This window comes from Syzygium oleosum, unplaced genomic scaffold (genome assembly GCF_021117445.2).
Source record: "Syzygium oleosum isolate NSW1041296 unplaced genomic scaffold, Sole_v2.1 Sole_v2.03, whole genome shotgun sequence".
In the NCBI taxonomy this organism is placed as follows: domain Eukaryota; kingdom Viridiplantae; phylum Streptophyta; class Magnoliopsida; order Myrtales; family Myrtaceae; genus Syzygium; species Syzygium oleosum.
This window is the reverse complement of record NW_026607487.1, coordinates 13,148,543-13,287,914: the sequence shown is the minus strand read 5'-3', so window position 1 is coordinate 13,287,914 and position 139,372 is coordinate 13,148,543. Positions and strand designations below refer to the sequence as shown.

General features: G+C 41.7%; 15 protein-coding genes, 1 long non-coding RNA gene and 1 pseudogene across 18 annotated transcripts; 13 read left to right on the top strand and 4 right to left on the bottom strand.

The window, feature by feature from the left end:
• Positions 1-2,068: 2,068 nt before the first annotated feature.
• On the bottom strand, positions 2,069-6,320 carry LOC115670607 (uncharacterized). Its single transcript, XM_030591910.2, has 7 exons — positions 5,675-6,320; positions 5,166-5,429; positions 4,299-4,815; positions 3,409-3,608; positions 3,190-3,302; positions 2,385-2,525; positions 2,069-2,267 (listed from the first exon to the last, which is right to left on the bottom strand). The coding sequence occupies exons 1-7, from the start codon at positions 6,215-6,217 to the stop codon at positions 2,198-2,200; spliced, it is 1,848 nt and encodes a 615-aa protein (XP_030447770.1). The 5' UTR covers positions 6,218-6,320; the 3' UTR covers positions 2,069-2,197.
• An 18,064-nt stretch (positions 6,321-24,384) lies between these two features.
• Positions 24,385-25,780, top strand: LOC115670648 (uncharacterized). The gene is made up of 2 exons (XM_030591967.2): positions 24,385-25,153; positions 25,413-25,780. Exons 1-2 carry the CDS (start codon positions 24,922-24,924, stop codon positions 25,595-25,597), a joined length of 417 nt encoding a protein of 138 aa, XP_030447827.1. The 5' UTR covers positions 24,385-24,921; the 3' UTR covers positions 25,598-25,780.
• A 3,520-nt stretch (positions 25,781-29,300) lies between these two features.
• LOC115670646 (uncharacterized) lies at positions 29,301-36,683 on the top strand. Of its 3 annotated transcripts, none has more exons than XM_056309692.1 (9): positions 29,301-29,626; positions 30,445-30,801; positions 30,896-31,111; positions 31,884-32,536; positions 33,151-33,247; positions 33,342-33,395; positions 33,488-33,606; positions 34,900-35,087; positions 35,760-35,975. In XM_056309692.1, the coding sequence occupies exons 1-9, from the start codon at positions 29,405-29,407 to the stop codon at positions 35,876-35,878; spliced, it is 2,025 nt and encodes a 674-aa protein (XP_056165667.1). In that variant the 5' UTR covers positions 29,301-29,404; the 3' UTR covers positions 35,879-35,975. The 3 variants fall into 3 exon arrangements, with proteins under 3 accessions (XP_056165667.1, XP_056165666.1, XP_030447825.1); XM_056309691.1 differs by having other exon boundaries at positions 29,306-29,626; positions 35,904-36,683; XM_030591965.2 differs by having other exon boundaries at positions 29,307-29,626; positions 30,451-30,801; positions 35,904-36,683.
• LOC130137730 (uncharacterized) lies at positions 33,613-34,468 on the top strand. The gene is made up of 2 exons (XR_008816106.1): positions 33,613-33,971; positions 34,205-34,468. It is a non-coding gene; the product is annotated as an uncharacterized LOC130137730 (long non-coding RNA).
• A 1,013-nt stretch (positions 36,684-37,696) lies between the features above and the next one.
• On the top strand, positions 37,697-39,520 carry LOC115670647 (plant-specific TFIIB-related protein PTF2). Its single transcript, XM_030591966.2, has one exon. It carries the CDS (start codon positions 37,868-37,870, stop codon positions 39,479-39,481), a length of 1,614 nt encoding a protein of 537 aa, XP_030447826.1. The 5' UTR covers positions 37,697-37,867; the 3' UTR covers positions 39,482-39,520.
• Positions 39,521-42,210: 2,690 nt separating this feature from the next.
• Positions 42,211-43,896, top strand: LOC115670665 (probable NAD(P)H dehydrogenase subunit CRR3, chloroplastic). Its single transcript, XM_030591986.2, has 3 exons — positions 42,211-42,628; positions 43,037-43,176; positions 43,387-43,896. Exons 1-3 carry the CDS (start codon positions 42,378-42,380, stop codon positions 43,509-43,511), a joined length of 516 nt encoding a protein of 171 aa, XP_030447846.1. The 5' UTR covers positions 42,211-42,377; the 3' UTR covers positions 43,512-43,896.
• A 4,792-nt stretch (positions 43,897-48,688) lies between these two features.
• LOC115670801 (putative clathrin assembly protein At2g01600) lies at positions 48,689-57,905 on the top strand. Its single transcript, XM_056309497.1, has 15 exons — positions 48,689-48,934; positions 49,048-49,117; positions 49,247-49,344; positions 50,946-51,084; positions 51,199-51,326; positions 52,642-52,734; positions 52,838-52,888; positions 53,372-53,437; positions 53,549-53,614; positions 53,698-53,778; positions 53,901-53,981; positions 54,954-55,127; positions 55,214-55,295; positions 55,388-55,497; positions 57,207-57,905. The coding sequence occupies exons 1-15, from the start codon at positions 48,845-48,847 to the stop codon at positions 57,567-57,569; spliced, it is 1,692 nt and encodes a 563-aa protein (XP_056165472.1). The 5' UTR covers positions 48,689-48,844; the 3' UTR covers positions 57,570-57,905.
• Positions 57,906-59,625: 1,720 nt separating this feature from the next.
• On the top strand, positions 59,626-60,854 carry LOC115670800 (HMG-Y-related protein B-like; annotated as a pseudogene).
• Positions 60,855-69,124: 8,270 nt separating this feature from the next.
• Positions 69,125-81,199, top strand: LOC115670683 (phosphoglucomutase, cytoplasmic). Its single transcript, XM_030592004.2, has 19 exons — positions 69,125-69,229; positions 69,341-69,435; positions 70,952-71,033; positions 72,126-72,181; positions 72,882-72,995; positions 73,121-73,183; positions 74,308-74,427; positions 74,532-74,632; positions 76,020-76,079; positions 76,177-76,276; positions 76,361-76,518; positions 76,602-76,697; positions 78,549-78,612; positions 78,704-78,785; positions 78,962-79,137; positions 79,234-79,310; positions 79,990-80,122; positions 80,688-80,804; positions 80,879-81,199. The coding sequence occupies exons 2-19, from the start codon at positions 69,355-69,357 to the stop codon at positions 80,948-80,950; spliced, it is 1,752 nt and encodes a 583-aa protein (XP_030447864.1). The 5' UTR covers positions 69,125-69,229; positions 69,341-69,354; the 3' UTR covers positions 80,951-81,199.
• A 3,198-nt stretch (positions 81,200-84,397) lies between these two features.
• LOC115670761 (pectinesterase) lies at positions 84,398-87,050 on the bottom strand. The gene is made up of 2 exons (XM_030592121.2): positions 86,057-87,050; positions 84,398-85,284 (listed from the first exon to the last, which is right to left on the bottom strand). The coding sequence occupies exons 1-2, from the start codon at positions 86,973-86,975 to the stop codon at positions 84,593-84,595; spliced, it is 1,611 nt and encodes a 536-aa protein (XP_030447981.1). The 5' UTR covers positions 86,976-87,050; the 3' UTR covers positions 84,398-84,592.
• A 10,966-nt stretch (positions 87,051-98,016) lies between these two features.
• LOC115670762 (21 kDa protein-like) lies at positions 98,017-98,736 on the bottom strand. The gene has a single exon (XM_030592122.2). It carries the CDS (start codon positions 98,691-98,693, stop codon positions 98,067-98,069), a length of 627 nt encoding a protein of 208 aa, XP_030447982.2. The 5' UTR covers positions 98,694-98,736; the 3' UTR covers positions 98,017-98,066.
• A 4,877-nt stretch (positions 98,737-103,613) lies between these two features.
• Positions 103,614-108,679, top strand: LOC115670870 (endoglucanase 8). The gene is made up of 7 exons (XM_030592251.2): positions 103,614-103,909; positions 104,164-104,571; positions 105,465-105,557; positions 105,646-105,807; positions 107,435-107,546; positions 107,789-107,952; positions 108,085-108,679. The coding sequence occupies exons 1-7, from the start codon at positions 103,661-103,663 to the stop codon at positions 108,406-108,408; spliced, it is 1,512 nt and encodes a 503-aa protein (XP_030448111.1). The 5' UTR covers positions 103,614-103,660; the 3' UTR covers positions 108,409-108,679.
• Positions 108,680-113,943: 5,264 nt separating this feature from the next.
• On the top strand, positions 113,944-116,147 carry LOC115665791 (protein PLANT CADMIUM RESISTANCE 2-like). The gene is made up of 4 exons (XM_030587621.2): positions 113,944-114,181; positions 114,332-114,403; positions 115,631-115,828; positions 115,930-116,147. The coding sequence occupies exons 1-4, from the start codon at positions 113,944-113,946 to the stop codon at positions 116,022-116,024; spliced, it is 603 nt and encodes a 200-aa protein (XP_030443481.2). The 3' UTR covers positions 116,025-116,147.
• A 6,566-nt stretch (positions 116,148-122,713) lies between these two features.
• LOC130137702 (uncharacterized) lies at positions 122,714-124,141 on the bottom strand. Its single transcript, XM_056309635.1, has 2 exons — positions 123,568-124,141; positions 122,714-123,240 (listed from the first exon to the last, which is right to left on the bottom strand). Exons 1-2 carry the CDS (start codon positions 124,139-124,141, stop codon positions 122,714-122,716), a joined length of 1,101 nt encoding a protein of 366 aa, XP_056165610.1.
• A 741-nt stretch (positions 124,142-124,882) lies between these two features.
• On the top strand, positions 124,883-126,752 carry LOC115666855 (protein PLANT CADMIUM RESISTANCE 2-like). The gene is made up of 4 exons (XM_030588505.2): positions 124,883-125,104; positions 125,266-125,337; positions 126,142-126,354; positions 126,456-126,752. Exons 1-4 carry the CDS (start codon positions 124,942-124,944, stop codon positions 126,548-126,550), a joined length of 543 nt encoding a protein of 180 aa, XP_030444365.1. The 5' UTR covers positions 124,883-124,941; the 3' UTR covers positions 126,551-126,752.
• A 4,053-nt stretch (positions 126,753-130,805) lies between these two features.
• LOC115670595 (dynein light chain 1, cytoplasmic) lies at positions 130,806-134,434 on the top strand. The gene is made up of 2 exons (XM_030591898.2): positions 130,806-131,094; positions 134,071-134,434. The coding sequence occupies exons 1-2, from the start codon at positions 130,843-130,845 to the stop codon at positions 134,224-134,226; spliced, it is 408 nt and encodes a 135-aa protein (XP_030447758.1). The 5' UTR covers positions 130,806-130,842; the 3' UTR covers positions 134,227-134,434.
• Positions 134,435-136,175: 1,741 nt separating this feature from the next.
• LOC115670854 (F-box protein SKIP28) lies at positions 136,176-137,991 on the top strand. The gene is made up of 2 exons (XM_030592225.2): positions 136,176-136,708; positions 137,075-137,991. The coding sequence occupies exons 1-2, from the start codon at positions 136,346-136,348 to the stop codon at positions 137,654-137,656; spliced, it is 945 nt and encodes a 314-aa protein (XP_030448085.1). The 5' UTR covers positions 136,176-136,345; the 3' UTR covers positions 137,657-137,991.
• The last annotated feature ends 1,381 nt before the right edge of the window (positions 137,992-139,372 follow it).

Here is a 139,372-nt window from a genome sequence, read left to right as displayed (position 1 = left end):
ACAACATATCAAATCAAAAAGGATTGCGAGATCTTCGAAGCTTCAAACAGGATTTTCGAGCATTCAAAGATTTCGGACGTGTTTTGCAAATTTTCGGGACGCATTTCGAAGATTATCCTTTTTATCAATATTTTTTCCTTAATTCTGTTATTTGATTGTTTCCTAAAGAGTGTCCTCCCAATAAATAGACACCTAAAACATGGTAAACCGTACTTTTTCATTCGGAATAAATATTATCCTTTGGAACTCTTTTCAAGTATATATTCCTCTGTGTCATCTATGCCTACGAGATATTTAGATTAGGTAATTGTTTATGAATATATAGAAAAGATTTGGTCAACTAATTGTGTGTCTGTCTTGCCCACACGGCATTATTTTGATCATCAAAGAATGTTTTTTCCTCCGTCTCTAATTAGACAAAAAATTTCTAATTTACGGGTCACAAATTTGAATATTGCCACATGCAAACATAATTAACAGAAAACAAATATAGATGATATATATGTTTATAACCTACTAATCAAAAGACTAATTTGGAGAAAATTTCCACTTATCATAAATGGAATGGCCCTTTATCGAATCTAAGCACTTATATCACATAGATGTGGCCGTTTCAGTTAGGTTGACCATGCTCATATTGCTAAAGGGTTTCTCCAACCAAGCATCTGTTTAATGACTTACAAATATGGACGTCACACACACACATAAATTTACTGGAAGGTTCATTGCTTCAATTGCCTTTATCCTACCCGGAAAGATGGTTACTTTGCCTTCTCGTTCGTTCCCCCATTGTGGACGGTTCAACGATGCTTGATGGGGTTCTGGATTGGTATTGAGCTTAACTATAGTGTAAGGGAGTATTTTCTTTGGCATTGCCACGCAGGAGAGGGGCGTGACGTTATGACAGCCAACCGCTCTTCCACTTGGCTATTGAGGAACAACGGATCTTTTGGAGGTACCCAATAAATGACTCCTTCCAACGACAATGGTCTTATCTGTCAAAGAAAAATAAAGAACTATAGCACTAACCTTATTTCCTTGAAGACACCAAATATCACAACTAGGAGACAAATTCATACTGCATGATCTGTAGATCATGTGGAATTCTATCTACACTAGTACTTATGCAAAGCCCACGACGGGGTTCACATGATCAATAGTTCATATGACTTGGTTTACATAGTTTATAAGCCCCGTTTGGTTCAGCTTTGGGAAGGGGCTTTTGGCCTCGAAAGCCCTTTCCCAAAATGCTGAACCGTTTGGTTCAGCTTTCCGAGTTCGAAAAGCCGAAAGCTAGCATTTGGAATGCCGAAAGCTCAAAGCTGGTCCGGACCAGCTTTGGGCTTTCAGCATTCCACAAATGCTGAAGCCTTTTTTTCTCTTCTCAAATTGCCCTTACCAAATTTCAATATTCCAGTTTTGTCCCTGTTACTGTTCATCTTTTTTACCGCGAGGATGGCCGACGAAGGGCCAACAAGGGCGGATCTGGCCGACGAAGGGCCGACGAGGGCAGATCTGGCCGGCGACGGGCCGGCGAGGTCGCCCGACCCAGGTGAAGGCCACCTGGGGTCGGGCGATCGCCTGGGTCACGCGACCTCAGGCGACGTCGGCCTGGGTCGCGACCCAGGCGAAGGCCGCCTGGGGTCGTGTGACCGCCTAGGCGCCGTCACCCGACCCCAGGCGGCCTTTGCCTGGGTCGTGCGACCTCGCCGGCCCCTCGTCGGCCCTTCGCCTGCCAGATTCGCCCTCGCCGGTCACATTTTGATAAAGAAGATGAACAGTAACAAGGGCAAAATAGGAATATTAAAAATAAAAATTGCAAAAGCCCTTTGCAAAAAAAAATTTGCCAAACACTACTTAGGCCAAAGTAGCTTTACAAAAATTTTTTTACCAAACGCCACTTGCATTTCCCCAAGTGGCTTTCACCTAAAGGTATTTACATTCCTCCAAGTAGCATTTGAAAAGTCAAACCAAACGGGCCCATAAACTATAAACCTTTTCTTTGTTCTTTTTTGGCGTAAAGAAGGTTGATTGGATAGTTTGATGCCCCAAGCATAGAATGGAATAGGGAATAAGTGTGTTCTATATACAATAATGTATATGCAACATGAAGTGTCCTGTATACGTTTAATAAATAGTCTTCTCGAGCAACTTCTATGATTAACTTCTACTGGAGTGGCACATATAATTAATAATTTTAACTGCCTAAGTATTTGTCAATCTGACTAATGTCGAGGGTCTTGTTCATTCCGCTGGCAAGGAGAAACCTGAAAGACAAATAGAACAAGGAAATTAATTAGCGAAAACGGAGAAGGAATTGAAATTCCGAATATAATAAGGGCATGCTAGATATATTTGGATACGTAAAAATTTATGTGACATACTTGTCTCTAAGAACTGCAGCCATGGACCGACAACCTCCGGGCACTGTCGATTGCATATTGACAGCAATATTCGGATTGTGAATACTCTGCCGGAGGTGTACCCAACCGTATTGCCCATTTTCCTCGTCGGAAACCTTTGCCCTAAATTTCAAATGAAGATAACCACATAATAAGCACACCGTTAGTGTAAAAAAGAAAATATATCTATGTATGTATTTACAAGGTAATTACCAAAAAAAAATCATAAATCTATTGTACTCGTGCCAATTCAGTCCTAAACCTTTTAATTTGATCAATTTAGTCCCAAAACTTTTTGACAATTTTCCAATTCAGTTCATTCGGCCAATTTTGGCGGGAAATCGTTGACGGAGATGTCGGCAGTCCTTTCAATTCATTGTGGCCGACGAGGTCGCCGGCGACCCTCAGCAGTTGCCAGGCAAGGCACAACCTCACCATCACCCATAATGAAAAAAAAGAAAGAAAAGAAAAAGAAAATCGAAAAGATAAAAGAGAATATAAAAAAAATATATATTATAAAAATTGTCACACCAGCACCGGTGATGCCATGTAAGACGTTCAGCATCGACCTCAGCGACTGCCAAAATTGGTCAAATGAACTAAATTGTCAAAAGGTTTAGGACAAAATTGGCCAAATTAAAAGGTTTAGGATTAAATTGGCACAAGTATAATAGGTTTAAAACATTTTTGGTAATTTTCCCATGTATTTACGAATAAACAAGGTTACCTGTATTCTCAATCTGAATTAAAAAAAAAGTGAGAAAATCGATCGTTATCGATGTCGTACCGGTACATTTGAGCATCTATGGCCGCCGGCGTTTCGTTCGAGTCGACGAGGCAACCTTCGCTCACCCAGCAATCTCCACAGGAATCCAGCTCCCATCCCTGAAGCCTCCCTTCCTGCAAAGAAACAGTAACTCCAACATTAGTTCTTTTAGGATCAATGGATTTCCTTGTGCGAGGTTTGGTTAACGATCACTGCACTTAATCGCCGTGTAATTAGTACCTCAATGTATTGTCGAAATGCCTCGATCGCCTCTACGGCCTTCGCTTTCGCATGTCTAGGCTCCGCGATGACATTCATCCTGAGTTCCGTGGACTCTAATGGCTCTTCGAGATCTTCTATGAGATTGCCGATCCCGTTGTTAGATCCCGCGAGCTTCATCCGTACCATCTCGATGATGATTTTAACGACCATGTAAGCGCCTAGCCATGTCAATTCATTGAAGAAAATGGCACACAAAAATTTCATAAGCACCATCGTGATTTGAAGCTATCGAAATGGTATTTCAGTTGTTTTAATTTCTTTTCCTATTGACATGTTCGCGAAGGAAACAAGCAAACCACTTTGCATAGGCTTTCTCAAGCCTTGAAAACTAGACAAACATAAGTAGACGATGACACGCACAAATACGGAATATGTCCATGTTGCTAAATTTCTGTAGGTGTTGGTAGCTGCCAAAAACTGTTGATAAATAGAATGACCGGTGATTTTTTTTAAGACAACTTGTTAAAAACTTACCAACATGTTTACGAGATTACCCATTTTTTTGTTGTTTTAAAATAACCAAATTTTACCAAGTCACCAATTTTTTGTGCATAACTCACTAACCACTTCGAATTCGCTAACTTTTACATGAAACTACCAACCTAAATGAGAGTGAATTACAACTTTTGTCAGTTTTAATTACCAAATAGGTTTACGTATTACCAATTCTTAATTGAGTTACTTACCAAAGTTTATTTTTTTTTTTTTAATTTATCAACTTTTTTATTAAGTTACTAACTAATAAGTGAGTAATTTCCATGCTGGTAAATCACCAATCTGATACATGGTTGGAGGGATTGACGAAAACAGACTCTCTAAATCAATAAACCTATAGAAATCTAACTTACCGTCATCAAGAAAATAATTCTCCTTGAGTGCGCCGTGGCCGGACGTTTCCATCATCAGATGAGCCTCGACCCCGTCCTTATTGAGCTGAACCCCCTTATCGATGACATTCCTATAACCGACCCGGTACAGGCAGTGATGGCCTCCTCTATCCGTAATAAACTTCGTGAGGGCCATGCTCGTGCGAGCATCGGTCACCACCGTCGTCCCTGGGTGCTCCCTCAAGACGATTGCGGACATGAGGGCAATGAGCTTGTCCCCGTTGACCGGGTTGCCCTTAGCATCGACCACACCGCTGCGGTCCACGTCGGTGTCGAAGACGATCCCGAGGTCGACCGAGTAGTCTAGGACGGCGGCCCGAGTGAGGGCCATGGCAGTCTTGTCCTCGGGGTTCGGGATGTGGCTGGGGAACATGCCATCCGGGTTGAGGTGGAGCGAGCCGAAGGTGTCCGCGCCGAGCTTGTCCAGCACGTCCCATGTGAAGAAGCCTCCTGAGCCATTCCCAGCGTTTACTATGATCTATATGCAAATTCTGGCTCAGTGTCAGAATTCAAATGGCTAAGCTAAATTTTGTTTTTACTCATAGATAAACCAAAGCCTGAGTATTTTTCAAGATAAGGAATTTGTGTACAGAATTTAACCTAGTGCGATAATTCAAATATCAACCAAAAGGTTTGTGTAGAGAGGACAAAAAGAACTCTAGGGATCAAGGCCACAAGAACTGGATAAGATAGAGCATTGCAACATGGGCTAGTCCTTTGTTTTTAGGACATTGACGGGCATCTATATGCAGAAGACGTTACTGTGTTTATAAGAAAATTTATTTTAATGGGAAATTAGGGAAAAGCAATTCAGTCGAGATAATTTACGTGGAAGCCTTTGAGGGGCGTGTCATAGTGCGTGGGGTGATTCACTCTTTCCTTGATGATGTCTCGGAGGTACGCTGCGTAGGCGCTCATGAAGTCGACCCGGGTTGGGGGAGTGGCGAGCATGGTCGACACCTTTGCCAGCCGATTCGCATACTTGCGGGCGGCCTGGTGGCATATCTCCTCCACCTCCGGCGAGGTCAGCCCTCCCTTCTTCGTGAAGAACTTCAGGCCGTTCCGGGTGTAAGGCAAGTGAGATGCTGTCATCTGCGGCATCAAAAAGCATTCTCAGTTGTCTCATTTTCCGTTTGAAAATGACCTGCGAACTTCAGTGGTTCATCAACAAGAGTAAAAAGAGAGAGCTTTCTATGCTGGTTAATATATGTTACGCCGGTCTCTTGTAATTTGAGTCTTTATGAAAATGAAAAACAAGTAGCAGAGATGCCTTACGGCGTAATACATCAAAACAAATTGATAAGAAAAAGAGTGCTAACCGCGCATCGTTACACTACCATAATGGAAGCATCGTAAGAGAACGGGTCCAACACGGTGCTCATGAAACAAGCTGGTGTCGTAGCAAGCCCCATGTCGAACACCATGCAGCCGGCTCTGGACAGCCCGGCAAACACAGCCACACTCAACGCCGAGCCGGAAATCCTGGGGTCCCTCCCAAGGGAAACCCTAACGTCCTCGACCGGCCTCCCATTTTCGCTCTCCAAGCCCTTGATCACCCACTCCCCGAAGCTCTCCGCGATCGCATCCACCGCCGGCGGCGTCAGGTCCACCTCCCGGCCCTTCTCGCCCTCCAGTGCGACACCACGCACATCCGACCCGTTTTGGAGCCTCCGGATCTTGTCAATTTCGTCGTCGACCACAACTTCATCGTACCTCGCGACACCCAACGATCTAACTCCTTTACTCCTTATTGGACGGCACATAAATATTACACTAAGGTTCATCGGTAACGGTTTTGTGGGGGAAGAGGAGGGGATAATCGTTGATTTCAGGGCGCTCATGTTTTGAAGTGTTATCGAGGATAGCGAAGCGGACGCCATGTTGCCAGTGTTCTTGGAGCCGAAGTCCGAAATTGTCACGGTACTCAGCAAGAGAAAACCATACTCTTTTATGTATGAGAAGATAAGGTTGGAGGTGAGTTCAATGGTAACCTCACAATTCCAATATCTGCAAAGTTTTGAAAAATCTGAAAACAGGCTTCCAAAGAGATGAGATCTTTTTAATTGTTTTGTTCTGAACTGGTCATCATCTTTGTCGTTCTAGTTTGATATTTCATGCGCATGCAAGGAAGACGAAAAGGTGTATTCTCTTCCTCTGGATAATATCGCTTGTCGCGACCGACCTTCAGCTAAAGGTCTCACATGGCGTATGTGCTAAGTATAGGTGGGCTCTCCCAAGCACACATCATATTACGACTTGTGGTTTAGGTTTTTAATCAGCGAGTGATTTTTATTTAGGAGTCGCCAATAATCAGTTTACGGTAGATCGATTAAACACCCAAGTAAAGCAATAGAAAAATTGCTTTACTTCTGCGAACCAAAAATAAAATGAGTTCAGGAACTTGGTTGCACTAGTTGAATAACTAGTGCCCTTTCAGTACCTTTTATCCAGTTCATTTCAAAAAAATATTTTTTCAGGCAGTTTAGATTAATTTTAGGACCTAACTCCTAACATGTGAGGTGATTAAACAAGTGCACAATCATTAACGATTAGCAATCAAGATAAACATGCAGTCTAAGGTTCTAATCCTAACTAGGGAGACGGCAATCAACATACTACAATATATGCAATCATATACTAATTAGAAATAACATGCATAATAATACCGCAGTAGTGAAAATAAAATTCAAAATCCTACTGTGTAGCCCTATAAGCTTATCTGGCTTAGACGTAATTATTAATCAAAATAATTTACATAATTTAGAAATTTATTTAAAAATACTAATTTTCAAACTATTTCCTAATTTATGTTTTTTTTTAAATTACAAAAAAACTTTGAAATTTTTAATTTATTTTTTTATTTTTTTAAAAATAATAAAATATTCGGCTCCGAGTCGAGTCATTGGATTTGGGTCTGGTCAAAACCGACCCGGATCCATGAAATCGACCTGAATTGGCTGATTCGGGTTGGGTTATCTGATCCGGATCGGGCCATGACTAACCCGGGCCAATGAACCGGGTTTCGAATCGAATCAAGCCCGGCCTGTTCGAAACAGACAAAAATGGCCGGTCCAACTGGGCCGGTCCGATCCAACAGGGCTAGTTCAGTCGGGCTTATTACGCCTCAGCACCGAGGACCTCTGACCAGACGAAATTCCGACGATTTGCCTGTTGTTTCGTCATGCCAAAGGTTTCATTCTCTTCAGCTCCCCAAGCTAAAGAGATCCCTGCTTGCTAGTCGTCTGAGGACCGACCAAGGTGCTCGCCGACCAAGCCTCGACAGGACTCGTTGAACCCAAACATTAGTCGGAGCTTGGCCGGCGGACCTAGGCCAAAATTTGGCTTTCCTTGGTCCCTAATGATCGCCACAAGACTACCCTGAATTAATTAAGTCACCGTTCGACCATATACTCATCGGCGAAAACCAAAACCAAACCGGTCTCATTGAGGCATTTTAACAAACAGTTGACATGCATGAATAAAACGGGGGAACTCCGACCTATTTCAGGGCCCCGCCAACCCCGTTGACCACAACTCACCTCCAACGGCGACGCCTAGATCGGGAATGGGGTTAGTATGGGCCAGGACTTATGCGAAACGACTAACGCGAGTCCTGGCCAACCTGTACACAAAAATAGGGGAAAACAGAGCATAAAAGGGGCAGAGAAGGTTTACCAGTCGAAGGCGCATCTGGGGGGGTTGCCGGCGATGTCAATCGTTTGGAAGGCTCGCCTGGCTTCCTCTTCAGAACCTGTAAACACTCAAGATTCTCTTTTTGCTCTTTGTTTCTCTCTGGATCTCTCTCTCTGCTTTGTTTTTTGCTCTCTCTGTGGCCGACCGTCTCTCTTCTCTAAGCCGGCTTATATGGTGGCTACCGGTCACTGCTTCCTACCCTGGAAGTCATCCATTTAAGGCTCTGCACCGGCCTACTCTGCTCCATGACTTTGGTGGCCATTTTTGCGCAATCAAGCGGATTATCCGCACTTCTCAGGCGGCGATCAGCTACAAGGGAAGACAGAGGAGAGAGGAGGAAAGGCCGAGCAGCGAGGGGGAAAGAGAAGAAGGGAGCGGGCTGGGCTCGCGGTGGGGGGGGGGGGGGGGGAAAGGAGAGGGCCAGGTCGACCTGGCCCGATCCGATCCGATCCGAATTTTTTTTAATTAATTTTAAAAAAAATTCTAATAGAACCTATTAATGCAAATGTGCCTAATATCTATATGAAATGCAATTAAATAAAAATATTTTTTGTTTTAGGAATTAAAAAAATTAATTCCTAAATATTTGAATAAATAATTTTTGGGCAAATTAAATTAAAAATAGATGTCAACATCACTAAAACGTGCGTAGACAATACTAAACCAGCATGCTTCTGTCACGGGCCGGCAGTTTCTTGGCCGCAAAATTGCTTGTGCGGCGCCTAGTGGGTCGTCCACACCAGGCTAGCTCTCATTCTATAGTTGTTCTAAACAACAATATAGCGAATAGCTTCCTCATATCAGATCGTACCACGTTCAACTAAATTCGGTGTCTAGACCATCGATCCATCAAGCGATAGACGCAGAATACTTTAGGTACCGCAATTGATTTCGACCTAGCCTCATCAGGAGAGCGGCATCATGTCCCGATCAGTTTATGCACGAAAGGCCAACCCCGCCTTTAAAGCTCTAAGGATATATTATTTCCATCCTAGAACTCCTAGCACCATCCGTCCTGACATCACTCCCACGACCCAATTGTATTTATCCATTCTGCATCACTCACTCTTCACTCAATAACCCCAAGCTCCACTCACAAGGATACAAGAGTACGAAGGCATCCATGACATTCTCCCCCACTCAATTTCGCAACGTCTCGTTGCGGGTTGTTCAGTCGCTTCCCTACGTCGCTTTTGACCATCAACGCCGCTTTTTCGAGTCTTACATCAGTAGTGGACGCTCATCCAACAAAACAACTCTACTCCAATGAAGGCTTTTTCTGATCAAAGCCGTTCAACACCTTCGGTCACTTATGCTTTCCTTGACAAGTGTGGCATTTTTCGCCAACTGCACCTTTTTTGCAGCACCATCCTTCGCCTACTTCGATTTCTCATGATCTCGGCAGATCAATCAAGGTTTTTCCCCTTGTTGATAACATGGTAATAGACCCATCTTGAGATTTGCCAAATTGATTCGAGAACATTTTCCCTATTCAGTGAGATTCTTTAATGTGCCCCCATTGTCATCTTAGAAGCTAGTCAAGAGCTGCTCTTTATCTAAGCACTTTTTGCGCCAGCGATTCACTCTTCGCCCTCGTAGGACCGGGTAGACCATAGGTTTATTCAGCTTAACTGACCTAGTAGAGGGATCCTGATCTGATACCATCTTGTCACGGGCTGGTAGTTCCTTGGCCGCGAAATAGCTCGTGTAGCGCCTGGTGGGTTGTACACACCAAGTCAGCCCTCATTCTATAGTTGTTTTAAAGAACAAACGGCGAATAGCTTCCTTTTATCGGATCGTACCACGCCCAGGTAAGCTCGGGTGTCTAGTCCTTCAATCCATCGATCAATACATGCAGAATACTTTAGGCACCACAACTAGTTTCGACCTACCACGACCTCATTAAGAGAGTGACATTAGCTCTCGATAGTTTGTGCACGGAAAGCCAACCCCGCCTTTAGAGCTCCTAAGAGTATATTATTTCCATCCTAGAACTCCTAGCACCAACGTCCCGACACTATTTCTACAATCCAGTTGTATTCATCTCTTCTGCATCACTCACTTTTCACCCGATAACCCCAAGCTCTATTAATACGGTACGAGAGTACGAGAGAATCACAGTTCGTGACATTCTCCCCCACTCAATTCCGCAATGCCTCGTTGCAAACTGTTCAGTCTCTTCTGACCATCAACGCCGCTTTTTCGAGTCTTACATGAGTGCTGGATGCTCATCCAACGAAACAACTCTACTCCAGTGGTGGCTTTTTCTTATCAGAGCCGTTCGGCACCTTTGGTCATTTGTGTTTTCCCTAACAAGTGTGGCATTTTAAGAGGCATCAAGGAACTAGATCTATAAAATAACAATTTATCAGGTGAAATTCCTAAATTCTTGGAGGTGTTTTACTTCCTGAGAATTTTGGATTTATCTTATAATGATTTTGCAGGGATGCTACCAATCGAAGGAAGCTTTAAGAACTTGAGCGCCACTTCTGTGATCAGAAATGACAAGCTCTGTGGAGGAATGCCCGAATTTCAGCTCCCTAAATGTTCTTTAGGTGCTTCCCAAACAAAGAAGTTTGTCCGTAAATTGAAACTCGTCATCTTTATTTTTCTCGGGATTCTTGACGTAGCTCTTGTTCTAGCTTCTCTGTATGTTTATCGGCTGAAAAGGAAGAGGAAGGAATCAGTTTCCACTTCAAGTCTGAATGTGTCTTATGGAATAATTGTGCATGCTGCAGACAATTTCTCTTCAGAAAAATTGATTGGTGTTGGTGGTTTTGGATCTGTTTAAAGGGGATACTTCATGAGAATAAGAATATAGTTTCCATAAAGGTGCTGAATATACTGCACCATGGCACTTTGAAGAGCTTCATAGACGAGTGTGAGGCTTTTAGGAACATCAGACACCACAATCTTTTAAAGGTACCGACGGTATGCTCAGGTGTTGATTATCAGGGTAATGATTTCAAGGCTTTAATTTATGAATACATGGTCAATAGAAGCCTAGATGGTTGGCTGCACCCTGATCCTAGGCAAGATGGTGGAAACGGCTGCACAAAAAAATTGAATTTCGTTCAGAGGATAAATGTTACTATAGATGTTGCTTCCGCATTAGATTATCTTCATCACCAATGCCACACTGATGGTTCATTGTGATCTAAAGCCTTCCAATGTCCTCTTGGATGCCGAGATGGTTGGACATGTTGGTGACTTCCGTTTAGCAAAAGTTCTCAATTCCTACTCTGATGCTTCAGCCAATCAGATGAGTTCTGCTGGTGTAAGACAGTTGGGTATGCTGCTCCTGGTATCTCTCTCTCTCACATACGAACGCAAGCGCACATGCACAAGCCACACATACCCACATAATAATTGCTGTGTCGGAATGTATGGACTGCAGAGTATGCAGTAGGAAGTGATATTTCGAGAGAATGAGATGTCTATAGTTAGGGTGTCCTCCTACTAGAGATGTTCACAGGATTGAGCCCAACAAATGCGATGTTCAAAGACAACTTTACTATTCACAATTTTGTCGTAGAAGCTATGCCTGAACGAGTCCTAGAGATTACTGATGACATTCTTCTTCGAGAAAGAGAGAGCTGTACAAGCCTCGGTGGTCCTCTGTATGGGCATCGCAACACAAAAGACATAATTCAACGACAGTTTGGCGACAGTATATGCAATTGGACTTGCTTGCTCCGTTGTGGTGGCTAGGGAACGGGTGAGTGTCACCGAAGTTGCAGTTCAGCTGCGTTTGATCAGGAACAAACTCTATGCACCTGGTTTGCATGGATAATCATGACCGGAAAAGAGATGAAATACCTTAGCACTGACTAACTGCCCGTGCTCTTTTCAGAAGTCCAGTGTTGTTTCTATGTGCACTTGTGCATTGCTCTCGCTTCCTCTCAATCTTGTGTAAGCAGGTTCATATGTATTTTCATGTACCTTTTGATTGTTGTGATATAGGAATGATAAACTTGTGCACTACCAAATGCAGAGATAAATGAGTAAATGCAAGAACACAGATCCCATGCTCAGAGTCTAGGTGTCCGCAGAAGCATTTGCTGTAACTGCGGAGTACTCAGGAACGTGCAACTTGAACCATGAAGTATCTCCCGTTTACAACTAGAATTTCCTAATTTCATCGTATTTCAATCATACATTTCCTTACTCTAGTATGGTCCGCATGCAAATTAAGTACTCCTGTCGTGTACTGTGTAAAGTTGCGGCATCATGTCTCGCAATAGATGTTCACTGGAAAAAGGCCCACATATCGATTGCCATGGATGTCGGAAACGTTCAGTTGGCGCTCTTCTGGATACGCCCCAAATGGACAAACCCAAAAGTGCTAAATAGATTAACTCAAATGCTGAAAGAAGTACCTTGAAATTGCAGGACCTGTTTGTCTGGTGATGGATTCAGCATTCATATCTCCCTTTTTGAAATATGTGACTTCATTTGAGATTTCGCACCTCTGCCATATAAATGCTTCTCACTGTCCAGTGACTTCTTGCACTGAGAGGTCCTCAAGTAGACACGATTCTGCGCATTTAAACAAGCATGCCCAAGCTTGTCAACCTTGTTCAAAAGGCATCTTTTCCATCTTTTCTCTTTGGAAGGATGCATGACAACGCAGCTCAATTGTCCTGTGGCATCAAAACTTTGCTAAAAAGTTCCACGAAAAGCCCATGCCTGCCTGTCCAAAACAAAAGCCCACGCTTGCTACAAGATAAAAGATAAATAGCAACCGTATCTTACCAAACAATGATTATTAAGCAACATCATAATTTATGTCATCCTAAAATCTCTCATATATTCAATTAATCTCCCCTATCCTATAAGAATTTAAATCAATTTCCTAAAGCAATTCAAATTTCACATGTTAGCTTCACTCCTTTATTAAAACCCTTAATAAATAAATAAATAAAAACCTTTTTTCATTTTTAACACTTGTGCGTATATGGCATTTTTGCTAATTTCTGGAATCTGACATAGTATCATATCGGATCTCTTGCTCATGTGGATTTACAGATTTTCAAATCGTGTCGGAAATTTCTAGAAATGCCTTTTGATTTGGATCGCAACTTTTTGAAATAGTGTTTAAAATTTGTAGAATTGCTTTTCTATTTTCTGAAATAAGTATAATTGTTAGGTTCAACGTCAGTAAAACAAAATTTGTACATCATGATTATACGATGATTAACATATATATTAGATGATATTAAACTGGCCAATTTTTTCACGTGTCCATTGTTCAACCGCGAATGTAACCGTGAATGTTTAAATCTATTCACACATTGGTAGTGGACCTAATAAAACCCTTGTAAAAATAGGAACCCAACAACTCTTCGCACGGCAGATTTTCTGTGTGGTGTTCTTTTTGGTGTCTTTTCCCCTTATCTTTTCTAGGGTTGAGCACCAGTCCCGATCCAACCTGGGAATCGGATCGAACCGGATCAGGAACCAGTTTCCCTAAGATAGAATTTAGGGCTTGAACTCCTCTCTTCGGTCTTCGATGCATCTCCCTTAATTGCATTATGATACTAGATTTACTTTACTTGGAATTTATTTTGGTTCAATCTCTTGTTGAGTATCAAATTTTTGAATGATGGTTCTACCTCTTCCTTAATTGCTGATTTTTGGTTTACTTTTGGCAGAGTCTACCAATTTATGATGGTGGAGAATTCATGTTCATCTGATTGTGAGTTTGCCTATTGTGACTCACTATATAAGAGCATAACACAAAAAAAAAAAAACAATCCTAGTCCAACCCAAGAATCGGGCTGAAATCAACCAGTCTGGTTCCGGTCATAGGAACCGGGAACCGACCTTGGCCAGTCATGTTCCCAATTCCAGGCTGGAAACCAACCCACCTCAAAACCAATCACCTCTAATATTTTCACATATTGAATCGACATTTCTTTTTCTTTTCTTTTTTTGAAATATCGACATTACCCTAAATTATGCTAGCATCAAAACTAAAGAACAAGAAATATAATAGCACGTGTCCATAAGGTATTTGTCAAGAATGGATATGCTTTTCAAAACTTATATATATATATATAAAGGGGTGCTTCCCATATGGCCCCTGTTTGTTTCTCAAAAAATAAATAATTTAAAAAATATTTTTCTAAAAACAACTGCTTATATTGCTTGAAATACTTAGTCAATAAAAAAATTTATTTTCATTTTCGATAACAATTTACGTCCAAATATTTTCGTGGACGATAAAAATATTTTCCGATATAAATAATCATTCGTAGGACAAATAACTTCTTAAAAAAACAGGCGCTAACTGTCCCGGTTTATCTCAATCTTAATGTGTCGTGGAGAATTTTTAAATCCATGGCAATAATGCTGAAAAATGTCCACATTAGTCGACATACGATCCCTCCGGAAATTGTGCGAGGGATATTGTGCTTTATCAACACGTGGAAGAGGGGGTGGGGTGGGGCCCGAGACGGCCAAACGAAAACGGGTCAATTCGACGGCTTTTCCCCAATTTTCTAAATTCGTGTGCCCCATTCGAAAACTAGAATATGCCATTCGGAAGGAACAAGTCACGCTGTCCGAAATTAGATAGCCGGTCGGTCCACAACGACAGCTTAACCTACACCACCCATTAGATAAGTGATAGAGCGATTTCCATATCATTGATGTTACATGCACGTTCTAGTGCATACAATAAGTACGGAAAGATGGTCCTCTTTGATGGCCCCTTTGTTCCTGGAGTTTAGCAGCTCAATCAGAGAAAATTCGGTCCAATAAAAGAAAATGCTGATGCATATTGCTCGTGGTGTAGTAAGTTAGGTGAGATATCACAACGTGGTTTGGAATCAAGACAGAATGAACTGGATCCATGTTGGATAATGGCTTTCGGTTTTCGTGCGGCGCTTAGGCAGAAGTGTGCCGGCCATGCCCCGGGTGGGACTATACGATTGTAGAGGAATTACCGTCTCGTGACATGGTCCAAAATAATTGTACCAAATAGAAATCAATTTCGCTGTTCTGGCAATCTTAGATCTCTTATTCGTGATTGTGTTAAGCATTCGAACGAGGAAGATAGTACAATTTTGGATATGCCGATTATCTCCATAATATATACATTCTACCTGATATCTGGAAGATAGAATGTTTTGTCATTATCAATATACATGCGGATGCATTAAAGCCACTTGTTAACAAGACTATTTGAGGAGGAAAAAAAACTCGAAATCATTTCAACACATGCATGCACTCCCGTCTTGGGAGTGGTAAATCGAATTTGTCTTGCAAGATATGTTCACTGGAAAAAGACCCACATATCGATTGTCATGGATGTCGCAAACCTTCAGTCGGCGCTCTTCTGGATACGCCCCAAATGGACAAACCCGAAAGTGCTGAATAGATGAGCTCAAATGCTGAAAGAAGTACCTCGAAATTGTAGGACATGTTTGTCTGATGATGAATACAGCATTGATATCTCTCCCTCATTGAAGAACGTGACTTCATTCGAGATTTCTAGCCTGTGCTATATGAATGGTGCTCACTGTCCTGTAATATTTTTTTCACTGAGAGGTCCTTAAGTAAACATGATTCTGTGCATCCAAACAAGCATGACAAAACCAGTCGACCTTGTACATGACACATTGTGTATGTGCGGATCAAACCCAGAACCTGGTACTCTCCGGCCTCACCCCTCAATCGCTTCACCAAGCTGCATGCCTGCTGTCAACCTTGTTTTTTTTCGGTCGCAGGCCTGTCAACCTTGTTCAAAAGGCATCTTTTCCATTTTTTCCCTTTGGAAGGATGCATGACACAGATCAATTGTCCTGTGGCATCAAAACTTTCCCAAAAAGTTCCATGAAAAGCCCATGCTTGCTACAAGTAGACCTGTTAAACGGGTGGGTCGGGTCGGGTTTGGGTCGGGTCATAAATAGTCCGACCCAAATTGACCCATTAACCCGTTTATGACCCATTTATTCATAGTGTAAATATCTCGACCCATACCCGACCCGATCCATACCTAACCCATACCCGACCCGACCCGACCCATATTGCTAAAACACTTTTATATTTAACCTAATCTAGGAATACTTGTTTCTTATGATTTTTTTTTTAAATTATACTGCTAAAACATTTTATGTAATACAAAGATAGTGAAAAATTTTTATAATTTTTTTTAAAATTGAGGTTCTGTTTGTTTTACGGAAAATGCGACATTTCTAGAAAACATTTTCCATAAAGTCATTATCTAAGAAAATAAAAAAAATTTAATATTTTTTTATTTTTTAAATCTAATTTTTAATTATTTTTATTTTTTTCTTTTTCCTTTATTTTTGGCCGATCGCCGGCCACCGTGGCCGGCAACCAACCACAGGCGAGGACGAGCTCACCGGAGGCCGGCGAAGCTCGTTCTCGCCGATCTGGCGAGGCCGAGGCCTCGCCGGCCTCAGGCGAGGCTCCAGCCTCGCCGATCTGGCGAGACTCGAGCTCGCCGGCCTCGGGCGAGCTCGACCTCGCCGGATCTGGCGAGGTGGAGCCTCGCACGAGGCCGGCGAAGCTCGAGCTCGCCAGGCCTCGGGGCGAGGTCGAGTTCGCCCGAGGCTGGCGAGCTCGAGCTTCGCCAGCCTCGAGCGAGGCTCCACCTCGCTAGATCCGGCGAGGTCGAGCTCGCCTGAGGCTGGCGAGCTCGAGTCTCGCCAGATCGGCGAGGCTGGAGCCTCGCCACAGGTCGGCGAGGCTGGAGCCTCGCCGAGATCGGGCGAGCCTCGAGGTCGCCGGAATCGGGCGAGCTCGAGGCTCGCCAGATCGGCGAGGCTCGAGCCTCGCCCAAGGCCGGCGAGCTCGAGCTTCACCGGCCTCCGGCGAGGTCGTCCCGCCCCGGTGGCCGGTCGCCGTGGCCGACCACCGGGTGGAATAAAAAAAAAAGGAAAAGAAAAAAGAGAAAAAAATAATTAAATTTTGATTTTTTTTAAACATTTTTGTAAAGAGGGAAAGAGTGTGTGGATGGATCTAGTAGGTGGGTTGGACATGGGTTCCAAACTCAACCCATTTAGACCCATTTATCTTTAAGCTTTAAAATTTAAAACCCATTTAAGGTTGACTCTTTAAAATTAAAGTGACCCATATATGACCCATTTATTTTTAAATGGGTCATATATGGATTTAAGGCCCATTTTGACACCTCTAGCTACAAGATAAAAGATAAACAACCACCATACCTTACCAAACAATGGTTATTGACCAACATCACAATTTTTGTCATCCAAAAAATCTCTCATATATTCCAAATCTAAATTAATTTCCCTTGTCCTGTAAGAATTTAAATCAATTTCCTAAAGCAATTCAAATTTCACATGTTAGCTTTACTCTATTAAAACCCCTTTTTATCATTTTTAACATATGCCATTTTTGCTAATTTCTGGAATCCAACGTAGTATCATACCGGATCTCTTGCTCATGTGGATTTACTGATTTTCAAATCGTGTCGAAACTTTCTAGAAATGTTTTTTGATGTTCAGAAATGAGCATATTACATCATACATGTTGCAGGATCTCTCGCTCATATGGATCACAGCTTTTTGAAATTGTGTTCGAAATTTGTAGAATTGCTTTTCTATTTTCTAAAATTAGTATAATTGTTAGGCTCACTGTCAGTATAACAAAATTTGTACATGTTGATTAACATATATATTAGACAATATTTAACTAGCCAAATTTTTTCGCGCGTCCATCATTCAACCGTGAATGTTTAAATCAATTTACGTACTGGACCTAATAAAACACTTTAAAAATAGGAACCCAACTACTCTTCGTACAGCAGATTCACTGTGGGGTGTGTTTTTTTAGCGTCTTTTCCCGTTATCTTTTCTAGGGGTGAGCATTGGTCCTAGTCTAACCTGGGAACTGGATCGGACTAGCCAGTTCTACGCAGTTCCCGATTCCGTTGAAGGAACCGGATTGGACCGGACCGGGAACCGGCTGCCTAAAATAGAATTTAGGGCTCGAACTTCACTCTTCAATCTTCAATGCATCTCCCTTAATTGCAGTAAGATACTAGATTTACTCTACTTGGAATTTACTTTGGTCCAATCTCTAGTTGAGTATCAAATTTTTGAATGACCATTCTACCTCTTCCTTGATGTTGATTTTTTATCTACTTTTGGCTAAGTCTACCAATTTTATGATGGTGGAGAATTCACGTTTGTCTAATTGTGAATTTGCCTATTGTGACTCACTATATAAAAGCATTACCAAAAAAAAAATAAAAGCCGGTCCCTATCCCGATCCAACCCAAGAATCGAACTAGGACCGACCAGTCCAATTCTCGGCACCCAGGATCAAGAACCGACCTTGCCCGGTCCTGTTCCCGACTCCAAGTTGGGAATCGACCCACCTCGAAACCGATTTCCCCTAATCTTTTCACGTATCGAAACGACATTTCTTTTTCTTTTCTTTTGTTGAAATATCGACACTACCTTAAATTATCTAGCATCAAAACTAAAGAACAAGAAATATAATAGCGGGTGTCCATAAAGTATTTGTTAAGAATAGATATGCTTTTCAAAACTTAAATATATGAAAAGGGGTGCTTCCCATATGGACCCCGTTTGTTTCGCGAAAAATAAATGATCTGAAAAATATTTTTTTTAAAAATAATCGCTCATATTACTTGAAATAATTAATCGATAAAAAATTTCATTTATGACAATAACTTACGTCTAAACATATTCATGGACGATGAAAATATTTTCGATTTATTCATATTTATAAGCAATATAAGTAATCATTTTTATAAAAAAATATCTCCTGCGAAATAAACGAAACCTGAATTTCCTTTGAAATGGGCGGAACTGTCCCGTCCATCTCAATTTTAATGTGCTGTGGAGAATTATTAAATCCATTACAATAATGCCGAAAAATGTTCACCTTAGTTGACACATATTGATCCCCCCCGCGAAAACTGGGTGCTTTGTCATCGGCACATGGGTGGCCCGAGGCAGCCAAACGAAAACTGGTCAATTCGACGACTTTTCCCCGTCCCCTCTTCTGTAATTAGTTCCCCATAACTTCTGAATCCGCGTGCCACGTGCGAAAAACAAAAAATGAGAATATGCCATTCGTTAGGAACAAGCATCGCGCATGCATCCTGGTCATCCTGTCCGAAATTAGACAGCCGGTCGGTCCACAACGACAGCTTAACCGACACCACCCGTTGGACAAGTGATAGAGCGATTTCCATATCATTGATGTTACATGCACGTTCTAGCGCATAGAATAAGTACGGAAAAAAGTCCTTTCTGATGGTCCCTTTGTTCATGTAGTTTAGCATCTCAATCAGAGAAATTTTGGTCGAATAAAGTAATGCTGATGCATGTTGCTCTTGGTGTAGTAAGTTAGGTGAGATATCACAATGTGGTTCAGAATCAAAGACAGAATGAGCTGGATCCATGTTAGATGATGGTTTTCCTTTTTTTCGTGGGGTGATTAGGCAAAAGTGTGCCGGCCACGCCGGGTGGGACTAGATGATTACGGAGGAATTACCATCTCGTGACATGATCCGAAATAATTGTACCAAATAGAAATCAATTCCGTTGTTCTAGCAATCTTAGATCTCTTATTCGTGATTGTGTTAAGCATTCGAATGAGGAAGACAGTACAATTTTGAATACATCGATTATTTCCATGATATACACATACTGCCTGATATCTTGAAAATAGAATGTTTTATCATCATAAATATACATGTATTTGTATATATACATTTTATATGTATATGGATGCATTGAAGCCACTGGTTAACAAGACTATTTAAGGAGGAAAAAAACCTCGAAATCATTTCAACACATGCTTGCACTCCCCTCTTGGGAATGGTAAATCGAATTTGTCGACAAGCACTTTGGCATCTATTAAGTAATCATTTTAAGACAAAATTATAATTTTGGATAATTGCTAAGTCAATCGTCGGTGTCCAGGAAAAAAATCTTTGCACATTCATCCTCGGATAAGCGACATGTATGTTCGGAGCTAGTTTCATAATCCGATTCTTTCCCATGTCAATGATCCAATGACGAATGTGTAGAGGCGGTGAAAATCGGCAACTTTTTTTTAAGGGTTAATACTGCGAAAAATCCCAAATCGGCACATCGGTGACAAATTTATCCCAAACTAATTTTTTGACCACCAAAAACTCTAAAATGATACATTTGTGACAAATTTGCCCTCCATTAGTTTCTGTTAAATTAGATTAATACCACGAAAAGCCGCAGATTGGTACACATGTGATAAACAAAGGGTAAGACTCCAAACTGGTATATCCGTCAACTGACATTTGTCATTCAACTCAGTAATTTGACGATAAAATTTAACAAAAACTAACATAGAATAAATTTGTCACAGCTGTACCGGTTTGGGGTTTTTGGTCGTCAAAAAATTAATTTGGAGTAAATTTGTCACTTATATACTAGTTTCGAACTTTTCGTGATATTAACTATTTTTTATTTTGTTAACTTTTCTGGTGAAGAGTGTACCTTTTATTTTTGTTTTTTTGTTTGGGTTTTGGAAATGGAAAATATTCTAGAATAGTATAGTTAACGATGGTGTCGTTGGTCATGTCTTAAAAAGGGCAACGGGACCTCCCAATGATAGTAAGTAGTATCAAAATTCCTGAAAACGAAATAACAAAACACAAAAAAACGCCGATGGATTTCAACGATTAGTCGGCGCGAAACCGCGAGAGACTCCCCCAATAATCGGCAAACAATCGCCGATGCACAGCAAAACACAAAACAACACAATCCTCTTCTCCAGATTTAACCACCATTGATAGTAGATAGTCCAAAAAGGCAAAAATCCATTTTGATTTTCAGAAATGAGCGTATTGCGTATTACCTGTTGTATACGATCTCTCGCTCGTAGATCGCACCTTATTGAAATTGTGTTTGAAATTTGTAGAATTGCTTTCGTATTTTCTAGAATTAGTATAATTGTTAGGCCCACCGTTGGTCTAACAAAATTTGTACACATTGATTATACGATGACTAACATGTTTATTAGACGATATTTAGCGAGCCGAAATTTTTAACATGAAAATTATTGAACCGTGAATGTGTAAATCCATTCACACATTGGTATTGGACCTAATAAAATACTTTAAAAATAGGAACCCAAAACTACTCTTCGTACTTAAGGTGTTCTTTTTATCGTCTTTTCTTCTTCTTTTTTTAGGGGTGAACACCGGTTGCAGTCCAACATGAGCTGAAACGGAACGGACCGGACCAACCGGTTCTGGGCAGTTCCCATAAGAACCGGTCTAGTTCCGATTCCCAAAATTTAGAATTGGCAGGAACCGGCTGTCCCAAAATAGAATTTTGGCGCTCGAACTCCAATCTTCAATCTTCAATTCATCTCCCTTAATTGCAGTAAGATACTAGATTTACTCTACTTGGGATTTATTGTGGTTCAATCTCTAGTTGAGTATCAAAATTTTGAATGACTGTTCTACCTCTTCCTTAATTGTTGATTTTTTGTTTACTTTTGGCTGAGTCTACCAATTCCATAATGGTGGAAATCATGTTCATCTGATTGCGAATTTGCTTGTTGTGACTCACTACATAAAAGTAGGAAAAAAAAAAGTCAATCCTAATCCAACACAGAATCGGACTGGGATCGACCGGTCCGGTCCAATTCAGTTCTTGAGAGGACCAATTGGATTCCTAATTCCAAGGTGGGATCCCACCCACCCCGGAAGTGATCGCACCTAATCATTTTATGGATCGCATCGACATTTTTTTTTTTAAATGACACATATTGACTTTACCTTAATTTATGTTAGCATCAACACTAATGAATGAGAAAAATAATAGCGGCTACCCATAAGGTACTTGTTAGAATTGATGTGCTTTTCAAAACTTAAAAATATAAAAAGGGGTGCTTCCCACATAGGCTCCGTTTATTTCGCAGAAAATTGATGATTTGGACAACATTTTCCTAAAACTGATCGCTTATATTGTTCGAAATAATTAGTCGATAAGAAAATATTTTCATTACGAATAACAATTTATGTCTAAATATTTTCGTGAACGATAAAAATAGTTTTTGTTAATTCATATTTGTAAGCGATACAAGTAATCATTTAAAAAAAATTCTTTTCAAATCGTTCATTTTTCGCGAAACAAATAAAATCTTAATTTTCTTTAAAATGGGTGCAATAGTCTATTTTAATGTGCTGCAGAGAAATTTCAATCGATGACAATAATGCCGAGAAATTGTCCAGCTTAGTTGACACGTGATCGCACCCGAAATTGCGCTAAATCAACACGGGTCAATTCGACGACTTTTCCCCACCCGCTCTCCGTAACAGTTTCCCAGAATTTTTCTGAGTTCGCGTGCCACACATGCGCAGAAACGAGAATAATGCCGTACGGTAGGAGGCGAGCATCACGCATCTTGGTCGTCCTGTCCCAAATTAGACCGCGGGGGTCGGTCCACAGTGACAGCTTAGCCTACCTACGCCCATTTTCAACAAAACGATGCGGAGATTTTCCATATCATCATTGATCGATCCATACACGTTCTAATTGCATACAATAAGTACGGGAAATTGTTCTTTCCCGTGGCCCCCTTTGTTCCTGTAGTTTGCGCTTCTGGGTCAGAGAAGATTCGGTTGAAATAAAGAAATGCGTGTGCTTATTTGCTCTTGGTGCAGTAAGTTAGGTGAGACATCAGAAACATGGTTTAAAATTAAGACGGAATGAGCTGGATTCATGTTGAATAATGATGACTTTCGTTTTTCATGCCGGGTGGGGACAAGATGATTGTGGAGGAATGACCGTCTCATGACACGATCCGAAGCAATTGTACCCGATAGAAATTAATTTCGATGTTCTAGCAATGTTCGATCTCTTGTTTGCGATCGTGTTAGGCATTCAGATGAGGAAGATGGTACAATTTTGAATGCACAAATTATCTCCATGATATATGCATACTGCTTGATATTTTTGAAAACAGAATGTTTTATCTATTATACTTGATCGTGGTTGCTACATGCCTAATTGGACGTCACAAATATAGGACCCATAATATATTTAATTAAATTAGGTCCGTGTCAAATGTTAAACAATAAAGACCTGATAGGCCACATAACTGGGTTGGACCTTGTCGAGTCTAGCATTATCATTATAAATACACATGTATATGTATGTTAGGTGCGTCTGAGCCACTCGTTAACGGTACTACATGAGGACAAAAAAAAAAGTTGAAATAATTTCAACACTTGCATGCGCTCCCCTCTTTGGAATGACAAATAGAATTTGTCGAGAAGCACTCTAGCATCTATTAAGTAATCAAATCGAGACAATTATTATAACCATGGATAATCGCTATATCAACCCTCAAGTGTCGCCAGTAGGTATGCGACCATGCTGGTAAAGGGATCGGGGGGTGGGGACGCCAGCATCACAGGTGCGGGGTTCGATTCTTGTCCTCTGCAAGGGGTAGAGTAAAAATCAGAGAGAGGGAAAAAAAAAAAACCTTGATGTATTTTTGTGTTTTTATTTGGGTATTGGAAATGGATAATGACACAAACAGTTTCTGAACTTTGGCTCAATATGCAATTTGGTCCCCGAACCTTTAATTTGTTCAATGTAATCCCTAAACTTTAGCCGAATGTTCAATTTGCTCAATGGACTTTTAATTTGTTCAATGTGGTCCCTGGACTTTAGGTACATATTCAATTTAGTCCCTGGACTATATAAAAATGTTCAATATAGTCCTTTCATTAATTCAAGTTCAAGGACTATATTAAACATTTTCATATAGTTCAGGGACTAAATTGAACATGTACCAAAAGTCTAGAGACCACATTGAACAAATTAAAAATTTAGGGATTAAATTGCATATCGAGCTAAAGCTTAGAGACCGTTTGTGCCATTTTTCCTAAATTTAGTCCAGAAGAGTATGGTTAACGAGGGCGTCGTTGGTTGTGTCCTAATAGGGCAACGGGAACCATCCCAACGACAGCGAGTGATATCAAAATTCCCGAAAACGAAATAATAATTTAAAAAATACAAAAAGAAAACACGCCGATTTGACCTCAAAAAAAATAAAAGAAACGCCGATGAATTTCAACGATTTCTTTTTTTTTGGTCAAAAATTTCAACGATTAGTCGGCGCGAAACCGCGAGAGACACCCCCCCCCAAAACGGCAAACGATCGCCGACACAAAGCAAAAACACTATCGTCTTCTCCAGATTTCTCTCCCTCCTTTTAAAGACCCCACCCAGCGAAGCAATAGCGCAAAACCAACCCCCCTCCTCAAACCGATCTCGAATTTCAGGGGGACGACGACGCAGACGACGACGACGACGAAACCCTAACCCTAGCCCCCCCCCGCCTTGCACCTGCACCTCCAATCTATACCGTCTTCTTCCCACCATCCTTTCTCTCTCCCCCTCTCCCCCTCTCTCTCTCTCTCTCCGCCTACTCTGGATCAATCGGTGGAGGCACAACTCGTTGTGAATGGTGGAAATCTCGGGCGGCCGTAGCGATTTCATGCTCTCCCTTCTCCGATCAAGGGCGAGCGCTCTCGTTTTCGCCTTCGGTTCCTGCAAGGAGGGCTGGTACTACCGCTGCCTCGGCGTCGACCCTTGAGCACCGGCACCGCCGCCGCCCCCCCCGCCAATCCCTCCCCCGAGATCGCGCTTCCCGATCTTCGCCTCCCCTCTCCCTCCCCCTCCCTCTCTTTCTCGATCTGGGTCGCGCTCTTGTTTGATCTCTCTCTCGCCTTCTCTTTTTCCCTTCCTCGGGATTGGTTGAAAGAAATTCTTCGTTTTCGGGTTCTTTTGGAGGCTGCTGTTTTTTGGGATTCGGGGTTTCCGAGTTTTGGGGGTTTTTTCTCTCGTCGGGTCGCGCGATGTTGCTCTACAAGCAGAAGAAGAACCAGGGCGCCAAGGGGAATAGGCTCCTGATCAGCATCAACGTGCTGGGGAGCGCCGGGCCGATCCGGTTCGTGGTCGGCGAGGAGGAGCTCGTCGCCGCCGTCATCGACACCGCCCTCAAGTGCTACGCCCGCGAGGGGAGGCTCCCCGTGCTGGGATCCGATCTCAACGATTTCTTGCTCTACTGCCCCACTTCTGGATCGGATGGTATGTCAAACGGGGGGGAACAAATTTGGGGGGTTTTGCGAAAATATGATTTGAGTGTTGATGCGTGGGACTGAAAAGGATGTGAATTGTGTTCTCTGTTTCCTCCTCTTTGAATTTGACATCGTATGAGCCAGTGTTGTGATTTGCTTTGCAGATTAAATTCTGTAGAGCCTGAAAGTTGCAATTTGAATTCGTTACTATTGTGGTAATCCTGCAATTGGGTGTATGATTCTTACGATTTTTTTGTGATTGGTTTCAGCCCTGAGTCCGTGGGATATGATCGGGTCGCCCGGAGCTCGGAACTTCCTTCTGTGCAAGAAACCGAAGACGGACGTGATGGCCGATGACAGGAGCTCCCCTGCTGCCGCCATCTCGCGGAAGGGCAGCGGAAGCTGGAAGTCGTGGATCAATAAGTCCTTCAGTCTCAAAGTATCTTCCCACTGAGGGATTTATCTATCTTTATGAGGTGATTGGCCTGCTTCTAGTTGTGAGTGGCTTCTTTTACGTTTTTTTCGGTCAAATCGGACGCGTTGGTCTTGCCATTCTTGGAATTCGGTGGATCCTTGTTATGGTGGTTGATCAGAAGACTTTTCTGAATGAATAAAGCGCTTTAGTTGCTTTTGAATATATTTTGAGCTTCGCCCACACAAATGCTCTGCCTTTTTAGGTTTGAGTTGCTTCTTGATATTTCCCCATTCGTCCCGAGGTTCCCAAGGAACTCTTTCTGGTTGGAACCAGGAAGAAGCATTTATACTTAAAATTCCTCAGGATCTCTAACTTGTTGGTCCATATATATTATAGTTTTGTCCCTGAGGTTCCGAGTTTGAACCAGGAAAGAGGGAATGTATCGCTCATTATTCTTCAGGTTCACTGAATTCTTGATGATGGTGGTCCGTATATTGTAGTCCTGACTGAACAGCCTCAACTTGTGTAAGTGCGGTCTTCTTATCAATACGTGAATCAATGTGCGTATTAGATGGTTAGATACGGTGTCTGAGCTGAATTCCCTCCGCCATCTAAGGGATGAATCACACGACTCCATGTGGGGATCACTAGTGTGGTGGGGTGAGGTCTAGATTTGTTTTTGAGCTGGTGGTGATATTTTATGCCGAAAGTTATTTTGGATTGTAGCATTAAAGCTGAACAACTCCTGCCACTCGAACGCTGGCTTGGAGAGAGTAACGTTTGAGGAGTGAAAACAGGCTTTTCTTACCTCTCAGTTCTCTCTCTTTTATTTTGTTTTTCCTTTTTCTTGTTTGTTTTTTTGAATGTGAGGTGGGTCACGAGGATAAATTTTGATAGATATTTTGTTGACGAGTGTCATGGAGTCGTCACTTGTCAAGCAACTACTTTTTTTGAAACTTTATTGTTTCTATTGCACCGATTGTCTTTGTTTCATGCGCAATCAAGAGTTGTATATTGGATTCTTCTAATAAATGGAACTTAATAATAGTTTTGGGAACATTCGTTAACACGATTCTTGTGATAGTACCCTCTATTTCATTCGAGAAATGAGATTATATCCTTGGGATCATGGTCCAAGTTCTGGGGTGAAGTTGAGGTATGAATTTGTTAAGGCGTGTTAGATCAGCCCAAACTCATCTACAGGCAGCTTTGATATGATTGTGGAGGACACATAATTTGGTGACCTTTTACTCTTCTTATTTGGTAGGTGTTGTGGGCCTTCCGTATAAATCCTCTTTGTTGTTTTAAAGTTGAATTGTGAAACCAACAATGGAGCCCTTCTTGAGCCACAGCCATTGCCTTTTGCATTAGTGTTTTCTTGCAGAAGAGCGCGTATATGAAAAATAGGAAGAAATGAGGGTGTTTTTTTCGAGCCTTCTTGGAGATGGTAGTGAGAGAATAGAACGGGGGAGGCTGGGATTGAGCTCACGTTTCACCTACTCCCTTTCGTGAATTTTCTCCTTTTTTTTTTTATCCCTTTCCTTTTCTTTTTCTTTTACTTAATTTTCTTTTTGTTTTTTCTTTATATTATTAGCAAAGTACGTGATTCAAACATCCAAAAAAAAATATTTGTACATTTGAGGGCTATACTATTTATAAACTCGCTATTTACGCTACGGGGTGACATAAACTGTTAATTGTCTATCTTATGTTTAATGCCAGAATTTTTTCTTCCAAATTTGGTATTGTTAGGTCATGAGTTTAACGGCTCTGGAAACGTCCGTTTTAATTAGCGTGTCCCTCAACTCTAAATAGTCAATTCCAAAGTGTTTGATATAAGGGAGGACTGACTAGACGGTCCTAGCTGAGACCATATGCATTCGTACTCATTATCTCATGATGTGGGTTATGTGTTAGACATTAGAATTAGTCACACAAATTGTTTCATAACAGAAGTTATGTGGAATCTCCATATGATTAGCTATAATGACTCTATGCTACATATGAAGAACTATATGGGGTGAGCGTGTATTGTGCATTAAAATGTTGATAGCTAAATTTGGTGGCGTCTATAGGTTCGGATGAACTTACCATCACGGATAGCCCAAAATCCGTTCAATACGTGTAGAACATTCACCTAATAATTTTTTCTACGTGAAGAAATAATTTTGTGTGTAATTTTAAAACAAAATCGAATATTTAAACAAGGGAGCTTTTTTTTTAAATTACTCGATGCGCATAATGTTGATGGAGATTTGAATTTACAGATGCTTACGATTCACGATGTGTACCATCGTTTTGGGTTGATAAACTCGCCATGTAAAAAAAAATGACATTAAATGATGATGATGATGAGACGCAGCATAAATTAATTGAAAGAACGAGACTGCAGTAACGTAACCTGGGAGGGAGGAGATATAAAAATCTTTGTGAAGAATATCATAAACATTGGACAATGAAATGCATCGAGTCCAAAAGGCACCCCTGCGAGTTCCTAGGTCAATAATTGACATAAAGGTACCCATTTTTCTCCTTATGACAAGAAATCCACCTCAACAAGGTGAACCCGAATCCATGAAATACCCCAGTGATATTGTGGACTTAATAAAATATCAAGTAATTTTTGTTTTAGATATAAGGAAAAAACCCATCAAAAACTCTAAAAAATGCCAACTGTTACACGTTTATCTCAAACATTTTTTGAGATAAAAAGCTCCGTATTTATACCCGTATTATACATTTACCGACTCTTAAGGTTCTGTCAATGAATAAGGAGGAAGGAAAAAAAGAAAAAGGGAAAACGAAAAAAAAAGGAACACATAAAAGAAGAGGAATCATTTATTTATGTTAAGACGAGTTGGTATATTTTTGGCATGTGGGAGCCACTTCAATTACTTTTGGAAGGAGTATTATGTGGGTAAAAATTTAAAATTCTTGGTGTCACAAAAAATTTAGGATAAATATGTTATCATATATATAGTTGGAGATTTTTTGTGACTTTTTCTTTAGGGGAAAAAAAAAAGCAGAGTACTTGCGCCTAAAAGTTTGATAAAAATTACTATTCAAATTTGAAATTGTTTATTAGCAGTTATGGATTTGCGGGTGCAATTTGCCCCCATTAGGACTTATCTATATTATATATTGTATAATAAAAATTTAATGGAGGCAAAACTCATTTTGAAGGTCAAAATAGTGTAACATTATATCGCACTTATATCGTCCAGTTAAACCACATTCAAATTTGTCTCCCAATTATTTTATTAAGTAACTCCATGAGTCAATTCAAATACATGGATTTCAAGTATATACTTTTGTTTATTCGACAATTAAGATAAAATGATATTTTTGTTAATAGCGGCAAGGTCGGGCAAATGAAAGGAGTACATGAAGGCATCCTCTCTCTTATGTGGCGAGTGGTCAACATATCGTCAATTTATCCATTTAATTTATGTTTGGCTTATGAAAAAATGAATAATTTAAAAAATATTTTTTTTAAAATGATCGCTTGAAATAATTATCCAATAAAAAATATTTCATTATCAATAATAATTTATATCAAAATATTTCATGACCATTACATTCATTTTTATAAATAATATAAGTAATAATTTTCAGGAAAATATTTTTGTAATTGTTCATTTTGGCAAAATAAACAGAGTTTTAAAAGATATTTTTGTGGCAAAAAAAAAAAAAAAAAACTCTTCTAGTAGATTCCTAGAAAGGCTCGAGCGAGAAAGCGCCAAGCAAGACAAATATCTCTTCTTCTTCTTCTTGTTACGAACCGAGTGCAGAGTCTTTCTTCAGTCAACTGCGAGTTCCCCGGACATCTTCTCTAAGCCGCAGCGAATGGCTGCCACGATCTCGACCCACTTCAGCGTCACGCCTCACCGTCTCCGCCGACCCGTTCTTTCGAGCTCTCGTTCGAAGGCCGTTCGCTTTCCGAGCACCAGAACCAGGAGGAGGATCTTGATTCATCCCAAATTCGATGCTGACGGTCCATTTCTCGCCCGGGTCTGTGGCGATGGTGGGGGCGCCATTGACGCTTCCGCGCACCAGTCCGCGTCTTCTGTGAGTTTCTTTCTCTTGGCCTCTGTCGTTTCTGTTGCGGGGTTCTTGAGTTTTCAAGGTTTTCCAGTTTTCTTTTTCTTTTCGTCGTGATTAATCCAGGCGTTACTGGTTTTTTATTATATGGGTTGTGGATGCATTTTCTTTTGGAGGGTTTTTGACGGTTGAGTTAGAGGATATGGGGATTGTACCTGTTTTGGCATTTGGGAAGAGAAGAGTATGTGTTGCTGCTGTTGCACATAGGAAGTTTGCAGTTATTCTTCATTGAAGCCGTGTCATTCTATGGTTTAACAATTTTTGAGCTGCCATTTGTTGGTGGATACATGTTTTTCTTTTGAAGGTTGATTGAAATGAGGATGCAGGGGCATGCCCTTATATTTGATAGTAATGAAAGTGCGAAGGCGCTTGTGCCCTACATTTCTACTGTTTATGCATTGTTTTGTATAGGTTCTTTGAGGAATAATCTAGTACTCTCGGGGAATACAGTGCTTGTTTTGCATTTTGCTTTGGAATTAGGATGGGCCCATTCAAGATGTCAGGGGGGCATTGGAATGTGCAGTGATTTTAGTGCATTCTTTCTGTTGATATGATGTTTAACTTGCTTGCTTACATCGATGACAGTAGGGTTAGTTGCTGAGGGTTGTGATTTCTTGTCGCTCTCTCATTATTCTTCCCTGCATATGTATCTTCCTTCGCCTAATTATTAGGCAAGAGGAAGTTGAAAGAGATATGATTGTTAACTGGACATATCATCTCCCTCCCCGTATCCGACATTGCGCTTTCCTATTTGGTTCACAATTGTTCTTGTTTTGTTACTTGAGATCCAGAACATTGAAGGAAAAGGTGGTAGCAATTCCAGTTTCGGGGATGGTTATGTGGCTTTGTTTGTGCGGATGCTTGGGGTAGACCAAGATCCCCTTGACAGGGAACAGGCAGTAGTGGCACTGTGGAAATACTCACTGGGAGGGAAGAAGCAGATCGATGCCATTATGCAATTTCATGGGTGCATAAATCTAACAGTAAATCTTCTTACGTCAGACTCAACTTCAGCATGTGAAGCAGCTGCGGGGCTTCTGAGATTGATATCATCTGTAAATGTATATAGAGAGTCAGTGGCAGGAGCTGGAGCTGTGGAGGAGATAACTGGTTTGCTAAGTCGACCTTCTTTGACTCCCGAGGTATAGGAGAGGTATCTATTGGCAGAATTCCTCTCCACACATATATGGGTCTTGGTAGGAGAAATTGAGACATTTTATGAACTAATTTCTGCAGGTAAAAGAGCAATGTTTGTGTACTTTGTGGAACCTGTCAGTGGATGAGAACTTCAGATTAAAGATTGCTAACTCTGAGGTCTTGCCATTAATAATTAAATCCCTGGATGATGAGGACATAAAAGTGAAGGAGGCAGCAGGAGGGGTATTATCTACATTGGCGCTAAGTGAATCAAACCACGGAATCATGGTTGAATATGGTGTCATCCCAAAATTGGTGAGGCTTCCTTTTATTGTATGGTTCTTGACCAATAATTAATTGATAATGTTCTAAAATTTAATGGCACTTTCTTTGGTATGTCAGACCAAATATCTAATGCAAAACGAACATGAAAACGGTCACCATATTGTTCTTTGAACCAAAGTTAATAGTGTCTGACTAAATTTATCCCAGAAATTTGATCTTTTGTCAAACTGTTAATAATTTAGTAGTGCACGGTTTCAAGTTCTTGCCATCCAGCATTGAGATGTTCCTGAAAAAAATGTTGACTTGTAAAATGCCATTATTCTCACATACTCGAAACATTGCTTCTGATTGAATACCGGATGCGCACCTGCTTACGTAAAGCATGATTAGTTTCTTCCTCTATTTTTTTTTAATCTGTGGAGCATTTTCTTGTCATCAGTGTGTCACATGCATTGAAACATGCATTACATGTATAAAAATGTCATATATCAGCTTTACAATGAATAAGTATGGTGACCTTAGGAGGCTTGGAGCATTATTGATCTGTACTCTCTTTGATTTCCATGCTGAGAGAACTGATCTTAAGATATACTAAACCATGGAATTTTTTAGAGTCCGTTAGATGATCATTTGTCATGGAGTGGACTAAGTCTGTCCATATAAGCACGTGAGTCAAGTGGAATTTGCAAATGCATTTGTTGATTCATCGATTCTGCTTGTTTTGCTCTTCTTTCTCTGAATGGTGATAACTTTGACTTTTGGTCTTCCTTCACAAGAGGCTAATCTATTTGGTGTGTTCCAGGCGGAAGCACTTTTAAGGCCTGATGTGGAGGGATCCAAAGTCATCAGAAAGGAAGCGAAAAGTGCATTGTTGGAACTTGCCAAGAATGATTACTATCGAATTTTAATTATTGAAGAGGGCCTTGTTCCTGTTCCCATGGTTGGTGCACATGCATATAAATCCTTTAGGCCATCTTTGCATTCTTGGCCTAGCTTACCTGATGGTACAGAGATTGAAAAGACATCTCAGGGCCCTTCAAGGTTCGGTGCCTCTGAGTTACTGCTTGGATTGAATGTAAATGGCGAAAACCTGAATGTTGAGGAAGCTAGAATGAATGCGATAGTTGGACGTACTCAGCAACAGTTTCTTGCCAGAATTGGGGCTATTGAATTAGAAGAGGAAGGACAATCCCAACCTGAGAATTCTTCTGGTGGGATGTTAACACTTTTGCCCTGTGTGGATGGTGTAGCACGGCTTATTTTAATTCTTGGACTTGAAGACGAGTCTGCCATAGCAAGAGCTGCTGAGTCCATTGCTGATGCATCTATCAATGAATATATGCGCATCTCATTCAAAGAAGCTGGAGCTCTCATGCATCTGGTGAAGCTTTTAGAGTGGGATAATGATGCTATTAAGATAGCTTCAACCCATGCTCTTGAGAGATTGTCCCTCAGGTAACGTGCACCTCTATATATTTTGAGGCCCTTAACCAACTGTGACAGGTATCAGTTTCCATGTATCCAGCAATCGTCCAAGATATTTAGATGCATCCTTCTCTCTTTAGAAAAAGAAATCTATTAATATTAGAAAGATGATGGTAATATAATGTTTGAGGTGAGAACTTTGGAGAAAGATACTTGAATGTTGGTCTCTCAGCTGATTGAATTGTTTCTCTCTATTTTTTAAGAACTTAAGGTAGGGTTGACAACTACAACAATGATTACTCCACACTTTTCGTCTTTTGCATTATAAATTCAGAGGATGCTCATTCATGGTTTGCACTTGCCTTCTTTAATGTTGGTTAGCGTTTTAATTCGCCATGAGTTCGGATGCCTTCCCATTTTCCATCCAGTTGTGGAATGATGGGTTTGGTTTTTAGATGCTTAAGATCTTTCTTCATTGTTTCGGTTTTATGTTATCATGTTTTCTTACATGTGGTCTATGATATCCAAAGTGGTTTATCAGCCACCTTCCACTTAGTATTCGGATTTAGCAGCATTTTCCTCTTTTCCATCTTTATCATCTTATATCTATTTTCATTTTTCATGTTGATTATTTTCTTGTGCAGCAATGGTGTTTGCCAGATCATTGAAGCTGAAGGTGCTTTGCATCCTTTGATCAATACTCTGAAGCAGAAAGAAATCTCTGATACCCTGTTGGACAAGGTTTCATTAGCCATTTAATTTTATTTACTTATCTTCCTCTTTTCCTAGATGGCTGTACTTTTCGTTGCGATAATCTTACTATTCTTATGGGCAGACACTGGATCTACTTGCCAGGATTTTAGATCCCACCAAAGAGATGAGATCCAAGGTCACTTGTCCCGTCCTATGTTTTTGTTTTTGGTTCAAGATCAGTCTTTGTCGACAAATGACATTCTGACTATCTTTACCTGAATGCTTCAGTTTTATGATGAACCAGTTAATGGATCAAAAAGGAGTTCTGAGTCAGTAGGTAGATCTGATGCTGCTAATGGGTTTTCTGGGATGAGCTCCAGGGATTCCATATCAACAACAAATTCAGGGTACTCTGTCTGATCTCCCTAACCAGACACTTATTGCCTCTTTGTCATTCTTAATCAGTTGTTACTTGGTATATACTTGTTATTTTCATGTATGTCATGTTATGTCTATGTCATGTAAATTATCGCCCTTTAATCCTGTGACTTGTATGCCATTAGAAAATCACACAGATTAATTCAAGTACTAAACGCCAAATACAGCACAAACAGGAGTTTGCAAAAATCAGTTTATGAAGATCTGAAATGAACGAATGTGTTTACTGAGTAAGCTTTGTTAAGTTTGTCTACTAAATGAACGTTGCATGACCTGAGATTTGTGTGGTGCTTGCAATACTCAGATTCTAGCTCTCGATATATTTAATAGCTTTGTTAAATATAACTAAGCACTGGATACCTACAAAAGTATGTTCCCGAGCAGATGTCTATCCCCGAGAAGATAGACTAGACAGCCCCCCTTGGAATCCAGCATAGACTGCCTGTCCAATGAAAAAGTATGTAATCGGACCAGGAAAAGAAAAAAAAGGAAAAGGGAAAAGGTAGGAAGTGTATTAGTCAGTTACTTTACATGCTCCTTTTGCAAGTGTCTACATTTATCTCCTAGTCTGAATCTTGCAACCTCTGCTATTGCATCCGGTGGTCTTATGCTCATCTTGCCTAAAACTTACAACTACTCCATAGCTGATTTGCCGTCATCTTCTTCTTAGCGAGGTTTTGTTCTTCCTTCATGTTCTTGTGCATCCAGTCTCACTGCTTATTCTTCTTTGCCTATGGCCTCCTATATCAGTTTGATGGGGAGCAATGCTATACTGATGATCTCCTTTTTCTCTCAAATATATATAGCATCCAGTGGAGACGTAGATCTTGACAGGGAAACATGGGCGATCTGGGAATAATAGGGATTCTTAGTCTCTTGTCGATTCACTTCCTGATGTAGCTATATTTGACTGTAAGATGGGTGGATGCACAATGTGTAACAGCAGTATTGCTGGTTTTGGATAAGCTTCTACTCTGGACTAGGGTTCATGTATACACACATAGACGAGGATAAATGAGGAAGTTTGAGCAGTTGGAGATTCTCTATCTCTCAAGCAAAGTAGCTAATGTGATATTGTCAATTTATAGAAGGAAGGTATGAATATTCATCATTCTTTGGTCTGAAAGTGAGATTTGTCAAATGCATCGTAATCTGGATCCAATATGGTCTTGGTTTCAGATTATATTGCTTCTATTGGTGCTTGCGGAATCTGTTTGAATGAGAGGGCATTTACCTTTTGCATGCCTCAAAATAAACTGCAGGGTGCAAATGCTAGACTCTGCTGTCATTTCTCGCCTTTTTGAGATTTTGAAGACATCATCATTAACTCTACAGAGAAAGGCAGCTTCAATCCTTGAGTTCACTGCAATTACCTCCAATGTGGACACAGTTGATCCTGCAAACATTGAATCTGGCCTGGATGCGGTCTTCCAGCAAAATGTTTTGAAAGGTAAGCAAAATGTTTTGAAAGGTAAGCAAAATGTACACTTGTGATGAGAGGATTTCAAATATCAAGATTACATTTTTTACCAACATTACCTTGGGTGGTATCTTGTGAACATCATGATGTCGTGAGCCCCATTCTAAAGGCGTCACCATTGAGTAAATTGCTGCAGTGTTAGCATGGGATTTAACTGACTTTGTTAAGTTTTTGAGTTGAAGCTAATAAGGATAACGATATGCGCATGCACTGTGCTCAGTGACTAGGAAAAAAAAAGGCAAACGGAGCGAGTTTCTATTCTGCAAGACTAATTTCTAGTGTTATACTCACCTCTCTAAAACTCAAGATAATATGTTTTTCTTCTGATGTCCATGGAGTCAGAGTCATATACATAGATTGTAACTTGTTAAGTCACTGTTGCTTATGTTTCATGCGAGTTTTAGTGTAGGAAACTCCAGTAATGACCACACTGTCATGATATTGAGCCTTTTGTTTATTCATCCGTTGGCTGTTTACTCTGACATGGAAAAGACTCTCCTGCTATGTTATCACTATCATGATATTGAGCACTTCATTTAATTGTTTCTGCGTTGCTGTATCTGACAAGGAAACGCATAATATGCCTATGACTTGTCTAGCGGATCAAAAAGGACCTTGTTTACTCTGCCTGTTTGTCTTCAGGTGATCATTTGTTGTTGCAATTGTCTTCTCTTGTCGAACATTTCCTCCTTCGTGTGGTTGATGATATTCGTTCGCTCATCCTTTTGGCATGGCATTCTGTTGCTGCTTCATACCTATGATATTATTCGGCTGTGTGTTTACCAGACACAGAATCTGATGTGGAGGAAGAGCAGCCAGAACAATATGCATTAGAGGTCGAAGAAGCTGGACTCGCAATATCTGCAGCATCTCGCTTGCTAACAAAGCTTCTCGACTCTGATCACTTCCGCAAGAGTGTAGATTCTGCCCATTTCACTGCCTTACTCCGGAAAGTCCTCAAATCAAACATCCCTGTCCACTGTAAGGATTGGGTGGCTGCTTGTTTAGTGAAGCTAAGTTCGCTCTCTGGTTTTAGCAAGTATTTCGAGAATCCGATTAATGTGGAGGTGACTCTCTATGAAACAATCCCGAGATTAATAGAACAGCTGAAAGCCTCGTTCTCTCCAGAAGCTCAAGAGGTTGCAGCTGTGGAACTCAACCGGATAATCTCCGCAGGGGTCGTGGATTCCACGAGAGCAGTCGCTTCTGGTGGTGGCATCTTCCCGTTGGTTAATCTCCTAGAAGAAGGGACTGCAAGGGCATCCGAGGCGGCTTTGTCGATACTGTATAATCTGAGCATGGACAGTGAGAATCATCCGGCAATCATTGCAGCTGGAGCCGTGCCTGCTTTGAGGAGAATTATTCAAGCACAGAGAGCGCAGTGGCCAAGAGCACTTCGGTTGCTGAGGATATTGCCAGTATAGTTTGATGGCGAATTCAAAATGCATAGGAAAACTGAAGTACGTGAAAAAGAGCATAGCGGATGTAATCCACCAGTTCTGTAAGATTTTGATACTTGCATTATTACACTCTATGATATCTACACTCAAAAGGGTCATTCTTATATGTGTCGCCGGAAGTTTCGGAAAGATCATCGTCCTCTTTTCATTTCCTGCGGGGTTAAGTGCATTTGATCCGTACGGTTTGCGCGACGACCTTGCATGATTAGAGCAAAATGAACCTCTTTTAGCCTAAAAACCACATGAAATCAGATGGATGATTGCTGGGAACTTGAACTGATAATATGTATGCACTGATGCTTCACAAGACAGATCCAGAAATCAGAAGTGGACTTAGGACAGCAAAGCATAAGGATTCAAAGGCAAAGAACCTTCATTTGATGTCCACTCCCATAAACAAACGGTGGATAAGAAGCAGAAATTTGAGGGTACAAAAAAGTTTCAAATTATGTAAATTTGATTAAATCATAACTCCCTTTAATATCATAAATCCCTCAATTACTTATATGAACTGCAATTAAATCCACCTCTTTTATAGCATACAATAGAATTTTAAATCCATCCGATTTCTGGAATAGTTCAAATCAGCATATACTCTCTTTCTTCATTTACAATTTTATTTTTGAGAAAAAAAATCAAAAAATCCCAGATTACGCCTGCTGTGACACATTTATCATAAATTTTTTATTGTGATATAAAAGACCCCGGATTATACCCACCGAGACATATATATCCTAAACTTTTTTCTGTGATATAAAACACCTTAAATTTGTACATATGTAACATATTTACCCCCTGATCTCCATCAAAGTTTCGCAAGATGATTTTTCAGTAAAAACAACATTGTTTTTATGTCAACACCATTTGTTTTCCGGCGTCCATGTAGGCAGATTTTTAACGGTGTTCATTGACGGAATTTTGATGAAGGGATAAATGTGTCACACATATACAAATATGGAATTTTTGGTGTCACAGAAAATAATTTAGAATAGATGTTTCCTAGTTTGAAATTTTTGGTGGCTTTTTCCTTTTATTTTTTAAATATGCATATGCATGTGCTTTTATTTTAGTCAAGGAAAAAAAAAAAAGAGGATTTTCTTCCTTTCCTTCGCTTTACGCCCTCCTTCTTCGTCCCCCTCGTCGTCCCAGGGTTCAGGCTCGGCCCCGGCAACGCTCGGGAAATTTTTTCTCGGGAAAAAAATATTCAAACTTTCCCGGAAAATCGAACGAGCGGCGGCCCCCGCCGAACCACGAAACCCTAAATCCAAGTCTCCCTCCGGCCGGTCAACAATGGACAGGTCGCGCTGCAAGAGCTGCGGCTCCGGATCCCTAGCCCGGGACGACGTCTCCGGCATCCTGGTGTGCTCCGACTGCGGCTTCGTCGCCGAGCTCGACGACTTCCAGGCGCACATCGGCGGCATCAGCGGGCCCCAGGGCACCTTCGTCCGCGTCGGGACTTCCGGCACCGGCACCGTCTTGAACTACAGGGACAAGAAGGCCTTCGAGGCCCGGAAGCTGATCGACGACTTCCTGCTCAGGTTCGGCCTGTCCGCTCCTCGGTCCGACGACGTCAGGGACATGGTCCGTACGGTCACGGAGGGCGAGTTCGGGCAGGGCGAGTGGTTCGCGGTCCTGATCGGGGCGTGCGCTTACGTCGTCATGAGGAGGGAGAACCAGTCCCTCCCCATCGCCGAGGCGGCGTCGGTGGTCGGGTGCGACGACCACGAGCTGGGCAGGATGGTCGCGCGGGTGGTCGATTTTCTCGAATTGAGGGGCGAATTCCCCGTTTACGACATCGTGGTCGCGTACGAGAGGGCCGTGAGGAGCTTCTCGGGCTTCTCTAGGCTTCCTCGGGATAAGATCGAGACAATGCGGAAGCAGGGCATGTTTCTGATACAGTGTGCGGTGAAGTGGTTCTTGACGACGGGGAGGAGGCCGCTCCCGGTGGTGGCGGCGGTGTTGGTTCTCGTCGCGAAGCTGAACCACGTAGAGCTTGAGATTTCGGATGTTTCGGAGGAGCTCCATGCCGCGGTTGCGACGTCCAAGCTTCGGTATAAGGAGCTACTAGAGGCGCTTGTGGAGGTTTCCCGTGCCTTGCCTTGGGGGAAGGAGGTTACAGTAAAGAATGTGCTGAAGAATGCTCCTTTCGTGATCCAGTACATGGAGATGAAGTCGATGAAGAAGCGAGGTGCGAAGAAGAAGGATTCGGGAGTCGGGCGGGTTGATTTGGGTGATGTGGTGAGTGAATGTTTGAGAAAGGATGTGTACGATTTCGATGTAACTTATTTGGAGAGCGAATCTCATTATTTGGATGCGAAAGATAATCGTGATCATCAAGGACCGGATGTGCATCAGTTCGATAGGATCGAGATTTCGCACGAGTGTCTGGCGTTGGCTTACTTGAAGTTCTTGGAGGAAAGGAGCTCCCTTTCATGCAGTGTTGACAATGCAAATGCTCGTGGCAAAAGGAGAACGGGGTGCGATTATCATGCATCTATAGATTGGTGGAAGGGAAAATCGGAATTGAGCAAACGGTTGATGCTCAAGGAGATATTGGAGAAGGATGTGGGATTGGACGCAATGCCGCCTTCGTTTGTCAACGGTTGTATTGCCAACGAGAGGAGGAGACAGAAGATCGATGCTGCTAAGCAGCGCATCAATAGGATCATGCATCCCTCAGCTTCGGGTCCTGTGGACGTTTGTGAGTCCCAAATGTCGAGTTCAAGTTCGAGTTCTGTGCATAGTAAGAAGAAAAGAAAGAGAAGTCAAGCGATAGATGTGGTGGATTGGGAAGATTTTATAATCGAGGCCCTACTTCTTCATCAGGTGAAGGAGGAGGAAATCGAGAAGGGTCACTACAGTACTTTGCTTGATTTGTATGTATTCAACTCTGGGGAAATGTAGGCACTCTTTTGTGGAATCCACCATACTAACTTTTTGGAACTTGCTTGATTCTTTTGCCTTTTGTTGATAGACTTTGCTCTTACCCCTTTTGTTCTCTTGAGGCATGCTGGTGTTGTTTGTCAATGTAGTTGCAGAGCATTTTTGTTTAAATACCAATATAAACGGAAACTGTATAGCACGAGTAACTCGTTTTCCCGATGGTTTGATCGATATGAAACATCAGAGAAAGATCTGAATCCCATCTGCTTAGTAGAACTCTCTGCATAACCATAACTGTTTTTGAAATCCCATGATCTGATCTGTCAAAGGAGGCTTGCGGTTTCTATGGATATTAAGCTCAGTCGTGTTGTAGAAACCTCTGCATCAGATTAACTCTGGCATATCTTTGAGCTTTGCCAAGACTGTCAGGTGATTCATAGAATGATAACTCGTGGAGTTTCATGACTACATATTGCGGTAATGGTGCTGCAGGGTGAAAAGCTACCTTGGCGAACTGGGTGCAGCCAAAAGTTCCGTGTGCGGACCAAGATTACATGTTTCTTTTGTCCCTTTGAGAGCGGTTCGCAAAAGGAATGAAAGATTTGAGTTTTCATGGAAGAAAGAACGAGATGGAAAAGAAAACCTAGCAAGACCTTACCTTCCATAAAATGAATTAGTTTCACTGGCAGCCCCCAATCTGCCAAAGACAGATGCTAAGTTCAAAGAGGTAAGCCGAGAAATCTCTCGTCTTTGTACATTAACATGTTACATGGAACCGGTAAGACGACAAGTCCCTGTTGCTTCTTCCATGGAAGCATTACTTCACTTCATAGCTCATACACTAAAAGTGCATGATGTCCATAGTGGCCGCTGAAGGTTTCATCCATTGCAATTCCTTCCCTTGATGACCAGAACAAACTTGAAGGTAAATCGGTCAAGGGAATCTTTTTCATGCCTGATAAAGATCTCATTAACCAGAACACTCGCAAGCATGTTTAGACTTCGCCGACGATAGAAATTGATTAATGAGTTCCAGCTCGAGGAATGAGGTATCGTATCGATCCATGTTAGCATTTTCCGTCTCCCTTGCTGTATGTATTTCCGCTTCAACTTCCCGGGTGTGTCGTTTCCTCATTTGTAATCTGGTTGCTCTTGCCTTGTTGACCAATGTGCTGGCCTGATTGGAAGCTGGCCGGATTTTTTCCGGCCATCGAACCGACACGTTCTCCGTACGAATTACGTCGTTTACAAAAATAATGAGATTGTCAAAAGAATTTTAACCTCTCTAGTTCAAAACATTTTTCTTTTTATTCTTATCATTCTGCTCCAAAGTATGAAGGAGACAGGTAAATTACCAAGAAAGTCATTAACCTATTGTACTTGTGCCAATTTAGTCCAAACCTTTCAATTTGGTCAATTAAGTTCTAAACATTTTGATAATTTGCCAAAATAGTCTATTTGGCCAATTTTGGCTGGAAATCACTGACATAAACACCAGACATTTTACGTGACATGGCCAGACGGTCGACGAGGATGGCCCTCGCCCAAGCCAGGGTGACCTCACCCTCGCTTGTGGCCGGCCATCGGCAAAAAGGAAAGGAAAAGAAAAGGAAAGAAAAAAAAAGAAACGAAAAAATTCAGAAATTTTTCTAAAAAAAATTTCAAAAATTATCCACGTTAGAGCCAGTCATGCCACGTAGGACAGTCGGCATCCACGTCAGCAATTTTCCGATCAAAATTGGCTGAATGGACTATATTGGTAAATTGTCTAAAGATTTTAGACTGAGTTGGTCAAATTGAAAAGTTGAGGACTTTCTAGATAATTTTCCCATAATATGAAGGAGACTAATGGAGGAGTGACAAACTATTTGGGATTTGATCAATGTGCATCTTTTTGCCTGCTTCTATATATCGGATACTGATCCCTAGCTTCTCAAATAAATTAGGATCGATCGATGGGTAATAGTTCATTTGCAACAATTCTATCTCTTGTAGTGTTTGGTATAATGAAATGGAATAGAATGGTATGAAATAAGGAAATTGAATACAACGGAATCACGAAATGGAATGGAACAAAACAATTTCGACAACTTTATTTAGTAAACTATGGAATAGGATGGAATGACCTCGTGTTTGGCTGTAAGAAAAATGTTCTTGGTATCGAATTGAATGGGATTTTTCTGATTAGTTTAAATTGTATGCATTTACATTAACAGTAAACTGGACTTTAATGTTAATCCTATTATTAATTAATTGTAATTTGTTAATAATCATTTACAATTTATTAAAAAAGAACTTTAAAAACACTGATTATTTTTCTAAAATAATTAATTATATTTTATAACATACTTTCAAAGATAGGTAATTAATCAAATTTTTTTGAGTGTCGTTGGTGGACGGGCATTCCATCGATTTCAATATTGCCCAACCAACTGAAATCGCCAACCAAACATAAATGATTGAAAAGATCAAGATTCCATTCCAATGTTGCCAACCAAACAAAAACTACAAGTTTTCTCAAGTACAATTTGTCCCTTTCAAATAATTGTTTTCAAGATAAACTTCGATGATCGGTCAATATGCGCTTTAATTTTTCCTTCGATTAACCAATCACGACGGAATGAACGATCAATACTAGCAGTCCTCCTTAATCATTGTTATAGAAATTCCACGGCTGCCGGAGAATGTTTGGCTGCACACCCTCTCGACGTTGATTTTATCAGCCTTGCGCGCCTGCGCGCACACATACATATACATATACATGTAGAAAAAAGAGCCATGAGAAAAGAGAAACTTCAGTGGCTGCATTAGAAAACATTATCCGCATCTCCAGAGAGAGAGAGAAACAGAGCAGCAGCAGCAGCAGCAGCTTCCCCTGGCTCTCATAGAGACTCCCCTGAGTACTCACCGAGCCACTATGCTTTGCTTATCTTGCGTTTCCATCACCACCCCCAACGCATCAGTTCGTGCCTCCCTCGCTGACAACCACTCCTTACCTTCAGTTCCCCATGTCAAGGTCGACCCGAAGCCCTCATCCCCAAGAATCAGCAGAACCACCCCAGCTCCACCAGGAGGAAACAAGCAGAAGAAGACCCAGAAACAGCAGCCCGCCGTCATCGAGATTGAGCGAGCTATCGGTGCCGGCAGGTTCAGTGACGCCGACCCCAGGTACTCCCCTTCTTTCTTCGCTCTGCCGCTTCTTTTTTTGATTTCTCCATTGTGTGCAAAGGTATAGTTCTTTCAGGTTTTTGGTAAGAGTTGGTTAGGTTTCCTTAGGATCAGGAGGCCCCGCCTAAGTAAGTAAACATGGCCCACGTAGTTTCCTGCTAATTTCACAGACTAGGTAAGACGTGAAAGTCCCCATGGATGGCCTGAATTATGAGATTGTTTGCACATCCATGCCTCGGTCATTCAGCCAACCCCATAGATTTAGTTGGTCTGGTATTGCTAGGCAAAGACATGACATACCTAATTTCGATGGGCATAGAGCATGTGATTCATCACGGTCGGCAATGCATTAACATGTAGTGCGAATGCTTAATTGGGGAAGAGGGTGAATTTACTTGAAATGTATAGGGAGTTGGAGCAGGGGAAGTCTGTACTGGGTGGGGTGCTACCAACTGATGGCTGGAAAGTGGAGAGCTCGTTGGAGAGGAAGCTCCGAGAGACCGGAGAGTGGATTGTGGATCGATCCGAAAGACGCCCAGCATCTGCAGGTAATGATTTTTTCCCGGCCTTCGATTATACTTGTGCATCTGTTTGTTTCTGAGAATCTGTTTTCTGAGAAGTTGTGTGTGATTTGTGTGACTGTTCTTAAAGATTCTCGATCTTTTTCTTTCGATCTAACCAATTGTTTTCTGGGAAGTTGTGTGAGAGCGCCCATGCACTTACACATGCCAAGTCTGATAAAATGTGTCTTTACGCAGGAAAGAGCATCTTAATAGTAGTGTTCCAGTGGGTTTTGCCTGCATGGGTTCTTATGCTTCTAGTTGCATCCGGTGCCGTAAAGCTACCATTCGGCGTTCCATTTCTTGATGACCTGATTATGTGAATGTCACGCACAGATTCAATCCCAAATGTCAATGCTTATTAGCCAGGGTGCACTATGCATTATACTTCTCGACCATTTGATCAGGAATCAGCTTACAGCATGAGTAAACTGAAGAGTGTCTCGTGACATGAGTAGCATTTCGAAAGGCTCGAGTGCTTTGATTGCTGAACCTGCTTTCCAAGAGCTCCCTCATGACTCAAGATACATGGCCACTGATTATCAGAAGTTGGATTAGATGGTCGGGAAGGATCTTGGAGGGATTTCGTGTTGGCATGGGATTGCTCCTCCTTTTCCTACACGATTTCCTTCGGTACTTGATGTAAAATGAACTGTGTAGCTTGCTCACTTAAATACATGCGATGAAAGTTCCCTTCCTATCCTAGAAGATTGCGGTCCTCATCTCAATATTCGGTCCTTGTTTTCTACTTCTTTTCTCGCAGAGTAAGAGCGAAGCAACTTCCCGTAACTTCTCGATCTTTCTCAGCTCGTTTGCCCATCAAAAAGCTTCCGAAACGATCCTCCCGAATCCGGTTCTCATCGAATCCTGGGGTATTTTTCCTTCAATTGTATGCCGAGTCCTTGGGTCCTACATTAGCTCCCTCCGCGCCGTTATGGGCGTCGGTTCGCGCTCGTCAATCACCGTATTGGAGGTGCCGATTCCTCATATGGTACTGTCCCGACAAAAAAAACAAAATGACAGAGAGAATCTGCTGGAAAGTTTGGCTGGCGTGAAAGACAGCAAGGAGCATCAACAAAGCGATCTTGTTGTTGCGTAATATGAGAACTCCGAAGTTGGACAACAACCCTTACCCGAATTTAGAATGGCCTGTCTATTCAGACGGCTCGTTGGAAAAGGGCATTGCTTGTGAATTGTATAAATCTGGGGTCGGCCACTTGCTTCTTTGCTTTGGTCAACTGGGTCCGTCCCGTGGTATTTTATGTGAGTTTGAACGCTAAAGCTTCGAGATGAACGACGATGATCGTGCGTGCCCAGCCTGGTCAACGAAAGCGCGGTTTGTCCTGTGTCTCTGGTCTATATTGTTCAGCCTCCAGAAACTAACAATTATTCTCTCTCTTGTTCTCAAGTCAGGAGCCTCCAATTTGAAGCAAAGAATCGATGTCGTGCCGCGGATTTTTTGCCCGAAAGAAAAACTGTTCTGAGGCCGAGGCATTTTCTTTTAATAAAACCTTGAACAGAGCAGCGATGGGAAAAGTACAAAAAAAAGAAAAAAAAGACATAAACCTGTTGCATCGGTATTAACTTGATCCTAAACCTTTCAGTTGGCCCAATATAGTCCTAAACATTTTGCATTTGTATCAATTGAGACCATTCAGCTAATTTTGATTGGAAATCGTTGATGTAGATGTCGACTATCATATCCGACGTTGACGTGGATTCATTTTGACCGATGAGGGCTTGCCAGCAAGCCGCGACCCTCGCCGACCAAAATGAAAGGTAAAAAAAAAAGAGGAAAAAACAAAAAAGAAAAATAGAATAGATTCAATTGGCACAAATGCAAAATGTTTAGGATTAAATTAATCTTTAGTACTGTATTGGTACCAAAGCAATAGATTTATGACTCTTTGATACTTTGCTTGAGGAGTGACCGGGGTAGCCATTCTTGTGGTCATTATCGTAAAACTCTCGCGCGCTATCCAATGTTTAATTTGAGTCGTAATTGCTTATTACAATAGGAGTTTCACACTTGCGATACAACCGAGTCCCTGCAAGACAGATTTCCCACACCACTTCATATCGTGTATCGGTACCCCTGTCCCGATAGTCAACAACGGCGAATACAAAATAGGATCACATTGTACAATCAATTCAATGGATTTGTTCGAATTCGAGCACTCGGTTGTATAGAAAAAAAAATTACAAGACCAAGGTTCCTTTTTCCTAGATCTCTAGACTCTAGTAACTCTATAGTTTGGAAATTACTTGGGCAGATCGTTCTAGCTTCATTTGAGGAGTAGGTGCACTCCAATATCCAATTTCATGAAAGCAAGATAGGCTTTCTCAAACTACCGAGCTTTTTGGCAAAGATGCATACTATTTTCCGTTTCTTAAAGTTGCGAATTCGAAGCTCGGGTATTCTTCACGTCGACATGTCTCGTTCACGAGCCGACCCTTTCTAGATCTGTCCTCGCAGGACAAGTGCTTATGGCTCAACCGAGACACGCATACTCAAGCGGGTACGGAACCCTCATCTTAACGCCTTCGATATGCCCGTCCCATTTACAATTTCTCCTTCTTTTTTGTTACAATTTGCACACAGTCATCATAATTGAACATGTTTGTCATCAATTAAAGCTGCGTCGGGTCACATCGCATGTGCCAATTTGAGTCCATCATGCGAAGCATTCTTTTGGTGGATCCTTACACACGTGCTTCCATGGAGGATCCAGGCCATTGGTTCATCATTTTTGCCTACATGGCAAGACTTATATGATTGCAACTTTGTCCATGGGCCCATGTTCCTTTCACATGAAGCTACCTGCATGGGCATGAAAAGTTACAAAAATAAACTATTCGATAGCGAGTGCAATGTTAGATCTTTTTATTCAAGATTAAAACATAATCCCACCTATTATTATAATTGCCTGATAATAAGGATAGGTAAAATGTCTACCCATAAAGTCGTGCTCAAGTTTCTAACATCTAATTATCTCGACCGAGAATGTCGATTTCAACCGGCCGATTCAAGACGCTTCCCTGATTTATTACTTGGGTGCAAGTTTTATATCATTCTTTCGCGAAATATAGAAAAGATTTTGCAACATTTTCAGAGTAACAAAACGTAATTTAAGAAAAATACGGGCATTCAAAAGGGAAAAGGAACAAAACACAAATGGTCCATGAACTTTTGTCCAATGTGTAATATAGTCATTGCATTTTTAATTTATTTAATGTGGTCCATAAACTTAAGTCGATATGTAATGTGGTTCCTGAATTTTTAATTTGTTCAAATGTGATCCATGAACTTTTGATACATGTTCAATATAATCCATGGATTATATAAAAATGTTCAATGTTGCCCCTAAACTTGAATTAATGGAATGATGACATTGAATATTTTTATATAATCCAGGGATTAACTTGAACATGTACAAAGAAATTTAGGGACCACATTGAACATATTAAAAGTTTGAGGATCATACTGCATATTGAAATAAAATTTAGGGACCACATTGCACATTATCTCAAAGGGAAACGTGGATATGCTATTGATATTAGTGCGAGGCATGCAAGTTCTAATGTCAAACTAGATGTAAATTATAACATAACAATTTGAGACAAATATGATGGGAAATTATTAATGAAAAATCACAAGTGGTAATAAGATGAATTTTTTTGCTAAGATAATAATCACTAAATATTTCTCGTACCGAGATTCATACAGGAATTAGTAAATTACCGGAAAATTTTGTAAGAACAAAATAAAGCTTTAAAGTGCCCTGTGCATCGAACGAATTTTCTACTGGCTTGTAGCGAAAAAAAATAAATTGGAGTTTACTACGCGAAAACCTTTACGTCGTTGTTTAGGGAGGTAAAAAAAAAAATCAAATTTAAGAATGGCTTCCTCCTATATGTGTTTGCTTCGTGGTTAAGGAATTTAAATGTGCAAAATGTGGATGGAGGTGCTCGATGGAGATTCGATTATTCAATCTCGCCTCGTCTTTCCTTATTATTAAAGAAAAAAAAAACGGAAGCTGATAAGCCAAACCAAATCTGTTTCTTCATATATCATTTTGATTTTACTTTGATAAGCGAAACAGATAATCTTTTCATTGATCGACTGCCATAATCTATGTTTTTATAACTATGAACAACTCTTGAAAAAAAACAAGTAATAGATGAAAATAATAATTACATTATTAGACGCGCAATTAATTAAAATAAAATGCTGAAAAAACTTACACAAACCATAAAAATGTTTATATATGTATACACACACATGATAGTCTAGTCTTACACGAAATTGGGTGTGCCCACTTCAATAACCAATTACGAATTTTGAAATTTCAAATAATAAAAATGCACAAGTTATTATTTATTAACGTTTGTGTCTGTTCATCTTTTTCCTTTTTCCTTTTCTCCTTCGTTATTATATTTCTCGCCGGATACGATATTCCCGTAAAAAAAAAAGAAAGAAAAGAAAATGGGGCCTGTCATCTCGCCTAAGATGGAGGGCACCTATTACTGGTAATTATGACAAGCAGCGAAATTCTCATTCCTGACGCCTTTTCCCCTTTATTCACGAATATTAAAAAAAAAAAAACAAAAACACATTTTAAGGGAAAAGAAAAAAAGGAAGGGGGAGGGTGGGTGGGGGTCCACCACCGCCATCCACTGCGGAAAGCCAAAATCATGACGAGGACACACACCGCCACCGAAAGGTCCTAAAAATCCAGCGTGGAGTTTTGCCAAATTCGCCCGAAAAAGGGAAATCGCGAAATGGTCAATAATGGATCACCCAAAAATACCAATTTTATCTTGAGCGAAAATTTTGGCCAGAATTTTTTTTTTCTCTCATAAAAAATAAAAAATTTTCACTTATACCTCAAATCTGGTCCGAATAATTTAAAAATTTCATATCATGAGAGCTAAATTTGGGACTCGAGTGAAAATTAATGTTTCTTATCGAGACAAAAAAGGAGTTTTACCCACCCATGGGTAGCTCATTTGGTTAGGGCGTACTTGAGATTGTGTGGTTAGGCGCACTTGGCCCCAGTGCTCGATTCCTCACCGAAGACTCATGATTTAAGGGGGTCATGGCGTGGCCTTTGCTTAGTCTCCTCCGAGGAATAGTCGAGATGCGCGCAAGCTGGTCCGGACATCTCGGTTACAAAAAAAAAAAAAAAAAAGGAGTTTGAGCAAGAATCGTCGTTAAGGTAAAATTGATGCCTTTTTCTAGAATTAGCCCAGATAAAGAAAGAAAGAAAGAAAGGAAAATCAATTTCGTTTTAGAATCCTCTCAGGCGAGAGCACCGAAGAAATCGGTGGACCCGAGTTCTCGCTCCTTTGATTCGATTGATCCCCAATCGAAATTCCTCCACCCCTCTCTCTCTCTCTCTCTCCTTCTTCTTCATCTTCTCCAAGTCCAACCAACTGCTCCGTCAAACGCAGCCTCCCCCAAAAAATACAGAAGAGAGAGAGAGAGACAGAGAGAGAGGGAGAGAGAGATTGAAGGCCTGTCCACCACGTAAACGAGCGAGATCGTCGGCGGAGAGCGAGCGGGCGGGCGGGCGGGCGGGCGGAGCGGAGGAGACGCCATCTCCGCGGACAGCGATCTGAGCGGGCGGAGGGAGGGTGTACACCGTACAGACAGATGGGCACGCTCAAGACCTGGAGGAAGGCCTACGGCGCTCTCAAGGACTCCACCAAAGTCGGCCTTGCCCACGTCAACAGCGATTACGCCGTACACCTCCCTTCCCTCCTCCCCCTCCCCCCCCTCTCTCTCTACCTTCTTCTTCTTCTTCTTCTTCTGCTCTTCGTCTTTTTTTTTTTACGGGAGATCTTTCGTGCTCGCAGGAATTGGATGTCGCCATAGTCAAGGCCACGAACCACGTCGAGTGCCAGCCCAAGGAGCGGCACCTCCGCAGTGAGTAACTCCCTCTCCCCTCCCCGATCGTTGCTGCCGTGTTTTTGTTTGATGCCCCGCGCTCGTGTGGCGCGGCTGGATGTGAAATGATGGTGGATTTTTTTTTTGGTTTCCTTTGCCCTGTTGCAGAGATCGCCGTCGCCACCTCGGCGGTCCGACCGCGGGCCGACGTCGCGTACTGCATCCACGCGCTCTCCAGGAGGCTCGCCAAGACGCATAATTGGACGGTACGACCGGGGTTCTTTATCTGTACCGTTCGGATTTGGATGCTGTCTTTATTTTGATGTGCTTCCGCGTGGATCTATGCACCGTTTTGGGACTTCGCAGCGACTGTTCTTACGGTTGCTTCGCCTGATTGGTTATTGTATGACTGCTCATATCCGCAAGTGCTGAAAGGAGTACGTACTCCAGTAATGAACTTACACCGACACTGATTCTACCGATGCCGCTACCGCACTTACGTGTGATCCTTGAATGTGTTGGATTGTGGCTTCGGATTGTTTTTTATTGATCGCGGAGAACGTGTCCTGCGAAAATTTCCACATGATCACTGAGGGAACAGAGTTTGAGAGCGTATCTTTTTAGGTGGATCGCATTGCTCCTTGCGAAAGTAAGTTATGTACTTCGAGGGTTTGGTTCTAGCTTGAAATGGCGGTACTTTTCTTCTCCGCGGGGTTTGTCATCTTAACGCGGTGATCAATATAAGTCTTGGATATTTTTTTTTTTGTATAGGAGCGAATTTTTTTATTTGACATTCACATTCACCTTGAGCGAACAATCCATCATAAGGATTCGTATCTTCTTTGTCTTGCCTTGACAACTGAAGGATCGTACATTGTCGTTACCGCATGTTGATCTTAGATGATGGAGGAGTGGGGAAATAGACGTCGAACTGGTCTAGCTCAGACTTGGTTTTGTGTGATATTTATGTGTAACATCCGTGTGCATCTAGACGTAACCTGAGCTTGGCTGCTTAACTTTTTAACTCATGTATTTGAGACTACAGAAAAGTTAGAGTAAGAACAACATGTATCGCACTTCATTTGACAAGAACAATGCATTCTACAGAAATTTCGGTTGATATGACGTTATGTTCTCTCGGTGACATTCATCTTTCGCAATAGCTGCCTCAAATAGTCATCACTTCTATATTATTTTTGTGCATTTCTTTTGCTTATTATGCCTAGTATCTCTGCGCACCATGCGCGTGCCTGATATGTTGAGAAAAGGCATTGATGCCGATAGAAAGAGATGCCAATGGTGTGGGTGAGTTGTTGAACATAAAGGAAATATCCCTTTGTAAGCATGTGTGAAGAAAGTGGATTACAGGTGTGGAGTTCTGAAGGAGAGGTATTTATTTGGAAATTGGTTGTGGTGTGAAGGTGGGTGGTATTGTACTTTTTTCCGCATTACTCTACCTCAAGGAAGGTTTTCATGTAGGGGCAGAAGCAGAAATTGAAATAGCTAAAAGTAAGACCAAAGCAATTTTTCTGGTTATATTAGTGGGTTATTATGATGAGGAACTTACTTGTTTTGTGGTTAGCTAATCTCTTATTTACTGTTAGTCTCAGTAACGGAAAGCCTTCCTGCTTAACCCTGTCTGATTTGCATCCTTCACGAGTGCTGATTTTTTTACAGTCAGCACGTACTTTTGGCAGTTTGAATTCTATTACAGTCGGTTGTTCCCTTGTATATTATGAATGACACAATGTCTTTTATGAAGTCTGGAAATTAGTTTGATGTGTAAATTTTTTGTTCTGTATTACAGTTTTTTGATGTTACCTTTCATTAACCTGCTAATGTTCTTGAGTCCTTCATGCTCTAACAGGTGGCACTGAAAACATTGATAGTTATTCACAGACTCTTGAGAGAGGGAGATCCTACATTTCGGGAAGAGCTTTTGATTTTTTCACAGAGGGGACGAATTCTTCAGCTTTCTAATTTTAAGGATGACTCAAGTCCCATAGGTTTACCTCTCTCTCTCTCTGATGGCATTTGCTTTTAATTTTCTCGCACTATTCATTATACCTTTCCTTAAAACATGGAATATGATGCTATCACTGTTTTTTGCATGGTTTCAGCTTGGGATTGCTCAGCCTGGGTGCGCACCTATGCATTGTTTTTAGAGGAACGACTTGAATGCTTTAGAATTTTAAAGTATGACATTGAAGCAGAGCGTCTTCCAAGACCTGCTCAAGGACAGGAGAAGGTATTACATTTTGGTGTATCTTCATTTTCTATCCTTAGTAGGAACATTATAATGGAATAAATTCTCAATGAGGAGAACATGTTTGATTTGATTGATATTTGGAGTCAAGTTCGTCAAGAAGCTTTTTATAGGCTTGTGATACTGATTTCTGAGGCTTGTCAGTCTATTTATATCTATAGTTTTACAAGAATCATACAATCTGCATGAGTTCTGTCATCTTCGAAAGTAATTTCTTGCTGGAAGTATTCCTGATCCCATTGATAACGAGTGGGACCGATTGGGACCAAATAATATGATAGGTGTAGTTGCTGAACCGTACCACATAGTTCCGACAACAGCAAAAGTTGCAAAAAAGACGCAGCGGTACTATTGGAAAAGACAGTTTCAATAAGGCCCATACGTAATCCCTTAAATAGACACTGGGGCAGATGGAACCTAAGATGAAATAGGCCCACTGATATGCGTAGAGTAGCTGCAGCAATATGCTGAGAGGCTATTTCTCCCGGAACATAAAGAACAAAAACTTTCTATACCCCACGCTAGATTTACAGGTTGTTCCTTTCATTAGTCCATAAGGATCGGACTGCCACATTTTTTTAGTATTTTAGGATGTGATAAATCGTCTGAATTTATGCTTATTTGACATAGTCAAGTAATTGTTAGTGCATGGAAGGATCAGAGTTTGTTATTTACGGAAATTTGCTAAAACTGCAAAGGTCTTGGTGGGATTGATATGCATAATTGAAATAGGAAGTGGTAACAGTCATTCTTTAAAGAGATTATACATTTTACGGATATGGTATGGATGATGGTTTCATATGAGCGTGTTTCTATCATACGTATGAACTGTCAGTTTTCATTCCACATTTTGTCCAAGTGGACTTTACAATATTACTTGTATATGAGTAATGCACCACCAAGATGAAGCATTTGGGCATTGAACTCTTATATGGAGGCTAGTCTCTATTTTCTTCTATTTCACTAGCCAATTCTGCCGATTTCCTTGTCCCATGAACAATTGCTTCTCTATGAAGCAGTCCTTTCAAAGAAACATATATTTAGCGGTTTCATAGTTCTCTTGTCCGCTTGACTATGTTTTTGTCCATTGTCCAGTTTCAGTGGTGTGTGCAATATCTGAGCTTTAGTTTTGTTTGAGTTTTCACTTGCTCTGTTGTTGTGTGATGAAGATGCGTCAGGCTTTTCAGTAAGAAAGCATCAATTGCATGTGCTATATAAATGTGGTCTTGTAGAAGTATGAGCTGTTCCGGTGTTAAGTATGGTTGTATTTCATTAATCTTTCATCTTTTACTGGTAGGGCTACAGCAGAACCAGGGATTTGGATAGTGAAGAGCTGTTGGAGCAGTTGCCTGCTCTACAGAATCTTCTTTACCGACTTATTGGTTGCCAGGTACATACCTGAGTGGTCTACTTTCGCAAGTTTTAGAGGAGACTGGTCATTATGGAATTTCCCTATTTTACTGATGAACTACCTTCTAACACGTTTTTTACAGCCCGAAGGTGCAGCTGTTGGCAATTATTTAATACAGTATGCCCTGGCTCTGGTATTTTTTATACCTCTTTTCCTTTTCTTTATTTAATTTTGAAGCACTGATAAACACATGCTTCTCTCTCTTTTTTGTGAATAAGAATATCCTATCTGTTATCATCGAAGTATCTTATGTACAGGTTTTACTTTTCTGGCCAAATCCCCTGTACTAAACTAAAATAGCAAATAAGTTTAGCAGAAAACATGTGCATGAATTAGAAGTTGCATGGACTGAAACGTGGGTTGCATGAGCATTAGTGAAATTTCTGTGGGGGCATAGTTGCCACGTCTTTGAGCTGTATTCCCAACATCTCTCGTGTGAAATTGCTTCCGATTGTTTAATGTATATGGCGTGTTTGCTTAAACTTGCTGGGTAGTAATTACCTTTCTCTCATGAAAGCCTTATTTTTGAATGTTCTCTTATAAGATCATCAAATTAAAGAACATTGTTTTAGTATCGAGCATGTGATGGGTACTGCTCACTATATTTAGTTTTCAGGTGTTGAAAGAGAGCTTTAAGATCTACTGTGCTATCAACGATGGAATCATTAATCTGGTTGATAAGGTTTGTTAAGCTTACCCCTCTGTAACTTGAGATACCATATTTACTTCTAGCAAAGTTCTCTTTAAGCTTTGCAAATGCTTTTTACCCTGAAAATTTACAATTTTGCCCCAGTTTTTTGAGATGCCCCGACATGAAGCTGTGAAAGCTCTGGATGTTTACAAACGTGCCGGCCAACAGGTGACTGTACTGGTCCTACATTGGGGTATTTGACCAGTGGATGCGACTCTCCATATATCCTAAGATGTCCATGTTTTATGCAGGCTAGAAACTTATCTGATTTTTATGTAGTTTGCCGAGGTTTGGAACTTGCAAGGAATTTTCAGTTTCCGGTATTGAGAGAGGTAACATGCTGTTTGGTTGATCGAATATCTCCTCTCTTCTCTCGATCCTCTTGTATACAAATTCATGTATATGTATGTAGATATCTACATATGCTGATTAAATTCATCTGCACCTCTTGCAGCCTCCACAATCATTTCTGGCGACCATGGAAGAGTACATAGGAGAAGCACCACGAGTGGTTACTGTTCCAAGTGAGCCATTGGTAAGTATAGGATCTATTTACATACTGGATTGCATATGATTGCAGAAACTAGTCTATTTTATCCCATCTTCCTCTTTACTTTTCTAGTTTGGAAGACCATGCGTAGTACGGATTCGAAACATTTATCTAATTTGTAAAATGACTTGAATGTAACGGTGCATGTGAACTAATTATGATTTTGATTTGTGTATTTGATGAACTCTTGTCATTCACTGATTAAAAAAAAAAACTCTTGTGACTCCACTTCAATATAATCCAAGTTGAAATTACTTCTTTCTAGTTATGAACTCTTGACCTCTGGGGGATTCTTCATAACTTTGCATTATGTTTATTAAGTTTCCTTTTTACTTGGGTGTGTGGTAGTTTGCTATATTTTTTTTGGTGAGTGCTGTGATGTTCTTGATTCAGTAGTTAATGGGAAAGCTTCTTGTTATGTGTATAACCTTTAGTGTTACTGCCCAGGTGATTTTGTGGAGGGGAATATGAAATTTGTTAACAGGACATTTGTTTATTACCAGTTCATTTGTGGCCTCATTCACTGTATCAATTGAACTCGTGTAATTATTGTGAAGAGCAAAGAGAAGGGTACTTTTGATGACCAAGAGAAGCTTTTTTGCTCTTCTTGTGTGAGGGTAATTATGTACACAGTGTGTGGTAGTTTTTAATTAGGCATGCTTGGTTTCTAAAGCAACCATGAGTAATCAACCCTCCTTTGTAGGGCAAGATGCTATTAATAGGCCCCCCAACCCCGGACAGCAGTGAGATCAGGTTTAGGCTTTTCATGACAATTTTTTACACATGGTACTGTTTGATTTTGTTATGCTACTGAAATGGCTTATGTAGATAGAAAAGTCATTTTTGGTGGTCAACTCTTTTTGCCATTTGGTTGAAGATTATTCCTTTTTTTTTTTTCTCTTTTTTAATTCTTTTTCTGAAACATGTGCAAAGCTAATACTTAATTATTGTTAACAGCTTCAATTGACGTATAAACCAGAAGAAGTTCCAGATGAAGATGCCGAGGCATCTGCTGTTGAACCTGAGCCGCTTCCTTCAGATGTTGTTGCTGCATCTACCGTGGAGGTTGCTGCTGCTGATCCATCTCCTCCTCCTCCACCTAAAAATAATCTGGACACAGGAGATTTGCTGGTATGAACATTAGCTTTATTATGTCTGTTGATGGTTGTTCAGTGTAAAATTATTTGCGTGTGATCTTTATTTCTTTGGCCTTTCAGGGACTAAGTTTTGATGCACCTGATGCTTCTTTCATTGAGGAAAAGAATGCTTTAGCCTTGGCAATAGTTCCCTCAGAACCTGGTAAGCATTTTGCGTACGACCTCATGTCTACTCTTTGTGTTATGCTTGCTTGAGCGAAGTTTGGCTGGTTGTGACTGGTGCTGCTTCTTCAGCATTTGGTTCTGGTACTACTCAAGCTAAAGATTTCGATCCCACTGGATGGGAGCTTGCTCTGGTCTCTACCCCAAGTACTGACATCTCTGCAGCTAACGAGAGGCAACTGGTAATCTCTGCCTTTATCTTCTATGATTCTGTAGCGAATGGATTTTGCGAGCATTAACATCTCAAACTGTTTGTTTGCTGCTGTTGCTTGACTCTATTACATGGTTAGAAATTTAAAGGGCAATTTCAATGTCTTTCCTTCCCTGGCTCCCGGTAGTCCAAAAAACTGAACCAGTAATAGCAGTTCTTGTTGTCATTTATGGCACTGTCATGTTGTTATATTAGTTGTGTTCTGGGTGCTTTTGGTCTTTTAGCTAATGACTATACCTCCATAGATTCAATGGGAAGTAATAGTTAGGTTTGAGGCATTAAGACTCCCAGAAAAATGTCTTATAGCACATGCATGCTTATGTATGCTTACACTTACATGGATAGACAGAGAGAGACCCAGGGAGCGAGACATGAATAATTGATCTCAAATCTTATTAGTACGTGTAGCTTAGGTGGTAGAAGCACTGGTTTCATCATTTCCTTTTGCTAGTGGCATCATGTTGTGGCTATGATTGTTAACTTGTTATATTGATCCGTGGGTTGATGCCTCTATGTTGCTGTAGTTAAAGTTAACGTCAAGGTCATGTTAGAATGGCATTCGGGGAAGTAGCTATCTACTCTGTGAAATGGTTACAGGCAGACATATCAGAGTGATCTACATGTCTGTGATCGAGTAGCCTCCGACTCGTATTCCTTTATCTTGAGGGTTTAAGTTTTGTTGTATCTATGTTTATTAGAAACAGACATGGTACTCACATTCACTTTCTCAGTCCAGCTTGTTACTAGACCAAGACGGCACGTTCAATTTGTTGCTAAGTTTGACCAAAGAAAAAAATGGCGGCTAATTATTGTCAGATTTGATTGTATGGATTGAGAAAGTTCTCTCTGACTGCTGGAGTTTTTCTAGTAGTTAAGACTTGGGTTTATTGTAGCCGGATATCCTCTGGCAGTGCTGAAGCTCCTAGCTCCATCACATGGCACTTGGCAGCAGTGCCACGATACAACTGATGCTCCCCAGTTATTGGATTGCTGTTAACTGCATCTTTGTTTTTGAATGAATGCGATATGCACTGTCTGTCATCCATTTCCTATAGGTCAACTTTGTTGCTCTTGCTTGTGAAACTTCTCTTTTGACAGTCTGTTCAAAGGTTAAGACCACCACCTCTCTATTCCCATTGGGTAAAGTGATGTAGTGCCATATGCATCTTCCATGTGTTGATGAGCCATAATATCAGCCTATCAGGACGACAACATTCACATAGAGTAGGAAATAAGCACCCATTGTTGGCCCGTGGTATATTTGCAGCATGCGCAATTCACTGATTCATGTAAGTCTATTAGGATGACAATGACAACAATCGCATTAGAAAAATAAGCATGCATTGGCTTCCATAACACTCTTTTGTTTAATCAGAAGGGTAGTTTTGGCTGGTGGTATATATGCAGAACCAACATTGTGTTTAAATCAATGCATGAAGAAGTAAGTGATTGTTAGACCTGAGTGGAATTCAATAATGATGCATTTGTCAATCTGTTAATGGGTTTACATCGACTGATATGGACCTGCATTGACATGTTTTCTGCTTGTGTTTGTTCACTTCATAAGCTGTTCAAGGAAGCAATATGTATTTGTTGGCCTCATGATTTGTCCAGATGGACACGTTACCTTCGATTACTTCAAGTGTGATTATTTTGAGTCGCTCTTCTGTGGATTGTTAGGCTGGTGGGCTGGATACTCTCACACTACACAGTTTATATGATGAAGGGGCCTATCGAGCTTCCCAGCAGCCCATGTACGGAGCACCGGCCCCCAATCCATTCGAAGTACACGATCCTTTCGCTATTTCCAATGGGATCGCACCTCCTCCATCAGTACAGATGGCAGCATTGAACCAACATCAGACCAATCCTTTTGGACCATACCAACCCACATACCCGCTGCAGCAGCAGCAGCAGCCTCAGCAACACTTGATGGTGGGACCCGCCAATCCCTTTGGGGATCCTGGGTTCGGGGCATTCCCTGCGAATTCTGCCTCTCACCCTCCGGCCACTAATCCCTTCGGGAGCACCGGGCTTTTGTAATGCGGGTTCAGATTTTGTACAAACCGTAATCTAGTTCGTGCGGTTGATTTTGGGTGTGCAACATGAGAAAAGATTAGAAAGGCTCTTGGACCTGTCACAGAGAGGAGGGTGTAAGGTATAGGATGGTTTGCATGATTGAGCAGGGAGGATGCTACACGAAGTGAATAGAGGGAGACGAATGTGATTGAAAATATGTAGGACATAGTACTCTTTTGATCTTGCTACCGGTTGTCTTGTCTTGTATGCTGTCGGACAGCGATTTGTAAGTAGGGAGGAATAAATTCAACCTTGTGCTATTCACAGGACGATGAATATGTGATTGATTGTTTGATGCTCCTTTGATTGGTGTGCTTGGCAACCATTTACTTTTTAGTCCTTAATAACTTCTAGCTTCTGCGTGAGCCTCTGAAGTAACTGTGGCAAATGAAAGCGGTGCACGGGAAGGTTTTGCATATGATTGGTGCATTGCTTACATTGTATTCCTCGCGGTTTCGGATTGGAATCAAGGTATCTTCCGTGTCATGATTATCTCCCAACTCATTCTTAGCATATATGCCTGACCTTCATTATCATAAACATCCTCAAAAAGGCGAAAAGGTTTCCACGTCTCTCCCAACTGGAGAAGGTTCCCCGAATATATCTTTTGAGGAATAAATCGAAAGCTAAAGTTCAAGGAACCCATATATGCTCTCCTGTCTAATCTAAAGGGGGGATTCCCTTAGGGTCATAGAAAACAAAACCCAACTGGCCAAATTCATTAAAATGATTATCATCTATTTAATGTACGAATTCCTTTAATTGTGGTATTCATTGAGGACGGAAAACACGATGCCTCGGCCTCACAAAGTGAAGACTGAAGACTACGGGTGGTGCACCGAGCAATGATGGGCCAGGCGAAAATTAGTTTCCGACCGACATAAGTGGTTGTACGGTTCGATAACCTTGGAATCTCGAGAGACGGCTGACACACCCGTTTCTGACCATGGGTCAACATCAATGTCGCCGATGTTGGCTCATTATCGCCAAGACAGAAAAGAAATCTAGTTAAGAAAATGTTGAAGTAAAGGACAAGAATCTTGGCTAATTACAGAAAGAGATTCACTTTTATCTATCTAGCTACACTGATTACTGTTTACTTGAATGAGCAAGGGTAAGTGACCGCACAAGAAAGTTTACAGTTTCTAACACACTTCCTCTTTTCTTATCGCGTATAATTGCTACTTCAAAAGTCAAAAGTACTTCTTATTTATCATGCTTAACAAATAGACTCGTTCATTAAGGATCCTTATTTGAGATCAAAATATTGATTCCTGTAAATTCGCCGTCTCGCGATCGTATGTTTCGTTTTATAAGATTTGGGACACACGAGCAGATTTCCGGAATCACTTTGTATAGACCTCCTAATCGGTTAAACCTCCAACCTGCATGGCTGAATTTTGTTCCAGAATAGTTTGCGCGCAATTTTTGATATTTCGAAGGGGAGAGACTCTCAAATTCCCCGTTGCCGAAAATTCTCCCGATACCCCGACCAGCTTTGACCCGGGTCTCCGAAAGACAACGGGCCGGGCGGGGCAAGGAAAAGACTCGCGCACCCGCACTTCGCGTGGCGAGCCACCGCGCCCCGGTTGTCGCGATCCGCCTCCGTACTGTCTGCGACGATGTCATCCCCCGACTGGTCCACTGGCGCGTCGACACGTCTCGGACGCTCCCCAACACCCGCCGGTACCGGATCGGGTCGCGAAAAACTTCAAAGGCCCCCCCACCACCCCAGGGTCAAGCCCGTAAATTCGGTCGGGCCCCCCACTCCCGACAAATACATATATAAAAGAGGAGGAGGAAAGACCCCGACAAGCCCCGGCCACGTCATCGATCCGCGAGACTCGCCTGGGAGCCGCCGAGCCCCCGTCCGATGCGAGCTTCATCCCTCCAACCCCAGCCGTCCGATCTCCCTTTCTCCCCACTTACGCTTTTGCTTCGATCTGTGTCCCTCTCGAAAACCATCCCCCCCCAACCCAGCCCTCCCCTTCGCCCTTTTTAAATTCTCCCCTCTTCATCATCTTCGCTCTCCATCCAATTCCACTGTACTCCCCCTCTCCCTCCCTCTCTCTCTCTCTCTCTCTAAAAATGGCGACCGAAGATACCGGCAGCAACCCCCCGCCGCCGGCCGCCGCCGCCGCCGCCGCCCCTAATTCCGCGCTCCCGCAGTATCCCGAAGTACCGGCAGCTTCTTCTCTTTGCTTTCCTGTCCTTTCGCGCGCTCTCTCTCTCTTTCCGTTTTCCTCGGGGGAAGCTCCCGTTGATCGAAAGGTTTTTTTTTTTTTTTTTTTTCTTTGGCTTTATTTTCTTGGTGGTTGGTGTGCAGATGATCGTGGCGGCGATCGAGGCGCTCGACGACCCCAGCGGCTCCAACAAGTCGGCCATCGCCAAGCAAATCGAGTCCACCTACGGGGATCTGCCCCCCGCCCACTCCACCCTGCTGGCGCACCACCTCAACAAGATGAAGCTCAGCGGGGAGCTCGTGATGGTGAAGAACAACTACCTGAAGCGCGACCCCAACGCGCCCCCGAAGCGCGGTCGCGGCCGCCCCCGAAGCCCAAGGAGCCCCTCCCGCCGGGCGCCGTCGCCTCCCCGCCGAGGCCCCGCGGCCGGCCCCCGAAGCCCAAGGACCCCAACGCGGCGCCGCCGCCTCCCCCGCCCCCGCCGAAGCGGAAGGCCTCCGCGGCGGCGGCGGCCGTCGCGAGCGGGAAGAAGAGGGGCCGTCCCCCGAAGAAGGAGAAGCCGGCTGCGGCATCAGCTCCGGCTCCTGCTCCCGGGGGGGTCAAGAGGGGGAGGGGGAGGCCGCCGAAGGTGAAGCCGGCTGTCGCGCCTGTCGGGGCGTGAGCCGAGCCGAGCCGAGCCGGAGGGGGGGGGGGGGGACGGGAAAGCATGACAAGATTAGGTTTTTTTTTTTTCTTTTTTTCACTTTGTTACTTTTGTTAGTAGGTGCATCACTTTAGCTAGACCTGTGAGCTGAGCTGTGCTGATAACTTTTCTTTTTTCTTTTTCAACTTTTTTCTTCTTAATCAATTTAGCTTTAGGCCTTATCTTTTTTCCTCTTTATCTTTCTCTAATTTGAATTAATTTAATGTGGGTGAGTGTTGGTAGATGAGCGTGTGATCTTTAGAGATGGAGGGGAAGTTTATCTCTGTGAATTGTAATTGGAATGTACATTGTATCACCCCGGCAATGAAGGCTTTTTTGGGGGCCTTTTTCCTTATCTAATTCCCCCTCTCTCCTTTCTTTTCTCCGTTTTCATGATGTGGGCAAAGAAAGTATGTGTGGATGACGCTCTCTCCCTTCTTGGGGTCCTTTCTTTTGCTCGTCGCTTTTTGCCCTTTTTCTTTTGACGAGGAGCGGTCTGGAATTTGGCTACAGGGAGGAGGCTATGCTGGAGCAAAAAATCTCGGATCTTTCTCGTTGTTCAGGCAATAAAGGGATGAAATTGGGCTGTGAGGCGAAGAATTTGGCTCCTGTAATTGTTTGTGTTAGGTAGCGCAGCAAATGGTGTAGGTCGAGCGTGCTTCTTCTTCCCTGTAGAAATGGAGAGTACCCATTATAGGTTTCGTTCTGAAATGAACCGATGGTGTGCCAATATTGCCTTTTGGAAAGCAATGCCTCGCGGTCGACTTGAAAGTTTGAGAAGAAGATGGTGTGTAGGAGAATCTGTGGAATTGGCATGAGATGGTTTTAGAACTATGAGGGGATAGTTACATAAATGATCTTTGGATTAACGTGTAACATTATCTATAAATTTTTAATTTGTTTAGCATGGTTCTCGAATTTTTGGTAAATGTTTTTCTAAATTTTTGGTAATTGTTAAATTTATTCTTTAAATCATATGAAAATAACTAATATTATTCTTTCATTAATTCGAGTCCAGTGACAACATTGAATGTTTTTATATAATCTAGAAATTAAATTGAACATATACCAAAAGTTTAATGGTCATATTGAATAAATTAAAAGTTGAGGGACGACATTGCGCATTATACCAAAGTTCAGAGATCATATTGAACAGATTAAAAATTTATAAATGACATTGTACGTGGGACCAAAATTCATGGATCATGGGCCAAAAATTTGTATCATTTTTCCAACTATGAAATCTTTGTGGTGATACATTAGTAGGTTGGGGTGTGTCTGGGTGGGGTCTATTTTCTTGCAATACAAGTTTGATTGGCATATACATAATTCGACCCAATTTTAACCTGAGTCTACGTAATTGAGTCGAGTGGAGTTAGCATAGTTCAACATTCGAGGTTGACTCGACTCTATTAGATCCAATAGTTCAGGACACGATGCTTGATTCGACCTTGAAATGAATAAGTTTTTTATGAGTTCAAGCTCTAACTTTTGATTTGACCAATCAATAAATTCTAGTCAATATGCGTATTGAACTCCAACTCAGGTGCATGTTGTCTTATACTTGATTAAATCTCTATCTTGAAGAAGTATCTTGGAAGTGTCTTGATTAAACCTATGTTCCTATGTCTTTTCTTTCGAATAGAAATTTGTAGTTTTAGCTTTGCTCACATCTAATATGATCTATAGCAAAAATCACCTAAACATTCCATGATGACATCCATATGATCTCTTGAAGCCTTTGCCATTAATAGTAGTTCATCCGCAAACGTTAGATGAGAAATTTGTAGTCCACTCCTTCGAAAACAAATATATTTCCACCATTTTAAATTTACTGCATCGTTAATAAGGTGAAATAACCTTTCCATGCATAACACAGAGATGTATGGTGAAAGAGGATCTTCTTGATGTATTCCCCTCCTTGGAAAGCATTTCTCCGTTGTCTCTCCATTCCCTAAAACTTGCAAGGATGATGATATGATGCAATTTATAATTAAACGAACCATAGAACTCGGGACACGGGACATGTGAAGAGTCTCATCAATAAAGGACCACTTAATTCGATCATACGCCTTCTCAAGGTCAATTTTGAGGATCATATACCCTCATTTCCCTTGAAGTTTGCTCATCGAGTGAATTGCCTCTAGTGCAATAATAACATTGTCTTGAATATGTCTATCAGGAACAAAATTGGTTTGATTAGATGAGACGAGTTGCTGAAGCACTTCCTTTAGTCTGTTCACGATCACTTTAGTGAAAATTTTATAAGCGACATTACGTAAACTAATTAATTTGAAGTTGTAAATTGATTCTGGTCGTTTCACTCTTGGGATAAGTACTAATAGAGTTTTGTTAATCTGAGCCCAATTGCCATTTCCAGACCATGCCTCAATAATAAGAACAACTAAATTACCCACAGATTCCACTGATGTTGAAAAAAAAAAAACTGCTTGGAAACCATCTGACCCAAGTGCTTAATAACGTCCCATATCAAATAGTGCGCCGCGGACCTCTTCTTTGTCGACCTGCTTAGCCATATTCGAAACTTGCGAAGAACTTAGGATTTGAAAATCGTTGGGCTGCTGAATCGCGGTTGGGGTTAGGTCATCTTCAGTGAAAAAGGTTCTTGTAGAATTCCCCCACAATACCTTTCAATTCATCCTGGTCAGACACTCATTCCCCATTATTATTATTTGGAGCATCAATTTTATATTTCCGATGGTGAATGACTATGGTAACATGAAAATTGCAGCCATTGATGTCTAGATTTTTTTATATCAGTGGATTTCTTTCTAAATCGAGGCATCAACAAACTCTTCTTGTAATTTCGCATCAAGTTTCAACAAACGGGTTTGTACCTTTCTCAAGTGCCTTTTGGATGCCTCCTAATCTAGCCAGCAAATTCTTTTTTCTTCTGAAAATATTTACAAAGACATTATGATTCTACCCCTTGAGGTTTCTTAGAAGTTGGGATAGAACAACATGAATCGGCAACTTATTGTTCGAATTAAGTTGAGCAAACTCATTAAAAAAAGCATGAGTTAACCAAGCTACTTTAAAATGAAACTGACATATTTATCTTAGGAGTCTTCTCACGATACAGAGCAATCAAGAGAAGATGATAGTCAGATTTAACTTTTGGAAGTACTCAAACTGTCACACCAATAAATAATAACTGCCAAGAAAAATTACATGATGCTTTGTCAAGGTGCTGGAAGACCCGATTATATCCATTCCTCTTCAGCCACCGCCCTGTAAATTTCATTCCCACCCAATCAAGATCAATTAGACGACATCTGCTAATCACTCTCTAAACTCGGTACATTTCGCACCATTGACTGGTGTACCCCCCTTTCTTTTCGTTCGGATATGCAAAGTCGTTAAAATCACCAATAACCATCCAAGAGTTTGTCATTGTAGCAGCTACATGTTTAAGATGATCCCTCAATTATACTTTAACTAATTCATATGGTTTGGCATAGACAACAGTTAACCATCAGCTTCTATTACCCCCTCTCTAACTCGAACGTGAATAAATTGAGAATCAACATGGACCATTTCCATAGTACATGAAGAATCACGCTATAACAACCCGATTCCTCCCGAAAAGCCTTGTGCCTCAGCGTGAGTATGATTAGGAAAGCGAAATTTCTTGATTATTTTAGAAGCTTGATCTCCATTCACTCCCGGTTCAACAATTATAAGAACTTGAATTCCATGCAAACGAATCAAGTTCCGAGCCTTTACTAAAAACTTTTCACTCCCCGAAGCTCGGCAATTCCACATTAAGAACCGCATTAAATAAATAAATAAATAACTGAAAGAGAGAAGGATTCACCATATCAATATCCTCATCAGGCATAAGATGAGTTGTCTCCTCAAGAGAATACGGAACCTCTGATACAGTCGAATTGATGTACCCCAACCTACTAATATCGTCATGTGGTTTTGGTGGTGCCTGTAGGACATCCTTCGAAATCACCAGCACGTTTTAATTTGAAGAGAGCTCTTCACTAGAGGGATGCACAAGGGGAAACACCGTGTTGTCAAGGAGCGGATTTAAAGAATATAGTGACAATGAGGATAAGTTATCTTGAGTGGAAGAACTTTGATGGAAGCCCCTGTTACCGTCTTTAGGAGGAAGGCCCATCACAACCCTGGTTATTTGCTGATGAGGCTGAGACGGTCCCAAACTCTCGTTTTCTGTGGAAGAAGCCCTTTGTAATCAAAATCAACAACTTCGACTTTCTTTTTATCTTTGGTTCTAACGCCATTTTCCTCCTTCAGAATATGCATCTCTTGCTGAGGAGAACCATTCAAATCCTCACGGAAGTTTTGCTTGAGGTAGCACCGAAGAGCAGAACCGCGGAGCAACTGTATCTCCGCCTTCTGTACAACTATCAGCTGGCGCTTCTTTCGCTTGTTGTCTTCGGCCCCTTCTGATTTGTGCACAACCATCCACGGGCCAAACTTATGTTGGGGGCTCCCTTTGAACTTCTTCTTGTTTTATTATGTTCATGCATAAAGTTGCCATTACCAATTTCCTTTGCCGTTTTGCCACTTTTAGATCTAGGGCCTGTTTAGTAACGTTTCTGTTTTTCTGCTTTTTTGTTTTTTTTTTTTTTGATAATCGAGGTATCCGCACGGCCGGCGAGCTAAGGCTCAAACCGGCGGTGATGCCCGACTAGTCCTCGAGGGGGGCTAGCGCAGCATCCCACTGCCACGACCCCCCACTTAAATCACCGATGGGCAAGTTTTGAAACCAGGACCTCTCGTGAAAGGAACTGAGCGCAAACCAACACGGCCATCGATGAGTGGGTTGCTTTTTTGTTCTTTTGTTTCCTAAAACAAAAAAAAAAAGAACAGTAAAAAAAATATACTTTTCTGTTTCTGGAACAAAAAGAGAAACAAGATCTACTCTATCTCTCTTTCACAATATATTCTCATACTAAATCCTAAACCCCAAATCCTAAACTTTAAAACCCTAAACCTTAACCCTCAAACCCAAAACCCCAAAATCTTAAACCTCAATACTCAAACCCTAAAACTCATAACACTAAGGCTCTGTTCGTTTGGCGAAAAATATTCTCCTTTTGGAAAATATTTTCCTGGAAGTCATTTTTCCTGAAAAATGTTTTCCTAGAACACAATTTTCTGGTGTTCGGCTAAAATCTGAAAAAGTTTCGGAAAATATTTTCTGGTGTTCGGCGATTGGCAACCGGCGGCGGCGGGCGGCGATCGGCAACCGGCGGCGGTCGGCGGTGGCGGGCGGCAACGGGTGGCGGGCGGCGATCGACGATCGACGGCCGGGCGACCGGCGGCGGCCGATGACCGACGGTGGACCGGCGATCGACGACCGCCGGGCGGCGATGGCGACCGGGCGGCGTGTGGGGACCGGCGGGCGGTGGATCGGCGACCGACGGCCGGCGCGGCGACCGACGGCCGGCGGCGGCCGACGACCGACGGTGATCGGCGGCGGCCGACGACCGACGGTGGACCGGCGACCGACGGCCGGCGGCGGCGACGGGTGGCGGCGGCGACGGGCGGTGGTCGGCGACCGACGGGCGGTGGCCGGCGACCGACGGCCGGCGCCGGCCGACGATCGACGGTGACCGGCGACCGGTGGCGGCGATCGGCGACGGCGACCAGCGGCGGCGACCGGCGGCGGCGACCGGCAACCGACGGTGGTGGCCGGCGATCAACTTCCTCTCCCACGGAAAATATTTTCCCTCCCATGGGCAATTTTACCTTCACTTTGGGGGAAAATGATTTCCTCTTCCCCAAAAAAAGAGGAAATCATTTTCCCCCAAAGTGAAGACAAAATTGCCCATGGGAGGGAAAATGTTTTCCGTGGAAAGTTATTTTCCGCCCCCCGAACACTAAAAAATCCAGAAAATATTTTCTTAGAAAACATTTTCCGCCAAACGAATGGAGCCTAAAATCAAAAACCCCAATCCCTAAACCCAAACCCTAAACCTTCTAAACCTCAAATCCTAAACCCTAAAATCCCAAACCCAAAACCCGAAACACTAAACCCTAAACGCCAAAACTCCAAACTCGAAACTCTAAAACCTAAACCCTAAAATCGTAATTTCAAACCCTAAATCTTAAAACGTAAAATCTCAAAACCCCGAACCCTAAACCCTATATCCTAAATCCCAAACCCCAATACCCAAAACCCGAATCCCTAAAACTCTAAACCCTAATCCCCAAACCCTAAAATCCAAAACTTAAAGCCCCAAACCCTAAATCGCAAAATCGAAATCCTAAAACCCTAACCCCTAACCTCAAATCCTAAAATCCTACGCCATAAATTGCAATTTCCTCGACACCACCCGATATTTGCTTTGTCTATAAGAAGTAATTTTCTTTATTATTGTATTAAGGTCATCAAATTCTATATCATAATATATTGTTATTCTATTTTTAGTCCAATTTTATCCAAACATGAATTGTTAAGTCTCCTAAACTGCAATTTCCTCGATCACCACCCGGTATTTCCTTTGTCTGTAAGGAGTAATTTTCTTTATGATTGTATTAAGGTCATCCAATTCTATATCATAATATATTCTTATTCTATTTTTAGTCCAATTTCATCCAAACATAAATCGTTAAGTCTCCACCAACAATTTATAATAAAATGAAAAAATTAGGAGTAGAAATTTTTAGTGTCCTACCAAATGCATTTTTATTCTTTTTCTACTCTGGGAATAGAAATTATGTGCAGTTACTAAACGCGTTTTTTTGGTTAGAAACTCGTCTAGGGAATAGAAATAGAAAAAATTATTTCTGAACAGAAATTGTTTCTGGGAACAAAAACGTTACTAAACAGGCCCCTAGAATCATATGGTCCGTGGACGTAACGACCACATTTGAAACAAATCAGATGTATGACTTCATACTCCACACATCTGAGTTTTTCCTTCAAGAAAAATCAACGGCGTTAAGGGTGCGCTAAGCCTAACTTCAACATAAAGACGAGCATACATCCCGTTAAGGGTGTGTTAAGTCTAACTTCAACATAAAGACGAGCATACACCCCCTTAGTAGCTAGCACTGTAGTAGAATCTGCTCTCGGTGGTCTTCCAATTAACAAACCGAGTTGCATGAGAGAATCCTCACCAAAATACTCAATAGAGATATTGGGAAACCTGACCCAAATTTCCGACCAAAAAAAAAAGCCTGACCCAAACTGTGATCCTATGAATTGTCGCCTCATCTTGATCGAAATTGGCATATCAACTTCTGATGGCCAACTTCTCATGAAAGATCGTCCAAGGTCCTTCTCTAAGCACAAACTGATAGTCCTCTAGCAGGGAAAATTTCGCAAATGAAAATATCATTAACCAAATCAATCACAACCAATTCTTCGTTTGGGGACCAAATCTGCAAAAGTTTCTTACGAAGCAAATCGTATCTAACAGTTCGACCCAGCAATTTGATAATTAGAGGCGGACGCCAAGGTCCAATCCTTTCGTTTCCTCCTTGCTTAGCTTCATAATCAGGACATCCTCAAAGCCCGACGTTGGCTCATCCGTGACTTCATCATGTGAGACTCTGAAATCTGATCCTTGGACGCTGCTTCATATCGAGTTTGTGAAGCGCTGCATCCCAAAAGGGATTCCCGATAAGAGGATCTATGAGTTGCACCCACGGCCGTAACTCAAGGACGCTTATCACCTTGTTGAAGAGGGCGATAATCCCTTGCATCATGATCATAGTGTGAGGGAGGAAGAGCAAAGAGGCTAGCCTCAGAACTCATAACGTTAGAATAAGATGTTGCCATGAAAATCAATCTTTCAAAATCAACAGTATATATTGAAATAAACAGTGTTAATCTCCTCTATAAAGTCAATACATGCCTTGAAAATGTGGACCATTAGATAACTAGCAAGTATCAATGAGATAGAAACAAAGAAATTTTGAAATTCTTGAAGTTTTGCCACCTGGTAGAAGTAAAGAATATTTCTAGAAGGAATCTCAAAAGCTAGAGAAGTCATTTTGTAAACTACTTTCTTTTCCGAGGAAAAAGAAATTGTACATTTAAATCGAAATTAGAAGTGGCACCAAATAAACCGATGGAGAGTGACCCAAACTCTAGAATAGTTATCATCCTAAAATTAAGGTAGGCCATAGCCGTAGATCTAACTACTAGTCTACTACTAAACTTTCAAAAGTTAGATTGTTCTACATCAAGAACCGGAAATCATATAAAAGATGAAAGAAGTAATATTCGGCGTATTTTCAGTACACAAAAATCACTTGCATCTGTATTTTACTTTTAGAAATAAGCCGATTAATATTTTCCGTGCATAAATCGAATATCTTTAGGAAAGGAGAAAAAGGAGGATAAAAAGATGGAAAAGGAGACGGACAAAAAAAGGATATTCCATTGGGATATATATAAATAAATAAATATATATTTTTGTTTTTGCTTTTTAATAATTATCCATGTGCCGATGGACCCTCTCATCCGCTCGTGGTTTGGGCTCTCTTTCAAGATCCGCCGCGGGAATCGTTCCTTTAACTCCCCAGATCCAGCGGTGCGCTGCCGTTCCCAAAAAAAAAAAAAACAGAGAGAAAAAGAAAAAGAAAACAAATAAATAAACGAAAAATAAAAATATATATGTAAATAAATAAATAAAAAGAAAAACCAAGGATTTGCAGAGCAGACAAGAGTTACAAACTTCGTTGTTTCGCCTCGCTCATTTCTCCACCACCTTTCCTTGCGCCATCTCAATATCCGCCCGCTGTTTACGGTGAGCTGAGCTCTCTCGATCTCTCGATCTCGATCTCGATCTCGATCTCGATCGAGCGTTGCCTCGTTCTTGCGCTGATCTTGCTCTCTCTGGTTTCGTGATCGTGGGCAGCAATTCGGAAGAAAATGGTGAAGTTCGAGGTGTCGCGAGTGGTGACCACGCCCTTCGATGGCCAGAAGCCCGGCACCTCTGGCCTCCGCAAGAAGGTTCTTCCCCCCTCCTCCTCCTCCTCCTCCTCCTCCTCTTCTTCTCTCTCGCGCTCCGCGTTCCGAGCGTTCGGTTCCGATTGTCGGTTTCCCCTGTTCTGCTGGATCAGGTTTCTCTGTTGTCCGTACGCATGCAATTCGGGCTCGTTCGCGTGCTTGTGCGATCTGTTTTTTTGGGCCTTGTCGATGTTGTCCGTGCTCGGTTGCATTGTTGCTGCTCGTTCTGTTTTTTTTGGGATCGTGTCGTTGTCGGGAGTCGATGCGGCTTTCAGCTCTAGGACGAGCTGTTGCGCGAGCGCGAGTTTTGTAGATCAATGCCACGGGATCATTGGATCGAGCTTTACGCAGACGTGTTTGCGTCGGTCCGCCTCGCGATTGGGCGTGGAGCTGAGGTTGGAGGAATTAGATGTTTTTTTTTTTTTTGAATGCCGGATTGAAGAGTTAGTGCACATACGTGGGAACTTGGCCTGAACAGACAAGAATATAGTTGAATGTGACAAGAGCGAGTTTTGTTGATTAATGCCATGGATCATGGATCGAGCTTTAAGCAGACATGCTTGCGTTGGTCCGCCTCACAGTCGGGCGTGGTGCTGAGATTGGAGGAATTAGACGTGTTTTTTGAATGCCGGATTGAAGTCTTGGTGCACATATGTGGGAACTTGGCCTGAAGAAACAAAAATCTAGTTGAATGTGATTGCTTGACAATGAAGTGTTTAGCGCCAAAGGCCCGATACTGCTTAGTTTTCTATAATGGATAACTTCGCGGGAAAAAGCCTGGATTTCTGGGCAGAGACTTAATCCTGCATCAGACGAGCATGTACATGGAGATTGCGTGTAACCTGGTTCCATTGAAGGTGAGGCCATTTGGACCTCCCTTTTTGGCACGTTAGGCTTTCTAGATCTCACAGATACTGCTTAGGTTCTTACAAGATGTAGGGCTCTTTTTGGTTGGATAGTTCTCGAGGGGAAGTTTGTTCTGTGGGTAAAGTTTCCTATCATTGCCCACATTTCTTTGGATAAGCTCTCGTCATATGTACTAGTAATTCTTAGGTTTAATTTTCTTCCTCCTTTTGTTCCTTTCTTGCTTCCCTCCTTTGTCTAATGTTGTTGCGTTCCTTTGATTAGTTGAATAGGTGTGCATTTCCTCTGTTTGTTAATGGATGAGTTTTATCTATTCAAGAGACTTATCATTGCATATTGCCGACAGCGTTAAATTTGGTTCTAGGCTTGATACGTGTGCATATCGCTGTCTTCTCTTTGGTAGCATGTGCTTGTACAGGTGAAGGTTTTTGTGCATGCGTGTTGTATTTAAGTTCCTGTTCTTTTTTAATTTGCAAGACACTTTAAAGTTTAAATTATGTCGCTCTTGTAGAAGTGTCACTAAATGCTACAGAATCTCATTGAGTAGTATTAGCGATACTATCCGACCTTTTAGAAGAAACCCTATAAGATTTTTGAAATTTTCTTGTGATGCTCTATTTGTCTAAGTAATTTGACTTTGGTGTGCCTATTCCAGGTGAAAGTTTTTGTACAGCCCCATTACTTGGAAAATTTTGTGCAATCAACATTTTATGCCCTTTCAGCTGAGAAAGTCCAAGGTATGAGCACTCTCCCACACGAAGTGGATTAAGAGACAATTTTACCTCAGTCCTTACTCTTTTGACTCGGGTTTCCAAAGAAGTTACTTGCCTTGCATCATTGTTTCTGAGGGTCTTAGGCTCATTTAATTTTTTAGCTTAAATGAGAGCCTCTTGAGGCTTGCAGCTAGGCTGAAGTTCTCTGATTGAGAAGTGTTGAAGAAATACCAGGAGTTATGCTTTGAATATATCACGTCAATGTAAATACCTCGAAGAAATCCTAGTCATGAGTGTAGTGATTTGAATAGAAACAAAGGCTCTTTCCACAGCCAATACGATCTTGATCCCAACTTAAAGGAACAATAAGATTGCTTAGAGATGTAAGGAGGCATTTTTGAAGGGAAAAATACTGAAGACTTTTGAGATCATTCTCAATTAGTAACTACCTTCATACCTTTCTCTGTTCAGTTTTTTCTAGTCTGCCTTGGGTCAAGGCACATCATTGCTCCATCAAGATGCATAATTTTAGAACCATTGCACTGCAGACTAAGAATTCAACTTTAGGGGGCATATTTGTTTGGTGAGCTGTCCTAGAGCATGTGAATCATAGGTGCAGAAATACTAGTTTCCATTGTCCTTTCCAGAATATCACTTCTGCATTTGCTTGTTTGCAATGCATGAGGTGTGAACCTATTTCATGGCTCATGAGTAAGGAATTACCTTCTCTGTTGTGGTGCATTGGTTTGCTCATTTGTTTCTCCGAGATAGTGTCGCTTTCCCAGTCCTAAATGTATAGTGACCAGTTCCCTGTTCCCCTGTTGCATGTGTGTGATAGAAACATAATATCACTAATGCTATGATGCTGAACTGTCTTTCAGAAGAAATCATATATCACTGCACAAGTTACATGCAGATCTTTGTGGTGAAATAATTTAGTCCTGGCAAAGTTCAAAAGCTTAGAAGTTGTGGAATTCTGTTGCTTAGAGCGTGTAGAGTTAATGATTGACTCGTATTATATCGTCTAGTTGTTGATCATGCATGAAAGAACTGACCTTGTTAACTTGTTTCCAGGTGAAGTACAAAGTTTATTGAACTTACATTTCTTCTTTGCAGGCGCTACACTTGTTGTTTCTGGTGATGGCCGCTATTACTCTAAGGATGCTATCCAGGTGTGTATTATTTCCTTCTATGTCTATTGCTTAGGATATCAGATGGGTGACTATAACTTGATTTATTGCCTTAATGAACTTCCCTACGAGCTTATTCCAAATGTGAGTACATGGTTGGTTGGAAGGAACAAGTTTGGGATTTGGGTAGTAGCTTAATATTAGCTAATTAAGCCAGATATCGTTTTGGTGTGTTTGGCTGCAATTAATCCAATTAAATTACAGGTCGATTTTAGATTTATCACGTTTTCTATTGTTTGGTTGCATTATTAGATATTAGCTTGAAATCTCCATTGCAACCAAAGCTATAAGTGCTATTGTATAGCCCTACATGTAATAGCTGTTATTTTTCTAGTACAGTTTACGTGTAATAGAGATTCCCTAAAGGCCTTTCCCTTGTTTAAGATTATGCTACAATTTTAGGTCAGCACTTCGAGTCTCTACAAGTCGCTCTTTTTGCTATTCTACCTGTTACTTCTTGTCATTGTGCTCCTACTTACTCATTCATATGTTTTATGTGGTTACACCCACATCTTGTGTTTTATATTCAGACCTTGCTTATACAAAAGTTCTTAGGGCATGCTCTTTTCGTATTGGAATGAACTGTCCTTTCACCTGACTTGTAGCATATTCTTGTTCTTTATTAATATTAGATGTCCTTCTATCAACTAAGTTGCTTAGTTTATGTTTACTGGAATCATAGATAATAATAAAGATGGCAGCTGCAAATGGAGTAAGGCGTGTCTGGGTAGGTCAGAATGGATTGCTTTCCACTCCTGCCGTGTCGGCTGTGATCCGTGAAAGAGTTGGGCATGATGTAAGCTATCTATTTCTCTGTGGTGGCATCCAATTGTATAACTCTTTCATATGCATTCATAATGCAGCAATATTATCTAGATATGCAGTGCTCTCTAACAAAATGCGTACACAATCCATCATCAGGGATCCAAGGCTACAGGAGCATTTATTCTGACAGCAAGTCATAATCCCGGTGGTCCCCATGAGGTCAGTCAAAGCTCAATCATTTAGATTTTCTTCCTTCTGAAGAACAAACCATTAAGTAGAACGATTGAGAACTTCTTTTGGGTAGATCAAACCTAGTTATGTTCCTGTTGATGCAAATTCTTATTCCTTACCGCTTCCTTTGTTGTTGGGGTTGGATTGGGGTGGGAGGAGATTTATGATTGACGGTCATCGGTATTTGTTAAAACAAAAATTGAATTAGGCAGCATTTGTCAAGTGTACTCAGTGTTTCCCCCACTGTTCTCATGACTTCAACCAGTGTTTTGACCGTACCATTATAAGGAACACACTCTCGTGGTGATCCCAATATCGATGCTGTGGTGGCACTAACATGTAGGTTATTGGGGTTTTAGGATGATGTCTACAAGATTTTGTGATTGGAGAGGTTGGACCTGGTTAGTGATGTTGGAAAATTCTGATGCCTAATATGGCTTCTGGATGTAAAGGAATGTTGGGCATTGAAATATCTGATATAGTAAACTGCTTCTAATGCGGTATAGCATTTGTGAAGCAGCATTAAGGAGCAGCATTCCTAGATACTTTATTCTATGCAGGAGTGAACCATGTATGACAAGGCCGTCATGGCTTCATAGTCCATATATTGGCTTATATAAGTTATTGTAACTTGTCATCACATTGTGTATTAGTTCTTTTATAGCTTCAATTGTTTGAACCCCGTTGATTATGTTCCTATTATGATTTTTTTTTGTGAGCTGCACATCTGTTGCTGCTGGGGCTTTCTTAATATTTTTATGTTGTTTCCTGCGTGAGACGTCAATTTCTTGGTTATGAGGAGTTTATTGGTCATGTGAGCAATGTGATTTTATGTCTTCAAATTTTGGTCCCAAAGAGATCATATAGCTGTGGAAAAGTTATCTAGTTAATGAATTAAAATGTGGCCAGGGATATGGATAAGTTATCTCTGAGAAAGTCATCTAAAACGTTGTTAAATAACTAGATTTTAGTAGGCATTTTTCAAGATGCACTATAAAATTCATTTATGAATGTTGGCTGATGAGACGTTGGAGGGAGACAAACAAAAAAAGACCGATCTACATTTACTCACTCTACACTTGGTGCATAAATCTATTTCCCACTTCTTGCAGGATTTTGGAATCAAGTATAACATGGAAAATGGTGGACCTGCTCCTGAGGCGATCACTGATAAGATCTATGAAAATACAAAAACAATAAAAGAATATCTAATCGCAGAAGGTCTCCCTGATGTAAGACTTACGAGGCTGCAAATTTGGCGTTTCTGTTTTTCTCTCACAAAAAATCTGTCCTTGGTCATCTTTGTTTATCACTATTTCCCAATATGCATTGTTAGGTGGATATTGCTGTAATTGGTGTCTCGAGCTTTATGGGGCCAGAGGGTCAATTCAATGTTGAGGTTTTTGATTCAGCCAGCGACTATGTTACATTAATGAAGTAAGCTTCCTTGTGTGCAACTTATGCTTGTATGTCGAAATCTTTACTATAAGGAGTAAGCACCTTACGATAAATTTTCGTGTATGTTACCACCAATCTCATGATGATAGTGTATGAAAAATCATGGTGTAGTTACATGTGGTACAGATTTTGTTTTCATTGGGGTAACGGACATGCATGGTATTCTTTTTGAACTATACAAGCTGGAAAAGGTATTGTTTATTAGTTGAGAGGCATCTACTGAGAACTATAAAAAGGAGTATAATTTGTGCAATGGAATTGCACTCATGGTTATTAGTTGCTCACAAGCTGGAAAAGGTATTGTTTATATCATGAGCGCCTTCCAATTAGCTCCGTCTTAAAAAGTATTTGCATGTGTCACATGGTACCTTCAAGTTGTGAGAGGGAAAACTTATTCAATGTATAAAGTGCTATTGTGAAGGGCTTTGCTTTTTCACCTCTCGACTCGGTTGTTTTAGCGACTTTGTGCCTCAAGTGTGCCTTTTTCTACACTGGTCTAAACAACTGGTTCTGTTCTAGTGGTAACTTGAAATTCATCAAGGTTTTCCATGTAATATTCTGTGCTTATTAACTATTGGAGTGTAGTTTTTGTTTGGCTGAAAGAAGAGTAGAATTAGCTTGTGTATAGATTTAGTGGAAAGCTTAGAATCAGATATAAACTTGTGGAACTAGGGGATGGAAAATGTAATTTATTGTCTATATCTGGAAGCCTTCTACCCTGATAGTTCCTACAACAATATCTCTGTTAATATGTGTAAGTCTAATATAGTTGCTTAAAAAAGAGAATCTTAAGGGCGCGTTTGGCAAGTTACCAAATAGTAACTATTTCTATTCTTTTGTTCTCATAATCAGTTTGGAACGGAAATCCGTTTGGTAAATTTTTTGTTCCCGGGCACAAATTTGCAAAAATTTGTTCCCAAAATCAGTTTTGGAACAGAATCAAGAAGCAAAAAAAAGTAGCTTCTTGATTCTGGGAAGAAGAATCAGAAATGGAAATTTTTCTTTTTTTTTTTCTTCTTCTTCTTCTTCCTGGCCTATGATGACAAGTCACATTTATAAGTGTGCAATTTTTGAAATATTAAAAAATTCAAAATATTATTAATAAAAAGAAATTTTTTGCAGTTACCAAACGCATTTCTGTTCTTTTTCTATTCCAAGAATAGAAATTTTGGGCAATTACCAAATGCCTTCAATGCTTAGAAATTGTTCCCGGGCACGGAATAATAAAGAATCATTTTTTAGTAGAATCAGTTTCCGGGAACAGAATGGTTGCCAAACGCACCCTAAAGCTTCTTTTCCTTGTCTTTTATGCATCTTTTGTTCCTATAAATGACACTTGATCTTCTTTTCTTGTTTGATGAGCTAGGTCAATTTTTGACTTCCAGGCTATCCAAAAGCTGCTTTCATCTCCAAATTTTACTTTCTGGTAGGTTGACAAGCTTCAATTTTCTTGTCTCTGGATTATGGTCTTTAATGCTCATTTATTTAAGGGCTGTGTATTCCTATGTTCTTTTTAAGTAAAGCTATGATGCTCTACATGGAGTTGCTGGAGCGTATGCCAACCGCATATTTGTGGAAGAGCTTGGCGCGCAAGAGAGCTCATTATTGAACTGCACACCTAAGGTCTTGATGCATACTTGTTTTCCACAGCATGACTCAAGGAATTGTGTAAATCTCTAAACTCAGGACTTGGTTTAATGTGTACAGGAGGATTTTGGAGGAGGTCACCCAGATCCAAATTTGACATATGCAAAGGAGCTGGTAGCACGGATGGGTTTGGGCAAGTCAAGTCCTCATGATGAGCCACCAGAATTTGGTGCTGCAGCTGATGGTGATGCTGATCGTAATATGATTCTCGGGAAAAGGTAGTGTTGGCTTGTTTCATGAGATTCTCTTTAGTTATATTGCTATTTTCTTTGAACTTTAATGTGTGAAACCTTTGCTATAGGTTCTTTGTTACTCCATCGGATTCTGTTGCTATTATTGCTGCAAATGCTGTTGAAGCAATACCCTACTTCTCCGGTGGCCTAAAGGGAGTTGCCAGGTGTGCAACACTTAGCTATCTTCAGTATATATGCATGCAAGCATTTTTCAATATTTTTTCTTCTTTTGTCGTTGGTTCTTGCCTGATGTTAGTTCCTATGTTTTAACTAAACTGCTAAGGTCATGTATCTATTCAAGGGACAGGAATTGGAGATCTTGGAGATATACAATTTGCCCATGTTATATGAGTTGTCAAAGTACTATTAAAAAATGTTTTCTCTGCGACTTATTTCTTACAGAGTTGTAAGATCTTCACCTATGAAGTCACATAATTACTAAATTAACAGATATTTCATTTGGTGGCATAAAATGTTCATTCTAAGAGATGCCATGGAAGTAGACATGGCCACGGTTCAGGAACCGCCGGTTCCGGTTCGTGGTCATGTATGAACCGGAACCGGAACCGCAAGGGGGCGGTTCCGGGCCGGTTCCGGTTCCGGCCGGTTCGAGGGAGGAGGAGGAGAAAAGGGGAGGAGGCGCAGGGTAGCGAGAGGGGAGGAGGAGGGGGCGTCGGCGGCTGCGGCCATGAGCGGGGGCGACGGTGGCGACGACGGCGGGGGTCAAATCTAGGAAGACGGGGGGCGGGCGGAGGAGAAAAGGGGAGGACCGGAGGAGGCGCAGGGGAGAGGGGGGAAGGAGGGATTTGGAGGAGGACTGGAGGAGGTGGGTGTGGGTGGGGTTGGAACGTGGGGCTGCAGGCTCCCGCTGCTTGTTGTCGGTGGCGTTGACGAGGATTTCGTCGAAGATCTTGTAGAGGCCGGGGACGTAGGCGACGGGGCGGTGGACCACCTCGTCGCCCTCGTAGACCCACAGCGACTGGGTGTGCTTCTCGACGGAGTCGATGTAGGTGTTGGGGCGGAGGAGGATGTGCTCGAGCTGGGACTTCTTCTGGTAGGTCTCCTCCACGGTCCTGCCCTTGCGCGCCGCCGCCGCCGCCGGTGCGGCGGCGGTGTTGGCGATGTTGCTGGTCTGCAGGGGGAGCGCGTGGGCCATGGGTTGCTGCGGCGGAGGAGGAGGGGAAGATTCTGGAGAGGAGGAATCGCTGCAGCAGTAGTTTTTTTTTTTTGGAACCGGGCCCGTAGGCCACGGGCCGGTTCCGGTTCCGAACCGCGGGCCCGGTCAACGGGCCGGTCCCGGGTTTGACCCGGGCCGGTTCCGGGCCAAAACTGGCCAGTGGCCATGTCTACATGGAAGTCCAAGAACACAAAGGAAACTTCCTTTCGGACAATCAATTACATATTTGCTTGCCTGGCCACTTGGCATGGAGGTGTATGGGCCTTCACAGACAGAATCTCATGAGAACAAGATGCCAAAATATCTTAGCTTGTGTTTTTCTGACCGATGCCAGACACAAGTGGCAAGGTTCCCACATACTTTTGCGAAAGCTAGGAACATGTATGGAATGAAGCAACTTGGATGATCCAAAGACTTTGGAGTATAGTTTATAAAAGGGTCTGTGACTTAAAATTGTGGCATCGATGTAACTATTGCTTGGTCTTTTGCTCTGATAGCGTGCGCAGGGTCAAACTATGTTGGTATAGTTGTTGGCTGAAAAAATATCTTTTTGTCAGCCGATTGGAGTTAGGATCCTTGTCTGATAAATACTTCATGGAGAAATAACAATTTCGTGCAGTAGGTTACGTAAGTGTGCAGTTTTTCATGTATGAGTGTCTGCGTTATCCAGAGTGTCCGTATACACTTTTAAGTTTATCTGTAAATAGTATTTCTTTCTATACTGTTGCCTTGAATGTCACCATAAGCTCGATATCTTTTCTAATCAATTTGAGTGATCTTCTCTTCTGGATCTGTTTGTAGTTATATTAATTGGTGTTTTCGCATTTGCTACCTGTAGGAGCATGCCGACATCAGCTGCCCTGGATGTTGTTGCTAAACATTTAAATTTGAAATTTTTTGAGGTACTCATGTAAAAGATCTCAAATAGTTATTTGTGCTCTGGCACGAGCAGTTGAGATTTATATAGTTTTCTCCTTCTATGGGTGGTTCCAGGTTCCAACTGGCTGGAAATTCTTTGGTAACTTAATGGATGCTGGATTATGTTCAGTTTGTGGGGAAGAAAGTTTTGGAACTGGTTAGTATTTATTGTATCACACTTCATAATAGTGGTCAATTTTTTATTTGGAGTATGAATTGCTTTTGTGAAGTGAGCATGATGAAGTTAAAGGATTCACATTGTAACTCCACCTAGTGGAATAAGTTTGTTGTTTTTGGCACTTGTTGCATAATCCATTGCATATTTGTGAACAGGTTCAGATCATATACGTGAAAAAGATGGTATCTGGGCTGTTTTGGCATGGCTTTCCATCCTTGCCCATAAGAATAAGGAAAATATCCATGGTGGAAAGCTTGTATCAGTCGAAGATATTGTTCGCCAGCATTGGGCAACTTATGGTCGCCACTATTACACTCGTTATGATTATGAGGTATCCATATGTCAATTACTCGAGACGCCTCTTATTCTTTCCTTTGAACCATCGCATTTAGTCTATTAGATACTAAATTTCACTGTTTTCTTGAAGAATGTTGACTCAGGGGCTGCAAAGGAACTAATGGCAAACTTGGTCCAGTTGCAATCTTCCCTTGCTGAAGTTAATGAGTAAGATTCTGCTCTGATTTCGAGATTCTGTGTATTGTGTCTAATGCGATTTTATGCACACTTCATTTTCCTTTATGTACATGAATTTCCTTAAGCTCGAACTGCCTGCGTAAGTCAAGTAGGGGCATCTATGGATCATTTTTGCCGCTTAGATGTTGTGAAGCGATTAGCATGTATAGTTGATGGTGGTTTTTGATGTTCCTCGTGTGATCGTGTTCATGCATTTTCTTCTCTGTTTCCCATTAAAGCTACAGTTCCGTTTTGATGGCCTTATTCTTAAATTTCAAGGAACTAAAATAGTAGATAATGATATTCTGTGTTAGTATATGTGAGAACTTAATGTGTGTGAGAAACAGAACGATAAAGGTTAAACTTCTACACTCTACATATTGCAATTATAGAAAAGTTTTGGCCGATCAAAGTTCCCACTTCATGTCCAAGGGACTGTCCTTCACTTCGAGAAAGCCATTGAATGATAGGCCTTTCTTCAATGTTATTTGCTTGGAAGGTAAAATTGCTTCCACAAGGATTGACAATTGGATTTCGGAATTTGCAAAATTTAATCATTTCATACGGTGTACTGTGGCTGAAGTCGCACTGTTCTATTGGTACACCAAGAAAATTTTACACTCATGGGAAAATGGTGTAAGACAATGTCTGCAATTCTTTGCTTTGGCAGGATTGTCAAGGGAGTACATTCGGATGTATCAAGTGTTGTTCATGCTGATGAGTTTGAATACAAAGATCCTGTTGATGGTTCTATATCGAAGCACCAGGGTGTTCGATATTTGTTTGAAGATGGGTCGCGCCTGGTGAGTAGATCTTTGTGCTTTGCTTCAGAGGTTACTCCATAAAGAACTTCAGCATGATTAATATGTCTTGACTGAACTTTTTGTTGAAAGCTCATCAATATGATTTGTTATTGCTAAGTATCTAAGCAATGCTAAAGTTTCGAAGGCTATTGCTTGACAATCTTGTCGTCAGTCTCTTTATACGGTATATCTTCTGGGACTTCGTGGCATAATATTCTCCTGTGTTTATGTTTCAACTATGGTTCTATAGTTTTACTTTTAGCTCGTGTTCATTTTAACCATAGGAAGAATGAAGGCTGTGATTCTTCAATCATACAGTGATTTCTTTTCTTTAGTTGGAATAATAAGTTTGTTAATAGAAGCATAAACTTTTCAGATCTTCTTTAGTGGAACTAGTATATTTGTTGCATAGTCAATGCTCAACTTATACTTGTTTGCATTAGTATCATTTGTGATCTTACTTGATGTGTAGGTGGAAGAACACAGTGTCATGTCAAAATTATGGGTAAATTGTGAAACAACGTTATTGGCTTTTAGAATGATTCCTCCTATATGTACTTTGCAGGTTTTCCGCCTCTCAGGAACCGGCTCAGAAGGGGCAACAATTCGTCTTTACATTGAGCAATATGAGAAGGATCCCTCGAAAACTGGGAGAGATTCTCAAGAAGCTTTAGCTCCTCTGGTGAGTAGACCCGCATATTCCTCACCCAGGCTTTTTCAGATTTTATCTGGGCTGATGTTTATGCTTTGTTGCAGGTGGATGTCGCACTCAAACTCTCCAAGATGGAGGAATTTACTGGCCGATCTGCTCCCACTGTCATCACATGATGGGGATGCTGACTAAATGACAGGAAGAGCCGACCCAACGAATATGAAAGAGTTCTCTAAACAGTTGGCAACCTTGCTAGACCTTTCACAAGTTTGTTTCATATGGTAGACTTCATGAGAGGCACAACTCGATCTCTCTATTATCTTTTATCTTTTAACAATAAGTTCTTGAAATAATATGTGCTATTCAGTCTTATTGTAAGTACAGTTGCGTCCTTGGTGGATGCTAATCGAGCTGCGTATACCGAATCTGTTGTGCTGGAGTCTCTCTTCCATAAGACTAAGAGGCATATTTTTGTCGTAATATAGTTCCAGTGTACTTTATATTTGGGGCCTGAATGAAAGATTCCCTTTAGGCAACTTAGTCTGCAGGTCAAGCTGCAAACTGGCATGGTCCCATTGCAGGTATGACATCGAGGTTTTTCGACGACACTACTGCAAGATGCTTGGAATAGTCGCAAGGGCCGAAGTAACGAATTTGGTGGGTGGTCAATTTCTCAGCCTTAAGGAGTTTTATATTGGCCACTTTAGAGTTTGATGTGATTGGCAGGAGGTCAATTTCTCAGTTCCTTTCGGTGCTTGCCCCTTATCATTGGAAAACTGCGAGTCGTGCCAGATAATGCAAGCTTTGTTCTCCTTCCTGCATTCGAATAATCTCAAGGGCCGAGCAACAAAATTGTGGAACCAGTGCTAGGCTTGGGACAAAAGCAACGATCGTGAAGTATAGCTTGCTGTATCCTCTTTTGTTTTGTTGGTCGGTCGGGCGTTCTCTTTGGTTCTCTCAAATTCACCTGGAGGCTCAATGAATCATTGGTGGCAAAAGGCAGTTCAGTTCGGGTCATTAACATTTATTCGAACGCGTATTGCTCGCTCAAAGCCTATGGATGTCTCCCTGTTCAGCTTCAAATTTACTGGCCTTTTCTAACGAAACAAGAACGGTCAAGTTGACCATATCATGCAAAATTAATGCCTGTGAAGTCTATGACTTCCGATGCCAGAGTCCTTATCAGTCAGTCACGGGATCGTTAAGCGGATGGAGTCTAAAGGACAGTTCACGATTTGGAAAATGAATTGTATCAGTTTAAGATAAGTTCCAATGAATCGATTAATGAATCGTGGGTCTCTGATTTTGAAATTAAGTGCCGCCAATTTTCAAACATAAGCCTTTAGTCAAAAGCTTATCTTGGTGAGGTCGACATGCTTAAATTATTTTGAGAATGATATGCGCAAGCACAAGCGGAACGCAAGGAAAATCAGCAGAACCATTCGTCCTTATCTTTTGCTTATCCAAGTCCTTAGTGCTCGTAAAGTCGATGTTCACATTAGCAGATACGAATTGAATTGTATGGATGGTGGGTGCCCGTCAAACCAAAGATTTGAGGCCCGAGAGAGCCGAGCAATCTTTAAGTAAGGGGTCCAGGATCTATGGCGGCCCTCGAATGAATTAACTAAATTTCTATGAAGTCACGAACGTAAGCAGAAGTATGATTAGTTCATTAGAAAAGAGATATCCATCCAGAGCTGTATAAGTGGATCGTGTGGCTTGGAATGGTGCTGTCCCACATAGATCCTAGAGGGTGTTTCTTGCTATTTCGAACCCCAGCTTGAAAGTCGTTTAGAATGTCTAATCCGAAAATTATTAATAGATGTAGGGCGGCCACATTTATATAAATAACATATAAACTCCATAAGCAAATGATATGTGATACTTTAACGGAAGTGTCTGATAAATATTTCACGACTGTAATATCTGATTCTGCACGGCTATAACACCTCGATGACTTTTGGGAAATATCCCACCCGACTTAAAAGGCATTGTAACTCAGATGCATTGCCGCTCCTTGTCTTGGCTATAGCAATTAACGACTTATCTAAACCAATAGTCGCGTTACCCGCTAAAACTTCTTCCAACAGGAAAAGTAACAGGAGACACATTTTATTAACTTGATTTTTATGTAATTTCGTGTATATGAGAAGATTTTTCTCGAAAAGTTGTGCGAAATAAAAAGTAAAAGCTTTACCCAAAGAGACTCATTTTGCCATGGAATATATATATAAATTTATAGGTACCACCGATAGCAAGACCCACGTAGAATTAATTAGTTTCAATGACAGAATCTCTAAACTCTGGCTCTATAATGACTATGCTCATGCAAACCTTTTTTCTCCACTATCGAATATCCATGAGCTTAATAATAAGAAGAACGAGTCTTTTGTATTGATTCCGGATCATCGTGCCTCATAATCTCTTTCCCTTGTTCATAATTCAGGACATAAGCTTGGAGAAACGGCTATTTGGAGGTCTACGAACAACTTATAGGGCCCATAAATAGGTTCAGTCCATATCTTTGATTTGTGTAGATAGTAGGGGTGAGCATGGTCCGGGTTGGGCCGGTCCACCCCCTAACCCTAGGACCAACCCGCACAGTGTTGGTCCTCAATTTTTGGGACCGAGGACCGACCCTATTGAGCCTAGGACCGAGGACCGAACCGACCCAATGGGTTCGGTCCGGTCCAGGGTCAACCCGGGACCAACCGATAATTTTTTTATTTCATTTTTTGTACCAGGTTTAACCCGAGACCAACCGACCCAATGGGTTCGGACCGGACCGAGCGCAGTGAGTGACTATTGAGGAAAACTCCTATTGATTTTGAAGTTGACAAAACCTTCCATGTTATTGTAAATCTGATACTTATTCTGAACTAATTTATTCCAGGTACGTATATTTTGGAAGCTCGGAAGGAAGTTTTTCGGACTTTACAAGTGGTAAATACATTATTGAAGACTCACATAATCTAAGTTACTGCGAAATTATTCGGACCTGAAATTATTCAGACGCAGACGGAGAAATTTTCAGAAGCAGATGCAGAAGCTGAAATTTTTCAGAAGCAGACGCAGAAATTCTTCAGATGCAGAACTCAGAACGAAAAACTAAAAATTATTATATTATATATATTATACCGGTCCGGTCCGGGTGGGCGGGTGGGCGGTTCCATATCCGGAACCGGGAACCGGACCGGTACCCACCGGTTCCAAAAAATTGGAACCGGGAACCGGACCGAAACCCTTAGAACCCACCGGTCCTGGTCCGGTTCCGGGCGGTCCTGGGCGGGTTGGGCGGGTATCGGGTTTTTTGCACACCCCTAGTAGATAGCCACGATTTGTAACACTTTGCGCGCGGTTGGTTGGTGAAATTTGAACGGTTAACTTTAAGTTTTTGGGAAAGTAATTTTTTAAATCTCCAACTTGCTATATGCAAACTTGCATGAAGTTTAGAGTCTTAAAGTGAAAGTAACGTTAACCCTAGAAAAAAAGGACGACTCAAACAAAAAGAAACTATAAGAGGACGAAAGGGACAACCCCTTTGAAAATGCGAAAATGCAAAAGATCAAACGCGTACACCCTTTGGAGTATTTCATTTGTCCTCGCGGGATTGACAAAGTGAATACAACCAAAAGCATCTTCCCCTTACATTATAATCACAACAAGACCATACACAAAAGTACAGGACGATCCACATTTTCACAACTTGATGGTGAATGTCCCTATCAGATTTACACATATATTTGACACATACCCACTATTCCTTCCTTTGGAGTATGCAAAAAGACCTAAAAGAAAAGCATCCCCACGACATTATCTCACAGCCCGGCTGAGAACGGCACTCCGGTTGCTGGGATCCACGAGTTTCCAGCCAAGAAGTTCCCAACTGTGAACTTTGCGGCCTCCGTCGCGCTCATCGCCGCGTGATACCCAGGCCAATTCACTCTCCCGCCGGTACCCGCGCCGCCGCCGGTGTTCATGTACTCGCCATAGTAAAGAGTGCTCAAAGCGAAACTACCGCTCCACGGAGCCCAGCCCTGAGGGGCAATCAGGCCATCCAAGAAGGTCTTCATGAACACGGTCCTCGAGTACTTCTGCCAAGGCCGTCCGAGGTAGTTCTTGAACGAGCCTTGCACGGGCTTCATGTCCGAGGACGCCGTGACGCGAGAGTTGTGGACAACGATGCCTGTGTTCTCGCTCGCGTCAGTCCTCCCTTGGGCCGTGACTGTGTTCTGCTGGCCGCTCATTGGTTTCCTTATGTAGAGGTTGCAATTCTGGAGGACGGCCACGGCATCCCCAAAGATGAAGTCTACAGTCCCATAGACGTCGCAGTCACGGTAGAACTGGCGTTTAGAGTAGACATACAAGGTGTCTTGATAGCCCTTGAAGCTGCAAGCGTAGAAGACCGAAAAATCCGAGCCGGAGCGGAGCGCCACAGCTTGGTGTTTCTGCGGCCCAGCCGTGTTCTCGAAGGTTATGTCCCGTGCTATGAATCCGTCGCCCATAACAGCTGGAAGAAAGAGTATCATTATTTTCAGCGAGCAAAATACAAGTATTATACACAACTTTTGACTTGTATGTATGTATCTATACTTAACAGGTATTTGGTTTGTTTAAGGTTCTTGAAAATGTTATGTAACTTCAATTTTAGGTTGTTCATTTTGCAAATCTTAGAATCCACATTTTTGGAGTTTTTGTTTGTCCCTTGGTATAAATAACATGAAGTTGGCTCATATTGGTTCCCTCGGAAACTATGAGCTTTTTGAATGGGACAGTTCGTTCTTTGATTATTGTTAAATCATTGTAATTCTTTGTTTGATATAAAACATGGGGCATGGATAGTTTTCAGTTCAGACGCCACATATCGGTCGTACTAAAAACAACTAGAAAACGACTATGTTACATGGAAAGGGGGTTAAATCCGGTTGTCAAAGGCTGTCTCATCTTAAGGGGCCATGACTTCTACTTGTTAACTAAATTGATATCTGACAAGTGTAACTAAGCAAATTATATTAATTAACTAAGGGTGAAGAGAGAATTCGCACGAGTGTACAGTAGTTGTCTGTCACGATCTTGAAATAGACGATAAGTCGAGAACGCTTTTCAATCATCGAAAATGATATACGTAATAGGGTACTGTTTACGTGATTGTTCATGTCCGTACATACGTGTTTCTTATATTTTTCGTGTACAAATTGTTTATCTTCAATTTAGCTAACTCAATCCTCACGAATTATGACTTAGAGAACTTTGAGATAATCGAGTTTGACAATGTAACTTACCAAAAGTTGCGGACCTGAAAGTTGTCGAACCATCTTTAGCATTCTTGTTGCCAGTAACGATAGTCGAGTCGATCCCATCGCCAACGATCATCAGATTCTTCTTGGACCTAGCAACCACCACATTCTCACTATATACACCTGCTTTAACATATATAACGAATCTCGAACTCCCACTTCCCTTACTAGACAATGCCGCCACCGCCTCCGAAATAGTCTTATAGTTCCCCGAGCCATCTTTTGCCACTACAAGGTCAGCTTTGGCCGGTGCTCCAGTCGTTTGAAGAAGCTTCCGATCGGAGGCCGAAACCCACGATGGAAACTTTTCATGATCGCCGAGCAACCGTCTACCCCTGACTTGTTTACTAAACGAAACCCTAGCCGATGAATAAGAAGAAGACGAGACCTTATTTATTGCTAGGGAGTTACTGAGCAACTTAGAGAAGTTGCTCAACATTGAAGGGAAGGATTCTAAGTGAGACGCTAAATTGAACTCCTTAAACCCATTTTGGCAAGTCTGGTGGTTTGTGATCGTAGCGCTTAGCCACGTTTGAGAGTCGCTAGGGTTTTTAGAGCTCACGGAGCGATTGAGCAACTGCACCGACTCCTCATAGAGCTCGACGCAGTCGGACCAAGCCAACCTAGCTCGCTCATCAAAGGAGCTCAGGTCCATGGAGGACACCAGCTCATGAGCTCGCAGGGCTTCGCTCATAGCGACCTTGAGGGCCACGTCACGGAAAGAAAACTCGGTCTGGTCAAGGTCCGACAGCAATTCGGCGCCAACGAAATAGTGGCACGTCTCGGGGAATGGGGTCCAAATGCAAGGCGCCACCGGGGCGCCATGCACAACAACAAACCCGAATGAACAAGAGAGCAGGACACAGGCGCAAAGAACAAGTTGGCGCACCATCATCTTATCCATATCGAAGGCTCTACCGGGGTTTTTTGGAAGGAAGTATGGTCTGTTCTATGATTAGGAAATTGGTGAGATAGGGTCTCGCGGGGGGTTCGACTTATATAGGGGGAGAGTACGCGGGTTGTGGTACTTACGTACCCTGCGAGTTTGAAAGCGTCAGGGTTTGATTTCTCCAGTATGCGTTGGGCCATGCAGTGACACTTACGTGACACGAGAATCTAGTGCGTTTGTTTCGGGGGGGTGTTCGTGGTTGGATTTGAACGCCACGTAGTTTTCTCGGGCTTGAATCGAACGAGCATCCTTGTTTTGGAACCCTGTCGACCCCACGATAGATTTCCCGTGCGTGCTGAGAAGTATAAATGCTAGGGTTTACATAACGTTTTGCAAATATTCAATTCGATATGGAATTGGCATTTTTGTCGCTGCTCCTGCATAATTGAGAAAGGCATCTTATTATTATTATTATTTTCCCATCGATAAGCATCGCATTTGCTTGGAAAAATTGTGGGTCAACCCAACAGTGCAAGTGGATTTCAATAATTAGTAGTCGTTGATTTTGATTTGCCTGTGGCTTCGAGCCTTGTATTCGAGAGGACGGTGTTCTAAGTAATACACCCCTCCTATAGAGGCTTATTATCATGATAAGGTTTTCGTGGAATGCAAAAGCAAAGGAAAGAATTCCACGATTTAATCAAATTGGGTAGGTTCATGATGATCATTACCATTGGCTTTCCTTTTTCAAGATAGATTTAGTGGATTTTTATCACACCTATTGCCAGCAAGAAGGTCTATTTGAAGAAAAAAATTACTAAAAAATCATCCAAAAGAATTTATAGCAAGTCTGATTTTATGGGCTTTGAAAACTATTTAATTGCTTTCTCTTCGAACCTTCGAAAAGAAAAGAGAATATTCGTAAGAACTTTAATTGAGACGATAAAATAAAGAAGAAGAAAGTAACGCATAAGAACCTGCCCATGGGAGGGGATTGACAGCTGAAAATGGCCGTTAATACCCCGTAGGCCGAGGAGCAAAACAAGGAATCCACTCTAGGAGTGGTTCGCGTCTAATTAGCCAGTTGATAAGCCAATAACTTAATGAGATGATCAGTAGCCGGTCCGAGAGGATGTTCAGCTACACCGGGATCGAGACGCGGCCGAGACGCCTAAGTACATCATAAGCTTGCGGTGTGCTTCGCAAGTAATTGTGTCATGGTCCACGCGTGCGCGAGGAAATGAAAAAAAATGGGATCTTGTAATTTGACAAATGTGACCAATATAATAGCAAAAACTCAAGATTCCATCAAAAAAATCGAATGCGATTTTCCTTTGCTTAAATGCTACACGTACACGTAATATCATTGCGATTGATATCCACAATCAATCGCAAATTCATCTTTCTTCATTAATGAGTGTAGGTGCAACTATTCACTAGAAACTAGTTAATCACCACCGATTTTGTTCCCAAAGAACACACGACACGAGACGATTATCATCCCGTGAAGCTTTGGGCTTGATCACGATTCCCGATGCGGTTTATAACCCTTCAAATGAACAGACTTGGTCTGACATTATCGAGTTCCTTCTCATCCTCACACGTGGCGGCAAGGTAATGGTTTGAATTGTGTCCCTCAGCTGCCCCCAGCTACGACACGTGGCGTCCCTGCAGCCTCAAGTGTCATCATGTGTCTGGTTGCCTGAAAGGTGATGATAGAAAAAGATTGATTGACAAGTGCAACTTCGCCTTCGTGCGAGGGTGTCCGAAATTTCTTCGGGAGCTGAAATTACAACTGGTTATTTGCTCGATTGGGGGGGAGATCTTAATCATACTTTTGGATTTTTCCCTCGACCAATGATAGATAGGTACGATATATATTTTCTCAAAAGAGGATTCTTTTGTTTTTCTTCTATTTACAAGATAACGACGGTTACTTCACGATATAATTAATGTCCAATTTAAAATATAAAACTTAATATATAGTGGTGAATTTCATCGAATCTATAGTTGAAGGCTTTTGATATTCACTTGATAAAACAATTCCAAAATGTTTTCTATGAATATCTTTAAAGGAAATGAGATTTTGTGTTACACAAGCGAATTTATGTTACTCCAGCAGAATGCTAAATATCATATCACTTTAGTGTTGTATACTAGTTTCAACATAAAAGAGAGCATAAAGCTTAAAGAAACCTCGCAAGAAGGAGAAATTTTGCTCCCTGCTTATAGTTATAGACACCTCATTTTCTACTAAAAATTCTCGAAAGTTTGATCAGGTTACCTTATACCAATTTCTTTCGATAATTTTGTCAAGTGGCATAATTGGGCTGTATTTATTAAAAGGCGTTTTGACGATCCACAAGCTATCTAAGTTCAATTATCGGATCTTAGAATATCTCATCTATTGATACTAGCCATATGATTTTAGTGGTGTCGAAAAGTTTATGATTTTTCCCGTTCAAATGTTTTTTATGTAAAGATAAACTCATGAGCTTTTCAATGCACCGAAATTTGCATTGATTGGAATCACAAGGAGGATGATGTTCAAAATTTCGCTATCACCGTCCGTCTAGCTCAAATCCTAGAGACAAGGAATTTTTCTGATCGAAGTACATTTTTGGAAATGTTAGATCCCAAGCTTTCTATAGGTGAAAAATTGGGTCGGTTGAACGTTGGTCATAAAAGTTTGGCAAATCAAAATTTGATCAAATCATCGAGTCTAAAATTAAACATGGTCAATGGACAAGCACTTTCGGCGCTAGCCAAATGTGTGCTCAGCAGTCCCGTCGCCATTAATATTAGGACCCATGCTAGAGCTTCTCAAGGCCTGCACAGGGGGAGATCGTCAGAGCCTTAAAGATGTCAACTCTAGTTCGGAAGGCACAGGTTATTTGTCCAAATCGCAAAAGTTATGTGATAATAACTCTAGGTGTATACCACATACGCAGACTAAAGCTATGAACTTGACCAATTCATAAGGTTTGTAAGGTGCGCCGTGGGTCTCCAAATAGTGAAGCTCATGCACTAGTGCCCCTGAGTTGTAAAAAATAATGTGTTAATTAATTGGGATAAATCCTACGTATCGAAAGATTCAAAACAATTATATATTGCTTGAATTTCGGTGAAAATGGGCTTGAAAGGTCAAAAAATGCAAGAGCAACATGTTCTTTTAATTTCGGTGAAAAAATGCAAGAGCAGCATGGCAATGGTTTGAATAGTGTCCCTCAGCTACCCCAGCTACGACACGTGTCGTCCCTGCAGCCTCAAGTGTCATCATGCGTCGGGCTGCCTGAAAGGCGACGATAGAAAAAGATTGATTGACAAGTGCGACTTCGCTTTTGGAGGGTGTATGGAATTTCTTTAGGAGCTGAAGTTACAACAAATTATTTGCTCGATTGGGGAGGAGATCTTAATATTACCTTGGATTTTTCTCCTGAGCAATGATCGATAGGTACGATATATATTTGCTCAAAGAGGGTTCTTTTGTCTTTCTTCCATTTACGAGATAATGACGAATACTTTACGATACGATGAATGTCGGATTCAGAATATGAAATCTAACGTAGAGCGATGAGTTTCATCGAATTACTAGATGAAGGCTTTTGATTTTCACTTGGTAAAACAAATATTTTATGAATGACATCAAAGGAAACAAGATTTTATTTTACACAAGCGATTTTATGTTTACTCTAGCAGAATGCTAATATCAAATTACTTAAGTGTTGCCCCCAAAAAAAATCCCACTTAAGTATTGTATACTAGTTTCAACGGAAAAGAGAGCATAAAGCTTAAAGATACTTAGCAAGAAGGAGAGATTTTGCTTCATGCTTATAGTTATTGACAACTCATTTTCTACTAAAAATTCTCGAAAGTTTGATCGGGTTACCTCATACCAATTTCTTTCGATGATTTGGTCGAGTGGCATAATTGGGCTATATTTATCAAAAGGCTTTGTGACGATCCGCGAGTTGTCTAAGTTCAATTGCCGGATCACAAAATATCTCATCTATTAATATTGGCTATCTGATCTTGGTGGTGTCGAAAAGTTTGTGATTTTTCCCGATCAAATGTTTTTTATATAAAGATAAACTCATGAGCTTTTCAATGCACCGAAATTTGCATTGATTGGATTCACAAGGAGGATGATGTTTGACTTTTCACTATCACCGTCCGTCTAGCTCAAATCCTAGAGACAGGGAATTTTTCTGATTGGAGTACATTTTTTGGAAAGTTAGATCCCAAGCTTTCTATGGGTGAAAAATTGGGTCGGTCGAATGTTGGTTAAAAAAGTTCGGCGAGTCAAAATTTGATCATATTGTTGAGTCTAAAATTAAAAACGGTCAATGGACAAGCGCCATCTGGCACTTTTGTCGCCAGCCAAATGTACGCTCAGCAGTCCTGCCGCCACTAATGTTGGGACCCGTGTTAGAGCTTCACAAGGCCTACGTAGGGGGAGATCGTTCGTTCAAAGCCTTAAAGATGTCAACTCTAGTTCGAAAGGCGTAGGTTATCTGTCCAAATCGCAAAAGTTACGTGAAAACAACTCTGGGTGTATATCACCTACGCAGACTAAAGCTCTGAACTTGACCAATTCATAAGTTTTGCAAGGTGCGCCGTGGGTCTCCAAATAGTTAGGCTTATGCACTCTGCCCCTAAATTGTAAAAGAAAATTGTGTTGATTAATTGGGACAACTCCTGCACACTTCAAAGATTCAAAACAATATATATAAAAGAACATGTTGCTCTTACATTTTTCTTGACCTTTTCAAGCCCTTTTTCACCGAAATTCAAGCATCTTACCATAGGATCCAAGAGGGGATTATCAGTCGCGTTAGGTAGGTTGTCCATGCACCATCTCATCGCCTGCTTTACTCTTCGACGTTAACTGCTTAAGTATGCACGTAAAGGAAATCAACAAAAGAGACCCGATGGCGACATACGTGTATCGTAATGATGGGATCTTCCATCAACTGGGTTAATTGAAAGTTCACAACGCTTCTATCCCGAGACCCACCAAAAGACTTCAATGTCATTACCATTACTATCATCATTAGCAGCACTATCTCGTCAATTTTGTCATTGAAAGGCAAATTCTTGTTCCCTTCGCATGACTTGTACGTTGTACCTTCTAATTAAGGCACCCTAAGACCATTTCTATTGGCAATTTGTATGGAGGTGGGCGCCAAACGCGTTTCACCCCGTGTTGGCGTGGCCCTTGTGGCATTACGCAACCGGTTTAGAAGTCCCACCGATTGGACTTTGGATAATATGATAATTTAATCTTTATCAAGGCATAGTTGTGTAGGGTTTAGTCAAATTTAAAGGTTGGAAAGCCATCCGGGGCACCTCTGAAAACTATATAATATAGTATATGGTTGGCTCACATTGTATATTAGTAGTGTCGAATATCTAAATTCGATCCTATCAATGATGTAAGAAAGTAATGGAAATTTGCACAACACAATAATTTACGTGGTTCAGCAGGAGAGATGTTCCGCCTACCTACGTCCACGGGGAGATGAGATCCGTTTCACTAATAATGTAGAAAAGTGTACAGCCACTCTTTCTCATACCCTGCTCTCTATGTTTAGAGACCCGTTTCACCCTAAATATATATAGCGAAACCCTACATGGCACAAATTACAAAGTTGCCCACATAGCCTAAAATATTTAACTTTCCCATATAAATCCTTCTATGACTGAACATAAATGCCTCGAGCGGGACCCCCGTGCTGTCCAGTCGTCAAGAGGCCTTTCGGAACCGCCTCATAATATATTGGATAACAGAATACAAGACATCAACCTCAACAAGTAGCCGGTCGAGAAATGATTATCGATAGGAAATTGTGATTAAGATCACATTGTTGGGTCCAATAGCTTGTCGATCATAAGAGCCAAGGTGAATGAGTTATGTCAAGTATGATGACCGAAAGAGGAAGAGTCAAATCGGGGTGAGAGAGAAGGTTGAGGGTTTTGAAGCTTAAGATCACTGTTTTTTTTGGCAAACTTAGGTGGTACCACGCGACCCTTAGCCAATATAAATGCAAATTCCGGAAAAACGAAGAGCTTGACGACGCGTGCACGATTAGTTATTTACTGAACACCGGTCGTGAATTACTAATTTGCACTAGCATGTCTCTTACTCCCTTTGAAGGACATGCATGAGTGACGAAGTTCAATCGATAAACTATAACACGTCTCATAATTTGCATTTCGTCGCATTTAAATGTCGAAATCGTGAATTCTCGAAAGCTTGATGAACTTCTTAAATTATTCCCGCTGTGCCAATTGCTTCCAAGCATTATATAATGTAGAAAGGTCTTGATATACCAATCTAAATCGGCTACAGTATCCCATGGCCAAGAGAGTTTTATCGTCTTTCAAGTATGAGAATTTCCTAATGACGCAAGACGGTGTGGTCCCAGATTTGGAGAAACTTAATTATCCACAACATTAGTGGCGATTACAGGATGTCAAGTCTTGCGCTATCAATCAATCTTATGCGTGCGTAAGCTTGGTTTACATTTACAGGCTCCGCGGGCGTTATTCCTCGTATATCTCAACCATTAGACCGTGTAGGGCACAAATACTCCTCATGGCCCACACAACAACATTTCATGTATCCAACGCTTGAAATCTTCCGATAGTACCTAAAAAAGTCCGGATTAAATCCCACTTAGCTCGACCAAAAAAAAACATCCTGCTTGGCGATCATGCTCGAATCATACATAGATTGGTCTGCCGTTGTAATTATGCCAAGCACACAACTCAAAAGAAGTTCATAACACGGGAAGAGTGAGAAATCCTTCCTCAAATTTGCGAAACTTTTCAAAATCACTTCGTCTTCTCAATTAGATGGTCGAGACGTTTTTCCATTTTTGTTTACGTTTACATTCTATTATGTAAACCTATGCTAATATATCCTGACTTTTACATCTTATCCACAATTTCCTATATTGTTGAACTAAAGAGCTATGGTGGACTATCTCCAATATATTCACTTAAGAAGACATTGGGTAGACAAGTCTTGTGTTAATTGTGGATGGAGGATAATTAGACGTGGCAAATGATACGATTACAACTTCTAACTTAAACTAAATTGGGCCGAGAGCTGACATCACAACAATAGTGATTTGGGTTTTGGACAGCAAAGGATCACGTCCAACAGTCTCGATGGAAGATGGAGTGAGTAAGAAGACCTAGGGCTGTGTCCGGCCCAAAAAGAATGACTAGGATATGCGTCTACACTATTTCCATCTTTCTAAATGACATCTTCCATTTCAAATTAATTAAAAAGGATTAACCCATCTAAATGAATTGGCTCATCAGCTTAATTGAAATCCAATTGTCACAATTAATCTGAGCCCACCAATTGTATGGGAAGCCATCGTTTCCAAACCCACCAAAACTCTAATCTCCACACGCGCCGCGATTGACATGCAACGGTTGGTTCTCGACACAAGTTCGGCGGCCGCCATCAACCTCTGATGTGGAGTCAACGGCGAAGGATAGATGCCGCTCGAGGTGGCAGAATTTTGGGGATGGATGCATTAATGGCAGCCCAGAAGCCCAAATCCGCCCGGCACCCGAGTCATATCGTACGCGGAGAGATAGAGAAGTTTGAGACTACGGTTTAACGGGTGGGTTCTTTCTGGGAGTGCGAGGGCATCACGGTAATGTGGCATGCACGAAGAGATAGAGAAGTTTGAGACTACAATTTAATGGATGGGTTCTTTCCGGGAGCGTAAGGGCATCACGATAATGTGGCATGCACGGAGAGAAAGAGAAGTTTGAGACTACGGTTTAATGGATGGGTTCTTTCCGGGAGCGTGAGAGCATCACAATCACGTGGCAAAGTCTGGTATTTACTTGCTTATGTCTCGTTTATTTAGATGGAGTAAATTGAAAAGATTAATTTGACCCTAAATAGAGAGGATTTCTATCTTTCGTTTTTTTTTCCCTTTTTAAGAAAAATGCAACCCAAAAATGCAGGCAAGTTTGATAAACACCTTCAAAAGGCATGTCATTTTGAAAAACTGCTTAGCCTTTTTGGATCATTTCCCTTCTATTATCACACTTAATGATTAAGAAGCACTAGAGAAGATAGAGCTTCTATAAGCTAAAAACCAGTGGAGGACATGGCTCTACAAATCTAGGACCTATCAGGGCGCAAACAAGTTGAGCATCCCGTGAACCTTTCGAAGCACATTTCCCCTCAAATTGAGACACGATTTTGCAAAGTCTAGTGTGAACTCCTGACCCCTCTCTTCTCTAGTCTATTCGCTTCACGTGCAGCATCTGGCTCTGTCTAAATCGTCGCTAAAAGTCAAAATGATCCTTCTAATCTTATCATATATTACTCATTCAAATTTAGCTTGGATGCCAATCATGGGGCCGTACGTGATTTGGCAGTCTCATGCACCGATATGGGCCTTCCCGATAGAGGTACCACCCTTTGTGATTGAGCTTTGTAGGTTGAAAATCGATAATGACACAAATAATCTTCGAATGTTGGCCTAACGTGTAATGTGATCTCTGAATTTTTAATTTGCTCAATGTAGTCCTTGAACTTTTGATACATGTTCAACTTACTCCATGAACTCTATGAAAATGTTCAATGTTGTCGTTCTATTAATTCAAGTTCATGGACAACATTGAACATTTTCACATAGTTCGGGAAATAAATTGAACTTGTAATAAAAGTACAAGGACCATATTGAATAAATTGAAAGTTCATGGACTACATTGAATATTGAGTTACAGTTCAAGAACTACATTAAATTAATTAAAAATTCATGGATCACGTTGCACATTGGGCCAAAATTCATGATCCATTTATGTCATTTTCCCTCAAATGATCGAGCATCGTGTTCAACTCATCTCCTGCCTTTAGGATCAATTGCGAGCAACTTCGCATAGAATAATCACAAGCTCGATAGTGAATTAATTGATCAGACTCCTCCTCCTCCATGAGTGTCATGTTTCCAAGTACCCCACAAGTCGACACCTGAGGGTCCACCCATTCCACGCCCATTGATTCCCAACCACTCGTTGCCTTAACAGATGCATTCGCCGTGGTTAGTAGAAACAGAAGCAGGAAATGATGATTAGTGTACGTTCTTGTCCGTGACTAGTTAATTAAATGGAGCGAAGGACCCCAATGACAAATGGCGACAACTTTCCTCAAATAGTAATAGAATGGGCGATGCTGCTGCTCTTGCTCATTTTGACCCCACGAGAGATTATGGACGTTCCACCGAAACAATATTCCTCTCCCTTTGTCTCCATACCCTATATGATTGTCCTTAAATTTCCCTAAAGAGTTGAATAGAACCGCATCTTGATCATTAGGATTTGTCATGATGGATGCCTAACATGCTGTCGCAGTTTGCACTTTCCTCGGCTAAGGGATCGAGGTGGCTCATCTGCATTCGTCATCAGATGAATAATATCACGCACATGTACAGATGATTAATGCGAATCCAAATCATGTGGTGAATTTATGTTGTTGTTTTGAATAGAACCGGTTTGTTTAAATGGCTATTATATAGGCATTAACAATAATTTAATATGTAGTTTCTCTTTTCTCACTGGCTTGAATATCGATTTGGTACACTGGTTAATTTGAGCTACCATTGTTACACTCGATTGGTCTTTCTCGTAGGACCATCATGATTGAAGAACATGGCACCGCGTATACATGAGATAGTGCGAAAAAATAGGGCAGTGATATGCAATCCAAAGTTAGTGAAGGCCGTACAATTAGGAAAGCGATAAGGATTGCAATGAATATGCGAGATCGAAAGATCACGATGTGCACTAATTACGCTAGGCAGACACAGATGGTATGGAATACTTCATTTTCGCGTGATAATCTCCTAACGCCGTCGCATGGTTCATTTCTCGGAGATGAGATTCAAGTTCCTAGTGACCAAGATGTTAATGATGTTCAAGGACTAGGACACCCTAAATTTAAGATGAGATTCATATTTTATATATATTTCCCTAGAAATTAACACTACACAATAAAAGTAATAACCCCTAATTCCAATTTCCTCATAAATTAACACTATACATCAATACGTGCCGGAGCCTAGCCGCCTCTATCAAATAAGAGAATGCGGCAATTTTCTATGCACATATTTTCTTATAAAATAGTCTACGAACCTCATCAATTAGGTAGGATGCGAGCCGAAACTCGTGTGATTGGCCTAAACATAAAATTGTTTATAGTTGATAATATTAAAAATTCATCCCTTACATTTCTAGGTAGTTAGTATGTATTACTTAAACGATGCCTTTGACCTATGCAAGCCGATTGCTTATATAGCTCGGGTATGCCGGTGTTTCTTTCTGTGTGATCATTGCTCAGATAATTCAAAAGTTACTTACGTGTTAGTCGCTCGATTGATAGTTGATCTATATCGCTTGGCTTTTATCTTTTATACTTCGAAACTTGCTTAAAATATCCATAACTAAGTTCAACTAAATACTGATACTGTGTTGAAGTAAACATCGTGTATGCACATGTCATACAAAATTGCTAGCAAAAAACGGGCCATAGAAGTGGCATCTACATGAATATAACTCCTGCATTTGGCGGACTTATCACTTATGTACATTAGTAATTCTCAAATCTCTGGTGACTGCACATGTCAAAAATGTGCACATATGACTTCTTATGGCTTGCACTTTCTACATAGCGTAGGCACAGACAGTCACGTGTTTCATAGAATGTTAAACATCCTTTAAAAAATGTTTAGTGTCGGTCGATAGTGAAGATGCCCTCGAATGTTTCTGTTTCGTGTAAATTAGGCTCACGTGAATCGGATCACAGTAAATGACATTTTTGTTAACACGGGAACTTGTTACATAAATTTGTAACTTGTAAATTAATCGACTTTAAAGTTGTCTGATGGCAGTAATTATATTCTAGACTATATATGTTCCCATCTTTTTTAAGGAAAGAAAACAAGAAACATTATCAATTCTGAACCTAAAATGAAATGATTTCCAGGCAGCGACAAAAAAGAGGAAAAAATGCAAAATGATGGGGAAAAGAAATGAACTACTTCATTATCTCCATTATCTACAACATCTCGCTCATGGTGCCTCCTTATTCACATAGCTGTTCACCAACGCCAATGCGTTGCTCGTCACCTTCTTCACCTCCCCGGCCCGACCGCAGACGTCCGACTTCACCGCCCCTTCTCGCACGTCCTCAAACCCGTCCGTACACGTCTCCTCGTTCGTCAGGGCGGCGCTCATCCACGTCTGCACGTCGCTCATCTGGAACCTGAACCCCTCCCGGCTCGCGCCGCCGCCACTGATGTTCCCAAGTTGCCGCAGCTGCTTCAGCGAGCCTCTTATCTCGCTGACCGCATCGCCCATGTTGGTGAGGCAGTCACGGAGCGCACCGGAAGCAGGCCTAGGCTCTGCCCCGGGGCCGGCGGCGCTGCGGCGCGAGAGGTCGGCGAGGTAGGCCGCCATCTTCTGGGTTCTGGCGAGGCTGACGGCTACGGCGGCGCGGGCGAGCTGGCCAGGGCTCTGCTGCACGGAGCCGGCGTAGGTGGAGAGGGAGCTGTAGCAGACGTCTGGGTAGAGGGTCTCGCCGCAGCTGGCGCGGATGAAGTCGGTGCCGTTGGACCGGGGAGCGGGGTCGGGGGAAGCGGTGGCGAGGAGCGGGAGGATTTGGAGGAGCAGCGCGAGGGTACGTCGGGCCGGCATCATTGCATGGCTCTCTAATGGCTTTTTCTGGTGTCGCAGCGATGGGAGTTCGCGCGGATTTTAAACTCCCAGCAGATTACCTCGCAATGACGAAAGTAGCCTCCGCAGTAGCGCGATATTACGGTTTTGCCACTTGTCTTTGTTCCTCACGTGCCAATTGCAACCGATCTGTTCGGTGAAACTGAAAATCAAAGTCTAAATGCCTATGGTGGTGATTATGTTAGGAAAAATTAATTTGTTTAATATGATATTTTTAAAAATTAATGGCCAATCGATCGTACAAAATCTATGACCTAGCAATCCAAAATGAGAAGTGAGGCTCAGAGTGGTGATTGTGTTAGGAGCAATATGACCCGTTTGAGTCCCACTACAATCGTGAGTAGGAATGGGAAACTAGCGGGTCCGATTTATCATCAATTAGGTTGATTTTGATTCCGAATCATATTCGGATGCGGGTTGTTTCGATTTGTAAGAATGTAAGGGTTATCTATTCTCGGATACGAGTTAAGATCAATTGGAGCAATTACTAGTTTTGGGTTCTCCTGGATCTGATTACAAGTCCGTTTTGATTCCGATTTCAATTTCAATCTTTCCAAGTTTGGACATGTTTGAATTAATTTAAACCAGCAGGTCAATTCTTGAGTAACGGTATCTTATCTTATAGCAATTTGAATTTTAAAATTCGATTTTAATGCTTGTTAACAATGGATCTTTCAAATTGCAACAACATAACATATTATACTAATCATAAGAAAGCAAAATTATGTAAAACAAAATAATCGTAATAAGTAACCCAAGTTATTGTGACACATTTTATAGATTCCGATCGATACATTTTGGTAGCTACAAGAACCTCCGAAATCAAAATAATGAACATCATAAAAAGGAAACACCACAAACGTTTACAAGGAAAAATGTTCAAAATATTTCAAAATTTTCTCCTACAAAAGATTAGGTTTCCCTCTTTTAAGTCGGTCCAACTTGAATCATGTCAAACCTATTATGGTCATTTCGGTTTCGGTGTGTTCTACAATTTAGATTAGTTTGGTTTCAATTTTGCATAGGCTGGGCATAGTCAGATTCGGCTCACTAAAGCTTCGATTTTCTCTGTCTTGGAATCGGATCGAACTTAAAAGATTGGATATAATTCAATTTCAAATATTTTCAAGTCGTTGGCTTTTCTTAGTCTAATTCAGTTTGGATTGGATTGGTTTTGAGGGTTGATTCTTGGGGTCGGTTTTTGCCGTCTACTAATCAAGATGGTGCAGGAATGCAAAAACCTATAAATGTCGAGCCGCCTCGGTTCCGACCGGCGACGGCGAACGTTCGATAACCACGAGGAGGCCCCAATGGCTTTTCCCATGTTAGCCCGTGAACCAGTGTGGTTTCTCACTTCGGCTCCTCGGATTCTTTGCTCGCCGGCGTCTGCGCGCTGTGCATAGCAAAAAGAACCACAACCATCGTGCCGCGTGGCTGCGAGTTTCACGAGGTCTTCACTCTCTTTTTGTCGCTTTCTCACTACACAGGGCGAACAGTCCTTTGTCGCGGAGAGGCATCCCAAGAACAGAAGTCAGCATCCAAACTTTTCGTGACCCTGCTTTTGCCCGACGAAAGCGAAGCGGCAATGTCTTTAATCTTAATTGGGAATTGGAAGTAAAGAGCGACGGGATATAAGGTGGAGAGGGTTCGGGAAATTTGAAATTTTAAACGGATCTGGTGCCGCTTAATTATCGTGTAAATGTGAGATTTGTAGAATATATCTAGTTATGTTTTGCCGAATAAACGGCTCTGTAAACTCTCAATTGCACGTGCAAATTGTCGTTCATGGATCAAAATTCTCGAGGAAAAGCCATCTTTGGGGCTTCCAAAGCATAGAAGTGTTGAGTACACCGATGAACAAGGGAAATCCCAGCCCCGGTGACCTCCTTTTAAAATGCTAATGGCATTGACAAAACAGTCTCCCAGAAAAAGTATACCTCCTTTTAAAATGCTAATGGCATTGAAAAAACAGTCTCCCAGAAAAAGTATAGCAAATGCGGACCATCGACAGAAGTTCAAGGACAAAAATGTCGGAAAATCGGATTTACAATATACAAAAATGACTTACCGTAACATAGCATATATCGACAACTAGCCATTTAATAGTACATATCAAGATCAGAATACGACTCAAGTTGCTTTTGGCGATAAAACAAAATCGAAGTCGCGTCGTTAACGCAGCAATTACGGGACGGCGGTCTGCGAAACGTGGCAAAGGGCGAAACATTGTCCTAAAGAACGAACACCCAAAAACGGAATGGGAGGGAGCACACTGTTTGCACCGGAAAACAAGCGACGAAACGAGGATGAAATCTTTTTCCGGATTCTTCAATGATGAGCCCGCCAGAAAAAGCTCCTCCCCAACAACAGGCCCACGCCGGTGCGAGCGCTTTGCGTATCAGCCCGTGACGACCTAATTCTCTGCAATCACATAGGACCCAGTGATCGGGCATGGGCTTTTCGCGCTCGTTCAAGGATGTTGAATCTGTCTCCCGGTGCCCCGTTCGCATTACTTAAACTTGATCTCGCGAGCGGACCATCGCTCTTCCCAACAGCTTAAGGTTCGAAAGTAAGTGCACGAACGACAAATCGTTGTAACTGGGTGTAAAACGATCGTAAGAAAAAGCGAGGATGCGGTGCACGACCTTTGAAATTTCCCTACCTAGACACCATTAGATTGGGAAGTGCACCATAATGCCATTAATATCCATCGTGAACTTCTGATCAGACGATAGGCCGGGGACAAATAGGCCGATCGTAGCATGAAGAGTCTCTCTCTCTCTCTCTCTCTCTCTCTCTCTCTCTCTCTCTCTCCCCAAAGGACTTGTCATCGTCCCTCCAATTGATGGCCATCGGTGCAATGCATGGACCCCCTCATATCCAAACTCTTTATTTCTTTATCCACCCCACCTCTAATTGTGATATTTATAAAGAAGACCTTGAAAAAGGAATTAATTCCACACTTGCCCTCACAAACAACTTATGTAACATCCTAGATTAACTCATTCGATGTATTGTCCACTTTGACCCGTTCTATACCGAGCTTAAGGATTTTGTCCTTTGGCCCAAAAGGTCACCCATTTTAGGACTGATCCCACACGAGCACTAGTAACTTTGGTGTTATAAAATTAAGTATTATCATTATGGCAAAATACTCTTTCAAAAGTTAATTTCAGTTACTACATATATGTTTCATAATTGCTCTCTTCATATCTAGTGCAAAGTTCGGTTCATTTTTGTCCTCTTTGTTATCCGAGAAATCTGCCAGGAACTGCTTCTTATCCAAATTTTCTGGCTCTAGTGACCACTTTTCACTCTCGTCCAACTGGATCCTTACAACTTAATCTTGGTCCTTTTCGGACATGACATTATTAAATAGTTTTTCAACAAGAATTCACATGTCTCCCTCCCACCTCCGATTGGTAGATCACCCACCGAAGCAGTAATGACGCATGATTACAGCCCGGGTCAATGCACCATCCGACGCTTCACAATCATTCCCGCGACAAATCCGTCCATCAGGAGGTGGCGATTCCCTACGCTCGTGGAGCCCACCGCCGAGGGGGGGACTCCTCCCTCGCCACGTGTCGCTCATCAATACGTCGGTGGACCACATGCTGTCAATCATTCCTTGCTTTTGACTCTTCGCCCCCTCCTTAGATTTTGGGTCCGTCCCTTCAATCCAACCTCTTTTGTTCTTCCTTTTGCTTTGCTTTCCAAAGCCCCGAGGCGGTGCGAGATATTGTACGATTGCTATTGCTGTTAACCAATATTTTTGGAGTATTTATCAAGTATATATGTAATCATAAATATTTTTGATTTTTTAAAGTATGGATTACCCATTAGAAAAAGTAATGCGTTAGAACTTGTAACTTGTTTAATTTGATTGCTTAACAAATACTAACGATACTCGGTAATAAACTTCAAACTTTACGTGCTTTGAAGATTCGCTATTTAAAAGTGGGGTTAATACCACGAAAAACTCCAAACTGGTGCACTTATGGTAAATTTATCAAAAACTAATTTTTTTACCACCAAAAACTCCAAATTGATACATTTGTGACGAATTTACCTTCCGTTAGTTTTCATTAAATTGAATTAATACCAATAAAAACCACAAAACTGGGACAAACGGAGGGTACAACTCCAAACTGGTACACCCGTTAACTGTCACTTGTCATCCAACTCAACAATTTGGGGTAAAATTTAACGGAAACTAACGGAGGGTAATTAGTCCTAGATGTACCGGTTTGGGATTTTTGGTGGTAAACTTATCACACTTGTACTAATTTGAGATTTTTCGTGGTATTAACCATTAAAAGTAGAAAGTAAAAAATTTGCCCAAACTGGCCCTTATTCGAGCTATTCCAATAATATGAATTAAATTGAGCATAATGAAAGGGAGGATACAAAGCTGACTTGGCAAAAGCTCGTATCCTAATAGTTCGACATTTATTAAGATTTTAAATATTACGTAATGTATTATTTCATAAATCACTTTATTATATCTCTTTGTAAGTTGAATATTTTGCCCAAGTGTCTTTTCTGATCCATTTGTCGCTAAGATCTGTCCCCGGGTATCGATTTTGAATAGCGTGGATAAGTTTTTCCGTTGGGCCAGGAATAGTCAGACAAGTTGAGAGAACTCGAGTTTTGAGCACCCCATGAATAACTCGGGCCATCCGACCCGACGATTATCCACAGACCCGAGACGAACCGGTCAAGGCGCGCGATTGCATTGGAATTGGAACCCGAGCGCAGTACCACCAAATCGTACTGCCTCGTCCACGTGGCGTCGTCTAGTTGGCCCATTCTCTGGAATCCAATGACACCCTTTTTCGGGTTATAAGAAGGAGCCACCGTCCTCCCGCTTCCCTCACTCGCTCACCACCACCACCTTTTGCTCTGCCCGGCAGCGAGGAGGAAGAAAAATGGCGCGAAATGCCCTCCCCTCGCCGTCGCCGGCCGCCTCCCCGGCGCTCCTCCGCGCCGGCGCCCTCGCGATCCTCCTGCTCCTGCACCCTCTTGGCCCCTCCGCCGCCGCCGCCGGCCACGACTACTTCGACGCCCTCCACAAGAGCATCCTCTTCTTCGAGGGCCAGCGGTCCGGTAGGCTCCCCCCCGACCAGCGCGTCGGGTGGCGGCACGACTCCGCTCTCCACGACGGCGCCACCGCCGGGGTAAGCCGCCCCGCTGCACCCCCCCGCATTTTTGCCATTTCTTTTCCTTCTCGCAATGCAATGCGTCTCGAGTTCGTCTTGACATGTTATCCGGCATTGACGTGAGAAATGTAATTTGGTGTGAAAAGAACGCGAGAAAATGCTAAGGCAATCTCTCGCAGTCTGCGAAGTGTGGGGTGTGATTATTAATAATTTTGTGTTAGAAGTCGCGAACCTCCTAATCTAAGTTTCTGCGTCCGTCGCCGCATCGCCAGGTGGACTTGACGGGGGGCTATTACGACGCGGGGGACAATGTGAAGTTCGGGTTCCCGATGGCCTTCACGACGACGCTGCTGTCATGGAGCGTGATAGACTTCGGGCGGACGATGGGCCCGGAGCTCCGGAACGCCGTGAGGGCGGTGCGGTGGGCGACGGACTACCTGCTGAAGGCGACGGCGGTCCCCGGGGTGGTGTACGTGCAGGTGGGCGACGCCTTCTCGGACCACAACTGCTGGGAGCGGCCGGAGGACATGGACACCCTCCGCACGGTGTACCGCATCGACCGGTCCCACCCGGGCTCCGACGTGGCCGGCGAGACCGCCGCCGCGCTCGCCGCGGCCTCCATCGTGTTCCGGTCGCGGGACCCGGGTTACTCTCGGTTGCTGCTCGACCGAGCCGTTAGGGTACGTCCCTGTCTCACTGAATTCGGACCCTGTTCTCTCTGTCTCTCTCTGTTTTTCTCCTCTTTTCTCTATTTCACTATTCGGGAAACGGAAATGACGACGGAAAATCAGAATGTGTGAAGCTTTTTCTTGGTTTTGATTGGGGTGTTTTCTGTTCTGCTTTATCTTTCACTGAGATGGGAAACGGCGGTGCTGTGGCCAGGAAAAAGGTCGCGGTCGCCTCTGCATATGATTTCCTTTCTTTTTTTTCTCTTTGGCACACTGCACGAGTTTGTTCAGGATTGCGGTAACAACATAGATTACGCAACACATTCCGAATTTCGATGCGCGATTAGAATTGTCGTAAACCCGTAATTATTGATAAAACTTGGTCTTCATTCGCTTATGACAAAACAAGAATATTTACTGGGGCATCACCCACTGTTTCGTAAGGAGCCTAAACATTCTTTAAAAACGTAAAGTTTTCATTTTGCTGCATCATCGTTCTGCTTATGCTACGTATTACACGCATAAGTAGCAAAAGCACAAAAGATTGCTGGTATATAACAAGCATTTTAATATGTTTACTAAGTAAATCAAATGAGGAAAAGTCGCACCTTTTTAAAAAGCGGGTTTTTTTTTTGTTTTTTGAGTGTCGCTACATGAAAAACTCTATCATTTTACGGTGATATGATAAGAAAGAAAAAAATATTTGGGTACGCGAAATATTCCTCATAGATTTTTAGTGAAGAAGCTACTTGACAAGGTTTGAAAGGGGGACCAATAACGTTGCTCGATCAGAAACATTCATTGCAAGCAAAAACGAAGAAGAAACGAAAAAGAAAACATTGAGTGACCGTTGCTATGAACGGGTCTGTTTGTCATTGAGGTTTTCGTCTCTCGTCGGTGTGAAGGTGTTCGCGTTTGCTGACGAGTACCGGGGCGCGTACAGCGGCAGCCTGCGCCGGGCGGTGTGCCCTTTTTACTGCGACGTCAACGGCTACCAGGTGAGCTCCCCTCTTTCCCCCAGCCGTTGGATCTGTCGGAACAAATCCGAGCCGCTGGATTAACGCGAGGGTGCTCCCTTGCGCGCAGGACGAGCTGCTGTGGGCAGCGGTGTGGCTGCACAAGGCGTCGCGGCGGAGGCTGTACAGGGAGTACATCATGCGGAACGAGGTGGTGCTGCACGCCGGCGACACCATCAACGAGTTCGGCTGGGATAACAAGCACGCCGGGATCAACATCCTCATCTCCAAGGTAATTTAATTAACCATCATTCCTTTTGATCACTCGAACCATTCAATATAGTGTCGCTCCGAGAATTCATTAGCATAAGTGCGCCTGCTTATCGCAAACCACACGCACGCTATCTTTTCAATCAATGTGCATGAATTGGGGGCAAGACAACACTTTGCTCCAACGCAAAATGAAAACATAACTAGATGTTTCGTGGGTATTTCGAATTTTCTTGAATCAAGTAGTGGGTGGGGGTCAGCATTATCCTACAATAGAAATAGTGAAGGAGCGGTCATTCTCGGAACCTAGCGCCATCTATACTCGTGCCATGCCGCTTATGCTCATCGTCATGCCGCTTATGCTCATCGTCACATGGGAGTGGGTCAGTCCCGCATCATTTTTTACCGACCAGCGGCATCAATCTTTTCAGCGGCCAAGCCACCTATATGGTATGTCTCTTCTGGAAAAAAAAGGGGATAAATGCTGAGATAAAACGGATAAGAAAATGTGGCGATATCCCTCCCATTTTCGCGTGCATTAATGGGGAGCAGTTGGAACGGAGGGAACTGAGGAGGAGGAGGAGGATGTGGTACTGTGGTGTCACGTGATGTACCACCAAGGTGGCGAGCCGCATATGGAAAAGTCTCGAGATGGGGCCCAAAAGTATGTACCGTATTGAGAAAAAAAGAAGAAGAAAAGATTGGTGGGAAGACGTGGATTGTTTTGGGAGGGGGACATAGCTGTAGACTTTAGCTCTCATTTGTCAAGAATCATTGGGGGAAAGGGAATTTGAATAATTCAAGGAGGATGTGTGACTGGTTTGTGGGCTCTATGGACCCTACAATACATTCTCTAGTACACTTATTCAATACGTTTTAGCCACAAGAAATATTAATTTTTTAAGGCGTTTGGTCACTTATACCATGATAGATATCAACATGTGGGCAATTATAATGTTTCCGTCGTTTGATTAATTAGCAAACGTAGATTTATATTTTTGAACCCCTCCAAAAAAAACGAAAGGAAAAAACGTAGATGTATACGAAAAATTTGCCAAGATAGCAGGAACAAAAGGGGGCCTGTGGATCTGATGATCGCACGTGATGTTGGGCGAGACCCCCTTGTGGTTACATTTTTCATTTTACTTCTCTATGTTTTTGGGTGGCGGGGGCCACATTTTAATAAGCCGAGGAATTGAATCGAATCTAGACACGTCTTTCCATGCGATCCTAAGGAGTTTTGTCGTGGAAAGTCGGAAGTACGATCGCGGCAGGGAGGGGGGGGGGGGGGGAGGGGGCATTTCTGTCTTTTGGTGTTGCTAGAATCAAAGGGGGCGGGGTGGTGGGGGCCCGCCCCAATCCGAGCTGCACCAATCACTGCGTCGCGCATGTGCATAAAGCCTGTGACGACGGCTCCTCTTCCCATGCTTTTTTGCCGCAAAAATCACTTCGCTCGGGAAATTAAAAGAGAATTTGCGAAAAAGATTTGCTTTTGGGAGGAAAAAGGTGAATGCGACACTCCTCGATGGTCCCAGTTCTCTCGCCATCAGAACAGATTAACCAGTTCAGGGCATTGTGTTATGCCTAAAGATTAAATGGTGAATGGTCGAGGTCGGTCCACTTAAATTTTCATTTACTTTGAACCGCAGGAAGTGCTGATGGGAAGAGCAGATTCCTTCAGGTCGTTCCAGGCCAACGCGGATGGGTTCATCTGCTCCGTTTTGCCTGGGATTTCTCACCCTCAAGTTCAATACTCTCCCGGTACATTTTCGCTATTTATTTATTTATTTACTTACTCGACGGTCCGACCTAAACTAAGTAAGGCGACCGTGGCGTGAGATTTATAAGATCTTTCGCCGTGCCCGCGATTTAACGAATTGGTTACGTTTCCCGTAGAGTACAAAGTGATATTCATGAACGGCCATAGTTAATTCTTTTGGGATGCTTTGTGGTTTTCCAATTTCCTCGCTAATTTCTTTGAATATCTTTGCTTGGCATAAAAGGTGGTTTGATATTCAAGGCGGGAGGGAGCAACATGCAGCACGTGACGTCACTGTCCTTCTTGCTATTGGCTTACTCCAACTACCTGAGCCACGCCAACAAGGCCGTCCCCTGCGGCGGCACCTCCGCTTCCCCGGCTCTCCTCCGGCAACTGGCCAAGCGTCAGGTCTCTCTCCAAACAAATATCCTAACGTTATTATCAAATGAAGTTGACACCGCCCTACATTCGATTTCTTCAAACGGGAGACATGTTGGTGTTTAAGGATGTTTCGGTTTTTGTGTATGTTCTTTTTATCAGGTGGACTACATTCTTGGGGATAATCCGCTGGGGATGTCGTACATGGTCGGCTACGGCGCGCGCTACCCGCAGAGGATCCACCACAGGGCCAGCTCGCTCCCCTCGGTGCGCGCCCACCCCGCCCGCATCGGGTGCAAGGCGGGGTCCCGCTACTTCCTCAGCCCGGACCCGAACCCCAACCTGCTGGTCGGGGCCGTGGTCGGCGGGCCCAACGTCACGGACGCCTTCCCGGACTCGAGGCCCTTCTTCCAGGAGTCCGAGCCCACGACCTACATCAACGCCCCGCTCGTGGGCCTGCTCGGGTACTTCTCGGCCCACCCTTGACTCGACCCTCCACAGTGAAAAAGGCACAAAAAACTTGAGTGGTGCGCGAAGGTCACCCTACCTGCGTGGAGAGTTGCATTTCTGTTCCTACATTTTTTTTTTTTGTGATGAAAAATTTAGTCTTCAAATGGTAATTTGGGTTATTATTATTGGTAAGTGATATGTAGTCGGTCACTGGCTCTGCCATTTTTTTTGTCCTTAAATATCAATATCAGAAAGTAGTGAATGTATTTTCTTATTTATTAAGCGTAACGATATTTCTTTTACCATCGATCTACTTAAATTTTTCTGTTTCGATTTGTTTCACAATTAAAAATCATAATTCAAATCAAAAACTCTTAATGGGTTAGCAATGCCGGTCGGCAGCCGATAGAATAGTACTAATAAATCATCTAAAGAACTATTGTGGAAAAAAAGAAAACCAAAAACATAAGGAAAAAGAAAAAAAAGTGGGAAACAAATCTCAGCTATTAATTCTTTTAATAATCTCGTATCATTCATATTTAGGGGACCAAAGATGTTGATCTACCCCATTATGAAAGATTCCACACTTCTATGATTTGGTTAATTACGTATAACTAGAAAAGGAGTACACATGGTTCTTGTGAAGAGAAATTATAAAAAAGAAATTCAATTAACAAAAAATAACTTAGCATATGAAGATTTTGATCCACTTTACGAATATAATTTCAGTCGTCGTTGTAAATAGAAGGGTAAATGACACAAAATGGTCAATGAATTTTGGCCCAATATGTAATGTGGTTCATGAACTTTAAATTTGTTCGATGTAGTCCATGAACTTTAATATAATAGATAATGTCGTTCTTGAACTTTTAATTTATTTGATATGATCCATAAACTTTTGATACGTATCAGTCCCTTGACTGTATAAGAATGTTCAATGTTGTTCCTGAATTTGATTTGTATTGTAAAAAAAAAATCATAGCATATATTGTCCAAAAAAAAATCAAACCTTACATTGATCCAGATAAGGACTGGGTGAGAGTTAGATGAGCACCATATAATCACAAGAGGTATACTCCAAAAGTTTTGAAAGACATAATGGGTGGACCGCCCAAGATGGGCCAAACCCGGCCCGTGATCCACAAAGACCCACAAGGTAGTTATTTGTCTATCACTATAAATAGTAGACACCCCTTGAAAAAACTAACGTGTTTTTCCATATGCAAACACACTCCTTTGAACATAACGCTTTCTCTGTTTTTCCTTCAGAACACAAACGAGTACGAAAGACGATCGAAGAACTCTCAAGCGCAAAGTGACACTTAATCTGTGACAATACCGGGTATGTTCGTTGTGTGATATACCTGTACGATCGGTGATACAAGTTGATGGTCACTGGACACGTTTTCCGCATTGATCGAATTCGATTCGAATATGTTTCGAATGTGTCGATCAGGGATTGAGTTTTCCCAACAAGTTCAATAGACAAAGGACTGACTGCATGCTTTTGATTAGCCGTGTACTTTAATTTTAATTGATTAAATACGATATCCAGCGGGGTTAGGTTAACTGTGGCACTCAGATTGTGTCATCATCGTGGATTAATCTGCAAGTTTAACGCATACACATATGCCTAAGGGAAACATCAATTGGAGATTTTAGTGATGATTTTTCTATCGGAAGGAGCAGGTTGTTCATTCACCAATGTTCAGTCGCCGTTGTTGATAGGCTTTTTGCTTATCAAGGCTGGCGGGACCAACGTGTTTGAGGAATCATATGTATCGGCACTCGGTCTTCTCTATAATTCGGGACGAAACTGACTCGAGCTGATAAGTAACTCGAGCTCGGGTTGAAAATTACTTGAGGCCGGTTTCTCTAATTTCAAATCGGGTTACAACTATTCGAGCATCTTGTCAAGTGCAACTTGAACTCATCAAAACTCAACTCAACAAGCTTGCCTGCCCAATTAAGCTACTGTTATTTTTTCTACATCTAGTAATTGTAAAAACATATGCAAAATCCTCAAAATTTCATAGTTTCCGAGAACATTAAACTTGAGCTTGAGTTTTTTAATTGATTGTAATTGATTGGAGTCGAGCTCGAACATGTTGATTTTTTTATTTGAGTCGAGCTCGAGCAAGGAAGTACTAAGTGATTCAAGCTTGAGCACCAAGCGTATGTGTTGACTTCAGGTCCAAAGTCGGGGCACAAACATAAAGAAGCTAACGACCCAAATCAAATCATAACAACACACGCAACCCATAATGTCCCCTCAATGGAGTATCTGAACAAGCTCGTCGATCATAAAGGTCGTAACAATACGATTGGCAATAAAACCGATTGATGGAATGTGTGACAAGCTCATTGATCATAAAGGTCATAACAATACGATTGGCCAATAAAGCCAATCGATGGAATGTGTGACAAGCTCATCGATCATGAGTTTTCAACGGGTAATGTTTACGTGAAGATCGTGACATGTAGCGATAATTGATCGACTCGAAACATGAAAAAATAAATCGAAGGCCGGGTCATCTAGGATCCATCGCCCAAGGGATAACTATGGTTAAAGAGTACACATGATACTCGTGAAGAGGAATAATGCAAAAAATTCAATCGATACACAATAGTATGTAGAGATATTTTTTATCCATTTTAGTAATATAGTTTCAATTGTAGTCGTGAAAAGAAAGATAAGCTTTTTTTTTTTCATTTTTTTACATACTAGTAAAATCATACCATATAGTGTCACAATAAAAGTCAAACTGCATATTAATTTAGATAAGGATGAGAGTTGAATGAAATGTAACACACCAAAATTTCTATAATAGCCGTTCACATTGATTTCAATTGACTAAGCATGATATTCCACTGGATTAGGTTAAGGGCCCGTTTGGTAACGTGCCAAACAGTGAAAATTTATGTTCTTTTGTTCCCAGAAATAGTTTGGGAACAGAAATGCGTTTGGTAAACTTTTTGTTCCCGGGCACATTTTTGCAAATATTTGTGCCGAGAAACAGTTTTGGAAGAGAAACAAGAAGTAAAAAAAAGTTGCTTCTTATTTCTCGGCACAATTTTGAGAATCAGTTTTTTTTCTTCTTTTTCTTTTTTTTCTTTTCTTCTTTTTGTGTTGCTCTTCTTAGGTTGTGGCCGGTCGCCGGCGACCAGCGACCGGCGGCCGGCGACCAGCCACAGCCCAGGGCCGGCCAGGGCGTCACGGCCCTCACCGCTGGAGGAGGCGAGGGTCCCCCCTGCCGGCGAGGGCGAGGGCTGGACCCTCGCCGCCCGGGCGAGGTGGCTCGCCGTCGGTCATGGCGAGGTCGGCCTTGCCCAGATTTGGCGAGGCCAAGCCTCGCCGTCGCGACCCACGGCGGCCGACCTCGCAGCTGGGTCTCGACGGCGAGGCTCGGCCTCGCCGATCCGGGCGAGGCCGACCTCGCCGTCGCGACCCACGGCGAGGCTCGGCCTCGCCGGATCTAGGCGAGGCCGACCTCGCCGTCGCGACCCACGGCGAGGCTCGGCCTCGCCGTGGGTCGCGACGGCCTCGCCGCATCTCGGCGAGGCCGAGCCTCGCCGTCGCGACCCACGGCGAGGTCGGCTTCGCCGTGGGTCGCGAGGGCGAGGCTCGGCCTTGCCCGATCCGGGCGAGGCCGACCTCGCCATGACCGACGGCGAGCCGCCTCACCCGGGCGGTGAGGGTCCAGCCTCTCGCCCTCGCCGGCAGGGGGACCCTCGCCTCCGCCTGCCGGCCGGCGAGGGCCATGACGCCCTCGCCGCCTCGGGCCGTGGCTGTCACGGCGACCGGCCATGGCCTAGGTAGAAAGAAAAAAAAAATAAACAATTCAAAATATTATTAATAAAAAGAAATTTGTGTGTAGTTACCAAACGCATTTATGTTCTTTTCTATTCCAGGAATAGAAATTTTGGATAGTTTACCAAACGCCTTCAAATGTACAGAAATTGTTTCCGGGCACAGAATAAAAAAAAATCATTTCTGTTCAGAAATAGTTCCCGGGCATAGAATGGTTGTCATGCGCACCCTAAGTGTGGCACTCAGATTGACGAAACATGTGCAATATGGGCACTTGTATTCTTTATGAATCGGGACGGAACAGAGTCGGGCTGACTTGAGTTCGGCTCGATCATTACTCAAGATTAGTTCACCTTATTTGAGATCGAGTTTGAACTGCTCGAGCATCTTTCGAGTGTAGCTCGAACTCATCAAAACTCAACTCGACAAGCTTGCGAGCCTAATCGAGCGACCATTATATATATTTTTATACGTAAGAGTTGTAATGACGCACGTAAAATCCTTAAAATCACATAGTGCTCAAGAACATTGAACTCGAGTTTGAGTTTTTATAAGTCGGTTGCAGTTGATTTGAGTCAAGCTCGGGTTATCTTGATTTTTTTCTTGTTGAACAGAGCTTGAGTGAGGAAGTTATTAGTCATTCGAGATCGACTATCAAGTATGCGAGTCCAATAGATCTCCAGCATGGCACATTATCTTCTCGACTTGTCTCGATTGCAAACCATATCGGTGATGGAGTTGCTTAGCCACTACAAGGCCAAGAAAGGCGTCTCGAAAATGATAGAGTTGAGCATTGCATCTAGTATTAACAATAATAGCCTTAGACTCGCTTGAACATTCCCCCTATATATAATTAACTAATGGTAGTTTCCCATGAAATTTCAAGTTGAATAAACTAGTTGTGGTTGGATGGACATCTGGTTTTGACGAATGAATTAAGATGACGTCCTTCAAAAATGAAAGAGATTCAACCTAAGCGATTAGGTCATGAACCTCCCCACATTTGCGCGCATTCTACGGGTAAGCATCCCGGTGTTTGAACTCTTCAAGAATCTGACCGAAAAATTACAATTGAAAACAAGATAATGACAACCCTACAAATTTTTATTGTTATATGGCCGTCGATGGGAAAAGTTCAACTGATCTTACGGTTTTGATGTGGATTTGGGCCCTTCGATTTGTCCTGCTATCTAGGTACTAACACGCAAATGAAGTCAAAGTCAAAATAATTTATCCACAATATCCGATTGATTGTCTCATCTACCAATTATTATTCTGTTGGTATCTGATATTCACAAGCAAGCAAATGATCATTCGTTAAGTTTACATGTGAACGATGACCATAACTAATAAGTCACCGATAAGAGACATGACCCTTCAGTCAAGACTCAAGAACAAGGGAAGGTATAACCTCTAGTAGATTTCTACATCAAATTTAGAGCCCGTTTGGTATAGCCGTTGTTATATTGTAAAGTATGTTTTATGTTGGGCAATATATGTTTTAAAACCGCAGCAACTCAAAATTGGGTGAAACGGATTTTCGAAAGCTGCTATCAGCTGTTGTAATTCGAGAGGTGTTAGTTGGGTCGGGTGTTTGCAAAATACTTGAATCGAGGAAGACTCGACTAGCATTCATCACATAAATCCAAATATTATAACCAATGAACCCAGTCAATCAAGCGAGGAATACGCAAGTGGTAGGAACTCACGCAGATTGTGTAAAGGAGAAACCAGCCTCACTCATTATATGCTTATATAACATGAGCCATGCATATCCGCCAAACGCAATTTCGAACCAAAGCAACTCTCTTTCTCTCAAAAGGATGGGTGCACCAGACGACCCAGAGGCTCGTCACGAGGCTGATCCTTCCCAAGAGCCTTCGCAGCCGGCGGCGGCGGCGGCGGCGACTGGACTTCCGGTGGCTCCTCCGCCTCCGCAGTTCGACTATGGCCCCTGGTCCACCGGCCTGTGGGACTGCTTCTCCGACTTCGAACGCTGTAAGTTCATAGATGTCACTCCTTGAAGCACGGGTGATGAGTGAAGCCGTGTCTAGTGGGATTTGTGTGAAACTCAGAAAATGTAATTTGCAATTTCGCGTATGTCGTGTTTGTAATTGATTAATTAATCGATGATGATGGCTTGTGCAGTTTGCATTAGCTTCTGGTGTCCCTGCGTCACGTTCGGCCAGATTTCGGAGATCGTCGACAGAGGAACTTCCCGTAAGTAACTTAAAAATGCAGCTTAAACTTAATGGAGAGATAGAGAAATTGTTATTTTATCATATGGTACCTAATTTTGTGACCACCAAAATCCTAAGTCATGCATGAAAATCCAAGGTTTGCGTCAACCCAAGTGGGAAGAGAGAGTGCAGGGAATTTGGTAAAATTGGATCTTGAAGAAGTCTCCATTTATTTCACGGAAAATAAATAATTTGGAGAATATTTTTCTTAAAATGATCTCTGATGCCTCTTACAACCAATTCTTACGGAAAATAAATAATTTGGATCTTGACGATAAATATTTTCATCGTCCATAAAAATGTTTAGACATAAACTATTATCGATAATGAAAATATTTTTCATTAACTTATTATTTCAAGCGATACAAACGATCATTTTTAGGAAAATATTTTTCAAATCATTTATTCTTCACAAAACAAACGGAGCCGTTTTGCATTATCAAATTGTAGGAGCACTTGAGTCGGGCTTATCCAAACACGTGTCGACAGGACCATTAAGTTATTTACTACTTTTGTTTCTTGCAAGTAACTCCATTGAACGCGGCCAATTGATGACCATGATCGTGTTGAACTAACGGATTTTTTTTATAGAAAAAAAATTTATATTCATCGCTTAAAATGATACATGAAATATGCAATGGACTTTCTCGTTGTTTTCCCAAGTAAACAAGCCCTTTTCTTTGTTTCCTTTTTGGCCAACATAATGAGTGCGAGAGAGATATGTTGTTGAAACGATATATAAGCCACGAGAAATGCTAGTATGGCATATCAAACGTCAAGTAAAACATAAATTGTGATCATGCTAGTTGACGATGTTAGAATTTTTAACAGAAGGACTACGTTGGTTGGATTTGTTAAAATTGTATATATAGATTGGACAAGGAAAAAGAGTTCAAGAGCACATTGAACATTAACAAAAAAGTTCATGGATCGCCCGTGTCAATATCACTTCTGACTTTTGTCAACTTTGGTAGATTCAGATTCTCCAATATGAAGATGAAACGAGTCTGGTTCGTTACGCAGTCGAGTCTGATTTAGTGACTCTCTTTGTCCCCGAGCAAGTGTTGCTTAACATGCAAACACTCTCTAATTTGACGGATGATATCACTGTATGATTCATTCCTTCGTGTATCGATCGGCATAACTTAATGATACTAGGCAATTTCTAAATGGCGCAATCTACTGCCTATGATTCATATGTTTGCAGCTTGTTTTATAAATGGCGCAATCTACTTCCTCAAGTGTGCACGCTGCTATGCCTTCGTCTACCGTCTAAAGATGAGGAAGCAATACAGGATCGTCGGGAGCGCCGTCGAGGACTTTGCCGTCCATTGCTGCTGCGAGGCGTGCGCTCTCACCCAAGAGTATCGCGAGCTCCAGAACCGCGGATTCAACCCGTCCCTCGGTAGTATTATATTGAGGACATATTTCCTTTCGATTCATATCTGTGTCATTGAACTTTGAGATACCCGTTCAGCGGCTAATTTGACATGGTAACATGTATAGGTTGGGTTGAGAGCGTGGAGAGGCAAAATCACGGGGTGGCAATGGCTCCAACGCCACCGGTGGCTCCGATCGTGGAGGACTGCATGAAGCGTTGATTGTTTCGAGCTCGTCTGAAACGGCATCTTTGAATGACTTCAAGCTGTGTGTCGTAACTACGTAATCGTTATTGTTAGTGTATCCTAATAATGCGAAAGGCTGATGTGAGTTTACTTATACTGCTTCACAAAATTGATGAAATAAGTCATGTGTGATATGATTGTTAGGTGTTGAATGTCAATCATACGATTATATTATCGTTCGGAATCTTCCACGTCATTTAGTATATCATTTTTGCATACTAGAATAAGTACCCTGGATTTGCTCTATCTGAAAACTAAAATGCTTTTCCTAGACTCGGATCATTTTAAAAATTTTCAATACCCGTGAACAAAAAAGTTCAATTTCATTGGAGATGAAAAGTAATCTAGACTCCTTAAAAGTTTAAGGAATATTAACCAGAAAATAGAATGCAAAGAAATGGAAAATCAGAGTTAGGAAATATTTTATGGTGGGACCACCGATTTATTGCTTATAATAATTCAAGTTTACGGATAATTTTGTCTATGTCCATAAAAAGGCTGCGCCTTAAGCAACCTAGGGTGTGGAAATAGTGCCCGTAAAAATTACGAAAACAAAAGGAAAAAAACAAGTGATAGGCTTGGTTTGTTTTTGTAGAAAATGAACGATTTGAAAAACATTTTCTAAAACTAATCGTTTGTATGCTTGAAATAATTATTCAATGAAGAACGTACCGACAATAATTTTTATCTAAATATTTTCGTGGACAATTATTATATTTTTCATTGATTCATTTTTGTAAGTGATACAAGCTATCATTTTTAGGAAAATTTTTCCAAATCATTCCTTTTTCGGGAAACAAACGTAATCTAAAAAAAAGCAAAAAAAGTGGGAAACAAATGTTAGCAATTAATGTCATTTCAGATTACGGCTTTGTTTGTTCACAAAAAATGAATTATCTGAGAAATATTTTCCTAAAAATGATCGCTTGTATCACTTGAAATAACTTATCGATAAATTTTTTTCATTTTCGATTAAAAAATTACGTCTAAACATTTTTGTGGACAACAAAAATATTTTTCTTTTATTCATTTTTATAAGCGATACGAGCGATCCACTCTTAGGAAAATATTTTCTTAATCAGTTATTTTTTACGAAACAAATGCGCCCTACGTGTCATCCATTTTTCGGGGACTAAAGATGTCAATACACCCCATCATGAAAGATTCGATCCTTCTATAGTTTAGTATACTATATATAACTAGAAAATGAGTACACAAATGTACTTGTGAATAGAAATGATGGAAAAAAGAAATTCGATTCATAGTAAAATAAAATAGCTTGCAAGGGTTTTGATCCATTTTCTGGATAAAGTTTCCACTGTTGTTGTTAAAATTAAGATAATTTTCTTTTCATTTTTTGACAGACGAGGGGAATAAAAGTCAAATCTTACATTAATCTAGATAAGGATGAGAGTCGAATGCGTGCCTTACAATCATAAGATGTAATACTCCAAATGTCCAAAAGACAAAGGGTTCTCTATGATTCGGGACAAAACTGAGCTCGATAATTACACGAGATCGGTTCACCTACTTTCGAATCGAGCATCTTGTCAAGTACAGCTCGAACTCACCAAACCTCAACTCGACAAGCTCATGCGCTTAATTGCGAACATTAAACCATAGCTCAAGTCTTTAGAAATTGATTGCAATTGATTCGAATCGAACTTGAGTATTTTGGTTTTCCAGTGGAGTAGAGCTCAAGCGAGAAAGTTAATGCATGTTTGAGCTCGAGCACCAAGCGTTTGTAGTGACACAAGGACCAAAACATAAAGAAGCTAGTGGCTCAAATCAGGTCATAACAGTACATTTAACTCATAGTATCTACTTGATAGACTGTGTAAAACAAGCTCGTCAATCACAAGGTCTTAACAATACAATTGGTTCACACAGCCCATCAATAGAATGTTTGACGAGCTCATCGATCATGAGTTTCCAATGGACATTGAAGTGAAGATTATGCTACGCAGCAATGATCGATTAGCTCAAAACATGAAAGGAAGTTAAAGATTGAGTCAAGAAAGGATTCATCCACTAATGGATAACTATAGCTAAAGGGTGGGGAGCAATTACAAATGATCCCTAGAGTAATGTGGAAGTCAATAGGTGGTCCGAAATTTTTGTGGAGAAATGTCAGAATGCATAACGGAATGGCTTATAAAGATACAGAAGGAATCAAAGTTCAAAGCACACCAAATTCGACATATACAACACGCAATGAGCAAGAATCACGCAACATCAAGAGACATCAGAAATCATGAACATCCCATTGGACTTTGAAGATGAGAAAACCATTTGTAGTAGACTGCTTTGGATTTGACTCGGTCTAAGTTTGAATTTCAAATTCTAATTAGATTAGGTTTTCTAATTCTGAGTAATTGTTTCTGGTTATAAAAGCTTGCCGATCGTGTCTTGTAAGCTTTTCACTTTCCGTACCCACTAAATTGATTTTCTTTAAAAAGTTTATGTCCAAATTCACTCGTCGAGTAAGCACGGCATCCAAGAACATAAGCCATTTGTTCTAATCCAATAAAAGTTTCCTTATTTATTAGCCATCATTATCTGCATATTATTCTAGTAGTTCGAAGTTACAAAGTCCTTGAGATTTCAAGGCATATCATAACCCATCTATTTTTTTTTATTTAAAGTTAGATTTGATATTTTAATTGGCCATCAATCATCGTCCATTGGGCTTTAATCATTGAAAACCGGCAACCATAATTTTACAAAAAAACACAAGTAATGGTGTGCGGATCGAGTTGAGCTTGAGCTTGGCACTGCATCTGCTCGACTCATCTCCATTACCGATCTTATCTAAGCTAAAACTAGAATGCCGAGAACGGTGTCTCTTAAATGAATCCTCACTAGCATAGAGTTGAACCTTGCACGTACTAAGGTTCCAAGATATATAATGATATCGCCGTAGACTCGGTTGAAAGTCCCCATCTGCCTATGTAAGATGAATAAATTAGTTGTGGTTGGTGATGTGGTTTTGACTAATGAATTAAGTGAAGTTTTCTAAAAATAAAAGGGAATAAATCCAAGCAATTTGGTCCTTAACCTTTCAAAGATATGTGATACGTCATATTTCTTCCACGTTCAGGTTGTGCGCATTCGAAGGAAAAGTATCCACGGGTTTGAGTTCTTCAAAGAAACTGATTGAAAATTATAATTGCAAACCAGATACTGATAGCCCTTCAAATCTTTATAATCATAAGATCGTTATTAGAAAAGGTTCAATTTTGGGGGTGTGATGTGGAATTGGGCCATTCGTTTGGTCTGCTATTTAGATAATTTGTTTATCACATCAGGCTAATCATAGGCTCGTAGCACATACCTATTTGTTGGGCTGGGTTTACTCCGTTGTGGATGAAGCCCAACGAAATGAAGCTCATAGGCTTTAGCACATACGGAGAAATTAATGGGAGGCCATATTTGGCCGAAATAAGTAAGGATTCTCTCTTATTTATGTGGTAGCGGCAAAGAAGAGTAATGTGAGGCAATAGCAAGAAAGAAAGAGAAAGCAAAAAATCTGGGAAAGAGGGTGTTGTCCAGTTTTCATCAGGCTAACGATCGGAGACTAACTCATGCTCCATACAGTAGGTTTTTCGTGCGTTGAACCGAACCTATGTTTTAGTGAGATTCATCATTGATCTCTCGTGAAATTCAGTAAGTCATAACCCTCCAATCGAGAGTAACGGAAAATATCACCTACGGTAGATTGTGTATATGGACATCATCTATAATTACATTTTATTGAAAGCCCGTTTGGTAAAATTGTCGTTGTAGAGTCTTTATGTTTGGTAATATGTATTTTAAAGCTGTGGCAACTCAAGATTGGGTGAGACCGCTTTTCAAAAATTGCTATACTCTGTTGTAATTTGAGAAGCTATTGCTAGCGTCAGTGCTCGGATAAGACTTTAGTTGAGGATGACTCAATTGGCATTCATCGCATAGAAGCAAATACTTAAACAAATTGTTGATTTATCTCCCGATCTCTCTTGATTTTCTTTCCCCCTCTCTTTGGCCTCTCCAATTGGGAGTGACCTACTCAACAAATCTCCCCCTCACGAACAATTCGGAGAGGGTGTCAAACCTGCAAAAGTTCGACAAGCTTGCATCTTCACTATAGATAGGGATTTTGTCATCATATCTTAGCCGTTGTTGTCAGTGTGTATTTTCTTTAACTGCAAGGCTTTTTCTTCCAACACATCACGTATCCAATGATATCTGATATCAATGTGTTTGGACCTGGAGTGGAAAGTTGCATTTTTGTTGAGGTGTATTGCGCTTTGACTATCCGAGTACAAGATATACTTCTCTTGGTTATGGCCCACTTCTTGTAGGAACTTCTTCATCCACAAGAGTTCTTTACATGCTTCCGTTATCGCAACATACTCTGCTTCGGCAGTAGACAGGGCAACACATTTTTGTAGTCGAGATTGCCATGAGACTGCTCCCCCTGCAAAAGTCATTAGGTACCCTGATGTAGACTTTCTTGAGTCCACATCCCCTGCCATGTCTGCATCCGAAAAACCTTCTAACACGGTTTTATCATTACCAAAGCATATACAGTTATTAGAAGTACCTCGAAGATACCTGAATATCCATTTGACTGCTGCCCAATGTTCCTTATCGGGATTGGATAGGAACCCGCTTACCATACCAACTGCATAGGCGATATCAGGCCTCGTGCATACCATCGCGTACATTAGGCTGCCAACCGCCGATGCATAAGGAACCTTTTCCATTTCCTTCCTTTCTGTCTCACTTTTCGGGCACTGCTCCAAACTGAGCTTGAAGTGGTTTGCAAGTGGAGAACAAACTGCTTTGGATTTATTCATGTTAAATCTTTCAAGAACTTTATTAACATACCGTTCTTGAGATAACCAGAGTTTACGGTTCTACCTGTCTTGGAAGATTTCCATCCCAAGAATTTGTTTTGCAGGTCCTAAATCCTTCATCACAAAGGACTTGCTTAATTCCTTCTTTAAGTTGTTGATCTTGCTTTTATCCTGGCCAACAATTAGCATGTCATCAACGTAAAGCAAAAGAATTAGGAAATTACCATCGGTAAATTTCTTGACGAACACGCAGTGATCAGCGATGGTTTTGTTGAACCTATTTTCTTCCATGAATGAATCGAACTTTCTATACCACTGTCTTGGTGCCTGCTTGAGCTCGTAAAGACTCTTCCTCAGTCTACACACAAGATTTTCTTTGCCTTTGATTTTGAAGCCTTCCGGCTGATCCATGTAGATCTCCTCGTTTAGATCTCCATGTAAAAATGCAGTCTTCACGTCAAGTTGCTCGACCTCCAAGTTCAAGCTTGTTGCCAAGCCAAGAACAACTCGGATAAAGACATTTTAACCACAGGTGAAAATATCTCGTCGAAGTTGATATCTTTCTTCTGAGCGAATCCCTTCACAACCAACCTTGCTTTGTATCGTGGTTGTGAGTTACCTTCTTCAGTCTTTAGTTTGAACACCCACTTGTTTTTGAGAGCTTTTCTTCCTTGTGGCAATTTGACTAAATCATAAGTATGATTTTCGTCTAAGGATTTCATCTCCTCTTGCATAGCTTTTAACCACTTCTCTTTGTGCTCGTGGAACACAGCTTCTTGGTAGTTCTCTGGTTCTCCCCCATCAGTGAGCATCATGTACTCGTTGGGAGAATATCTACGACTAGATTGTCGTTCACGGGTTGATCTCCTCAATTGAGGTTCTGACGGGACCTGTTCAATAATTGGTTCAAGTTCAGTTGAAGTAGTCATACCTTTAATGCTAGATTCAGCTTGCTCATTATTAGAATCGGTAGGAGGAGCGATTGGGCCAAGATCAATAGGGTATTCGTCTGTTGATTGAGATTTCTTGTGCTTCTCGAAGTCCTCGATTATCTGATCTTCAAGAAATACCACATCCCTACTTCTGACTATTTTCCGGCTAATGGGGTCCCAGAGTCTATAGCCGAATTCTTCATGAGCGTAGCCCAAAAAAATACATTGTTTTGATTTCCCGTGAGCTTTGATCTCTCATCCCTGGGAATGTGAACAAATGCTCTACAGCTGAACACCTTCAAGTGGCCGTAAGAAGCATCTTTACCGGTCCAGACACTTTGTGGTACGTCACCGTCAAGTGGTGCTGAAGGTGATAGGTTGATTAAGTCAACTGCCGTCCTCATTGCCTCACCCCAAAAGTGGTTTGGCAGCTTTGCGCCGGAGAGCATGCATCTGATTTTTTCGCAGATGGTTCTGTTTATCCGCTCCGCAACACCATTGTGTTGAGGTGTTTTTGGTATGGATCTTTCTAGCTTGATCCCGAAACTTTTGCAACAATCCTCGAAAGGTCCTCGGTATTCACCACCGTTGTCTGAACGCGCACACTTCAATCGCCTTCCTGTTTCTCTTTCAACCTTCATATGAAATTGCTTGAAGATTTCCTGCACTTGATCTTTAGTTTTCAAGGCAAATGCCCACACCTTTCTAGAGTGGTCATCAATAAATGTTACAAAATAAAGCGCACCTCCAAGTGTTCTAGTTTGCATTGTGCATACATTGGTATGTATTAAATCTAAAATTTCAGCTTTTCTGGATGGTGGGGAATTACGAAATGCTACTCTGTGTTGTTTTCCCATAATGCAGTCGACACAAGAATTTAACAGTGTACCTTTCATTCCCAGTAGGAGTTGCTTTCCAATGAGAATCTTGAGCCTTTCTTACTCATGTGTCCGAGTCTTTTATGCCATAACTCGGTGGTGACTCCTTTTCCTGTTACATTCACCTCTCCTCTACACAGCTTGGATTGTGTGATGTAGAGAGAGCAAGTTTTTTCTCCTTTGGCTACCACCAAATTACCTTTAGTAAGCTTCCATTTCCCATTACTAAAGAAATTGCTGTAGCCTTCGTCATCGAGCTTGCTGGTAGATATAAGATTGAGACGCATGTCCGGAACATGTCTTACATCTTTGAGTAAAAGCGTACATCCAACATTAGTCTCCAAGTAAATATTACCCATACCAGTAATTTTGGACGTACCGTCATTTCCCATCTTTACAAAGCCAAAGTTGCCAGTACTGTAAGATGTAAAAAGATCTTGACAAGCCGTGACATGGTAGGATGCGCCGGAGTCGACTACCCATGTCGAATCTTGGGATGCATGATTAATGGAATCATCACTTTGAATAATGATTATCTCGTCTGCAATATTTGCGGTATCATTCATATGGTTCTCGTCAGCTTTGTTGATGTTATGGCTCTTTGATTTTTATGCCTTTAGCTTTCTGAATTCTCGGATGAAGTGTCCCAATTTACCACAATGATGGCACTTCTTGTCTTGTCTGAAGTTGGATTGGGACCTTCGTCGCTGCTGATTTCGGAAATTTCGGCTTTTGCTTCTCCCTCTCTGTTCTTGATTTTCTTGTCGGTTAATGACAAGAGCCTCGGATTCCGGGTTGACTCCGCTCTCTTTTCGCCGGGATTCTTCATTCAACATTCTATCTTTTACCATGTCCATGGTAAGCTTACCGTCAGGAGCCGAGTTGCTGACTGACACAACGAGTGTGTCCCAGCTTTTCGGCAAAGAGCTAAGTAGCAGCAACGCCTGCAACTCATCATCTAATGTCATCTTCATAGAGTTGAGTTGGTCTACTATACCTTGGAACTCGCTCATGTGTTCCGAGACACTGCTCCCATCTTCGTATTTCAAATTCACGAGCCGCCGCATGTGATTTGCTTTATTTTGCGCCGTTGTTCTTGCATACATTTTCTCTAATTTTTGCCAAAGAACACCAGCATCATGTTCATTAGCAAAATTTTGAAAAATACTCTTGTCGATCCATTGCCGGATTTGAGCAGCACACTTTCGATTGAGCACCATCCATTCACTTTCGGACATGATTGTTGGTTTGCCACCAGAGGACGATGCCGATTTGTCTTTCGTTACAGGATCTACCTCCTTGGACGTTGGTGTTGGTTCCTCCATTGGTATCACGATTGGCCTCCAAAGGTCTTTAATGTATAGCAGATCCTCCATCTTTGGTTTCCAGATCGCATAATTGAATGCGGTCAATTTTATCATGTTGCCAGACTTCTCCTCCATTTAATTCTGCACAGAAAAATAATATATAGAGCAACCTGGCTCTGATATCACTTGTTGGGAAAAAGAACAATATTTGCGGAAAAGGCCCGGATAATTTTCCCACTACTATTTCTGTGACAATTAAATAGGATAAAATATTTGATGAAAGCGGTAAAGACAAATAGTAAATAACACCAGAATTTTAACGTGGAAACCCTCCAAGGTGAAGGGAAAAACCACGGGACCGTAGTCCACTTCAAACTTCCACTATGATAAATAATGGGATACAACTTCACCGTAAGGTGGATCTCTCACTGTCTTCAATTTGTGGATCCAAACCTCTCACAAACTGGATAACTCTCTCGAAGATAACTCTCTTGGAAGAAGAAGATTGTTTCTTCCGCTATACTCTGATCTTCTTGCTTTTTGTATAAGTCATCTTTTCTCCATTGAGGAGGACTCCTATTTATAGGAGCAAATGCAATCCCAATTGGAATTGTACGATATGAAAATCACACTGATTTGTTTCCGGAACACATGATTTTCTGGATGTGGAAGATCATGTTGATTTATCTCCCGATCTCTCGTGATTTTCTTTCCCCCTCTCTTTGGCCTCTCCAATTGGGAGTGACCTACTCAACAAATATGAACCCTAAGTCAATTAATTAGTCAAGGAAGACGCATTCGGCAGGGACCACTTGACTCTGTAAAGGACAAACCAGTCTTCCTCCTTATGCTTGTATAATGTCAACAATGCTTACCCTCCAAACAGGCGATCCAAACAAAGCAACTCTCTCTCTCTCTCTCTCTCTCTCTGAAAGATGGGCGCACCAAACGACCCAGAGTCTCCTGATAAGGCTGCTTCTTCCCAAGAGGAGCCGCCGCCGCCGGCGACTGGAATTCCGGTGGTCGCTCTGCCTCCGTCGGTGGATTACGCGGCCTGGTCCACGGGTCTCTGCGACTGCTTCTCCCAGTTCGATCGCTGTAAGTTCACATATGTCATTCCTTGAAGCACGGGTGATGAATGAAGCCGTGTCTCTGGTGTGATTTGTGTGAAACTCTAAAACACTGGAAGGCAATTCGCAATTTCGTGTACTTTGTATCTGTAGTCAATAATTAGCTTTGATTAAATATGGTTCGTGCAGTTTGCATTAGCTTCTGGTGTCCCTGCGTCACATTCGGCCAGATTTCGGAGATCGTGGACAGAGGAGCTTCCTGTAAGTAACTCAAAACCCCCCCGGCTTAAACTCGATAGAGAGAGAATGAAATCGCTACCTTGCACATGGTACCTAGTTTCTATCTTTTCTTCCGTTCACGAGTCGAAAGTCGATTTCGACTCATGAATAAGCACCGTAGGGGGACTAACTCTGATACTAAGCGCTCGACGACGGAATCGAAACCCTAAGTTAAGCGCGAAAATCCGAGGTTTAGATAGGAAGAGAGAGTGCAGGGAATTTGTTAATGTTGGATCTTGAAGAAGCTTAGAAAGAGGAGGATATTTGTGTATATTTGATTAAAGAATATGGGGGGTCCATTTTGCTTTATCGAATAGTCTGGCTAAGCTCCAAGAAGCCAAACAGCAAGTTAACATAAGTTATGGCTAATGGATTTGAATTTACAACGGAATGACTACCTGAGTTGGATTTTGGAAGGGTCCAGGAGCAAATTGAACAAGAAAAAAGTTTAAGGATCATATTGAACATTCAAGAAAAATTTACCGACCACTCATGTCATTATTACTCTAACCTTTCTCAACTTTGGTAGATCCAAATTTTCCAATATAAAGATGAAAAACGTATCAGTTCATTGGACTGTTGAGTCTGATTTGGTGTCTCTGTTTGTCCCTAACAAGCGTTTTTTAACATCTAAATACTCTAATTTCAATGATGATATCACAGTATAATTCATTCCACCATGTATTGATCGGCATGACTTGATCATACTAGGGAATTCCAAACACAATTATACATTATAGATGATCGGTTATATTGTCGAATTCATCATAATTCGTGTGTTTGCAGCCTGTGGTATAAATGGAGCAATCTACTTCCTCATCGCTTGGGTGACCGGGTGTGCGTGCTGCTATTCCTGCTTCTACCGTCAAAAGATGAGGAAGCAGTACAGGATCATCGGGAGCTCGGCCGAGGACTTCGTCCTCCACTGCCTCTGCGAGCCGTGCGCCCTCACCCAAGAGTATCGCGAGCTCCAGAACCGTGGATTCAACCCATCCCTCGGTAATATCATATTTAGGATATATTTCCTCCCTATTCATATTCGCATCATTGAACGTGGAGGTACTTGTTCGGTGGTTAATTTGACATGGTGACATGTAAAGGTTGGTTTGAGAGCGTGGAGAGGCAAAATCACGAGGTGGCAATGGCTCCGATGCCACCGGTGGCTCCGGTCGTGGAGGAAGGCATGAAGCGTTGATTGTTTCGAGCTAGTTTGAAATGGCATCTTTAAATGACTTCAAGCTATGTGTTGTAATTATGTAATCGTTATTGTTAGTGTATTCTAACAATGCGAAAGATGAATGTGAGTTTACTTATACCGCTTCACAAAACTGATATACTAAATAATGCGGGATAATATTGTTAATGTGTTGAATATGAATCCCTTGTTTGAATTCTCACTTGCAATCTTTCACCTAATTTAGCATACCATGTTTGCAAATACCGATACTGTACCACTTAACTCGTTGAGTCGATATTTCGTAGTTAGAATTGAATTATATAAAATAAAAAACTTGTTTTAGCAATAAATAGAAAGAAAAAATTGCTTGATTAGGTCACAGATTTCTCGACGTATAGTTTGTATTCATCCTAATGCCATCACTTATGGATATGGAGAGTTTATGACCGGACCGCGTCCCAAACGATGACTAGCTAGCTCGCCCCCGTCTCTCCTCAGCTCTATTCCCGTCGTCGTCGCTCGCCATCGCCGCCTCTGAAGAAATCACCGCTAATGCCGGTGCTCAACAACCGCCATCGATGTTGAGACTGCTCTGCTTTCCACCGGACATGATCAAATGGCGAGCCCGTTACTAGATGCAGATTCTTGCCCATGCTTGCCCCATTCATCATCAAACAAACATCAAAATCGGATGATTTCGGGGCAGGCCGAGGTGGGCAGATAGGGGCCGAGAGGGGGGGGAACAGCTCGCTCGGTCCAGTTAGCCACTCGAACCCGATCGGGCCCCCGGCTAGCCCATCGGCCCGCCCGCCCGCCGACGATCAAGTGTCTTCTTTTCCACCGCAGCTGTTCGTCATCTCTATTTGGCCACCGCCGCGGTCTACCGCCACGGTGCGGCCTGCTTTCCGGTTGACGGTCAACGGCGGACGGTCGCACGCAGTACAAAAGGCAGGGGAGCCGACCGGGTTTCAAAAGGGGAATAGTCATCGGGACCCACGCAGCCTCTATTGCTATTGCTATTGCTATTGCATCCTTCTATTCTCTTCTTAGTATTTTGCGTCCGTGCTTGTCCTCCTCGACCCGAGAAAAGGATTTCCCGCCGCAAGGAACGGGCACTCTCTGCGTTTTCCTTTTCTAAGTTTTTTGGGGTCAATGCACCTTTCATTCTCATTTAGTTTTTTTAACACCTATTTGTTTCTGGCTCTGGTTGTTTTGGCGTTTTCCTTAATTCGTCTGTTTTGATTAGCTTTAAAGGGCTTGGTTATATTTTAGTTGAAGTTGGTTTTGGTTCTGAAGGTGGAGTTTATAACTCTGAAGAAGGATTTTTGTTGGAGGGAGGGGTTTGGTTCATACTCTCCTTCGGCAGGAATGCATAGGAGTCCCGCTGGCGCTCCCTAGTGAGCGAGCTGGGGTCCAAGGAGGCCACATCCAGCGGGGGTCGCGGGAGTAGCCTCCCAAGTTGCCAGATGGCTTTTTTAAGTTTAGATTCGTATTTTATTAGTAGTTTAGGCTTGGATCCGTGAGTGGCTATTGAGTATATATAGGTTCTTTATCTTGTAATTGAAGGATGTAACAGAGATGTGCGATGTGCTAATTATAGTGGATTCATCTGCTGGACGTAGCCCTGGTTTAAGAGTGAACCATAATAAAAATTTTGTGTCTCGATTTCTTTTTCTCGCTCTCGCTCTCTATTTCTTTATGATTGTATGCCGAATTATAACAATTTTTAGGTGGCTCGTGTAAAAATATGCATTCATGTGCACGGTGAATAGTGACATAATCAGCTCCCTCTCAATGAAAATTGTTCCGAGCATATAACATAGATCCATTCGACTTCATTGAATTTTAAGCATTGGAAAGCGATATGACTGTACTAAACATTATCACTTCTTTTAACCAGATGTCGTGCGAGGCAATCGACACCGACTTCTCTAGGTATTACCATAGGTTCTCACATCCGTTGTTCAATGTTTTATTTGAAGCCGAAACTACTTAATTCACTTGGAACTCGAAGGCGTGCCGAATGTGAGAAGTACTCCATATAAGGTAGCAAGCGCTCGAAAGCTGCTGCAGTCTATTCATTCGAGTCATAACTATTTTGGCAGAGACATGTGACCCGTTTGTCCCTTGACAACTGCACAAAGTTGCAAACAATCAAACCTACAATCCGAACTCATAATTTGCATAAGACAAGCGACTCGACTCATTATGTCTTTAGGCCACCACTCTAGATGGTAACCCAAACATTTTACTCAACAAACGATCAATTATTTCGACACTCGAATGTTAACACATACGATAACATGTAGTTTTTCTTCCATAATCTTTGGAGCTTATATAATTTTTTTTTTCCAATTTTGGCGGAGAAAACAATTTTTTTTTTTTGCTTAAATGGAAACAAAACGGGTCTAATCCATCTCATTGTTTTTCTTTTCCCGCTTTCACTAAACATGCGCTAATCCAACAACAATGTCTCCGCGGTGTTGCAATTATGGCGTAATGTGCTTTCATTTGGTTGGTTGGTTCACATTTGCCATCATGTTCATACATGATTACCGTCAATTAATTAACTTTAAATTTAACTTAGGTAATTATTTCTCGAATTAATGGGATATTCGCACACCGTCTAATCAAAATATCCCAAAATCCAATTGGTCATTGATTAGTGGGAGGAGTGGGGCTCGGCAAGTTTCGGTTGCTGGGGTCGGCAGCTTTGCGCTAACCAAAGCGCACTGCAAACTGGATTTTGTCCCCTCCTCCATGGTCTTCACCTAACCCAACGACCTGGTCTATATGCTTGAAAACACTTAACCCCAAAAAGGATAAAAAAAGTGATAAAATGATTTTTTATCGAAAAATAAAATGATTTTGTTAACGAGTACTGAAAGACATTTTCTGAACGACAATATAAATTGACGCCAAATAACCATTGGCGAAGGACTTACCACGTCCCATTGTAATTAATCGCCTGCTTAAATAGTCCGAGACACCCTTCTTTTTCTCTCTTATAAGTAAAAAGATGAGGAGGGGCCACCAATCCTCTTGGGCATTATAATAAACGGCACATGCTCGCTAAATTATGTTCCAATGAGTCATAACTTAACTGCACCACCCAAAAGTCTTGGACACTCGATATTAGGGGGCAAAAAGAGGTGGCGAGTCTAGGGGCAGTAGCCGGTGGCTCCCACTCTCGCGGTACGAAAAATTCATACGATATTAGGTAATCTTTTGAGGTTATTGTACTTAAAAATTTAATTAACAATTTTGTCTCAACCTGCAAACCTAAAATTCTAGGTCCAATCATTTTAAATAATAAAAGTTCCAGCTTCTAATACGTTATCTTTTTCTCGTGCGTGGCGTGAAAATATCTTTAAAATCACAATATCCATTATTAAGCATCTTATATTATTGTAAAATGGTTTCATTTGAGAGCCTCGCGTGTTTAAAGATCGTAAATTTTTTAAAAACATCGCCTCACATGTGTTTCAAGGTCTCACTTTGATAAAATTTAAGTTCTAGATTTTCTTTTTAAACTAAAACTCTCGGAGTATTTCTTAAGCGACCGAACAAGAACAAATGATTTCGTTAAAAAGTGTCCAAGGCACTTGTTAAGTAACCAGATAAACAATACCGTGCTCGCCAATTAAATGATTATTTCCGTGACTCATCACGCACGTATACCAATTTTCCTCAAAACACTCTGTTAACAAGTCTCCAGAAACTTTTTTGTTTAATACACCGTTTTTTTTTTCCAAATGATATGGATAATTAACAAACTCTACATGCGGAAATCAGAAACATCATTTGATAACCATGTGTCGATAAGCACCGCTGAGGCACTCGTTGATAAAACATTATCAATTTGGGAAAATACAAGGTTTATTAAGAACTGATTTATGAAAATTGGTTTACATACGTGGAAAAAGGGAAAAAAAATGAAAATGCAAAAAAAAAAAAAGAAGAAGCCACAGAAGCACTCACAGACAAGACAATCCTACTTTTGATGACTTTTCCTTTGGCACTATCGAGACCTGTGTCTCCCCGTTCGGAGCTTTCTCTCTCTCTCTCTCTCGCTCTGGTCTTGTGCTCCGCTTTCTTCCTCTCGTCTCTCTCTCTCTCTCTAGCTTTACTGTTCTCTCTCTCCGTCATTTGATCGAACACCGGAAGGGCACCGAGCACCGGCCGCTAGCATCACGTCCTGCGCGAATGCGGGTGGCATTCTGAAGGAAGGCGTGAAGGCGTGCGGGGACCGGAGGGGCGCGGGGGGGCTCGGGGGGGGAGCTCGCGTTCCGAGTGATGAGAGGGAGTGGATGAGGGGGACCGAGATGGCGGGAGGAGCGGAGGAGGAGCTGGAGAGGAGGAGCAAGTTCCTGAGCGGCCTGATACAGAAGAAGAAGGCGGTGGAGCAGCAGGAGCAGCACGATCGGCTCAACGTCCGCGTGCGGGCGGCGGACATGCCGGCCCCCCTGCAGGACAAGGCCTTCCGCTGCGCTCGCGATCACCTGGACGCCATGCGCGGTGGCAAGCTCGACAGCAAGCGCATCGCTCTCGCGCTCAAGAAGGTGCAAAGGCTCTTGCTTTCTTTTCTTGCTTCTTTCGATCTCTTTGTTTTCGGCTGTGTGGTTGTTTAGATTGTCAGAGCGGTTGCAGAAACGCCTGTCGTTTTCTGGGTAATCTCCTTTTTTAAGAGATTCACCGGTCTTCGTTTGAGCTTTGAAATATTTCATCTTGGTTGCTTCGGGATGAAACCTTTGTCAGGTGCTTAACTTGAACGAGATAAGCCCAGTTCTGTACTTTTGGTGTCGGTGGTCCCTTGGCTTTGTTTGCCTCGGTTCAACTGGAAATGTGGTCCAGGAGACTTCACCTGTGTTGCTTACTTGGACTCATCCTTACGGAATTTTCCCACAATTTAGTCTCGTGTCAGGTTCAGTAGAGTTCCAGTGAGCATTGGCTGTTGTCTATCTGCTTCCTTTGACTGTTTAGTTTCGATGTGAATATTGTGTGTTCAATAACTTAAATGAAAACGGCAGAATGGCTGTCTTAAGCAACACCCGCGATAGGTGTTTTGCTTCTCCATATCTGCATAGTCCAAAGAAAAGGAGTCGATGATTTGTGTTGATTGTGTGTTATTGGCCAAGTTTTAAAGCTTCTTCTGCTACTAGCTAATTGAGGTGAAACTACTGAGAGGGAGGTTTCCTTTTCCAATCAAATTCACTGGTTTATCTTTTTGACAATCTTTAAGGGTAAAATGGCAGTCTCATGGATTTTCTTCTTAGTTTCAGCTGCTTGATTCAATCAATAATTCTTTCTTCTTATAAATCAGTAAGCTCTTTCATTTATGTGCAAATCGAAGTGGGTGGATTAATCATGCTACACGCCCCATTTACAATAAATAGTTTTTTCTACGCCACGAGATTCCGCAAAGATTATACAGCTTCTGATCCTCATGATTTACAACTTAGCCTTTACAACAGTACGAGCATTTAATCTATTTCCCACAGCAGTTGTGGTACAACCTGAACACAACGTAATTACTTGTCCTAATCCTTCATTAATCTGGCAAATGAGTGAGGGGGTATACATCGTTTTCATATTTGTGGTCTTCAGGTTGAGTTCGTCATTCTCAATCACATATCCTTGTAAGTTCTAGTGATTTGTCTAGCAGGATGAATATATTCTTTCCGACTTGTTGTAAGCATGACATCCAAAGAAGACTTTTTTCTCATCTGGATGGAGTTACTATATGGCTGCAATTGTTATCCTGAGTCCACTTGTTGGGTGAACATCTAATGGCCTGTTGGTCTCCCCAACCCCATTGCATGTTGTGGACAGTGTACTAATCATCTTAAGCCATTTTTCAACGCTGAATACGTTCAAGAGATTTAGCTGATGTTAATTATTGGAAACCATGTGAAACATATTGAAGACCAACGAACCAAACTGACACTGGAACAAATGGCATCATGCAATGTCAGAGTGCTTTACAGACTTACATCATTGTTTAAACCGCGAATACCTTTAGCTACATCTATCATACCAGTGCAGACCTAGTATATGCGATTACTTTTGTTTAGCATGCTAAAAGAATAGTTTTGTCCCTGTATGTGTATGACTCTTTTGGCTCTAATTCTGTCTCTCTGTGTTATTTTCTATGGCAATGCAAAATTTGCTACAGGTGGAATGGTAGAGCATGCTGTATGAATTACGAGGGTGTCAAATATAAACTATTGATGTCATTTCCTTTTTGCATATATATGAAGAATCATTCAGTATTTTTGTAACTTTGTTATCTTCATTTCCTATCATTCCTCCGTCCATTGTCCTTTTGTATGTTTTGTGATATTATCTTGTTATTAATTCTGCTCTTGTGCATTGGTTTTCAATATTCCCCCACTTTCTGCTAGTTTCATGATTGGAACTGCTGAATGAAGATAGTCAAGCAGAAAAGTTATGAAAGCACAAAATGGTAACATTTAACTCTGGGCCATCACATAAAATCTGACTAAGGCAGAAGCCTCAGTTAATGGCATCCATTTAGATTAGTGTTTTACTGCATATATGGCAATAGCAACCGTTGTTTGTCCATTAAATCAACATAACTGGTCTGTCTCACACTATATATCTACTTAAATATGAGGTCATCGAATGATGCCTTATGAACTTAACATGGCTTCTTTCTGGTAATGGAGGGAACAGTTAGTTGTCAAGCATGGAATTTCATCTTCTCTGATGGTTTATGGTGAGGATTGAGATGGATGTTGTGCCTGTTGATTTTGTCGTTTGCCACATCAAGTTCATTCTACATTTAAATTAACATGTATTCCACTTGGTGACTCTATCTTCACCCTGTCCAGATTTTCATTTGATTTTATCAGTCTTTTGTGCAGAAGATATTTACTAACTTAGACCATTATTCCTAGGTAAGTTGTATTTGCAGTGGGTTTAATTGGATACCCCATCGGAGTCTTAAGATTCTTTTTTGAATACTCTAACCATTTAATCCTCGTACTTTACCATTTGCGTGGGCTTGGCTGCGAATTTTAGGTCTCTAGCACTACATCAAGCAGTGCTGGAAAGTCTTTTAAATTAAGCTCAACATATGACAGTAGACTGTATTTTGCACTTGCAAAACTGTCAAAGATGTACAGGCCTTCGATTTCTGAAAAGGTTTTACTGTCTTCGTTGAAAGTGTACTAAAGAATTCAATCAAAAGTATGTCTTCGTTGCCACTGCTATGATCTAATCTCTCTGTCTCTCTGTCTCTCTGTCTCTCTCTCTCTCTCTCTCTCTCTCTCTCTCTCTCTGCGCGCATGCATGCATGTGTGGACACTGGGTATGCCTCTATCATGTAATAGAGCTGGAATTGTGCAGCCTGCAATGTCAAGAATAGCTTTAGCCACTTGTTGAACCTGTCTCGAGGAGTCAGTGTAGAAATGCGAATTTTGCTTCCTGTCCGTTTCAGGCAAAAAATTGAGCTTTCTGTCTCTTTGATAACCAGTTAACATCTCTCTCTGTCTCCCCGTGTTTGCGTATTGCAGGAGTTCGACTGTTCATACGGTCCAGCTTGGCACTGCATTGTGGGAACTAGCTTCGGATCTTACGTCACACACTCACTTGGAGGCTTTTTGTACTTCTCAATTGATAAGGTTTACATCCTTCTCTTCAAGACAGCAGTTGAGCCCTTGGACCATTGATTCTACCTGGACATTCTGTGTCTTGTTTGTCATGACAAGCTTTTCTACCTAGATTAGTAGGTATAATTGTGGTTTGTGAAAACTTCCAAGCCTCAACTTCCATGGTATTCGTCACGAACTGCTTGCCAGCGGACTAGTGACTACCAATTCTTGTGATAATTTTCCATGTCGGATTGAATCTTAATCATCTATCTGGTGTCTTAACATATACCTTGTTCCGGACTCAAAGTAGGGTAGTTGAGTTATGATTTGTCACTCGTCAATGTCCTATCTAATATGAGAGACTCAACATAAGCAAAGCTTCTGATTGCAAGCGACAGCAGTTTAACCACTCTAGCCCTACGGTTGGCGTGAGGGTACTGTACTCGGGTAATGTCACCACCTATCAATGGTTGGATTCGTGGCTCGTGGAGATCCAACACACCACAAGAAAAAGATCACGACCCTTCTTTTCCCATCTCACTCCTCTGCGTGCCCTAGCAGCGTTGATGTTCTTACGTAGCCTCTGCCGTGCCCTAGCAGCATTGATGTTCTTTCGTAGCCTCTGCCGTGCCTCACCCGCGACGTCACGGTCGATACGCAGTGCACTTCCGAGCTCGACAACAACCATCAACGGCCTCGGATATGATTAAAAGTTACAAAAAAATTAAAAATTAAATTTAAGAGAGCAGATACAAGCACTGCCTCGCAAACCAACGGCGGCCCCTTCGAACATTGCTCGGTGGTCCGCATTTGCAACTCTCAAGCGACTACTAGACAGTGTGGTTGCCTAAGAGTGACGCTCTTTGTTGCAAGCACGGTGGCCAAATCTGGCCACTGCTGTGGTCGCCTTGCTAATGACCACCTACCGGTGACACACTGCGACCGGGACAACCACCACATGTTGTCGTCCATTGCTAGTCTGCTTGTGAGACAACCACCGTGACAGAGGTGACCACCACTATGGTGGTTGCCATGGTCAGGCAAACCCTGCGGTGGAGGTCAAGCCATCAGCAATTGCGACCACCACAAGATGGTCGTTCGGTATACATAGCAGATTACGTTATTTATTTATTCTATACGATCCTAGTCTAGATTATACGGTCATGTACCAAACAAATTATTACACACAAATAAATTCCTCACGCTTCTATCCTATCATATTTTAATCTTATCCCAATTCCAATCCCGGTGACTAAACGCAGGCTAAGTTTTTATCCCCCATAGAACTTGGTCCATATGTTGTGAGGAACTTGATTGATAAATTAAGTGTCAAGTCAATTGGACCAAAGTTCGACAAAAAAAAAAAATTGGACCAAAGCAAATATTACCGAATCTGAAATAATTTGGCCCCAGCACTGGCCAAGTCATGGTTTACATGCGTGAATCCTGTTACTTCCAATTTTCTTGGCAACTAAGAAAACGAAAATATCTCATGCTTCTTGTCAAGGCCGCTACATAGAGATATGACGCAACGTTCAGCGAATAATTCAAGCAAAACCTTGCTTAGAGAAAGAAATCTCGAAATTCAATATTAATGATAATGTTCTGTTCTTCAAAAAGAACTCTAAAACAAGCTTATATATCCCTAAATCAAACCATACTAGGATTAGAAAACATAAAACATCAAAATTACGAAACTGCCCTTAAAACTAAAACCCATAAAAAATTATTAAAAAATAGAAAAACCTATGTAAACGATCCTGAATCGCTAAAATCCATCGTTAGTCATAGCTAAAAGCTATGAGTTTTGTTCAGAACGCCGTTTCGCTTAAAACAACCGAATTTAAGCCCAATCCGATGTCGTCAACCGGGTCCGCCGGTTCTAGTCGCATCACCGTTTCGCCTTCCATTTGGACTTCTGCCTGTCCAACCGGTCCAGAGACGCTTCACTAATAGATTCAGAAGTCCAACCGGTCCAGAAACGCTTCACTAATAGATTCTGCATCAAGATACCCACGCATTTCACATAGTCCAGACAAAAATTATCTATCCACGTTTCCGTTTCGAGTCCAAATGTCCCTCACAGGCTCTTGTTCATATCCCTCCCCTCGAAGCATCAGTCTCTTCTTCTGTTCTCAATCATAAACCAGCAAATCCAAAGATGCATGCTCCGTCAGAAGACTGGTAGAACCAAGAAATGCCGAAACTATCATTTGATGTTGATCGTGCGCCTCCCGAGGACGAAACCATAGGTGAGCCGACAGAACCAGGCCAACCCCATGAGGCCCTGTTTCTGGTCTTGCCTTATCTTAGCTTATCTGGGCTGATTGCCGTGGGCGAAGCGTGCACGTCTCTGAGAGATGCGGCGCGCGACGATGTTCTGCCGTGGCTCGAACTCGTCGTCGACGATCCTTTGAGTCGGCGGTTGCATGACGAGAACCTTATCGAGATCGCTTCAAAGGCGAATGGGAAGCTCCGGACAGTGGGGCTGTTCAATTGCACAAAAATCACAGACGGTGGACTTCAGAGTGTTACAGAGAAGAATCCTCTGATCACCAAGGTAAGATGCAAATCACTAAGGCTTCACACTGTGAATTGTTGGATACTTCCTTGTTCTGTAACATGTCCTACAACTGACCGTACCCTTAATCTTGTTTTCTTCATAAACTTGTGGTCATGGAGTGAACAACTCCGTCGAACCAGAGAGAGAAGGTCGTGGCAGGCAAAATCAATCATAGTGTATGGAAAATATTTGGAAACATATAGGGTTTCTTGTGGGGTTCAGTTTAATTTCGATGGCTTCATGACGTGTGATTAGCTGACTCTAGAGAAATGAGTGTAGACAATAATCATTTGTTCTTGAAAAAAGAAGTAATTTGATTTGCAGAAACTTAACTTTAATAACTTGAAATTGTTGTCTATGCAGTTATATGTACCAGGATGTACTGGCTTAACACCAGAGGGAGTCATAAACGCAGTGAAGACTCTATCAGCAAATGGGAACATTTTACAGTCCATAAAGATCAATGGCCTCTACAATCTGCAGAAGCAACATCTCCAAGTGCTTCAATCCTACGTTCAAGTGAATCCCGAAACGCTGGAGCACAGATGTTCCACACACTTCAGACGCGAGGGCGACTGCAATGTTTGTCCTATCGACGTGGAAATCTGTCCAAAGTGCAACAAGGTGAGGAAGGTCCTTATCTGCCCTATAGAAACATGTGTGAGGAAGAGAGACAGGCGATTAGGTGAATGCAGAGGATGCGGCTCTTGCATTCCGAGGTGCATCGAGTGTGGCGCATGCGTCGAACTCGACGATCTAGAGGAAGCCGAGGCTATTTGCGCGGACATCTTATGCATGAGTTGCTGGCTCCAACTACCCAAGTGTGATTTCTGCAACAAGCCATACTGCAAGCGACATGCGGAGGGGCGGCTCAATCCTTCGGGGCCTCGTGGGTTTGTTTGTGAGCTGTGTACTGTATACGAGGAGGATGACATTGATGTATAGCTTTGGGTCAATATATCTTGAGAACGCACAAGGATAAGAGTTCCCCTGTTTGCATATGAATGCATTAAGGCAACAATTTGCAGGTAGCTACTGCTTAATGTGCAGTATGTCCCAAATAGTCTCTTTTTGTTCCGTTAGTACACAGGTATTCATACCTTCTCTTCGCCAGAAGTGAACCTTGTTTCATTTGTTTTGATGAAGCAATGAAACAGGCAAGAGAATGCACATATGATCTCCCGAGTTTATGCCCGGTCATCTTTAATTTTACTGTTACATTTTCTAGTTGTAAAATCCTGTCATTCAACTCATATCATATCAGAAATTGTCATACCTCACTCTTAGGATTCTTTTCTATTGAAATCGCTTTATCGTTGTTCATCCCAAAAGTATGCGGTCGCTAGAGATCAATGATAATATCTTTACAAGAGTCGCAATATGATTTATGAATAGAGTTTGAACTCAACTTCTGATCAGAATACTCATGGAACGTCCTTACCATCTGTTGAGAGTACTTGGCTAATAGGGACATATTTGTCTATTTCCTTTATTATTTTATATATTGCAGCAATAAGGGTAATATTGTAATTTTGGCCTTTTTGGCTTTATTATAAATAGATAGCTTGGGGTCACATAGACCTAACCAAGCATTTAGTTCAGTTTTTCCTCTCAACATGGTATCAGAGCCAGATCTGAACTGAAACCCTAACCCTAATCTCTCCTCTGCGTAACCTTTCTTTTTCCTCTCTTCACGCCTTCACTCTCTCCCACCGCAGTTCCTTCTCATCTTCTCCTGTGTAGGGCAGTACTAATGAGGTGATTCTTTGAATCTGGTGTCTGCCCTAAACTTCACCTCTATGACATAACTAAAACTTCTTTGCAATCCGCGATAGGTGGTTTAACTTCTTCTGCGATTTTTTTGATCTTCTTGTCTGGAATTGTTTCTGCCTTGCCGCCAGCCTACAATTCTCTCGTGTGTGAAGACCAAAGCACTGCAGTTCGTGGACCACCATATTTTTTTTCAGATTTTTGGGATAAATTAGAATTATCGATTTTTTTCAAGTTTTCAAAATCTTGAAAAAATCGATTTTTTTTCTTCCCTTGATCTGATCTTGCTGATTTTTTGGAGGATATTTTTTAGCCTACTACCAGTGACACAATGTCTGACGGTTCAGTTGAGAACCCTCCACCTACAGGAGATGGCCGTACAGATTATATTACTTTCGCTACAATCTCTATGAAGCTCGACGGCACAAATTATTTGATATGGTCTCGATCTGTATTCTTGACCATTGCAGGCCGTGGGCTTACAGGTCATATCAACGGCACTTCTGTGAAGCCGGAAACATCTGGTGCTACTCAAGACAAGTGGATCTCGAATTACTCTTTGGTAATGTCTTTTTTGCTTAACTCGATGCAGCCACATATTGCAAAAGGATATTTGCTTCTTGATACTGCGGCGCAAATTTGGTCAGCTGCTAGGGATACTTATGGTCAAATCGGGAATGATGCATAGATGTATGAACTTCAAAAAAGGGTTCATGACACTTCTCAGAAGGAGATGACTATATCTCAATATTATGCTGAGTTTCGGAGTTTATGGCAAGAGCTAGATCATTATACCGATTATCAACCAACTAATGCTACAGACATTGCTGCCTACAAGAACCATGTGGACAAGATCAGAGTTTATGATTTCTTGGCAGGATTGAATGTTGA

Excerpts from the sequence above, each read along its gene's own strand:
- LOC115670607 (XM_030591910.2), bottom strand. The coding sequence starts at position 6,217 with ATGGCGTCCGCTTCGCTATCCTCGATAACACTTCAAAACATGAGCGCC. Across the intron at positions 3,609-4,298 it reads GAATTATTTTCTTGATGACG|GCGCTTACATGGTCGTTAAA; the intron begins GTAAGTTAGATT and ends TGACATGGCTAG. Across the intron at positions 2,268-2,384 it reads GCTGCAGTTCTTAGAGACAA|GTTTCTCCTTGCCAGCGGAA; the intron begins GTATGTCACATA and ends TTTGTCTTTCAG.
- LOC115670648 (XM_030591967.2), top strand. The coding sequence starts at position 24,922 with ATGTTGCTCTACAAGCAGAAGAAGAACCAGGGCGCCAAGGGGAATAGG. Across the intron at positions 25,154-25,412 it reads CCCCACTTCTGGATCGGATG|CCCTGAGTCCGTGGGATATG; the intron begins GTATGTCAAACG and ends GATTGGTTTCAG.
- LOC115670646 (XM_056309691.1), top strand. The coding sequence starts at position 29,405 with ATGGCTGCCACGATCTCGACCCACTTCAGCGTCACGCCTCACCGTCTC. Across the intron at positions 32,537-33,150 it reads CTTGAGAGATTGTCCCTCAG|CAATGGTGTTTGCCAGATCA; the intron begins GTAACGTGCACC and ends TTTCTTGTGCAG. Across the intron at positions 35,088-35,903 it reads CCAGCAAAATGTTTTGAAAG|ACACAGAATCTGATGTGGAG; the intron begins GTAAGCAAAATG and ends TGTGTTTACCAG.
- LOC115670647 (XM_030591966.2), top strand. The coding sequence starts at position 37,868 with ATGGACAGGTCGCGCTGCAAGAGCTGCGGCTCCGGATCCCTAGCCCGG.
- LOC115670665 (XM_030591986.2), top strand. The coding sequence starts at position 42,378 with ATGCTTTGCTTATCTTGCGTTTCCATCACCACCCCCAACGCATCAGTT. Across the intron at positions 42,629-43,036 it reads TTCAGTGACGCCGACCCCAG|GGAGTTGGAGCAGGGGAAGT; the intron begins GTACTCCCCTTC and ends TGAAATGTATAG. Across the intron at positions 43,177-43,386 it reads AAGACGCCCAGCATCTGCAG|GAAAGAGCATCTTAATAGTA; the intron begins GTAATGATTTTT and ends GTCTTTACGCAG.
- LOC115670801 (XM_056309497.1), top strand. The coding sequence starts at position 48,845 with ATGGGCACGCTCAAGACCTGGAGGAAGGCCTACGGCGCTCTCAAGGAC. Across the intron at positions 53,982-54,953 it reads CTGTTCCAAGTGAGCCATTG|CTTCAATTGACGTATAAACC; the intron begins GTAAGTATAGGA and ends TATTGTTAACAG. Across the intron at positions 55,128-55,213 it reads TGGACACAGGAGATTTGCTG|GGACTAAGTTTTGATGCACC; the intron begins GTATGAACATTA and ends TTGGCCTTTCAG.
- LOC115670683 (XM_030592004.2), top strand. The coding sequence starts at position 69,355 with ATGGTGAAGTTCGAGGTGTCGCGAGTGGTGACCACGCCCTTCGATGGC. Across the intron at positions 76,277-76,360 it reads TATTGAACTGCACACCTAAG|GAGGATTTTGGAGGAGGTCA; the intron begins GTCTTGATGCAT and ends TAATGTGTACAG. Across the intron at positions 80,123-80,687 it reads TTGAAGATGGGTCGCGCCTG|GTTTTCCGCCTCTCAGGAAC; the intron begins GTGAGTAGATCT and ends TGTACTTTGCAG.
- LOC115670761 (XM_030592121.2), bottom strand. The coding sequence starts at position 86,975 with ATGGATAAGATGATGGTGCGCCAACTTGTTCTTTGCGCCTGTGTCCTG. Across the intron at positions 85,285-86,056 it reads TTTCAGGTCCGCAACTTTTG|CTGTTATGGGCGACGGATTC; the intron begins GTAAGTTACATT and ends TCTTTCTTCCAG.
- LOC115670762 (XM_030592122.2), bottom strand. The coding sequence starts at position 98,693 with ATGATGCCGGCCCGACGTACCCTCGCGCTGCTCCTCCAAATCCTCCCG.
- LOC115670870 (XM_030592251.2), top strand. The coding sequence starts at position 103,661 with ATGGCGCGAAATGCCCTCCCCTCGCCGTCGCCGGCCGCCTCCCCGGCG. Across the intron at positions 105,558-105,645 it reads GCGACGTCAACGGCTACCAG|GACGAGCTGCTGTGGGCAGC; the intron begins GTGAGCTCCCCT and ends CCTTGCGCGCAG. Across the intron at positions 107,547-107,788 it reads TCAAGTTCAATACTCTCCCG|GTGGTTTGATATTCAAGGCG; the intron begins GTACATTTTCGC and ends TTGGCATAAAAG.
- LOC115665791 (XM_030587621.2), top strand. The coding sequence starts at position 113,944 with ATGAGCCATGCATATCCGCCAAACGCAATTTCGAACCAAAGCAACTCT. Across the intron at positions 114,182-114,331 it reads CTTCTCCGACTTCGAACGCT|TTTGCATTAGCTTCTGGTGT; the intron begins GTAAGTTCATAG and ends TGGCTTGTGCAG. Across the intron at positions 114,404-115,630 it reads CGTCGACAGAGGAACTTCCC|CTTGTTTTATAAATGGCGCA; the intron begins GTAAGTAACTTA and ends ATATGTTTGCAG.
- LOC130137702 (XM_056309635.1), bottom strand. The coding sequence starts at position 124,141 with ATGGAGGAGAAGTCTGGCAACATGATAAAATTGACCGCATTCAATTAT. Across the intron at positions 123,241-123,567 it reads CAGCAACTCGGCTCCTGACG|ACGAGATAATCATTATTCAA; the intron begins GTAAGCTTACCA and ends CAAATATTGCAG.
- LOC115666855 (XM_030588505.2), top strand. The coding sequence starts at position 124,942 with ATGGGCGCACCAAACGACCCAGAGTCTCCTGATAAGGCTGCTTCTTCC. Across the intron at positions 125,338-126,141 it reads CGTGGACAGAGGAGCTTCCT|CCTGTGGTATAAATGGAGCA; the intron begins GTAAGTAACTCA and ends GTGTGTTTGCAG. Across the intron at positions 126,355-126,455 it reads TGGATTCAACCCATCCCTCG|GTTGGTTTGAGAGCGTGGAG; the intron begins GTAATATCATAT and ends TGACATGTAAAG.
- LOC115670595 (XM_030591898.2), top strand. The coding sequence starts at position 130,843 with ATGAGGGGGACCGAGATGGCGGGAGGAGCGGAGGAGGAGCTGGAGAGG. Across the intron at positions 131,095-134,070 it reads TCGCTCTCGCGCTCAAGAAG|GAGTTCGACTGTTCATACGG; the intron begins GTGCAAAGGCTC and ends TGCGTATTGCAG.
- LOC115670854 (XM_030592225.2), top strand. The coding sequence starts at position 136,346 with ATGCCGAAACTATCATTTGATGTTGATCGTGCGCCTCCCGAGGACGAA. Across the intron at positions 136,709-137,074 it reads AGAATCCTCTGATCACCAAG|TTATATGTACCAGGATGTAC; the intron begins GTAAGATGCAAA and ends TTGTCTATGCAG.